This window comes from Macaca nemestrina, chromosome 4 (genome assembly GCF_043159975.1).
Source record: "Macaca nemestrina isolate mMacNem1 chromosome 4, mMacNem.hap1, whole genome shotgun sequence".
NCBI classification, from domain to species: Eukaryota; Metazoa; Chordata; class Mammalia; order Primates; family Cercopithecidae; genus Macaca; species Macaca nemestrina.
This window is the reverse complement of record NC_092128.1, coordinates 20,849,870-20,970,493: the sequence shown is the minus strand read 5'-3', so window position 1 is coordinate 20,970,493 and position 120,624 is coordinate 20,849,870. Positions and strand designations below refer to the sequence as shown.

Below are 120,624 nucleotides of genomic sequence, written 5' to 3'. Positions count from 1 at the left end.
CCAACTTGATCAAGTCTGAAAAAAAAGTTCCAAATTATGGGGAACAAAGCCTCTGAATTGGCTAAATTCCCATAGCTGAGTGGGGGGAAAAAAAGGCCAGCAAAAAAAAGAAAGATTTTTACTACTTGAGGGACTGCATTTGCATAACTAGGCCACCTTTTGCTAGCCAAGCCAAACTGATAGAGCAATGACTGTCACTTCACATTGTAATTCAGTAGCTAAGATTCTACCCTTTTTTTCACCATGACAGCCTGGGTTGGTTCCTAAATCAGGTCTTCTCTGGCTTGATATTTCTGTTACTTTTGAAATATCAGTAGTTTGTCCCAGCTAAAAAATGGTATTGAGATTTAAAAGGATTTTTTAAGAGCTCAATGGTTAAAAGTCACCTTAATTAAAAGCTAATATCCAAGATATAAATGTGTGTCTGTGTACGTTTTCATATTTATATATTACCTATATAAAATGTAATTCATATTTATATATAATCTATATTTAATTCATATTTACATAATATATGTAATGTATATATATATTTAAAAGGTCTTTATGTTTTCTTTCTCTCTAGGGTCTTGTTTTTTGAGAAAAAGGTTTTTTTCTTCTCAGTTGACTAAATTATGTTTTCTCCACTTATTTCTAGCTGTCTCTCCTTCCTCTTGCCACCCTCTGCTGCATGAGGGAACTAAAATAATTTCTTTTTTTTTTTCTTTTCTGAGATGGAGTCTTGCCATAGTTGCCCAGGCTGGAGTGCAATGGTGCAAACTCAGCTCACTGCAACCTCTGCCTCCTGAGTTCAAGTAGTTCTCCTGCCTCAGCCTCCCAAGTAGCTGGGATTACAGGTGCCTGCCAACACACCTGGCCATTTTTTTTTTGTATTTTTAGTTGAAACAGGGTTTCACCACGTTGGCCAGGATGGTCTCGAACTCCTGACTGCCTTGGCCTCCCAAAGTATCGGGATTACAGGCATGAGCCACCATGCCCAGCCAAACTAAAATAATTTCTAACAGCCTGGGCTTCCTTGAAGAAAACAGAAGGTGCTAAACTCCTTTTTGGGGCAAGACCTCTGCTTTTCTTATGACCCCAAGAGTATAAACAGACAAAGTCCTCTCATATCATAATCTGCTTGCTTTTGTATTGTGTTACCTGATTTATTTATTTATTTATTTTTTGAGACAGAGTCTCACTCTGTTGCTTAGGCTGGAGTGCAGTGGCAAGATCCTGGCTCACTGCAACCTCCACCTCCTGGGTTCAAGCAATTCTCCCACCTCACCCTCCTGAGTAGCAGGGATTACTGGCATGCACCGCTACACCCAGCTGATTTTTGTATTTTTTAAATAGAGATGGGGTTTCACCATGTTGGCCAGATTTTTCTTGAACTCCTGACCTCATGTGATCCTCCTGCCTTGGCCTCCCAAAGTGCTGGGATTACAAGCATGAGACACTGTACCCAGCCTTACCTGATTTGCAGTGAGCCGAGATTGCGCCACTGCACTCCAGCCTGGGTGACAGAGCGAGACTCCATCTCAAAAAAAAAAAAAATAGTTATTACAACAGAGATACTCTTGTTTTACATAAGAAAGGGTGTTTAACATAAGAAAGGGTGTGTTAGTCCGTTTTCATAATCCTCATAAAGACATACCAGAGACTGGAAAGAAAAAGAAGTTTAATTGGACTTACAGTTCCCTATGGCTGGGGAGGCCTCAGAATCACGGCAGGAGGCAGAAGGCCCTTCTTACATGGTGGCGACAAGAGAAAACGAGGAAGATGCAACACCAGAAATCCCTGATAAAACCATCAGATTTTGTGAGGCTTCTTCACTACCACGAAATCAGTATGGGGGAAACTGCCCCCATGATTCAAATTATCTCCCACTGGGTGCCTCCCATAACATGTAGGAATTATAGGAGTACAATTCAAGATGAGATTTGGGTGGGGACACAGAACCAAACCATGTCATTCCACCCCTGGACCCTCCAAATCTCTTGTCCTCACATTTCAAAACCAATCAGTCCCCTTCCCAACAGTCCCCCAATGTCTTAACTCATTTCAACATTAACCCAAAAGTCCACAGTCCAAAGTCTCATCTGAGACAAGGCAAGTCCCTCCTACCTATGAGTCTGTAAGATCAAAAGCAAGCTAGTTACTTGCTACATACAATGGGGGTATGGTATTTGGTAAATACAGCCATTCCAAATGGAAGAAATTGGCAAAAACACAGGGGTTATAGGGCCCATGCAGGTCCAAAATCCAGTGGGGCAGTCAAATTCTAAAGCTCCAAAATGGAGTAGCCTGAGACAGGAGAATCACTTGAACATGGGAGATGCAAGTTGCAGTGAGCCAAGATCGCACCACTGCACTCCAGCCTAGGCAACAAGAGCAAAACTCCATCTCAAAAAATAATAATAATAATAATTAGGTAAATGGAGTAAATTCTTATAAATAAACTTGTCATATAACTTAGAATCTAAAATTACATTGGATTAAATAATATTCATTGTATGTCTGAGTCATTTCCAATTTTTTTTTAGAAAATTGTAGGAAAACATTTTTCTAAAAAATTGTGCTCTTGGCTGGGTTTAGTGGCTCATGCCTATAATCCTAGCATTTTGGGAAGCCATGATAGGGCGATCACTTAGGCTTAGGAGTTCAAGATCAGTCTGGCCAAGTTGGTGAAACCCTGTCTCTACAAAAAATACAAAAATTAGCCAGGCATAGTGGCATGCACCTGTAGTCCCAGCTATTCAGGAGGCCTAGGTGGAGGACCAGTCCAGCCTGGGAGGTGGCAGTTGCAGCGATCTGAGATGGTACCACTGCACTCAAGCCTGTGGAGGACAGATAGGATCTGACTGTCATACACACACACTCACACACACACACACACACACACACACACACACACACACACCCAAACGTGTTCTTATTTAAAGGAAAATAATTTTTGTCTAATTCAAAGGTTATTTATGAAACAAGGTAAAAGGAACCAGTAAATAAGAGAGACATAAAGACATCATAGTTATAAAGAGACATTTTTTGGTAAGAAAGGTTAAAAGGAAAATAATTTTATATGAGAAAGAATCTTGTATGGTAAATTTTCTATCCTGCAATGACTAGTTATTTAAGAAAGAGCGATGTTTAAGGCAAAACGGGAAGCCCAAGCATGTCATAAATGTTTTGTGTAAGTGGTAATAAGGTTTGTAAAAAGAGGATTTATGAGAAAAAAAACTTTACATAATCAAGTTGGCTAGAATTAAAAGGAAATTATTGGTCGGGCGTGGTGGCTCATGCCTGTAATCCCACCACTTTGGGAGGCCAAGGTGGGCGGATCACAAGGTCAGGAGATTGAGATCATCCTGGCTAACATGGTGAAACCCCATCTCTACTAAAAAAATACAAAAAAATTAGCCGAGTGTGGTGGCAGGCGCCTGTAGTCCCAGCTACTTGGGGCTACTTGGGACTACTTGGGATGCTGAGGCAGGAGAATGGTGTGAACCCAGGAGGCAGAGCTTGCAGTGAGCTGAGATTGCACCATTGCACCCCAGCCTGGGCAACAGAGTGAGACTCCGTCTCAAAAAAAAAAAAAAAGGAAATTATTTATGATAGTCTTTCTAAAAATTGGGCTTTGATAGGAAATAAAACCCATGAATACACTAAAGAATGAGTTATAACAACATTTTCTTAAAGTATTAATTTTCTCCTAATAAAATTACAAGAGATTTGTTTAAAATTATTTTTATTTATTTTTTTGAGATGGAGTCTTGCTCTGTTGCCCAGCCTGGAGTGCAGTGGTCCACTCACTGCAAACTCCACCTCCTGAGTTCAAGCAATTCTGCCTTAGCCTCCCAAGTAGCTGGGATTACAGGTGCATGCCACCACACCTAGCTGATTTTTCGTATTTCTGGTAGAGATGAGGTTTCATCATGTTGGCCAGCCTGGTCTCAAACTCCTGACCCCATGATCTGCCCACCTCGGCCTCCCAAAGTACTGGGATTACAGGTGTGAGCCACTATGCCCAGCTGAGATTTTTATTTTTTTAACCCAAAAGTTCAACTTTTACTGCTTCTCACTGTTTTTAGCTTTCTCTTCATTTTGAGAAGGCTGTAGATAATAACTCTCTCTCCTCCAACTTTTTCATCAGCTCTTGTGACCTTTTTCCTAGGTTCTAACTGCAGTTCCGGCCTGATGCTAAAAAGGTTTTACTTTAAAGGAAATGTTGTCTTCTAAGATAACATTCTGTGCTCTTGGCTTTAAATTCTTCTATGAAACTTAAAATGTTCACTTACGACCCAGGACATACTCTTCCTATGTCTAACTAATTCAAGTACACTTTTCGTGAGTTTTGACTTCCAGATTATCGAAATGGACTCCCCATAGGGAATAACAATCACATTGAAGATGCTTTTTTTTTTTTTTTGCCTTTTGGTAACTGACCTCAAACAGATTTTTGTTTCTTCAAAATAATTCCTATGACATTGTTATTAAGTTTTGATTTGCTTAGGAAAATTGAAATTAAACTTTTAAAATGTAAGGTTATTACACCCATGTAACTTTCTGTATTTCTTTCATAGTCCTTATGCCATTAAGTTACAGGGCTGTAACTCTTGGGTCTAAAAAGGACACCACGTCCTGCTAAATCTTAAACACTGATGGCAGTTAAAGCTTCATCTTCAAACCTGGGAAAAGATGACAATAAAAATAAACTGTGTTCATGAGACCCAGGGCCAGAAATTAAAACTACTGAACCCTTCTAAGCCCAGGGACTATTATGGAAGAGGTGGATGCATGAGATTGTAAAGGTGAGACATTTTTTGAGAGATAAAATTAATTCAGATTTTCTCTGTAAACATTAATATCAAAGGTACATTGATGTTACTAGACCTTGTCAAATTAACAAGGTTTTCTTGGAGCATTAGCCCACTTTCTAATTTAAATAAATTATAAAATGTTATAAAAAAGGTTTATGGAGGCCAGGCATGGTGGCTCATGCCTGTAATCCCAGCACTTTGGGAGGCTGAGGTGGGTGGATCATGAGGTCAGGAGATCGAGACCATCCTGGCTAACACGGTGAAACCTCATTGCTACTAAAAATACAAAAAATTAGCCAGGGGGTGGTGGTGGTTGCCTATAGTCCCAGCTACTTGGGAGGCTGAGGCAGGAGAATGGTGTGAACCCGGGAGGCAGAGCTTGCAGTGAGCCAAGATTCTGCCACTGCACTCCAGCCTCGGCGACAGAGACTCAGCCTCAAAAAAAAAAAAAGGCTTATGAAATTTATATCTTATGATCAAGATAATTACAATTTAATAGATTTGTTTATAACATATGAGAGACAGACTTGACTGGCCTCATACTATCTTTATTAGGACTTGCTTACTGTTTGGGAAATTAAGTCTCCTCTCTGAAAGAATAAAGGTTTTGCTTTTAAAAATATATTTGAGTTATCACTTTGGTCAAATGAATGACTTATTTTACAATGACTTGTGATCCTATTTAGCGATATCAAGAGTTTCAAACATTTGATATTTGTCAAAGTTTCCAAAATCATATTCTAAATTCAGTCCTTTTGACATCATTTAATTTGTTTGATATTAAGTCCCCCAAAGTCCAAAAGTGATATATTTGGCTTACTTGGTATAATAAAATCATACAGGAAGCATTGTCAAATATGAATTGATATTTAACCTTTGAATTATATTTATATAAATGTGTTAAATGTATGTGTTCTCCCCACTGTCAGTATTAGCCAGATCAACGAGACACAAGATTAAAAGGGATATCCAGGACTTGAACTCAGCTCTGCACCAAGCAGACCTAAGAGACATCTACAGAACTCTCCACCCCAAATCAACAGAATATACATTCTTCTCAGCACCACACTGAATTTATTCCAAAACTGACCACATGGTTGGAAGTAAAGCACTCCTCAGCAAATGTAAAAGAACAGAAATCACAACAAACTGTCTCTCAGACCATAGTACAATCAAATTAGAACTCAGGGTTAAGAAACTCACTCAAAATCACACAACTACATGGAAACTGAACAACCTGCTCCTGAATGACTACTGGCTATATAATGAAGTAAGGGCAGAAATAAAGATGTTCTTTGAAACCAATGAGAACAAGGACACAATGTACCAGAATTTCTGGGACACATTTAAAGCAGTGTGTACAGGGAAATTTACAGCACCAAATGCCCACAAGAGAAAGCAGGAAAGATCTAAAATTGACACCCTAACATCACAATTAAAAGAACTAGAGAAGCAAAAGCAAACAAATTCAAAAGCTAGCAGAAGGCAAGAAATAACTAAGATCAGAGCAGAACTGAAGGAGATAGAGATACAAAAAACCCTTTAAAAAATTCAACGAATCCAGGAGCTGGTTTTTTGAAAAGATCAACAAAATTGATAGACCCCTAGCAAGACTAATACAGAAGAAAAGAGAGCGGAATCAAATAGATGCAATAAAAAATGATAAAGGGGATATCACCACCAACCCCACAGAAATACAAACTACCATCGGAGAATACTATAAACACCTCTACGCAAATAAACTGGAAAATCTAGAAGAAATGGGTAAATTCCTGGACACATACACCCTCCCAAGACTAAACCAGGAAGAAGTTGAATCTCTGAATAGACCAATAACAGGCTCTGAAATTGAGGCAATAAATAATAGCTGACCAACCAAAAAAAGTCCAGGACCAGATGGATTCACAGCCAAATTCTACCAGAGGTACGAAGAGGAGCTGGTACCATTCCTTCTGAAACTATTCCAATCAATAGAAAAGAGGGAATCCTCCCTAACTCATTTTATGAGGCCAGCATCATCTTGATACCAAAGCCTGGCAGAGACACAATAAAAAGAATTTTAGACCAATATCCCTGATGAACATCAATGCAAAAATCCTCAATAAAATACTGGCAAACTGAATCCAGCAGCACATCAAAAAGTTTATCTACCAAGATTAAGTTGGCTTCATCCCTGGGATGCAAGGCTGATTCAACATACACAAATCAATAAATGTAATCCATCACATAAACAGAACCAATGACAAAAACCACATGATTATCTCAACAGATGCAGAAAAGGCCTTCAATGATAGACTGGATTAAGAAAATGTGGCACATATACACCATGGAATACTATGCAGCCATAAAAAAGGATGAGTTCATGTCCTTTGTAGGGACATGGATGAAGGTGGAAACCATCATTCTGAGCAAACTATCGCAAGGACAGAAAACCAAATGCCGCATGTTCTCACTCATAGGTGGGTTTTGAACAATGAGAACACTTGGACACAGGGTGAGGAACATCACACACTGGGGCCTGTCAGGGGGTGGGGGCCAGGGGGAGGAATAGCATTAGGAGAAATACCTAATGTAAATGATGACTTAATGGGTGCAGCAAACCAACATGGCACATGTATAGCTATGTAACAAAACTGCACATTGTGCACATGTACCCTAGGACTTGAAGTATAATTTAAAAAAAAAACTATGTGTTACAAAACATGTACTTTTGTGTGATATTCCTATGTGATTCTGATGTCTTAGTGTATGTTATTAGTACTAATTATGATTATTATGAAAAATTGTTGTACACCACAGCAGTAACCAAATTTCTTTGTCAATTGTGTCTTTAACCATAGCTGTTCTAAGATTTTTGTCATGCATAATTGTTTTACTCTGCTACTTTTGTAAGGCAGTTTATAATCAGCTACAGAACTCTGAGGAGTACTCTTAAATATAGATTTCTGATAACTTTAGAGATTGTTCCATTGAGAACAATAAAGAGAAAAACTTACAGGACTTTCATGGAGAGCTGATGAATTCATGAGGTTTTCTAATCCAATATCAGGAAGAACAGGAGTTAATTGCGTGGGCCAAACTAATAGAAGACTGAAATAATGTTTTATAATTTTTTGTTTAAAACATTTGCTTATTCTTTTGTTTTTCAGTTAAGAGAACTTTTTCTTCTTTTAAGCTATTTACAGCTCTTAACAATTGAGTAAAGTATACTCTTATGAGCAAAATTTAAAACAAAGTTCCTTTCTCTCACTGAATTTCTACAAATTTTGGAACTATTAAGTGAGTATTCTTAATATATGATAATATAGTTATTTGCATAATTTTAATGAGTCTGTTTTCTTTCATAACAGAGCATAATTGGAGTCACTGATTATTTTACCAAGGCTTTGAGTGGGATGACATTTTCATACTGCCTTGAGAAAATGAGGCTGACCTATAGAGCCAATAAAACACCCTTAGAAAAATTGGCCTGATATTTTGTCCTTTACAGGGTCCTGACCTGTGGGTAAGCAAAGAACGTCACTTTCTTCCTTTTCTGAAGCACGTTAAAGAAAAAAAAGAATGACACTTTCTGATAGGCCCAGGAACCCTAAGTTTTCTCAGGACCTTAAAAAGAGGAATTGTCCCAATTCATACAGGACTTTGCAGACGCAGGTAAATCCTTGGCTAGGCTCCAGGCTTTTAAAAAGGTCTAATCTTAGATTCCTTATGAAAAAGGTTCTAGCAAAGCAAATTGTTAAAAGGATTAGGGATAAAAGTCTTTAAGGTCAAAAAAAAAAAAAAAAGAAATTTAGAAAAGAGAGACAGAGAGCCATACGGCAAATGATTATTCTTGTTGCACTTTATGCAAATAATTAAGCCAAATGTAATAGGACTAAAATTTACTTTACAAATAAGTTGGTCCTACTGAACTAATGCTTGGACCAAGCATTAGTTACTTCTGGCCAAGACAGAATAATAGGGAGTATAATTAACCTTCTCTCTGGAACAATCTAACAAACCAGACAAAACATATAAAAACATTTTTTAAAGACACTGAATATTAGACAATGAAAGACAGTGATACCAGAAGGAATAGCATGAAATCCTGTATTTCTCCTTTGAATAAAAACTGATTTTTAAAAATATTAGAATTATATCAGTTTTCTTGTTGTTGACCTGAATTAAATTTTTGTTTACATAGATATTTTCATTTCCAGGTGTGTTTTTCTCATTTCAGTGATATGCTAGCAGACTGCAAATCTTGTTGCCCAATATACTTGAAAATAGACATTTTCACAATGACTATGATATTCACCTTAATTTATCTATTGGTAATTGCAAAATGGTGATATTATAATTCTTACATTTATCAGTTGCATTCTTCAGAAAATAAGAGTCTTTTCTCACCAAGTGTAAATAAACTGTGTTACAAAATTCGGGATGAAAATGTAATCATTCGTATTTAACTATCAGTTTTTGGAATGGGAGTAGATGTAATAATTGGCTGCAGTGGTAGTCTACGAAGTGTTTTTTTTGTTTGTTTGTTTCAGTTCTTAACTGTTTAAAAATAATTGTATTAGCTGGGCATAGTGGGCATGCATCTGCAGACCTAGTTACTCAAGAGGCTAAGGCAGGAGGATCACTTGAGCCTAGGAGTTGGAAGCTACAGTGAGCTATGATCACACCACTGCACTCCAGCCTGGGCAACAGAATAAGAACCTGTCTGTAAATATATAAACAATGATTCTAGACTCATGAATTTTTATTTCCTTAAAGTTTTATAATCACTATTTTTAAAATAATTAAATTGTCCCAAATTGGACTAGCTCCAGTTTGCTCCAGCAAACTGATCTCTGTGTCCTTTTGATGTCTGTGTCCTTTTGATGTCCTTTTGATGTCTTTGAGCACTTTCTTCCCTTGGCACATCCAGAAAGGCAAGTTCACCCTGTCCTTTCTCTGCCCCAGTCCATATCCAGTCATACCTCTAAAGAGCCTTAATTTCCTGGATTAGAGAAAGGTATTTAGACGCTTAGATCTGAGCTCTAGGAGGGCTCACTACTAAGCTATCATTACTTTTAGGTGACTTCAGTGTGAAGAATATATGAATATCTTCTTAACTTGAGTTTATGTTAATCTATCCAACTCAAATTTGATATGACATGGCATGATTTTATGTTTATAGCTCTTTGACACTTTAAATCTTGATTACTAATAACTTTAAGATATTTATTTATTTGCTTTATTTTGCCCTGTGCTAATTTTGTAAATTTTTTTCTAACGTGACATTTGCATATGTTGTATGTGATTCATTTCCTTTTCATCTTGCCTTTTTTTCCTTTCAGCATCTTTATATGGGGCTTGATGTAATTCTTTTCTGTTGTTCATCTTTAAATAAGATGTGTCAAGTAGTTATTAATTTCAGACAAAGCCAACTTCAGAACAAGGAAAATGACCCAGAATAAAGAAGGATATCACATAATGAAAGAGAAATCAGTTCTTCAAGAATACATAATTTCTAACGTGTGTGCACCTAGCAACAAACCATCAAAATATACAAGGCAAAAACTGATAAACTGCAAAGAGAAATAGAGTAATCCACTATTATATGTGAATACTTCCATGCCCCTTTGGAGTAATGAATGGATCCTGCAGTCTGAATATCAGTGAGGACATAGTTGAGCTGAGCAGCACCACCAAACAACGGGATCTAATTGACATCTATAGAATATGTCATCTAGCAACACAGGAATCCATATTCTTCTCAAGTTCACACACAACATTCACTATGATATAAGACCACATTTTGAGTCATAAAACACACCTTAGCAATCAGAAATTATATAAAGTATCCTCTCAGATTACAATGGAATTAAACCAGAAATCAAATCAGAAAGATAGCTGGAAAATCCCCAAAGCCCCAAAATACTTCAGTTTAAACAATCCAATTTTAAATAAACATAGGTTTAAAAAGTCTCTAGATAAATTTTAAAATATTTTGAAATAAAATGAAAATACAACTTATCAAAATGCATAGGATACAGTGAAAGCAATACTTTGACAGGAATGTATAGCACTGATAGCACTGAATGTGTACACTAGAAAAGAAGGAAGACTTCTGGTTTTAAAATGGCAGCATAGAAGCAAGCTGGCTTCACTGCCCTCCTGCAGAAAACCAGAAAATCTATGGAGAGCATTGAGATTTTTACCAGCAACAATTCAGAACTCAAACATGAAGATGAGAGAGATACCAGATCCACAAAAAAAGTAAAAAATTCCAAGCCAATAGCAGAATCAGACTTTCATATACCTGATGCTGCATCTCCTCATTGTGCCCAGCAACCTACTTGTGAAAAATCTTTCCTCAACCTACAGTTTCTACACTAGGAAAAGTGAGATTGAGGTGGTCAACCAGCTTTCTCACCACAGTTACCAATATCGGAAATTAAAGAGGGGCCATTACTACTAATTCCATGGACATTAAAAAAAAATGCAATGAATAATCTATGTCCACCAATTTGAAAACCTATATAAAATAGACCAGTTTCTTGAATGGCACAAACTAGATCCTGCCAGTTAGCCACTCAGCCTACACAACCGCCTGAGTTCTCACCACCACTGCTGTGGTAAGCAGCTGCAGTGCCACCTTCTCATTATCCTGGCTGGATATAACTGAATCTTCAGGAAACTGAGGATTGAGCCTCGGGGATGCCCAGAGGGGCTGGTAACAGGGCTGGTGGGAGCCTACAAAGATTAGTCTGGGGTGGCCGGGTGCAGTGGCTCACACCTGTAAACCCAGAACTTTGGGAGGCCAAGGTGGGTGGATCACCTGAGGTTGAGAGTTCGAGACCAGCCTGACCAACGTGGAGAAACCCCATCTCTACTAAAAATACAAAATTAGCCGGGCGAGGTGGTGCATACCTGTAGTCCCAGCTACTCGGGAGGCTGAGGCAGGAGAATTGCTTGAGCCCCGGAGGCAGAGGTTGCAGTGAGCCAAGATCATGCCATTGTACTCTAGTCTGAGCAACAAGAGCAAAACTCCGTCTCAAAAATAAATAAATAAATAAATTACTCTAGGGTTCAAGTTGGCATTGAGAATGCTTATTCTCAATGTGCTGTTTCATGAGGGGTCAGCAGTTAGAAGTGATCACACCTTTTCAATTATACTTCAATTCCTTAATTAATCTTTAAACACTTTCAAATATGGAGATTAATAACAAAGTTCTTACTTTGAGGGGCAGTTGGATTCCATTTTTTATTTAGCATAATTTTTCTATCATTACTGTCAAATGCTAGAAGGCTGTTTCTGAGGTTGGACAGTAGACTTTGTATTTATGTTCCTTTCTGGTGGATTCTTAACGACCGTATCCTTCAACAAATAGAACACATACAGGAAAATGTTAAAGAGCACCCTGTCTCTTCCTGAAGCTGTTCATCTGTCTCCCATGATTCACTAGATATTCTGAACAGATAAAAGTAGACCTCCAGATTTTCACTTCAGGGCACTGCCATTTATTTTACAGCACATTTTCTGTGACAACTTTCCAAGCCTAGAGGTCAAACAGGATGAGCATGCCAGAGGAGCTTTTAACCAGGCATTGCAATTGGATACATATATTTTTTCTTGGAAGATCTATTTCCTGGTCAGCCTGATGGAATAAGAATTCTGAAAACAGAATCTATTTTGAAAGCGATTTTTGATACACCAGATAAGGATCCAAATTACAATCCACACCTGAAGAATGGCCAGAAGGTTTCACCTGTGGTGAGGGCCAGCACCTCAAAGGTTAAAGCAGCAGTGCCAATAATGAGACCCAGCTGAGAAGGACCCAGTGATACCCACTGGGATTCTTTTATCCTTTGTTGCAAAAGTGTGGACACTTGACAGCCTAGCAGATTTTAATCCCAGGAGCACTTTATGAAATGGTACACTGACAAATTCAGAAGACATTTCTAGCAGTTTGCCAGTGGTTTCTCACTATACTGGTACTGAAAGTGTAATCTCTTGAAGCCAAAAAGCTGGAGCAACAAACATCCTGCCACCATAACAAGTATATGAGTACTTGGATTCTAGGGTATAAGGCAGGGCTTCTTCTTTCTCTTCTTTGACAGATGAGGACATGGTATAAATGTAAGTTTCAGAGAGGACAAAATAAAACTGAATTCCACTTTTCTCTCACAGAAAGAAAGAAAGAAAGAGAGAGAGAGAGAAAGAGAGAGAGAGAGAGAGGGAGGGAGGGAGGGAGGAAGGAAGGAAGAAAGAAAAGAAAGAAAGAAGAAAGAAAGAGAGAGAGAGAGAGAGAAAGAGAGAAAGAGAGAAAGGAAGGAAGGAGGGAAGGAAGGAAGGAAGGAAGGAAGGAAGGAAGGAAGGAAGGAAGGAAGGAAGGAAGGAAGGAAGGAAGGAAGGAAGAAAGGGACACAACCCAAAATAACATACATGAAGTAGATAGTCTGAAAAGGCCTATATTTATTTTAAAAATTGAATCAATAATTAACCTTCCAAAACAGGAAATACAGACCAAGATGATTTCACTGGTGGATTCTACCAAATATTTTTTTAAAAATTGTATTGGTTATCTACAATTTCTTGCAGTAAATAGAACCAGAGAGAAAACTTCCTAACTCATTCTATGAGGTCACATTACCCTAATACCAGAGAGTGACACTACAAGTAAGAACTACAGACTGATATGTCTCATGAACCTAAATGCAAATATCCTCAGTAAAACATTAGCAAATCAAATCCAACAATGTATTAAAAAATACAGCACAAATAAGTGAGATTTCGTCCAGGTATGCAAGGCTGTTTTAATATTTGAAAATCATTTAATGTAATACATCACATCAACAGGCTAAAGAAGAAAAGGCATATGGTCAGTCATATCAATAGATGCAGAAAAAGCATTTGACAACAAACTATGACACCCATTCATGGTAAGAACAACAAAAACAACTCTAGCAAACTAGGAATAGGGAAAACTTACCAAAATGACCTAGAGGTTCGGTGTACTCCTGCTGCTTGCTGCACAGAAAGTGAATCACTGAAACAACAAGTATTGCCAGAAGTGAAGACTTTATTTGGGTGCTGCAGCCAAGGAGATGGGGAATCAGTCTCAAATCTAGCTTCCTGACCAACGAAAATTAGGGGTTTATATAGTAGAAATGTGACTACATGCAGGAAAATAGGAACTAGGGAGGGGCAAGGAAGAGAAGTTAGTCAATGGGAAGCCGGTGGTTGGTTAGACAATCATGATAGGTAAGGGGTCTGACAATTCATTGTCCAAATGCAGTGACCTGGTGAGTTTCAGTTCCTTGATATTATATGAGAGGCCTGATGATTAATTTCCTGAGAAGGGAGCTTAGATAAGACAAATGTAACTTTCTCAAGTTTCAAAATTTAGAGAATCAGTTTCTACGTTTATTCAAAAGAAAGCATGAAATCAGTCTTTGGGACAATTGGCTCAATTTCAAAATTTCCTAAACTCGATTAAGAAAAATTGAAGGAGACTTAAATAAATGGAGATATATTCCATGCACATGAATAGGAAGACTCAATAATGTGAAGATGTAAGTTCTTCCCAACTTTATATATTCAACACAATCTCAATCAAAATCTCAACTTATTTTGTGAAAATCAACAAACTAATCCTAAAGTTTATATAAAAAGCTGAAGACCTAGAATAGCAAACTGACATTATCTAACTTCAGGATTTACTGTAAAGCTATTGTAGGCCGGGCGCGGTGGCTCAAGCCTGTAATCCCAGCACTTTGGGAGGCCGAGACGGGCGGATCACGAGGTCAGGAGATCGAGACCATCCTGGCTAACACAATGAAACCCCGTCTCTACTAAAAATACAAAAAAATTAGCCGGGCGAGGTGGCAGGCGCCTGTAGTCCCAGCTACTCGGGAGGCTGAGGCAGGAGAATGGCGTAAACCCGGGAGGCGGAGCTTGCAGTGAGCCGAGATAGCGCCACTGCACTCCAGCCTGGGCGACAGAGCGAGACTCCGTCTCAAAAAAAAAAAAAAAGCTATTGTAATGAAGACAGTGTGGTATTGGTGAAAAAACAGACAAATAGATCAGTAGAACAGAATCAACAGACCAGAAACAGATCTATATAAATATAGTCAACTGATCTTTGATAAGGGAGCAAAGGCAATTCAATGGAGAAAAGGTAGTCTTTTCAACTACTGGTGCTGGAACAACCAGACATCCCAAAACAAACAAACAAACAAACCAAAAGTACAAATCCAAAAACAAACAAACAAAAAGTACTATAGCCCTAGTTACTCAAGAGCCTGAGGTGGAAAGATCACTTGAGCCCAAGAGTTGGAAGCTGCAGTGAGCTATGTTCATGCCACCGAACTCTAGCCTGGGTAACAGGGTAAAACCTTGTCTCTTAAAACAAAACAAACAAAACAAAACTGGATCTGAACATGGACTTTAGAGCTTTCATAAAACTTAACTCAAAATGGATCATAGAACTGTAAATGTAAAACACAAAATTACAAAACTTCTAGATTATAAAATAAGAAAAAATCTAGGTGACCTTGGGTTTGGCAGTGAATTTTTTGACACAACACCAAAAGCATGGCCCATGAAAGGAAACAGTAAGTAGAACTTCAATAAAATTTAAAACTTCTGCTTCAAGAAAGACACTGTTAAGAGACTGAAAAAACGGAAACTGGCAGAAAATATTTGCAAAACATCTGATAAAGGACTGGTATCTAAAATATATAAAGAACTCTTAAACAATAAGAAAATAACCCAATTTTAAAATGGACAAAAGATCTGAACAGACACCTCACCAAAAAAGATACACAGATGGTAAATAAGCATATGAAAAGATGCTCAACATCGTATGTCATCAAAGAATTTCAGGCCAGGCGCAGTGGCTCACGCCTGTGATCCCAGCACTTTGGGAGGCCGAGGCAGGCAGATCACGAGGTCAGGAGATAGAGACCATCCTGGCTAACACAGTGAAACCCCATCTCTACTAAAAATACAAAAAATTAGCTGGGCATGGTGGCGGGTGCCTGTGGTCCCAGCTTCTTGGGAGGCTGAGGCAGGAGAATGGCATCAACCTGGGAGGTGGAGCTAGCAGTGAGCCGAGATCATGACACTGCACTCCAGCCTGGGTGACAGAGTGAGACTCTGTCTTAAAAAAAAAAAAAGAATTTCAAATTAAAACATTAAGATACCACTACATACCTACTAAAATCACTAATTCATGTGGTATATGACATAAAATCTAATGATTTTTGTCTGATCTCTAAACTAACTGTACGTTAGAAAAATCAAAGGCAGAGGGTTAATTCAATCCTCTTTTGTAAGGATTGTAGCAATCCTTTTGTAAGCCAAAAATGAAGAGATTGCTACATATCAAAAGTCCATGGAGGTTGGGCTTGGTGGCTCACACCTGTACTCCCAGCACTTTGGGAGGCCAAGGTGGGTGGATCGCTTGAGGTCAGGAGTTCGAGACCAGCCTGGTCAACATGGTGAAACCCCATCTGTACTAAAAAAAAATACAAAAATTTAGTTGGGTGTGGTGGCATATGCTCGTAATCCCAGCTACTTGTGAGGCTGAGGCATGAGAATCACTTGAACCTGGGAGGTGGAGGTTGCAGTGAGCTGAGATTGTACCACCGCACTGCAGCCTGGGTAACAGAGTGAGACTCTGTCTCAAAAAAAAAAAAAAAAAGTCCATGGGTAATCAGTACAGTGACAATGTGATACTGGTAAAAATAACAGGCAAGTTAGTTCAATAAAACAAAACACACAGCCCAAAAATAGACCCGAAAATATAGTGATCTTTGTTGAAGGAGCAAGGCAGCCTGGGCAACAAAGTGAGACCTTGACTTTAAATAAATAAATAAATGGAATTTCAATTTATGTATGCTTTGTGCCTGTCTTTCTCATTCAGCCTAATGATTTTGAGATTCCTCCATGTTGTTGCACATACAAGTAGTTTATATTCCTTTTTACTCCCTGGTAGCATTTGCTTGTTTGTATATGCTGCAGTTTGTTTCTCTATTCACCTGTTGATGGACTTTTGTGTTGCTTCCAGTTTGGGACTCACAAAGAAATCTGTTATGAATATCAGTGTATAAGTCTTCGTGTGGACATACTGTGTCTGGAATTGGTTCCTTCTGGTGGGTTCTTGGTCTCGCCGACTTCAAGAATGAAGCTGCGGACCCTCACAGTAAGTGTTACAGTTCTTAAAGACGGTGTGTCCGGAGTTTGTTCCTTCAGATGTTCAGATGTATCCAGAGTTTTTTCCTTCCGGTGGGTTCATGGTCTCGCTGATTTTAGGAATGAAGCTGCAGACCCTTGTGGTAAGTGTTACAGTTCATAAAGGTAGTCCGAACCCAAAGAGAGCAGCAGCAAGATTTACTGTGAAGAGCAAAAGAACAAAGCTTCCACAGTGTGGAAGGGGACCCGAGTGGGTTGCCGCTGCTGGCTCAGGTGGCCAGCTTTTATTCCCTTATTTGGCCCTGCCCACATCCTGCTGATTGGTCCATTTTACAGAGTGCTGACTGGTCCATTTTACAGAGTGCTGATTGGTACATTTACAATCCTTTAGCTACACACAGAGTGCTGATTAGTGCGTTTTTACAGAGTACTGATTGGTGCGTTTACATTCCTTTAGCTAGACACAGAGTGCTGATTGGTGCGTTTTTACAGAGTACTGATTGTGCGTTTACAATCCTTTAGCTAGACACAGAGCACTGATTGGTGCGTTTTTACAGAGTGCTGATTGGTGCATTTACAATCCTCTAGCTAGACACAGAGCGCTGATTGGTGCATTTTTACAGAGTGCTGATTGTTGCATTTACAATCCTCTAGCTAGACAGAAAAGTTCTCCAAGTCCCCACTCAACCCAGGAAGTCCAGCTTGGCTTCACCTCTCAATACATTTTGGTGAGCAGGAGGTTCACAGAGAAAAACTACAAATAATCAAACACAAGTTTTAAAAGATACAAAATTTGAAACAAAATCTTTTTGTTTTATTTATTTGTTTATTTACTTAGAGATAGTTTCTCACTCTGTTGCCTAGGATGAGGGCAGTGGCACAATCACAGCTCACTGCAACTTCGACCTACTAGGCTCAAGCAGTTCTCCCACTTCAGCCTCCCAAATAGCTGGAACTACAGGTGCACATCACCACATCTGGCTAATTTCTGTATCTTTTGTAGAGACCGAGTTTCACCATGTTGCCCAGGCTGGTCTTGAACTCCTGGGTTACCTCCCAAAAGTGCTGAGATTACAGGCATGAGCCACGGTGCTTGGCCCTGTGCTAATTTTCTAAATTTTTTTCTAATGTGACTTTTCCATATGTTGTATGTGATTCACTTCCTTTTCATCTTGCCTTGTTTTCCTTCCAGCATATTTATATGGGGCTGGAATGTAATTCTTTCCTGTTGTTCATCTTTAAATGAGGTGTGTCTTCCTGCATAGTTAATCAGAGAAGTATTTTTGTATTTAGTATTTCTGTAAGGGATGGAAGTAAACCAGAATAGCTGCCTTAACTCTGCTGCTGGAGGCTCCTCCTCTGTTGTTACCATCAAGAATCCAAAAATGTGGGCTCCCCATAAAGCCATTTCCACAATTTTGAGATCTGCTTCCTCTGGACCCATTCCACCAGCAGTTGAAACTTTTTTTCTCTCTCACTCTCCCTTTCTGCTCCTAAGTACTCCCTTATTCTCTGTTCTGCTCTAGCCAGTCTTTTCCATACAATATGTTTCTGTGCAATTTTAAGTGAGTTTTTCCTGGATATTTCTGAGTTTCTTGAATGAGGCTGCCTCAGGACTTGCTGGTCTCCTATAACCTCTTAGAGAGTACTCGTGGGCTTTTGGTGCTCATCCACATATTGGATCCTCCTTCCAACTCACTGATTCTTTGTGTTTTTTTGAAACAGATGAAATTAATTTTATTAATATATTTTGTTTAACCTAGTACATCACAAAATTGTTTTCAACATGTAGTCAATATAAAACATTGTTAGTGAGATATTTTATCTTTTATTCCCCCAATCTTCAAAATCCAGTCTGTATTTTATACTTGTAGCACATCTCAATTTGTCTTGCCACATTTCATGGCCAGTGGCTACTGTATTGTATAACATAGATGGATCCACACCAAGAAATATCTATTCTGGGTATTGCCAGCACACTTGATAAGCTCTCTAAGCCCTCACCCCAATCCCAATGTTGCCTCAGAACCCTGGTCTTTCATATGAGAAATGACTTTAAATATACAAAATCTTCTGGGTTGGCACCAAACCCAACTGAATTCTGGAAAATACAAAGACAGGGCACTATATAGGATTTATGTCTTGATCTGTGGACTGATGTTAACTTGAGGATGCAAAACAACAGACCCAACTCAAAATCAAGAAATGCCTGGCATTCATTTACAGGGAAACTGGGTGGGTGTCCTGTGCTTAAGAAAACAGCTACCATTACTGAGAGTGTCATGGTCTTCCTCCAGCGTCCTTAGGAGCCACTTTTGTATTTTGATAGATGGAGAAAGAAGTTGGACAACTTTTCTTAAACAGAAAGGAGCTGGGCGCAGTGGCTCAGGCCTGTAATCCCAGCACTTTGGGAGGCTGAGGTGGGTGGATCACAAGGTCAGGAGATCAAGACCATCCTGTCTAACACAGTGAAACCCCATCCCTACAAAAAATACAAAAACAAAATTAGCTGGGCACAGTGGTGGGCACCAGTAGTCCCAGCTACTTGGGAGGCTGAGGCAGGAGAATGGCATGAACCCGGGAAGTGGAGCTTGCAGTGAGCTGAGATCACACCACTGCACTCCAGCCTGAGCGACAGAGTGAGACTCTGTCTCAAAACAAACAAACAAACAAACAAAAAAACAAAAACAAAAAACAAACAGAAAGGATATTTTTAAATTTCCTAAAACACCTGTTAATATATGTAATCAGAGCGATAGCGGAAATAACTCATTAGGACCTCACTGCGTTTTTGTTGTGCTAAAGATTTAGATGAGAGCAGCATCAGATGAAATAAACTTTTATCCACTTTAACGGAACTTATATATGGCCAAGTGCTTTTGAATTCCTATAAAGTGAAACAGAGTCCATCAGAGAGTACCATTTGCAGAGAATAATGTCACACATGAAGCCAGATTACATTTGTTAGATGATTTGGTAGTTTTAGTAGCTGTCATGGTTAGTCCTATTACCCATATCTCTGAATGAAACCTCATGCTAATTTTTGCTCTTTTTTTTTTTTTTTTTTTTTTGAGATGGAGTCTTGCTCTGTCACCCAGGTTGGAGTGCAATTGCACGATCTCAGCTCACTGCAAACTTCGCCTCCTGGGTTCAAGTGATTCTCCTGCCTTAGCCTCCTGAGTAGCTGAGATTACAGGCGCTCGCCACCATATCCGGCTAACTTTTGTGTTTTTAGTAGAGACAGGGTTTCACCATGTTGTCCAGGCTGGTCTTGAACTCCTGACCTCAGGTGTTCCACCTGCTTCGGCCTCCCAAAGTGCTGGGATTACAGGTGTGAGCCACTGCACCCAGCCAAATTTTGCTCTCTTTTATCTCCATCATATTTTTAAAAAATTACCATCTATCTACTATTAAACATTACAGAAATATATAACTTAAAAGTGAAAATTCCCTGTAATGTTGCTTATTTATAGTCTTTTGGATTTTTCTATGTGTACTCATTTTTCTCTAAATTGAATTCATAAGTTCATATTTCAATATTAATTATATTTTTAAAAGTTACCCTTCTCAAAGGCAACCACTACTACCAGTTTTCTTCTGTATTTTTCTAAAGATAGTCTATGCAAAGAATTCCATATAAATCTTTTTTCAAAAAAAAAAACAAATGGTATTATTTGAGATCAGGAGTTCGAGACCAGCCTGGCCAACATGGTGAAACCCCGTCTCTACTAAAAAAATACAAAAATTAGGTGGGTGTGGTGGCACATGCTTGTAGTCCCAGCTACTTGTGAGACTGAGGCATGAGAATCACTTGAACCTGGGAAGTGGAGGTTGCAGTGAGCTGAGATTGCACCACTGCACTGCAGCCTGGGCAACAGAGTGAGACTCTGTCTAAAAAAAAAAAAAAAAAGTCCATGGGTAATCAGTACAGTGACAGTGTGATATTGGTGAAAATAACAGACAAATAGTTCAATAGTTCAATGAAACAAAATGCACAGCCCAAAAATAGACCCACAATATATAGTGAAATGATCTTTGTTGAAGGAGCAAGGCAGCCTGGGCAACAAAGTGAGCAGGTATTCTATGCTCATTCTACTTTTTCATACTCAACATATGTTGGAGATCCTTCCACATCTATACATGAAAAGCTGCCTCTTTCCTTTCTAGAGATGTATGGTATCTTGCAGGCTGCACATTAATTTATTTCACCTATTGATGGACATTTAAATTATTTTCCATATTTTGGGATTGTAAGCAATGTCTCAATAAATAACCATGCAATTGTGTCATTTCGAACATGAATATTTCTATAGGATAACTTTCTGAAATGAGAATCATTAGATCAAAGGGTATATGCACTTTAAATTTTGGCTACATATTGTCAAACTGCACTCCCTAGAAAGTTCTGCCAATTTATAATTCCACTGGTACAATGTGTTCTAGTTAGCTGAGAGGTACAAAAACAGTAACTCATTTTGTTTAATTTGCTTTTCTCTTATGAGTGAACTTGGTCATGTTTAAATAGGTTTAGGAGCCATTTGCAGTTACTTTCTATAAATTGCCTGTTATTATTTGCTGACTTTTTTTTAAACTATACTTTAAGTTCTAACTTAAGGGTACATGTGCACAACGTGCAGGCTTGTTACATACCTATACATGTGCCATGTTGGTGTGCTGCACCCATTAACTCATCATTTACATTAGGTATATATCCTAATGCTATCCCTCCCCCCTCTCCCCACCCCCCGACAGGCCCCGGTGTGTGATGTTCCCCACCCTGTGTCCAAGTGTTCTCATTGTTCACTTCCCACCTATGAGTGAGAACATGCGGCTTTTGGTTTTCTGTCCTTGTGATACTTTGCTCAGAATGATGGTTTCCACCTTCATCCATGTCCCTACAAAGGACATGAACTCATCCTTTTTTATGGCTGCATAGTATTCCATAGTGTATATGTGCCACATTTTCTTAATCCGGTCTATCATTGATGGACATCTGGTTGGTTCCAAGTCTTTGCTATTGTGAATAGTACCACAATAAACATACATGTGCATGTGTCTTTATAGCAGCATGATTTATAATCCTTTGGGTGTATACCCAGTTATGGGATGGCTGGGTCAAATGGTATATCTGGTTCTAGACCTTGAAGAATGGCCACACTGTCTTCCACAATGATTGAACTAGTTTACAGTTCCACCAACGCTGTAAAAGCATTCTTCTTTCTCCACATCCTCTCCAGCACCTGTTGTTTCCTGACTTTTTAATGATTGCCATTCTAACTGGTGTGAGATGGTAGCTCACTGTGGTTTCGATTTGCATTTCTCTGATGGCCAGTGATGATTAGCATTTTTTTCATGTGTCTGTGGGCTGCATAAATGTCTTCTTTTGAGAAGTGTCTGTTCATATCCTTTGCCCACTTTTTGATGGGGTTGCTTGTTTTTTCTTGTAAATTTGTTTAAGTTCTTTGTAGATTCTGGATATTGGTCCTTTGTCAGATGGGTAGATTGTAAAAATTTTCTCCCATTCTGTAGGTTGCCTGTTCACTCTGATGGCAGTTTCTTTTGCTGTGCAGAAGCTCTTTAGTTTAATTGATCCTATTTGTCTATTTTGGCTTTTGTTGCCATTGCTTTTGGTGTTTTAGTCATGAAGTCCTTGCCCATGCCTATGTCCTGAATGGTATTGCCTAGGTTTTCTTCTAGGGTTTTTAATGGTTTTAGGTCTAACATTTAAGTCTTTAATCCACCTTGAATTTATTTTTGTATAAAGTGTAAGGAAGGAATCCAGTTTCAGGTTTGTACATATGGCTAGCCAGTTTTCCCAGCACCATTTATTAAATAGGGAATCCTTTCCCCATTTCTTGTTTTTGTCAGGTTTGTCAAAGATCAGATGGTTGTAGATGTGTGGTATTATTTCTGAGGACTCTGTTCTGTTCTATTGGTCTATATCTCTGTTTTGGTACCAGTACCATGCTGTTTTGGTTACTGTAGACTTGTAGTAGTATAGTTTGAAGTCAGGTAGCGTGATGCCTCCAGCTTTGTTCTTTTGACTTAGAATTATCTTTGCAATGTGGGCTCTTTTTTGGTTCCCTATGAACTTCAAAGTAGTTTTGTCCAATTCTGTGAAGAAAGTCATTGGTAGCTTGATGGGGATGGCATTCAATCTATAAATTACCTTGGGCAGTATGGCCATTTTCATGATATTGATTCTTCCTATCCATGAGCATGGAATGTTCTTCCATTTGTTTGTGTCCTCTTTTATTTCGTTGAGCAGTGGTTTGTAGTTCTCCTTGAAGAGGTCCTTTACATCCCTTGTAAGTTGGATTCCTAGGTATTTTATTCTCTTTGAAGCACTTGTGAATGGGAATTCACTCATTATTTGGCTGTTTGTCTATTATTGGTGTAGAGGAATGCTTGTGATTTTTGCACATTGATTTTGCTCACTGATACTTTCATTCACATCTGCTGTCCGAGGATTCCACTCAGACATATTTCTTCTCTTTGATGACTCAAGAGTTTGGGGTGGGGGGTGGGGGAAGGTACAGTGGCTCACGCATGTAATCCCAGCACACAGAGGCAGGAAAATCACATGAGGCCAGGAGTTGGAGACCAGCCTGGCCAACATGGCGAAACCCCATCTCTATTAAAAAAAAAAAAAAAAAAAAAAAAAAAAATTAGCTGGGCATCATGGCATGCACCTGTAATCCCAGCTACTGGGAAGGCTGAATCTGGAGAATCGCTTGAACCCAGGAGGTGGAGGCTGCAGCGAGTGAAGATTGTGCCACTGCACTCCAGCCTGGGCAACAGAGCTAGACTCTGTCTCCAAAAAATAAAAAATTAAAAAATAAAACAAAGGAAAGAAAGAAAGCGTTTGGGGGAAATCTCTGTGTTCCAGGTTTCTCTGGAGATCAGAATTCCTCTGTCCCTTCCATCCACTACTTCTACATAGATTTATCTAGACTTTAAATCTAAGTGAGTTCTAGAGGATCCTGCTTTTTTTTTTTTTTTCTTTTTTTTTTTTTTTTTTTGAGGTCATTTAGCCCTACCTGTTGGTGTTTAGGGTTTCATGGAGTTTTCTTTGTTCCCAGTTGTATTGAAGATGTCTGTCATCTTTTTTCTTCTGTCCTCTTAGTTCCCCTCTCTCTTATATAAAGACATTTGGGAAAATTCAGAAACTCTTCTGCCATCATAATCTTGCTGTTTCTAGTGATCTCTTATAAAATCTTAAGCAAAGTGGCTAAGGGGGTCCTTCCAATGTTCAGAGACAGGAGTTAGATAATGAGTCATCACCTGGACTCCATTGCTGACAACGAATTTATCCTCACCCTGAAAGTTTGGTACCTTATTTAAGGACAAGGCTACTCTCCACAATTATCTGTTGTTGGGGCTCAGAAACCAGTAACCCAAAATATGGTTCTTTGACATGATGAACTGGAGAAGGCTCAAGATCTCTCTGGCCTGCCCCCCTACCCACTATGGCCCCCGCCGTCTCTCCCAAAGCCTTTATCTGTCTGACATCCAGACCCACCACTTTTTGTTCCCCTCCGCATAACACCAATAGGGTAACCCCATTTGAACAGACACTTTCACAAGATAATGTACAAGTTAATCTCTGCTCCCTGGTCCATTCATGCTCCCTAGTAATTTTATCAACAGAATTCCTCTTCTCTGCCCTCCCATAACTTGTTTTGCTAAGATGGTATATAAGCTTCCGCACCCCATTGGGGGATGGGTAATGTATGTACATTAAATAAAATTGTGTGCCTTTTCTCCTATGAATGTGCATATTGCCAGTGATTTTTTTTCAGCAAACCTTCGGAGGACCAAGGGGAACTTACACCTTGGTCCCCCTCCTCTGTCAAGCTATAATTTTCAAAGCACTGAAAATATGACTGATCAAAGAGGCCAGGCCCAGTGGTTCATGCCTTCAATCCAAGTACTTTGGGAAGCCAAGGCAGGAGGATCTCTTCAGCCCAGGAATTTGAGACCTGGACAACATGATAAAATGCCATTTCTACAAAAATAATAATAATAATAATAATACAAAAATTAGCCAGATATAGTGGTACACACCTATAGTCTCAGCTACTCAGAAGGTTGAGGTGGGACGATCACTTGAGCCCAGGGGGTCAAGGCTGCAGTGAGTCATGACTGTGCCACTGCACTCCAACCTGGGCAACAGAGCAAGACCCTGTCTTCAAAAGCATATATATAAAATGGAAAGATGCCAAAGGTTTATTTAACTTATTAATAAGGAGATAAAGAAGGAGATAAGAAGAAGAGATGGTAAAGCTAGTTCCAAGAGGATTCTAGTAGCAAGGGTTTAAGTAATCCATTAGGAATGGCCTTTCAAAAATTTAGAAATAAAAATTGCTGGGTTGGATATAAAACTGATTATTGTCCCATAGGGTAATACATATAATTTGGGGGTTGTCTTTGCTACCAGACAAAATCTACAAATTAACATGTAAATTCAAAAAGAAGATTTTTATCAACTAGTAAACGGTACTAAAGAATTAAATAATCCTGGGCCAGACACAGCGCTCACTCCTATAATCCTAGCAATTTGGGAGACTGAGGCAGGAGGATTGCTCAAGCCCAGGAGTTCAAGACCACCCTGAGCAACAAAGCAAGACCCTTTAAAAATTTATCCAGCATGGTGGTGTGCACCTGTGGTCCCAGCTACTCAGCAGGCTGAGGGAGGAGGATCACTTGAGCCCAGGAGTCCAAGACTGTAGTGAGCTATGATTGCACCACTACACTCTAGCCTGGGTGACAGAGCAAGACCCTATCTCTAAAAAAAACAAAAAACAAAATGAAACTATAGGCTGGGCATGGTGGCTCACGCCTGTAACCCCAGCACTTTGGGAGGCTGAGGCGGGCAGATCACAAGGTCAGGAGTTTGAGACCAGATTGGCCAATATGGTGAAACCCCGTCTCTACTAAAAATACAAAAATTAGCTGGACATGGTGGTGGGTGCCTATAGTCCCAGCTACTCAGGAGGCTGAGGCAGGAGAATCACTTGAACCTGGAAGGCAGAGGTTACAGTGAGCCAAGGTGGGGCCACTGCACTCCAGCCTGGGTAACAAAGTGAGATTCTATCTCAAGATTTAAAAAAAAAAAAAAAAAAAGTACATGAAATTAATCAAAGGCAAACTTGAACAGGGGTCAGAAAAACTTTTATGGCAGGGTCTGCAGAACAAATCAAACATATCCTTGCTAATTTCAAAAACTACCAGTTCTTTATTGGTGACACATGATTCCAGATGACATGGTTGCTCTACCGGATTACCCTGAGGGTGGTGTGACCCCCATATATGATTTTCTTTAGGGATGGTTTAGAAATGGAAAAATGTTAACTAATTTGGCAATTACTTTGGATCTATCACTTGTCATCCACACAGCACCAGGATTTAAGACAAATGGAACTGAAGTCATCTTGAACTTTTCATTTATTTTGATTTATTTGAAGTAGAGGTATTGTTTTTAAGGAAATGACATGTTATGTAGGTTGTCTAAAAATATAATGCATTTAAACTCATTTGAGAGAATAACTCTTAGTTTAACACATTTTAATATTTAAACTAAATCCATCCTGTAGCTGTTTCTTCCTGAAGACACCTGGCTGTAGGCCACTACAAGAAAGCGTAATACTGTCATCAGATAAGTTCTATCAGATACTGTCATCAGATAACTTCTACAGTGGAAACTACTTCTGGGGCTAGAATATAAAACAGGAATCATTTTTTTATTTATTGTAGAGACAGGGGTCTCCCTGTGTTGCCAAGGCTACTCTCGAGCTCTTAGACTCAAGCGATTCTCCTGCTTTGGTTTCCCAAAGTGTTGGGATTACAGGCATGAGCCACCATACCTGGTCTAAAAAACAAGAATCAAAAGTTTTAATTCCAAGTTGCAGTAAAGAGAAAGATCATGCTCATAGCAGTGACAGCACTGGAAGTGGAGCCTTACCCATTTTATCGCCTAAAACGCAAGCAGTAACTCTGGAAGAGATTGCCAAGAGAATAAAAAGAGCCTAATTCAGTTGGAAAAAAGAGAAAAAGAAACGAAGGCACTATGGAAACACACACACACACACACACACACACACACACACACACACACACACACACAACCAAAACACCCCATGCCTGGCATAAATGAGTTGCTGCTGCATCTCCACTGACAGTTTTAACCTCTTTCCATTCCACTTGTTTCATCGATTAAAATTATGATGCTAAATCATTGAATTGTAGCCCCACTTTCTGACAATGCTCAATCCTGATCAAACTTCTGATTCTTGAACTCTCTCAAAAATAACCTTAGGCCAGGTGTGGGTGGCTCATGCCTGTAATCCCAGCACTTTGGGAGGCCGAGGCAGGAAGATCGCTTGTGCTGAGGAGTTTGAGACCAGCCCGGGCAACATAGTGTGATCTCATCTCTATAAAAAAGACCTCAAATATTAGCCAGGCCTGGTGGCATGTGCCTGTAGTACCAGCTACTCAGGAGGCTGAGGTGGGAGGATCACCCGAACCCAGGGAAGTCAAGGCTGCAGTGAGCACTCCAGCCTGGGCGACAGAGTGAGACCCTGTCTCAAATTTTTAAAAAAATATAAAATAAAAATAACCTTAACATAAAGGCTCAATTCTACAAGGAGCATCTTTTCACTCCCTCTTGCCAAGACACTCCCTATTTCCCCAAAGTACGGTCTCCCTTGCTGCACCAAGCCCAATAAATGTATTAACTACAAGATGTATTTGTGGTAGTCTTTGATAGTGTGTGAGTGTTAATAGATGTGGAGGATAAACCCGAGACTCTCTCTGCTATAAACAGATATTTAACCCAGTAAGAATGTACATGCATTATCTGAGATCCTTTTCGTCTTTATCTGTTAGTCCCCCGCAACCACCCGCCTGACACGGCAATGTGTACGTTGAGTTGAATCTGAATCTGAACTCGGATTATTTGATTGCAGCCATTCAAGGTAAGATTTATCTTGTGTTCCTAGAAATAACATCTCCAGAACTTTTTGGGTTGTCTGGTCATAAGTTTATTGTTCTTTGATATAAAGATGTCCAGTCTTCTAAAACTTGCTTCTGTTATTCTGGGTTATTATCCAGTATCTTGAGTCTCATTTTTCTATAACAGGAAAAGTCTATGGAGAGAGGATGAGCATAGGCCCAGTGAGTCTATCCTCCAGGTGGCCCAGGGCTGAAGAGTTCCAAAGGTCTCATTAGACTAGGGCCCTTTACATAAGCTTTGCCTCAGATCTCTTTTTCAAAACTCTTCAAGAATTGTTCTGCAATCTTGTCTTTGTATCTCTGAAAATGTCTTTATTTTGTTTCATTTCCCCAGAGGTTTCACTGGTGATGACTTGTCTTTGGCCAGGTTTGGAAGACACATAGATTCATGAGCAGCATTCTAATCAGTCTCAGAAGTCTCCTGACTCTAAAATTCTGCCTCCTCCAGGCCAAATACCTATCTTTCTTCATGCTGTCTTGCTTCAGAGTCAATTCATGCAAATATCATTCCTTCTTTTTCTTTTCTTTCTTTTTTTTCAGGGCAGGGGTAAAATGGATTTTTATTTATCAATTTGAAGTGACAAATAAAAATGGTATTATTTATAGTATACAGCATGATGTTCATGCACCTATCCTTCCAACTGGCACAATTTACAGAGACAACCCAGGATTATAGTGGCCCCTTTTAGAAATCTTTGGTATAAATAAGATTATTCATTCAAGATGCTCCTTAAGGAAAACAAAACACAATTTTAACTGTCCAATGGTCTGCTTTCTTTTTTTCTTTTTTCTTTTTTGTTCCTGACCCCACCTGGTCTGCTTTCTTTACTTAAGATGAGGAGGCTTCCAAGTGCAATTTGCCCTTTAAAACTGCCTCTCTAAAAAATTCTTTAAGTCCATTGAAAAGTTCGAGAACTTAGTAATATACTTCACCACAATTCTAACCCTAATACCACTCCTCTCTAATTGAAAATAAACTACTTAAATGAACCTACCCTTGTAGTATAAATCAATGCACCAGTCTTGTAAACTGGAAATGGAGACCTTCTCCCCAGTGCAACTCAGAGAGAAAGGATTGAACTTCACCATCAAAGCAGGTTAATAATGTATGTTTCCATCTGAATCCTATTCCCCTCATTCTTTTTTTTTTTTTTTTTTGAGACGGAGTCTCGCTCTGTTGCCCAGGCTGGAGTGCAGTGGCCGGATCTCAGCTCACTGCAAGCTCTGCCTCCCGGGTTTATGCCATTCTCCTGCCTCAGCCTCCCAAGTAGCTGGGACTACAGGCACCCGCAACTTCACCCAGCTAGTTTTTTTTTTTGTATTTTTTAGTAGAGACGGGGTTTCACCATGTTCGCCAGGATGGTCTCGATCTCCTGACCTCGTGATCCGCCTGTCTCAGCCTCCCAAAGTGCTGGGATTACAGGCTTGAGCCACCACGCCCGGCCTTATTCCCCTCATTCTTGTTTGTATCTTTCCTTTTTCTCTTCAGATTTTGACTGGTGTGTGCATTTCAAACCTTGATCATATTCGTATCCCTACGCCATATATTAATAACAGACTTCTCAAACCCCAGGATGGACAGGAAAAGGTATATTGAAGAATTCAGACCTGTCGTGACCACTAGCAATTATATTTTGATAAGACCAGAAGATACAAAAACTTGGCGAAAAATATAATTAGTATAATCATGAGAAGGATTTACAAATTAATGAATTTTTAAGGGAAATTTAATAATTTTTTCAACAAAGAGACCTGTCAACATTTTAAACAAAGAGGTTATGGGAAAATTAACAGTCCTATCCTAACTAAAAGGAAAAGCAAAAACATTAAACTTGTAAAATGTGTTGTCTTTTACTATTTCATCTTGCTAGAAGCTCAGCGTTTAAAGGAAATAATGGGAGATTTAATTGTGAGTTAAACTAATGTCATTAGTTAGGGTTACAAGATTTAAAAAGTTGACTATACAGAACTTTTGGCATACTTTAGAGTCTTTCAACTTCAGTTGTTAATACAGATGTTTATAAATTATATTTTAAAGGTTTATGTAATATTCTTGATTAAAAAGGTAAATCTCAGATTGAGTCACTATTAACTCCAACAAACTAGAGTTAATATTGGTTTAGAGACAAATAATATTGATTGAGAGATAACACTGTCTTTCCCCAGGTTTTGTCATATGAGAAGTTTGTTAGCACAATATTTTAGTTTGTGCAAGACTGAAGTTAAGTTTCTCAAGATTAAAATTTTAGAAATTCCTTTCATTGGTCAAGTACATATAAGATGACAAAAATAGGTTGGGGCAGAGCAAGATGGCTGAATAGGAACAGCTCCAGTCTCCAGCTCCCAGCGCCAGTGACACAGAAGACAGGTGATTTCTGCATTTTTAACTGAGGTACCAGGTTCATCTCACTAGGGAGTGCTGGACAATCGGTGCTGGTCAGCTGCTGCAGCCCAACCAGCGAGAGCTGGGCATCGCCTCACCTGGGAAGTGCAAGGGGGAAGGGAATCCCTTTTCCTAGCCAGGGGAACTGAGACACACAACACCTGGAAAATTGGGTAACTACCATCCCAATACTGCGCTTTACCAAGGGTCTTAGCAAATGGCACACTAGGAGATTATATCCCACACCTGACTGGGAGGGTCCCACACCCACGGAGCCTCCCTCATTGCTAGCACAGCAGTCTGCAATCTAACGGCAAGGCAGCAGCAAGGCTGGGGGAGGGGTGCCCACCATTGCTGAGGCTTAAGTAGGTAAACAAAGCCACTGGGAAGCTCGAACTTGGTGAAGCCCACAGCAGCTCAAGAAGGCCTGCCTGTCTCTGTAGACTCCACCTCTGGGGACAGGGCACAGCTAAACAAACAAACAAAAAAAGCAGCAGAAACCTCTGCAGATGCAAACGACCCTGTCTGACAGCTTTGAAGAGAGCAGTGGATCTCCCAACATGGAGGTTGAGATCTGAGAATGGACAGACTGCCTGCTCAAGTGGGTCTCTGACCCCTGAGTAGCCTAACTGGGAGACATCCCCCACTAGGGGCAGACTGACACCCCAAACCTCACATGGAAGGGTACACCCCTGAGACGAAGCTTCCAAAGCAAGAATCAGACAGGTACACTCGCTGTTCAGCAATATTCGATCTTCTGCAGCCTCTGCTGCTGATACCCAGGCAAACAGGGTCTGGAGTGGACCTCAAGCAATCTCCAACAGACCTATAGCTGAGGGTCCTGACTGTTAGAAGGAAAACTAACGAACAGGAAGGACACCCACACCAAAACCCCATCAATACGTCACCATTATCAAATACCAAAGGCAGATAAAACCACAAAGATGGGGAAAAAGCAGGGCAGAAAAGCTGGAAATTCAAAAAATAAGAGCGCATCTCCCCCTACAAAGGAAGGCAGCTCATTGCCAGCAACAGATCAAAGCTGGACGGAGAATGACTTTGATGAGTTGAGAGAAGAAGGCTTCAGTCCATCAAACTTCTCAGAGCTAAAGGAGGAATTATGTACCCAGTGCAAAAAAACTAAAAATCTTGAAAAAAGAATGGAAGAATGGATAACTAGAATAATCAATGCAGAGAAGGCCATAAACGAACTGACAGAGATAAAAACCATGACACGAGAAATACATGACAAATGCACAAGCTTCAGTAACTGACTCGATCAACTGGAAGAAAGAGTATCAGAGACTGAGGATCAAATGAATGAAACGAAGCGAGAAGAGAAGTCTAAAGAAAAAAGAGGAAAAAGAAATGAACAAAACCTTCAAGAAGTATGGGATTATGTGAAAAGACCAAATCTACGTCTGATTGGGGTGCCTGAAAGTGAGGGGGAAAATGGAACCAAGTTGGAAAACACTCTTCAGGATATCATCCAGGAGAACTTCCCCAACCTAGTAAGGCAGGCCAACATTCAAATTCAGGAAATACAGAGAACGCTACAAAGATACTCCTCGAGAAGAGCAACTCCAAGACACATAATTGTCAGATTCACCAAAGTTGAAATGAAGGAAAGACTGTTAAGGGCAGCCAGAGAGAAAGGTTGGGTTACCCACAAAGGGAAGCCCATCAGACTAACAGCAGATCTCTTGGCAGAAACTCTACAAGCCAGAAGAGAATGGGGGCCAATATTCAACATTCTTAAAGAAAAGAATTTTCAACCCAGAATTTCATATCCAGCCAAACTATGTTTCATAAGTGAAGGAGAAATAAATCCTGTACAGATAAGCAAATGCTTAGAGATTCTGTCACCACCAGGCCTGCCTTACAAGAGACCCTGAAGGAAGCACTAAACATGGAAAGGAACAACCGGTACCAGCCACTGTAAAAACATGCCAAAATGTAAAGACCATCAATGCTAGGAAGAAACTGCATCAACTAACGAGCAAAATAACCAGTTAATATCATAATAACAAGATCAAGTTCACATAACAATATTAACCTTAAATGTAAATGGACTAAACTGTCCAATTAAAAGACACAGACTGGCAAACTGAATAAAGAGTCAAGACCCATCAGTTTGCTGTATTCAGGAGACCCATCTCACATGCAGAGACACACATAGGCTCAAAATAAAGGGATGGAGGAAGATCTACCAAGCAAATGGAGAACAAAAAAAGCAGGGGTTGCAATACTAGTCTCTGATAAAACAGACTTTAAACCATCAAAGATCAAAAGAGACAAAGAAGGCCATTACATAATGGTAAAGGGATCAATTCAACAGGAAGAGCTAACTATCCTAAATGTATATGCACCCAATACAGGAGCACCTAGATTCATAAAGCAAGTCCTTAGAGACTTACAAAGAGAATTAGACTCCCATACAATAATAATGGGAGACTTCAACACCCCACTGTCAACATTAGACAGATCAATGAGACAGAAAGTTAACAAGGATATCCAGGAATTGAACTCATCTCTGCACCAAGCGGACCTAATAGACATCTACAGAACTCTCCACCCCAAATCAACAGAATATACATTCTTCTCAACCCCACATCACACTTATTCCAAAACTGACCACATAATTGGAAGTAAAGCACTCCTCAGCAAATGTGCAAGGACAGAAATTATAACAAACTGTCTCTCAGACCACAGTGCAATCAAACTAGAACTCAGGACCAAGAAACTCAATCAAAACCACCCAACTACATGGAAACTGAACAACCTGCTCCTGAATGACTACTGGGTACATAACGAAATGAAGGCAGAAATAAAGATGTTCTTTGAAACCAATGAGAACAAAGATACAACATACCAGAATCTCTGGGACACATTTAAAGCAGTGTGTAGAGGGAAATTTATAGCACTAAATGCCCACAAGAGAAAGTAGGAAAGATCAAAATTGACACTCTAACATCACAATTAAAAGAACTAGAGAAGCAAGAGCAAACATATTCAAAAGCTAGCAGAAAGCAAGAAATAACTAAGATCAGAGCAGAACTGAAGGAGAAAGAGACACAAAAAACCCTTCAAAAAATCAATGAATCCAGGAGTTGGTTTTTTGAAAAGATCAACAAAATTGATAGACTGCTAGCAAGACTAATAAAGAAGAAAAGAGAGAAGAATTAAATAGACGCAATAAAAGATGATAAAGGGGATATCACCACCAACCCCACAGAAATACAAACCACCATCAGAGAATACTATAAACACCTCTACACAAATAAACTCGAAAATCTAGAAGAAATGGATAATTTCCTGGACACTTACACTCTCCCAAGACTAAACCAAGAAGAAGTTGAATCCCTGAATAGACCAATAGCAGGCTCTGAAATTGAGGCAATAATTAATAGCCTACCAACCAAAAAAAGTCCAGGACCAGATGGATTCACAGCTAAATTCTACCAGAGGTACAAGGAGGAGCTGGTACCATTCCTTCTGAAACTATTCCAATCAATAGAAAAAGAGGGAATCCTCCCTAACTCATTTTATGAGGCCAACATCATCCTGATACCAAAGCCTGGCAGAGACACAACAAAAAAAGAGAATTTTAGACCAATATCCCTGAGAACATCGATGCAGAAATCCTCAATAAAATACTGGCAAACCGAATCCAGCAGCACATCAAAAAGCTTATCCACCAGGATCAAGTGGGCTTCATCCCTGGGATGCAAGGCTGGTTCAACATACACAAATCAATAAACATAATCCAGCATATAAACAGAACCAAAGACAAAAACCACAGGATTATCTCAATAGATGCAGAAAAGTCCTTTGACAAAATTCAACAGCCCTTCATGCTAAAAACTCTCGATAAATTCAGTATTGATGGAACGTATCTCAAAATAATAAGAGCTATTTATGACAAACCCACAGCCAATATCATACTGAATGGGCAAAAACTGGAAGCATTCCCTTCGAAAACTGGCACAAGACAGGGATGCCCTCTCTTACCACTCCTATTCAACACAGTGTTGGAAGTTCTGGCTAGGGCAGTCAGGCAAGAGAAAGAAATAAAGGGTATTCAGTTAGGAAAAGAAGAAGTCAAATTGTCCCTCTTTGCAGATGACATGATTGTATATTTAGAAAACCCCATCATCTCAGCCCAAAATCTCCTTAAGCTGATAAGCAACTTCAGCAAAGTCTCAGGATACAAAATTAATGTGCAAAAATCACAAGCATTCTTATACACCAGTAACAGACAAACAGAGAGCCAAATCATGAATGAACTTCCATTCACAATTGCTTCAAAGAGAATAAAATACCTAGGAATCCAACTTACAAGGGATGTAAAGGACCTCTTCAAAGAGAACTACAAACCACTGCTCAGTGAAATAAAAGAGGACACAAACAAATGGAAGAACATTCCATGCTCATGGATAGGAAGAATCAATATCATGAAAATGGCCATACTGCCCAAGGTAATTTATAGATTTAATGCCATCCCCATCAAGCTACCAATGACTTTCTTCACAGAATTGGAAAAAACTGCTTTAAAGTTCATATGGAACCAAAAAAGAGCCCACATTGCCAAGACAATCCTAAGTCAAAAGAACAAAGATGGAGGCATCACGCTACCTGACTTCAAACTATACTACAAGGCTACAGTAACCAAAACAGCATGGTACTGGTACCAAAACAGAGATATAGACCAATGGAACAGAACAGAGTCCTCAGAAATAATACCACACATCTACAGCCATCTGATCTTTGACAAACCTGAGAAAAACAAGAAATGGGGAAAGGATTCCCTATTTAATAAATGGTGCTGGGAAAATTGGTTAGCCATAAGTAGAAAGCTGAAACTGGATCCTTTCCTTACTCCTTATACGAAAATTAATTCAAGATGGATTAGAGACTTAAATGTTAGACCTAATACCATAAAAACCCTAGAAGAAAACCTAGGTAATACCATTCAGGACATAGGCATGGGCAAGGACTTCATGTCTAAAACACCAAAAGCAATGGCAACAAAAGCCAAAATTGACAAATGGGATCTAATTAAACTAAAGAGCTTCTGCACAGCAAAAGAAACTACCATCAGAGTGAATAGGCAACCTACAGAATGGGAGAAAATTTTTGCAATCTACTCATCTGACAAAGGGCTAATATCCAGAACCTACAAAGAACCCAAACAAATTTACAAGAAAAAAACAAACAACCCCATCAAAAAGTGGGCAAGGGATATGAACAGACATTTCTCAAGAGAAGACATGCATACAGCCAACAGACACATGAAAAAATGCTCGTCATCACTGGCCATCAGAGAAATGCAAATCAAAACCACAATGAGATACCATCTCACACCAGTTAGAATGGCAATCATTAAAAAGTCAGGAAACAACAGGTGCTGGAGAGGATGTGGAGAAAGAGGAACGCTTTTACAGCGTTGGTGGGATTGTAAACTAGTTCAACCATTATGGAAAACAGTATGGCGATTCCTCAAGGATCTAGAACTGGAAGTACCATATGACCCAGCCATCCCATTACCGGGTATGTACCTAAAGGATTATAAATCATGCTGCGATAAAGACACATGCACAGTATGTTCATTGCGGTACTATTCACAATAGCAAAGACTTGGAATCAACCCAAATGTCCATCAGTGACAGACTGGATGAAGAAAATGTGGCACATACACACCATGGAATAGTATGCAGCCATAAAAAAAGGATGAGTCTGTGTCCTTTGTAGGGACGTGGATGCAGCTGGAAACCATCATTCTCAGCAAACTATCGCAAGAACAGAAAATCAAACACTGCATGTTCTCACTCATAGGTGGGAACTGAACAATGAGATCACTTGGAGTCGGGAAGGGGAACATCACACACCGGGGCCTATTATGGGGTGGGAAGAGAGGGGAGGGATTGCATTGGGAGTTATACCTGATGTAAAGGACGAGTTGATGGGTGCTGATGAGATGATGGGTGCAGCACAGCAACATGGCACAAGTATACATACGTAACAAACCTGCACATTATGCACATGTACCCTAGAACTTAAAGTATAATAATAATAATAATAAAGAAAAGAAAATTTTAAAAAAGATGACAAAAATATAAAATTGTATTCAACAAATTGAAATGGTAATAGCAGATGTCTTTTTAAAGGGTTTAATATAGTGAAATATTTATACTGCTACAAATCACAAAGGCTTAATGTGCTGGCTAAAATTGTAATTTCCAGATCCTTAATTAGCTTTGATACCTTAGATAAAAGTTAAATTTAGCTCATTAATAAGTTATCATTGAATGCCCAAAAAGTATATTAGTAAGAAAAAGATACAGAAATTTAGTCACTAAACATAGTTTTAATTTGCCATTACTTCTTAAAATGGCGAAATTAAAAGTTTGTGTAAATGCTTTTAGAATAATGTCATATATTTATTTTTGCCACTTTATATTTGAGTTAATAATCTAACATGTGTATTCACTGAAAGAAAAGATAAGACAATTCTTGGCTTCATGTTCTTTAATTTTCTTTTCCATCTGAAGGCAATAGAATTATTTTTGTTAAATATGGCAATTAATGTAAACGGTACAATAGATACAAAAATTTGTAAAATATATAAATATATAGATGGTACAAAAATGATTTCTCTATTCAGGAAATTGTTGTGCAGAAGATTAAAATGGTAAATGCAATATAATAAGCATTATTTTATTTTATATATTTATAAATTATATATTAAGATTAAAGTTAAAACCTTTATGTTTATCATCTGTTTGTATATTATGTATCTCTCATGTCTAAATTCTTACACATAGGGCAGTATTAGCAAATGATTTACCACAATTTGTTACATGAATAGTGAACCAAAAGGAGAAAATTATAATTTGTGCTTTTCTGTAAAATGACTCAGTTATTTTTTGGTCACAGATATACCTTTTTTAGCATTATAATATTCTATTAGCCCTCATTCCTTTGGGCATGCTTTTAAATCGTTTTAACAAAATAAAACAAAACAAAAAAACTTTCACAGCTTAAAAGAATTAAAAGTTTCTACTAATTATTGTTTCTTGTTAATGGTTATGGTATGTTTTAAAATATTGTCTGGAGAGAACAAACATTAGGGTAACTATTGCTTGCCTCTAGAGACTGTCTCATGTTTTATATCTCTTCTTCTCTGAAAACTCTTCATTTTGCATTCCCCAAATTTAGGCCCCAAATTCAGAAAAATAAGAGGATATGGACAATGGAGTTAATTTACAGCTGGACTTTCCACCTGTAATCTCTTTGTCTCTAGGTCCCCTGGATGACATTTTGACACTTAGACAAGATAAGGGCAGTTTTATGCTATGCTGGTTAAAAAGTAAACCTCCCCCTGGTGATCCTGCACCACCAAGGTCAATTTCTTTACTGATGATGTGCAACTGGTCAAACCAGCTGAGTTAGCTAGACTTGATTATATGGGTCAAGAGAGAAAAATTCCTGCTGGGAAGATTGGTTTTGAGTTCTAGTCTAAGCTAATGTATTCCTCACACAGATCTTGGCGGTTCAACCTGGAAACTTGGTGTGCTCCGTGTGAATACAGATGCTGGGAAGCTTAGCCTGGGATGCCATCTCTCTGACCCCTAATGCTTGCCTGAACTCTTCTGCTGCACTCTGTCTTTCCTCTGTAAATCACAGCATTGCATCACTATACTCTGGAGTCCAGTGAGTACTCACAGATGTCACAGCTTGGAAAATCTTTTCAGTGAAGATGTCTTTTTATGACTAAGCTATCATTAAATTTCTCAAAGGGTTCACTAGGTACCACAAAGATTTATTTTAAAAATAAGTAAAAATAATCAGATTTGTCATTCTCCAAATTTTCACCAATTTGAAACTACTGTGCAAAATTTAAGATGAAAGGTGGGGGCAGCTTGATAAATCACAGCAAAAGTTCATCTTTCCAGATTAATTATGTATAAGTAAAATATGTTAATACAAATATGTACCCATCAATTTTGTGCTTTTCAGGTTAAAAGAAATATTCCTATGTTTAAATAGGTATATAATAGTTATATAGTAATAGTTATTAATAACAGTTACATAAGAATAACTGCCAAAATAACTATTAAAAGACTTTGTTCTCAGTATTTTAGATGTAAATATTCTTATCAATTGTAAACAATGTACTTTATGGGATAAATTAAATGCCTTGGAGATAGATTATGGCATCATTGGTTGTCTCTCCTTCACATGTAACTATCCACAGCTTTAGTACCTTGGACCCAACAACTCTTCTTCCCTACTCAAGCAAGAAAAATGCCTTGATTATTTAACCTGTATTAGGAAATGATCGTGTCCTATAATGGAAAGGGCCTTCCATTTCACTGGTGGACCTCAAGCTGAGAATTCTTCGAACTTTACCAGAAGCAGACAATCCCCTAAAGTAACAGTTGATTCAAAACCCTCCATTGAAGCTAATGATTATGTAAACTAGATAGATTTTACTAAAATCTCTGGAACAAGATTAACTTTAAGATAATTGAATACACTTTTCCTTTGGATATTTTTTTGCTATGGAACTTGCCTAATAGCATATTTTGAAGTTCCCCAGTGACTGTGTCAAGAGTTCTCAGTCTGTTCTCCTATACAGGCCTTTCTATATTCCTTTTGTATGGCATGGGTTAACCTCTATTGACCTTATTTGGAGATAAGGACAAATGCTTATCTCCAGAGCTGCCTAGAGAATGACATCGACTCTTGTCAATACTAGGGAATGTATTAACTAAATATGTATTAATTAAAGGTAAATGATGTTATATAACCATGGATCTGTGAGTTGTTTTCAGAGTAGCATGTACCCGCCTGTCAGCAATATTTAGTATTAATAATTGTATTTATAATTTCCACCTGGTTTTGGTGGAGCTTGAAGGACTAAGTCTGGTCACATATTGGAATATGTCTATGCAACTAGCTCACTGTAGGAGACACCCTTCTTGAGCAGGCTTTGGGCTTTCTGGTACCAAGGTGCTCACACAGGTCACCGGTGTTTTAATACCTGAAGACGAAGCATAATCAGAACAACCACGTGGTGTAAAAGTAAGGAAGTCTGCACCTGAGATCTCTAGACACTCCCAGTGCATTTTCTTCTGCTGCTATTGCTGTATTTGTTGCCTGTGATAAAGTACAAACTGGGTCCTATGGATCCCTTCAGGAATCAAACACTTGATCAAAATAATTAATGCACCTTTTGATAACCCTAATTGAATTATGTTCATTAGTAGTTCATACTTAAACATAAAAGCTGGAGATTGTCAGGCAAGCTATGCTATTGCTGATTCGAATTCACTCTTGGCATATGAGCCTTTCTCAAAAGTCAGTTCACTTCAGATAACTGAGTTAACTGACCTCAGCTGGATCTGCCAATAAGCATAAAATGAAAGAGCAATTATTGGTCCAATCAGCATTTCCCAGTAAGCTTTGGTCATTCTTTACTTATTTTTAGGATAGATTGAGACTTTTTCTTGCCAGACCATCATTAAAGAATTTGAATGCTTTGCCTTTTACTCAAAAACTTTATTGTTCTTATACCCAATCTTCAGGAAAATGTAGAGAAAATAAAGGATTACTAAAACTAAAAATTGTCAAAGTTGTAAGAGTCACTGGAACTTACATGTAAGTTCCTACTGTATTCCATTTACCTTCATGACATAGGCTCTCCCCTTAAGAGTTAATAACAGACCATGCCGTGCATTTCAGGATTTTGCTCTGATCCTAGTCTTTGCCCCACTGCAAATTGACATAACTAAATACTGTATCTTATCATTAAACAGATACAAGCTGCCTTTTCAAAGTAACCATTTACACAACCTTTGAGCCTGAAACCTGGAGATTTTTGTCTTCTGGAAGAGAAAGCAAAGGAAAACTTGCCTTGAGCTTCGACTAATAGGACTGTATCAGGTACTGTTACTAACACTGTGGTGAAACTCTAAGATAGTAATCCGTGCATTCATATTTTCAGTTCAAAAGACACACATCATTTTTCCTAGATCAGGGGCCTTCCATTTCACTGGTAGACCTCAAGCTGAGAATTCTTTGAACTCTACCAGAAGCAGACAATCCCCTAAAGTAACAGTTGATTGAAACCCCTCCATTGAAGCTAATGATTATGTAAACTAGATAGCTTTTACTAAAATCTCTGGAACAAGATTCATTTTAAGATAATTTAATACCCTTTTCCTTTGGATTTTTTTTACTATGGACCTTGCCTACTAGCATATGTTGAAGCTGTCCAGTGACTGGATCAAGAGTTCTCAGTCTGTTTTGTACATTTTTTTTTAACTTCTAAGCCTCTGTGGTCTTTTTTTGTGGCATTTCAAGAGAGAGAAAACATTCTTGTACATTTTTCTCAGACCTTAGTTGCTGCTATAAATCTGATTGGTGAACCAATATCCATTTGGGGGAAACATATGTCATAGATGTTTCTTTAAATATTGTCAAGATAGACATTCTTGTACAAATTTCTTTTAGTACTGAAATGTCTCTCACATTATGAGTCCCAACCTTCAACCTTGTAAAAATTGGACTTTACCTCCACATTACAAAATACTTCTTATTAGATCATTAACTAAACGCAGGAACTCCGCTCTACTCTCTGCAATGGTCAGTTGCTTTCTTCAGAGTCACTGTATCCTGAAGGAATTATTTAACTTCACTCAGAAAATATGTCCACCATTAGGGTCCAATGGTTAGCTCTCTCCTTCTAAGATATGTAATGTTTATACTCTCCTTTGAGTCCATGCCCTACCAAAATACTATTTCTTATGTGTACACTGCCACTGGAAACCCATTCAACAGTTTAAATTGATGATGCAGAGTCTGAATGGATAATAACATATTTCATCTTGATTTCCTCTTTGCTAACCAAGAGGGAGTTTATGCCAGAACAAACATACCTCGGTGCAAATACATTTGTATAAGAATAGACTCTGCTGGAATTTTTTAGTGCATTTATGAGATCTGGGTTTGGTTATCTAGTCCACTGGATGAACAGTCTTTTACCAAAGTCATAATAATTTCTTTTTCTGGCAAGTGCCTTTATCACAGTTGTTCAATGCATCCTGTCTAGATTCTTCAGTATTACTGTGTAACCACTTTTACATCACACGATGCAAACACTCATTCTATAATATTTGGTTGGTGCAAAAGTAATTGTGGTTTTTCCCATTTAAAAGTAATAGCAAAAACCACAATTACTTTTGCACCAACCTTAGAAGGCTCAGAAGGAACTGGCACTTGTCCAGTCTAGAGGCAACCTTTCCCAGATAGTCCAATCAGCAGGATCCTGACAATGTGAAGGACTTGAACATCAAAGATTATTGTCCCACGGTCTGACTTTGTCTGTCCTGATATCTATCAGCGGACAGTGGCCTAGTTTCTACCACTAGGCTATGGTGTTCCTTCCCTGCTAAACATAAATAATTTCATCTCTAAAAACCAAAAACAGGAGAAAAGAAAAATGAGTTCAACATCATCAACCACATGCAAATAAAAATAACAATGAAATAACACAACAAATTTACTAGAAGGCTAAAATAAAAAATACTAAGTGATGTCAGGATACAGGACAACTGCAACTCAACTGCATTGCTACTGGGGAGGCAAAATGGTAGTTATTCAATTTTTATGATAATTTCAAAAAATAAAACTATGATGATTGAAAACAGTGATTTCTATGGATTAAGGGATAGGGGAGGGTGTGATAGGATAGAGTTTTTCGGGTTATAGCACTTTTCAGTATCCCAATTGTGGTGGTGGTTACAAAAATCTATGTATGTGTTAAAATGCATAGAACTAAATAGCAAAAAATCAGTAATAATAAAAATAATAAACACATGCTAATCAACATTTTACCACACAAAGGTGCACAGTAAGCATTTGTTGTATCAATTTAAAAATGATATTGAATACCATTACTGCCATGTTCCACATTGCCACAGCCTAGTTTAAATTACTGTGTCTGCTGTTAATGTGAATACTGAACATGTTATATATACGTTATATGTTAATGTGTACATAAGCAAGAATGACCCTTGGAGAGAGGGCAAGTCAATTATAGATGAACTTTATTGCTGAAACACCAGGAGTTCAGTCAAGATTGTGCTGCTCCCTGCACAGAATGCCAATCACTGAGTCAACGAGGATTGCCAGAGAAGACTTTAATCTAGTCCTGCAGCCAAGGAGAATGGGAGTTCAGTCTCAAATCTGTCTCCCTGACTGACCGAAATTGGTCTGTTTACACAGCAGGGAAGGTGGGGAAAAGAAATTAGGGAGGGATAAGGAAGCAATCCTGATGAATGAGGTGTTTGGTGTCTCAGTATCTGGATGTGGTGATCTAGTGAGTTTAGGTCCCTTGCCTGAGGGTCAGTTTCCTGAGGAAAAAACTCAGTTAAGACATAAGTTTCAAGTTTTAAGACAGAGGGCCCATTTCGATGTTTATTCAAAAATCCATAAATATGGGACAATTTGGCCAGTTTCAACTTCAGGGACATTTTAACCATTGTGGACTCAGTGACCTGTGAAGTGTACAGGCCAGGGAAACTTCCTCTTTGCCTTCTGAAGTTTCACTGAAAAATCAACTCACAAAAGGCAGATTAATTGGAGAAAAAGTATACAATTTTATTTAACTATATGTTTACACAGGGAGAACCACAGAGTGATTCCCCACCCACAGTGGGGTTTAGAAGCTTATTTACTGGCAAATCAGGTTATGGGAGAGGGGAAAAGAGGAATTCTGTTGAGGGGATCACTAGGGAGAATGAATGGATCAGGGAGTAGAGATTACTTTGTACATTATCTGGTGAAAGGGTTTGTTCAGGAGGGGTTACATTCTTAGTCTTACAGGGAGAGGAAGAAAAAAGAATTGTTCATTTTGGTGGGTCTGGATCTTAGGCAGATAAAGGAATTTCACTTTGGGAGAGGTGGTGGGGAGTAGAGGTCAGAGAGACCTTGAGGCTTTTCCAGTTCGGTATGTCAAAGTGCCATATTTTGGGGTATCAGTTTCTGACTCCCAACACATTCTTGGTCTTCTTGTTTTGTAATGGATCATGAGATAACAGGGAGGGGAAAAAGAACAATTGTTCTCCTTGGTGGGTCCATCCTATCTTTATGTAGACAGGGAAAAGTCTTTTCCAGAACCTGTTGATCTCTAAGGGTCTTTACTTCAAAATCTTCATTATACCAGGAAGCCATATGTTGGGGTGGAATTTCCTGCACTCCTTCAACCCCCAACTCCAAATTTAGAAATAACTTCTAACTCTTTTAAGGAAATGTCTTTTATTTCTTTTGGCCACTGTGATTGATTTCGTGAAGGATCCACGAACCAAGAAAGGCAATCAAGGCCAATAAGTTTCAATTTTGGGACTACTGTTTGAGCTACTGAGAAAGTAAGATCTCTTTTTTGTTGTTTGAAACTGAAACCTTGTCACTCCAAGGACAGTCAGTAAACACTTTTCAATGTTAAGGGAACTGAGAGAGAGAGAGAGAGCTTCCTGAGAGAACAAGAAGGCAGAGAGAAGAACCAGAAGTGAGAAATTGGTCCTGGCCATATTATTGTTCCTCTAGTCCAGTTTAACTGGTGATAAGCTTAACTTGTGATAAAGATCCTAGATCCCTTTCCAGTCCTGCTGCATCCAAATCTCCCAGGAAGTCCTAGAAAACGTCTAGTCTCCCCTGAAGCTAGCCCTACTGCCAGAATTTGAGGAAAATGAACCAATAAATTTCCATTATAGTTTAAGAGAATTTAAGATAGATCTGTGTATTAGTTTGTTCTCACACTGCTGATAAAGACAACTGAGACTGGGTAATTTATAAAGAAAAAGAGACTTAATGGACTCACAGTTCCACATGACTGGGGAAGCCTCACAATCATGGCAAAAGGTGAAGGAGGAGCAAAGGCACGTCTCACATGGCAGGAGGCAAGAGAGCATGTGCAGGGGAACTGTCCTTCATAAAACCATCCGATCTTGTGAGACTTATTCACTATCACAAGAACAGCATGGGAAACACATGCCCCTATGATTCAGTTACCTCCCACCAAGTCCCTCCCATGATGTTGGGGATTATTGGAGCTACAATTCAAGATGAGATCTGGTTGGGGATGCAGCCAAACTATATCAGTCTCTTATTTGCCAACAAAACATCCTAACTGATAGAGGCCAGATAGATTTGCTTCTTTTTGTTTTTTTCAATATTTTGTTGTGAAGAAGTAAGCATAAGCTCTCAATAGGTTATGTTTTACAAGCCTCTGATGAAGTTCAAAGGACAACCATGCTTAGGATTTCCAGGACAACCTTGAAAAAAAAAAACAGGTTGAGAAATAGGTGTGTTAATCTCCCTTCCCTCTGCTCCTCCCTCTGGCCTTCCTTTCTTTGATTGAATAGGCTCTAGGACACCTTTTTAAAAAGACTCTCTGTGGTGTTCAGAATCACTCCTACAATCGGATTCTCTCTCCACAATGGATCTCAGTGCTGCAAGTCACCGCATACCTCTAAGTGATGGAAACAGCATTCCCATCATCGGACTTGGTACCTACTCAGAGCCTAAATCAGTAAGCTTATCTTTTCTCTCTTTGTTTGCTTGTTTGTTTCTTTTAACATTTGCCTATAGCATGATCTGCAATTTATTTTAAGCAGATCTCATTGACTTACTTTTTGTAGTAATGGAAGCAACCTCAATTTGTAATAATGAAAGGACTACTATTTACTGAATAGGTATTGAGCCAAAGGTTAAACTAAATCAATTCATGATTAAAAATTAGTTTGGATTAGGGAAGGAGAACTTTCTGCTTCCTTTACTGAAATTTAGCTAAATGCTGATTATTAGAGTGAACTGAGTCACATGAAATTTGTGTGTTTATGACTTGTGTTTTTTTTAATATTAGATAATTTTTAGTTCAGTCTAACAAACACCTAGTGAATACTTGCCATGCACTAAGCATTAGGTGATAGAAGTGTCATATTGAGAAAAACAATGTCTGTGTTATTCAGGGATTAAAAATCAAATAGATGGGGCAGATTCTTTACAACTAATTGTAGAATGACAAAGATAAGGATCAATGCTATTCTAGAACTCTTTGTAAACAGTCTCTGAAAGCGTATGTATTAGTCAATTCTCATGCTGCTATTAAAGACATACCCTAGAGACTGGGTAATTTATAAAGGAAAGAGGATTAATTGACTCAGAGTTCAGCATGGCTGGGGATACCTCAAGAAACTTACAATCTTGGCAAAAGGGGAAGAAAACATGTCCTTCTTCATAAGATGGAAGCAAGGAGAAGTGCTGAACCAAAGGGGAAAAGCCCCTTGTAAAACCATCAAATGTCATGAGAACTTACTATCCTGAGAACAGCATGGAAGTAACCTCCTCCATGATTCAATTACCTCTCACTGGGTCCCTCCCATAACATGTGGGGATAATGGGAACTATAATTCAAGATGAGATTTGGGTGAGGACACAGCCAAACCATATCAGCATAGAAATGGAAATAATTAAATTTGACCATGAAGATTGAAACAGGCTTCCTTTAAAACACTAAAGTTTCAGCTTGTGAGAATATCTTTTCCTTGTTGCAGTTCAACATTTAATGCTGATTACGAGAATAAACAGTGACATGTGTAGAAATGCTACCGAAATTTGAGTGGTCATGTATGAATGAACTATTTGAAGTTGAGCATGAATGTACCAGACAGAGAAGCACACCTAAAGCAGGACATTTTTGGCAATAAGAAGTATAGAGATATTTTATTTAGACAGAGAAGGATATATGATATATCCAGGGAATGCCAAGCCCATCGTGCCTGGCACAGGGAATTAATGGTGATGGTAACTGAATCTGAAAATGCAGATTAAGACAGGGATTACCAAGGACCTTGAACACCATGCCAAGGAGTTGAAACTCTGTTGGATTACCAAGGACCTTGAACACCATGCTAAGGAGTTGGAATTTTGTTGGATTACCAAGGACCTTGAACACCATGGTAAGGAGTTGGAACTTTGTTTGTTCGTTTGTTTGTCTGAGGCAGGGTCTTACTCTGTCACCGAGGCTGGAGTGCAATGATGCAATCTTGGCTTACTGCAACCTCTGCCTCCCAGACTCAAGCAATCATCCTGACTCAACCTCCTAAGTAGCCGGGACCACAGGCAGGCGCCACCATGCCCAGCTAATTTTTGTATTTTTTGTAGAGAAGGGGTTTCATAATATTGCCCAGGCTGGTGTTGAACTCCTGGGTTCCAGCAATCCACCCGCCTCAGCTTCACAAAGTGCTAGAATTACAGGCATGAGCCACTATGCTCAGCTAGGAGTTGAAACTTCATTCTATAGTAATGACACATCATCTAAAGTTTAGAAGCAAAGAGAGAGCATCACTAGATCTGTGTTTTTGAAAGATAAAACTCAGGTTGTAGCATAGAGAATGGAAGGCAGACGAGGAGAAATAAACTACCCATAGCAAGAGTAGTTAAAACTTGGATCACAATCCCACATTCCACTTCAACTGCCCACCTCCCTTGTTTTTGGTAATGCAATTGAAAATTACTCTTGGAACAATTATATGAGTTTGATCCTTGGCCCCTTTCTCTTCTTTCTTTGTACAATGTCTCTTTATGATCTCATTCATAATCTTGGCTCCAACCACATATATGCAGAGATTCTCAAAACTATATTCTCTATCATTTGTTATATCTCCCCCATGTAAGTCCCTTACAGGAGATAACTATTGTTCAAAGATGAAAGAAATGATGAGCAAGTCTAATTATGGGGTACAAGCTACAGAGAAGGCATGGCCCAGAAAGTTAGATGGGGGAATATTCCTTCCTGAGTGGCTCTGGTTGAGACTGCTGTAGTTGCAGCAAGTTTTCACAATCTGAACGAGCCATGGGGCGAAGGAGAAGTGCAGTCCAAGCTCTTGGTGAGTACCCAGGAGAAGCCTAAAACACCCACTATATTTTTGCCCCTGAGTGGAGGGAGGTGGGGGTGCAGGGCTCAGAACCCATTTCTCAGGAATGTGCCATCCTTTAAACATTCCTTTTATTTTATTTATTTTATTTTTATTAGAGGCAAGTTTTTGCCATGTTGCCCAGGCTGGTCTCGAACTCCTGGGCTTGAGTGATCTGCCTGCCTCAGCCTCCCAAAGTGCTGGGATTATAGGCATGAGCTATGACACCCAGCCCTAAACATTCCTTACTTTCTCCCCAATGCCCATCTAATTCCCCTCTTCTGATCCCCCAGGGAGCTTTGTTTCACCTGAGGAAAGAAAAGCCTTGCTCTTACACCAAGTAATTTTTTCTGATCTGGTTTTAAGCTGAAGACAGGGTGAAGGTCTCATAAGCTCTACCTAAGGGGACCAGGGGCCAGGCAGAAAGCATAAATGAATGGTTTCAGAGAGTTAAGCCTATTTACCCATTTTGTCCTACTTCCCGGTTTTGATACTAGACATGAGTGCAAGCAATGCTTTATTTTCCTCTTTATTTCTACAAGAAAAAAGAAAAAACACAAGCAACTAACACTCGGGGGACTATTATTGAGGACACAGTAGAGATCACACTACAAGAGGGTGGCAGCTTGTCCTCCAGTACAGACAATCATCATGAATAATAATCCAGTTGTTGGCCAGTCTTGTAACACTTTTTGGAGAACACTGTAAAGTAATTATTAATTTGTAAGCAACAGCAACTCATTCAGATTTTGGATGACATATGGATGGCATGCTGTCTTGTCCAACTTGTGTCTAATCACAAATGTGCCAATTATATCTTACAATGGATTGCCACTGACCCACCCAAACTTATGTTGTAGTGGATTTTATATAACCCAGCTCATAATGGGCAGCTCTGGCCACACAGTCACATCACGGCCCATGGCCAGATATACTATCTCTACAGGGCTCAGCAGCAATGTCATCAATGTAGATGGCATGACTTGCTCCAGAACCCTACAGGCTTACCTTGTAATTCTCCAACTGAGGCTTGCCATAAATTCCATGCCACATGTAAACAATAGGGCCTGCTGGGTCATATGGCCCAAGTGGCAGGGATGCTTGTGGTAAAGTCTAGACTTCTGCTGAGCCCTTCCCCATTCTGGGCCTACTGAAACCTGGTGTATTCATGTCACTCAATAAATGGGTAGGGATAGTACTGCAAGTATGGAATATGCCGTCTGTGGAGCCTGAGGGCGCCTTCTGGGTAGTGTGCTTCCTTCTTAATGCTTTTCCTAGTATACAGCCATACCTATGACTTTATCTTGAAAGAACTTCCATCAGCCTTCCAGTAATCCATTTTTTTGTTTAATTCTTAATAGAAACGAGATATTTCTATGTTGCCCAGGATGGTCTGAAACTCCTGGACTCAAGCGACTCTCCCACCTTGGCCTTCAAAATTGCTGGGATTATAGGCATGAGCCACCATGCCCAGCCCAATAATCCATGCAGACTGCTTTGGTTTCTGTAAATTATGCAATACACTTGTTGGCTGCCTATCTAACTTGCCTTTAGGGTAGGGTTGCCAGGTTTAGCAAGTAAAAATATAAGATGTCCAGGTAAATTTGAACTTCAGATGAACAATGAGTCATTTTAAAATATAAGTATGTTCCATCCCATTTAATATTTGGAATGTGCATATACAAAAAAGTCTTGCCCATTTGAATTTCAAATTTAACTGAGCATCCTGTATGTTGCCTGAAAACTCTAGGGATTTCATGTCTAATTAACCATCTCTGCAAAGCATCTCTGCAGGTCATTTGATAACAGTGCCCACTTCACTTCTGAAGTTAGTACTACCATGTAGCCTCTATTATTTTAAAATTCCATCATTCCTAGCTTTAAAAACAAGGACAGGATCTCACTATGTTGCCCAGGCTGGTCTTGAATTCCTGGGCTCAAGCAATCCTCCTGTCTTGGTCTCCTGAAGTGCTGAAGTTAGAGGTCTGGGCCACCACACCCGGGCCCTAATTTTTTTTATTAAACCTAGTTTTTCAGCATCTCACACAGTCTACCTTGTCTACAGAGGACAGCTGTAATTGAGCTCAACAACTCTGGTATTTTTGTCGCTAAAGCATTGCTATCTCTCTGGTAAAAGGAGTGTTATCTGGACCCTGCTGCAAAACATAGGTCATCCGTGGGTTTCCGGCCTTACGTAGTATATCCACTATAGTGGGCTCCCTTCTCTGAGCTTCCTGAGCCCTCTCTTGACCATCTGCCATGGTATTTCTGGAATGTCTACTTCATGTATGTGGATCTCACTTTTTCCAAGATTTCAAGAGTTACGCTGGCAGTGTGTTACCACTGTTTCCTGAGGTGTTAAGTGAGGTATCAGAGGATAGTGTTTCCATATCAATAAACTCTCCTTTATCCAACTTGAAATTCCACCTTCCTCTTGATGCTGCACCCCCAGATCCACTCTCACACCTGCTCTCCACCTGCATTGCACGTGGTGTCTCGGTGTGTAGTTCCCTCAGTGTATCACCCTCTGCCTTTATTCAGCCAGGAGATCTCATAAGGGATAATATCCAAAATATAAAAGGAACTCCTACCTTTTTTTTTTTAAGACAGACTTTTGCTCTTGTTGCCTAGGCTGGAGTGCAATGGTGCGATCGATCTCGGCTCACCAAAACCTCCACTTCCCGGGTTCAAGCCATTCTCCTGCCTCAGCCTCCTGAGTAGCTGGGACTACAGGTGTGCACCACCACACCCAGCTAATTTTTATATTTTTAGTAGAAACGGGGTTTCTCCCTGTTGATCAGGCTGGTCTCTAACTCCCAACCTCAGGTGATTCACCCCCCTCAGCCTCCCAAAGTGCTGGGATTACAGGCATGAGCCACCATGCCCGGCAAGAACTCCTACCTTTTATATTTAGAAGGATATATTCTAACGTGACTCCATGGCTGTGAAATTAGTCTCCCTACCAAGTGATATTCACTGGAAACCCCCTCTTGGAACAACTAATTATTGGTCTGGTGACTAGGAGGCAATATGCAGGTAGATCCTGCCTGGAGCACATGTTCCAAGGCAGCAGCTTCTGTGTCATTTTCAAAAGACATGGGGAATGCTGGACATTAACATGGAGAAGCAGTGCTGGATCATTTCTGCTGATTTACCTTCTTCCTTCTACCTAATTTCTTCTTGCCATGTCCGATATGCTACTGATGCATCCATTTAATTTTAGATGTCTTACCAGATTTTTGTTTGTTTGTTTTGTTTATAGAATTGCTGTGTTTGGTTCTTTCCTAAATCTTCTAGGGTACTTTTCATAGTTTCCTGTCCTCTACAGAGATTTTCACATTTATTTCTTTGTTTTTAAATTTAATTTTTTTTTTAATAGAGATGAGGGTCTTCTGTCACCCAGGCTGGACCGCAGTGGTGCAGTCGTAGCTCACTGAAGATCTCAACTCCTGGGCTCAAGCAATCCTCCTGCCTCTGCCTCTCGAGTAGCTAGGAGTACAGACAGGTGTACGTCACCATGCCTGGATAATTTTTTAATTTTTGCTTTTATTTGATTTTATTATTTTATTGTAAGACAGGGTTTTACTATGTTGCCCAGGCCAGTCTCAAACCCCTAGCATCAAGCAACCCTCCTGCATCAGCCTCCCAAAGTGCTGAGATTATAGGCATGAGCCACCATGCCCAGCCTCAAGTTTATTTCTTTAATCAAAACAATCATAGTTATTTTAACTTTTGACTAATAATTCCGATTTTTTTTTTGTGGTATTACTCTGTGACTGAATTATTTCACTTAGTATAACGTCCCCCAGGTTCATCCATGTTGTTGCGTATTGCAGAATTTCCTTCTTTTTTGAGGCTGAATAATATTACACTGTTTATGTACCACATTTTCTTTACCTGCTCATCTGTCAGTGACCATTTTGGTTGTTTCCATATCTTACCTATTGTGAACAATGCTACAGTGAACATGGAAGTGCAAATATTTCCTCAAGATAGTGATTTTATTTCCTTTGGATATACACCCTGAAGTAGGATTGCTGGATCATATAGTAGTTCTATTTTTAATTTTTTTTCTTTTTTTTTTTTTTTTGAGACGGAGTCTCGCTGTGTCGCCCAGGCTGGAGTGCAGTGGCCGGATCTCAGCTCACTGCAAGCTCTGCCTCCCAGGTTTTTACGCCATTCTCCTGCCTCAGCCTCCCGAGTAGCCGGGACTACAGGTGCCCGCCACCTCGCCCGGCTAGTTTTTTGTATTTTTTAGTAGAGACGGGGTTTCACCTTGTTAGCCAGGATGGTCCCGAACTCCTGACCTCGTGATCCGCCCGTCTCGGCCTCCCAAAGTGCTGGGATTACAGGCTTGAGCCACTGCGCCCGGCCAATTTTTTTTCTTGACCAACATGGTCTAATATATCTTTAATTTTTTTAGGAAACTCCATACTGTTTTCCATAGTAGCGGCACCATTTTAAATTTCCACCAACAGTGAACAAGAGTTGTAATTTCTTTACATCCTCACCAATAATTGTTATCTTTCAGTTTTTTGATAATAGTCATCCTAATGGGTGTGCGGTGTTATTTCATTGTAGTTTTGATTTGCATTTCCCAGATGGATAGCGATGTTGAGTATCTTCTCATATCCCTATTGGCCATTTGTATGTCTTCTCTGGAGCAATGTCTACTCAACTCCTTTGCCAACTTTTTAATCAGGTTAGTTTTTTCTTTGGGATGTTTTTGTTTGTTTTTTTGTTTTTGTTTTTTTGCTATTGAGTTGTAGAAGTTCCTTTTAATTATATCTGGGATATTAACACCTTGTGAGGTATATGGTCTGCAAATATTTTCTCGTCTTCCATTGGTTGCTTTTTAACTCTGTTGAGTGTTTCCTTTTCCGTGCAGAGGCTTTTTAGCTTGATGTAGCCCCAACAACCTGTTTTTGCTTTTGTGTCTTGTGCTTTTGGTGTCATATCCAAGAAATCATCACCTACTCCAACGTCATGATGCTTTTTCCCTTATGTTTTCTTCTGGGAATTTTACAGTTTCTGGTCTTAAAAATCTTTAATCCATTTTGAGTTGACTTTTTGTGTATGGTGTAAGATACAGGTGCAATTTCATTCTAATGATAGTTCCAATATTAGGATCTATGGTTCTGTTTAGGCTCTCAATCGTTTCTGCCAGTCTTCCTTTATGGACCTTTGTTTTCTGGGGTACCTGAATTCTTCAACTGTGTGCAGGTTAACACTACTTTAAAAAAAGTATTTGTGAGCGTGCATCAAGGGGGAAAAACAAGTATTTTCTTTCAGACAGCATTTGTGTGTGTTTGCTCCAGGTGCCCTGGAGGCACTGTTACCCAGTGACCACATTAAACTGGTCAGCAGACTCTGGTTACATAGGTTATGAAATCTCCCAGGGACTGGAGGTGGCCATAGCCTTTCAGGGAGTTTTGTACTTAGCTTTTTCATCTCCTGCACTTCTCATTTCTGCATTCAGACTTTCCCATAAAATTTAGTTTGAATTAATAAATGCCTACTGTCTTTTCAGCACTTTTTAAAAGTTTTAATCTAGTTTTGTTTCTTCGGTTTTTTTTTTTTTCTTTTTTTGAGACAGGGTCTTGCTCTGTCACCCAGGCTGAAGCGCATTTGCATGATTATGGCTCCCTGCAAATTCTGCCTCTCAGGCTCAAGCGAGTCACCAGACCCGGCTAATTTCTGTAGTTTTTATAGAGATGGGGTTTTGCCATGTTGCCCAGGCTGTTCTCAAACTCCTGGGCCCAAGCGATCCTCCCACCTCAGCCTCCCGAAGTGCTGGGATTACAGGCGTATGCCACCACGCCGGCCTAATCTAGCATTTTTAATTTTCTTAAGTAGAAGGAGATGCTGTCAGTCATTTTAGGAAACCGGATTTTTTTTGTTTTACTGTTCAGTGGGATTGTCCTTCATTGTGGAATCAAATTTTTATATTTTAGATTCTCCTATCATATCATTTATGTGGTATCCTATTTGATCTTTCTGATTTTTTTTCAAAACTGGTTTTCCTAAAAAATGTGTCAGAATTTATGTAAAATTTCTTTGTGCCACATTTAAGAATTACAAAGTGTGGGCCAGGTGCAGTGGCTCATGCCTGTAATTCCAGCACTTTGGGAGGCCGAGGCTGGCAGATCACAAGGTCAAGAGATTGAGACCATCCTGGTCAACATGGTGAAACCCCGTCTCTACTAAAAGTACAAAAATTAGCTGGGCGTGGTGGCGCGTGCCTGGAGTCCCAGCTACTCAGGAGGTTGAGGCAGGAGAATCGCTTGAACCCAGGAGGTGGAGGTTGCAGTGAGTCGAGATCACACCACTGCACTGCAGCCTGGCGACAGAGCGAGACTCTGTCTAACAACAACAACAACAACAACAAAGAATTAGAAAGTGTGGTCCTCATGTCCACAGTCCCAACTAGTTCCTCCATATTGATTAGAATTAAGTATAAAATAGTAATACATCTCACTGCTGCTTCTGCCTTCTGAGGGACAATATTTTTCAGCAAGTATATAAATATAAACATATAAATAAATAAGTCAATAGTAAATATCCAGCTTTTAGAAGAGACTCCGCGGTGATAGCTGAATAATTGCAAGATTTTCACTACTATAACTTGTTTCTGTGCCATAATCCTTGTTAAATGAGTCATCATCCAAATATGCAGCACCATGGTGGACTACACTCCTGCCTTAACCTTGCCTTTACCTCTTTCTTTCCTTCTTTCCTTCCTTCCTTCCCTCCCTCCCTCCCTCCCTCCCTCCTTCTCTCCTTCCCTCCTTCCCTCCTTCCCTCCTTCTCTCCTTCCCTCCTTCCCTCCTTCCTTCCTTCCTTCCTTTCTTCCTACCTTCCTTCTTTCTTTTTTGAGACAGAGTCTCACTCTGTCACCCAGGGTGGAGTGCAGTGGCATGATCTCGGCTCACTGCAACCTATGTCTCCCAGGTTCAAGAGATGCTCCTGCCTCAGCCTCCCAAGTAGCTGGGATTACAGGCGCCCACTACCACGCCTGGCTAATTTTTGTACTTTTTAGTAGAAGTGGGGTTTCACCATGTTCGCCAGGCTGGTCTTGAACTCCTGACCTCAGTTGATCTGCCCGCCTTGACCTCTCAAAGTGCTGGGATTACAGGTGTGAGCCACAATCCCTGGCCATACTTTCTTTATCCTAAATGCTCTCCTCTGTAATTCATTTTTTGGGTTAATCTTTGAAAATACAAGCGCCTACTTTAATATGTATTTGTCTGGGGCACCCTTCATTGTGTACTTTAGCTCTTCATTTAAATGATCAGTTCCAGCCCACAAAATCTCAGTGATGTTTCTGAGATTCTATTTACCATCTAGTATTAAGCTTCATGTATTAATAATATATATGTAGAGGGAGGCCAAGGCAGGATCGCTTGAGCCCAAGAGTTTGAGACCAGCATGGGCAACATGGCAAAACCCCATCTCTACAAAAATGTTAGCCAGGCATGGTGGCACATGCCTGTAGTCCCACTTACTCGGGAGGCTGAGGTGGAAGAATCACTTGAGCCCAGGAGGCTGAGGCTGCAGTGAGCCATAATTGTGCCACTGTACTCCAGCCTGGGTGACAGAGACCCTGTCTCTAATAATAATAATAATAATAATAATAATAATGTAGATACTTGAGAATGAAAGTAGATGTTTATTTTCTTCCCTGTAAATTTCTGGACACCATGCCTCACTTCCCCTTCCCACTGTACTTTGGTTGTCACACTTGTCATTCATAACATCTCATTTTACAGGCTTTTTCTGGCCTTTTGACTCAATTACTCTCCAAGTCCTATTAATCATGTTGTTAATTAACCAAATATTTCTAATATTCCTGGAATGTGTGTCTCCTCCTCCCAGCTATTTGATATTTGTGACTATGAATCTTATAATATCATCTACGTAGCCAGTTTGTTAATTTTTCATATCCTCTTATCTTCTCTATAGTGACGACTTTCAGCTGAAGCGGCGGGGGGCAAAAATACAATATATGCTCCCAAAGCCTTCTGTTTCCTGCCCAGGACTATAAAGTCACTAGAAATACATTTCAGATTTATTCTCTTGCTCAGCCTACAACAAATCAATAGCTGTGGACCAGAGTTCACATGTCTGATGTGATTTGTCCAGCATTTGGTTAGAACACTAAAGAAAGCACAAGTAGTTGACCAACATTTGTTGAGCAAGATCAGAACAATCAACCTTCAATACCAAGTCAGCGCAAATCAGAAAATAGAACTAACCCTCTCACACAACACACTCTCTAAAAGATGCTTTGAAAATTATATTTGATGAGACTAGATGTTTGTCTTCAGGGAAATCTCATTGCTGTTTCTCATTAAAAAAATGTAACAAAAATGAAACACACTCGTATTTAAATGCCATCAAAACCGAGGCATAGGGATTTCTGTGGAATCTGAAAAATGGTGTCTTGCTCTATTTTGTGTGCTGTAACAGAATGCTTGAGACTGGGTAACTGATAAAGAACAGAAGTTTATTCTCTTACAGTTCTGGAGGCTGGAAAGTCCAAGATCAAGATGCCAGCAGGTTAGGGCCCAGTCTGTCTGCCTCCAAGGGTGCACCTTGAATGCTGCATTCTCTGGAGGGGAGAGACACCATTACTCACATGACAGAAGAGTGAGAACCCACTCCCACAAGCCCTTTTTAGGGTGGCATTAATCCCAAACTCCTCCCATTAGGCCCCACCTCTCAACGCCGTTTTTTACATTGAAGATTCAGTTTCAACATGAGTTTTGGAGGGGACAAAAATAATCAAACCATAGCAAATGAAAAACCAGTGTTCAGGGGACAGGATATGCTCATTCTTAAGTTTAATGTGAGTTAATAAAATGAACAAAGATGTAGCTACCAAATTTTATTAAAATATATCCTAAAACATAAAATGTTCCTCAACAATATTTTTCCTCAGTTTTATTGAGACATAACTGACATATAATAAACTGTCCATATTTAAAGTATACAATTTGATGAGTCTGACGTATATTCATCTGCGAGGCCATCACCACAATCAAAATAATGAACATAGCTATCAACTCTATAAGCTTCCTCATGCCACTTTGTGATCCCTCCTCCCACCCACACTTCCCCGACTCCCGACCCCAGACAATCACTGATCTATGTCTGTCGCCACAGACTGTGATTCCATTTATATAAAATGCTAGAAGAGAAAAACTGAAGTATTTATTCTTTTTGGGCTGGCTTCTTTCACTCAGTATAATTATTTTGAGATTCATCCATACTATGTGTTGTCATCAATGCTACATTTCTTTTTTTTTTTTTTTTTTTTTTGAGACAGGGTCTCTGTTGCCCAGGCTGGAGTGCAGTGGCATGATCATGGCTCACCACAGCCTTGAACTCTCAGGCTCAAGCAATCCCCCTACCTTACCCTCCCAAGTAACTGGGACCAAAGGCGCATGCCACCACACCCAGCTAATTACTTTAATTTTTGTATAGATGGAGTCTCCCTATGTTGCCCAGGCTGGTCTCAAACTCCTGACCTCAAGCAATCCTCCTGTCTCAGCCTCCCAAAGTCCTGGGATTACAGGTGTGAACCACCACACCAGGCCTACTTCATTCCTTTTTATTACTGAGGAGTATTCCATTCTGTGGATACATCTCAATTTGTTTACCCAACCTTTGATTTATAATTTAGCCTTCTTCAATCAGCTCGTGCCCTCCGATAAAAAAGGCTTCCATGAATTCTCATGTCACAAGAAATATTGATCAAATCACATTTTGTTTGTTTGTTTGTTTGAGATGGAGTCTTGCTCTGTCGCCCAGGCTGGAGTGCAGTGGCACAATCTTGGCTCACTGCAAGCTCCACCTCCCAGGCTCATGTAATTCTCCTGCCTCAGCCTCCCGAGGAGTTGGGACTACAGGCACCAGCCACCACGCCTGGCTAATTTTTTGTATTTTTAGTAGAGACGGGGCTTCAACATGTTAGCCAGGATGGTCTCAATCTCCTGACCTCGTGATCCTCCCGCCTCAGCCTCCCAAAGTGCTGGGATTAAAGGTGTGAGCCACCACACCTGGCCCAAATCACATTTTTGATGCCACAAAGCTGAGGGCAGACCTGGGACAGATAGTGTCTCCCACTGAGGAAGGGGAGGCCCCTGGGAGATCAGTTTCTCCTGCTGCTGAACACCATCTTCCAATCACAACAGCAAGGAATTGGGAATGTGTCATTCTAGCTGTAAAGGAACGTACATGCAAAGTGTCCAGATTAATGATGATTAAAGGAAAGACCATTTCTCTTTTCCCCAAACCCAACCTCTTTGTCACTTCAGACCCCTAAGGGAGCCTGTGCAACATCGGTGAAGGTTGCTATTGACACAGGGTACCGACATATTGATGGCGCCTACATCTACCAAAATGAACACGAAGTTGGGGAGGCCATCAGGGAGAAGATAGCAGAAGGAAAGGTGCGGAGGGAAGATATTTTCTACTGTGGAAAGGTGAGATCTTGCCTTCAGCCTCCAATGGGGACGGTGAGAAGGTTTCAGGTGTTCATTTTATTATCCATCTTCTGTGTGTGTGTGTGTGTGTGTGTGTGTGTAATTGCATTCATGAGTACGCAGTACTTAATAACAGTTTGGGTTGTTTCTTTGTTTAAAAGATAAGTGTTAAAATGAACCAAAATCATGTAAAATAGGATTTTCGACATTCTTGTATCATATTAATGAATTATTTATTAATTTGGGAGAAGTAAGCAGAGTAGCATTTGGGGGAGAGAAAGAGGGTTTTAAAAAAGTATTTGGCTGGGTGCAGTGTCTCACACCTCTAATCCTCACTTTGGGAGGCTGAGGCAGGTGTTTTGCTTGAGCTCAGGAGTTCAAGACCAACCCGGGTAATATGGCAAAACCCTGTCTCAACAAAAAAAAAATACAAAAATTAGCCAGGCATGGTAGCTTGCACCTGTAGTCCCAGCTTTTTGGGAGGTTGAGGCAGGAAGATGGCTTGAGCCAGGGAGGTCAAGGCCGCAATGAGTCATGTTCATATCACTGCACTCCAACCTGAGTGACAGAGCAAGACCCTATCTCAAAAAAAAAAAAAAAAAGAATTTGAGCAAATGTAATTAACTCAGAAATGGCATTTAGATTTTTTTTTTTTTTTTTTTTTTTTGAGACAGAGTCTCGCTCTGCCGCCCAGGCTGGAGTGCGGTGGTGCGATCTCGGCTCACTGCAAGCTCTGCCTCCCGGGTTCACGCCATTCTCCTGCCTCAGCCTCCCGAGTAGCTGGGACTACAGGTGCCCGCCACCGCACCCGGCTAATTTTTTTGTATTTTTAGTAGAGACGGGGTTTCACCGTGTTCGCCAGGATGGTCTCGATTCCTGACCTCGTGATCCACCTGCCTCGGCCTCCCAAAGTGCTGGGATTACAGGCGTGAGCCACCGCGCCCGGCCTAGATTTTGTTTAATAAAAGCAAACAAATGTAAATTTAAAACAAAAACAAGCTCATAAGGTCACCAATCCAAAAGCTAGCTATATGGGCTTCCTGGGCAGGCACATTATACAAGCCTTTCGCTTAATGACTCATATTGTAAGAGTCATTTCTCACTATGATGGGGCTAAAGTTAGCATACAAGGAAAAGGTGGTCAAAACATGCTTTAAATTGTCCTTTAACTTTAATCCTTTAAATTGTCCAAAAAGTACAGTTGTGAATGGAAAGCAATATTCGTACATATACAATGTCAATATGGGCTGTATGTAATAAAGCATACGTGGGCGAAATATTGGTGTTTACTTAAGTAAACAGAAATAGCATGTGCAGCTGAGTTCATGTAATTGCCTCATCAGGATTGTCTTCGCTGCAGTTCAGCAGCACCTGAGAGGCAATGTGGGGGTGATTGAGTGCCCAGACTGGTACAAGATTGCCCAGGTCAGAGGCCCAGATCTGTCACTATTGGCTGAGTTGCCTAGCATTTCTGGACCTGAGTTTTTTTTCCTCTGTAAAATGGGGATAATAATGCCAACTATTTCATAAAGTTGTTATGAGTTCACATTTACAAAGCAGTCACACCAAACCTGGTACAAAGCTAATACTATGTATGTTTGTTGAATAAAAGTAAATTAAAATATCATCAGCCTACGCCCAGGAATGAAAAAAGAAAGTAAATTAAAATATCAAACAGAATTTCCACTTAGAAGGGATTACAATAGTAACACCAAAGGGACCCAGAGTAGCCATCAAAACACACGTGACACATTTTTCCACTACTCTCTTCATGTTACATTTTCTCTGTTTTTAAGGCGAGAAAAAAAATCATTGTCCAACAGAGGAAAAAAATTAGATTTTACCAATTTTGCTTGCCCTTTCTGGTGACCAAAAAAAGTATGATTCAGGCCAGGTGCAGTGGCTCATGCCTATAATCCCAGCACTTTGGAAGGCAGAGGAGGAAGCATCACTTGAGGTCAGAAGTTTGAGACCAGACTGGCCAACATGGGGAAACCCCATCTACTAAAAATACAAAAATTAGCCAGGTGTGGTGGCAGGTGCCTGTAATCCCAGCTACTTGGGAGGCTGAGGCAGGAGAATCGCTTGAACCCGGGAGGCAGAGGTTGCAGTGAGCCAAGATCAAGCCACTGTGCTCCAGCCTCAGTGACACAGCAAGACGCCGTCTCAAAAAAACAAAAGAAACAAAAAAGTATGATTCTAAACTTATATGCCCCCAAAAAATCTGTGAGCAAAACTGATAATCCAAAAGATGTACTAATTTGTCCTGTGGGTATGAGCAACCTTGGCACCATATGTCTCAGACACCTAAGGGTACACATGCTCCAGTAGGATCAACCAAACCTTGATCCTTCATTATGTAATAATGCCTTAATGAAAGAGTAACTTAATTGCTCTGGGGTCTAACTAGGGCCCAACAAGAACAAAAGATCAGTGAAAGCAAATGTAAATCTGTGCACTAATTTAAACTTTCACCAGGCTTTCACACCACCTGTCACAATGCGAAGGACCCGGTGAAGCCACACACATAACCATATTCCTTGCTCATTTTATCAGAGTGGCATGACAATAAAGTATCAGGCTAGGTCAGGACATCTAGAACATTGCGTAACCCTAGTTATACAATGAGGAAAAATGCAAGCACTAAGGATCAGTTAGGAAATTCGCCCGGAAATGGGAAAGACTGCCATCAAATTAGGTACTCTGTGGTCAGGAGGATCTGTAAGTCTCTTGTAGTAGAATTGCATAAAATTATGTCTGGAGATGTGAGGGCGATCTGGCTGCAACATCTGTCACCCCATTGGTCACCAGGGCTAATTCAGCTGGTCTGGCTGTCTCGGCAATTGTACCTCTTGAATCTGTACTCTCAGCGGAAGAGGACGGCTTTCCCTGATGAAGGAGGAGGGTTTCTAGGTCAAGGGTATGTGAGTAGCTGCACTCCCCTGCTAGAACCTCCAAACAAGCTCTCAAGCTAGGCTCTGAGTGTCAAGAGTTTTATCAGCTCATCCTATACTCAGATGACACTGCATCACAAACATGTTTTTGTGAAATGAAATGTGTGAATAAAATGTGTACAAGGGGCCAGGCACGGTGGTTGATACCTATAATCCTGGCACTTTGGGAGGCTGAAGTGGGCAGATGGCTTGAGCCCAGGAGATAAAGATCAGCCTGGGCAACATAGTGAGACCCCTATCTCAAAAAAAAAAAAAAAATGTGTACGAGTGCTTTACGAAGAAAAAGGGGCTGCATTATTGTAAAAATCGTGTGAACATTAGTTAATGATCCCTCTTTGATTCTTTCAGCTATGGGCTACAAATCACGTCCCAGAGATGGTCCGCCCAACCCTGGAGAGGACACTCAGGGTCCTCCAGCTAGACTACGTGGATCTTTACATCATTGAAGTACCCATGGCCTTTAAGGTGAGTTCAGATGCCTAAGTCAGGTCTCTGCACCCTGGCAACCATCAGCCAATAGCCATGTGCGTGAAGCTAGCTTATTACTTAGCACCACTGAATATTGTGGTGTTTTGTTACCATAGATCAGAGAGTACTGACCTAGCCTGACAAATACCCAAGAAGATTATGTTAGCAGACTCAGGCTTGGTTTCCAAGTTTCTTGATTTTTTAATTCAATGCAATTTCTATTATACCATGTTTTTACAACTATAGTTTAAGCTCTCTGCATCAAACCAACATGTAGTCCCCTGACTGTAGCCCAGCCTTGAGACGCACACCCTTCTTCCCACTCACACTGTCATAATCTCAGCCCTCATCCTCACTTTGTTCATGTTGATTCTTGTTCAAATGTCAGATTTCTAACCTAAGTCTTAAAAATTTGGAAAGACCCAGTGTACATGTATGTGTTGCTTAGCGATGGGATACATTCTGAGAAATGTGTCATGAGGCAACTTTGTTGTTCTGCAAACATCACATAGAGTGTACTTATACAAACCTAGGTGGTAAAGTTTTACTTACCATGGTAGATGGCATTACTTTTGTAATAACATGAATAAAGCGCAAACACGTTGTGCCTAGATGGTATAGCCTATGGCAGACTTAGGCTAGATAGCCCAGCTGATTGCTCCTAGGTTACAAACCTGCACGGCATGTTACTATTCTGATTCTGAATACTGTAGACAATGTTAAAACAATGGCAAATATTTGTGTATATAAATATAACATAGAAAAGGTACAGTAAAAATATGGCATAAAAGATAAGATACACCTATACCTGGCACTTACCAGGAATGGAGCTTGCAGGATAAAAATCGGGTGGGTGAGTGAGTAGTGAGTAAATGTGCAGGCCTCGGTCATTACTGTACATGACTGGAGACTTTATATAAACACCGCACACTTAGGGTACACAATCAATCAAATAATAGTTTTTCTTCAACAATAAATTAACATTAGCTTATTGTAACTGTTTTTACCTTATAAATGGTCTAATTTTTTCAACTTTTTGATTCTTTGTAATAATACTTAATAATAACACTAATACTGATTACTTTTTTTTTTTTGAGACGGAGTCTCGCTCCGTTGCCAGGCTGGAGTGCAGTGGCGCGATCTCGGCTCACTGCAACCTCCGCCTCCCGGGTTCAAGTGATTCTCCTGCCTCAGCCCCCGGAGTAGCTGGGACTACAAGCAAGCGCCATCATGCCAGGCTAATTTTTGTATTTTTAGTAGAGACGGGGTTTCACCATGTTGGCCAGGCTGGTCTCGATCTCCTGACCTCGTGATCCACCCACCTCAGCCTCCCAAAGTGCTGCGATCAATTACTTTTTTAATAACATGAATAAAACACAAACATGTTGTACAGCTGTATAAAAATATTCTTTCTTTGTATTCTTATTGTATAAGCTCTTGTCTATTAAAAATTTTTTTTAACTTTTTTGTTAAAAACTAAGACACAAGCACACACATTAGTCTAGGCCTACACAGAGTCAGCATCATCAATATCACTGTCTTTCACCTCCACATCTTGTCCCACTGGAGGTTCTTCCAGAGCAGTAACACACATGGAGCTGCCACCTCCTGTGACAACAGTATCTTCTTCTGGAATCCCTCCTGAAAGACCTGCCTGGGGCATTTTTACAGTTAACATTTTTTAAAAGGAGAAGGAGAACATGCTAAAATTATCATAAAGTGTAGTAGAACAAATATATAAGTTGTACCCATAGTAAAAACAGAAATTGTTTATTATCATTATCAAGTATGATATACTGTACATGATGATGTGTGCTCTACTTTTATATACCTGGCAGCACAGTTGGTTTGTTTACTCCAGCAACACCACAAACGTGATGTCACTAGGTGATAGGAGTTTTAAATTCTATTATAATCTTATGGGCCACCAACATACATGCAGTCCGTCATTGACCAAAATGTCATTATGCAGCACATGACTCTATCTAAAAGTGAGAAAATAAAATTTACTTCTCTGTGACTAACTAATGACATTTAAATCTTTTTGGAGACAATAGATAATTTTTATTCTTACTTTTGATGGGTTCAAGGGCACAGAGGTAAAATTTTAACAGTGAGAAATGACGCAATATAGTGACATTACCTCCCAACTGAACCTATAATTGGGAAATTGATATTTGAAGCTAAAATAGGACATGTTTTTTGGTGTTTATTTGTTTGTTTGCTTAAGGTAGGGTCAGCTGAGCATGGTGGCTCACACCTGTAGTCCCAGTACTTTGGGAGGCTAAGGCTGACAGATCACTTGAGTCCAGGAGTTTGAGACAAACCTGGGCAACATGGCAAAACCCCATCTCTACAAAAAATACAAAAATCAGCCAAGCTTGGTGGCACGTGCCTGTGGTCTCAGCTACTTGGGAGACTAAGGTGGGAGGATCGCTTGAGCTGGGGAGGTGGAGGGTGCAGTGAGCCAAGATGGCACCACTACACTCCAGCCTGGGTGACAGAGCAAGACCCTGTTTCGGACGGACGGACGGACGGACGGATGGAAGGAAGGAAGGAAGGAAGGAAGGAAGGAAGGAAGGAAGGAAGAAAAGGAAGAAAGAGAGAGAGTAAGAGAAAGAAAGAGAAAGAAAGAGAGAAAGAGAAAGAAAAAGAAAGAAAGAAAGAAAGAAAGAGAAGGAAAGAAAGAAAGAAAAAGAAAGAAAGAAAGAAAGAAAGAGAAAGAAAGAAAGAAAGAAAGAAAGAAAGAAAGAAAGAAAGAAAGAAGGAAGGAAAGAGAAAGAAAGAAAGAAAGAAAGAAAGAAAGAAAGAAAGAAAGAAAGAAAGAAAGAAGGAAGGAAGGAAGGAAGGAAGGAAGGAAGGAAGGAAGGAAGGAAGGAGAAAGAAAGAAAGAAAGAAAGAAAGAAAGAAAGAAAGAAAGAAAGAAAGAAAGAAAGAAAGAGAGAAAGAGAGAGAGATATAAGGTCTTGCTCTGTCACCTAGGCTGGACTGCAGTGGTGTGTTGCTCACTGTAGCCTTGAGCTCCTAGGCTCAAGCAATCCTCCTGCCTCAGCCTCCCAAGTAGCTGAGATGATAGGTGTATGTCACCACACTCACCTAATTTTTCAATTTTTCTTTTTTAGAGACAGGGTCTCGCTATGGTGACCATGCTGGTCTGGAACTCCTGGCCTCAAGCCATCCTCCCACCTCAGCCTCCTAAAGTGCTGGGATTACAGGCATGAGCCACCATATTTGACTTCACATGCTTTTTTGAATCTTAAGCTTTTTAAAACAGAAAACCTTTCCTGCTAAAATATTTTTAGCACTTTATTATTTTTTAAGTGTCAAGCAGACAGAATTTTAGCCAACAAAATGTTTAAAATTATGACATGTTTAAAAGATAAATGAACAAGAATGAGAGTCAATAGCATAGATTTTTAGAGGGTTGGGTTATTCTTCTAATAATACCTGACTGTGAGGAAGAGGAATGAAGGAAACAGACAAAGAGGCTTATCGGGATGAAACGATGAGTAAAATAGGCACAATGGAAGGTCAAGGGAAACACCTAAAGATATCTAACGTGGGTTCAGGTTTGATAACCACTTGACTAGAATCTGGGAAAGTAAAAATCATGTAACAGAATTCATGATGGAGGCATAAGGCCATTCAGAAGGTAAGTAAAATTACGAAACACAAGGCAAGAAATATGGAGCAGAAATGGGGGTTATAAGTGTTGAGAAAGTCAAAGTGATTACAAATCAGAGACAGAATGGACAATTAACATGAGTAATAATGTGGCATCAAGGAGAAAAGGGACTGTTCCCTGCTCTCAGGGAGACGGGGGGAAGTTGAGAAGACATTGTCTTTCCCTAAAGCAGACAATGGGGAAAATGTTTTCACTAAAGGAAAGTTGAGTTTCACAAAGGTGACGTGCTAGAAGAAAAAATTAAAGAAAAAAAAATTTTTTTTGAGATGGAGTCTTGCTCTTGTTGCCCAGACTAGAGTGCAGTGGCATGATCTCGGCTTACTGCCACCTCTGCCTCCTGGGTTCAAGCGATTCTCTTGCCTCAGCCTGCTGAGTAGCTGGGATTCCAGGCACCCACCACCAAGCCCAGCTAATTTTTGTATTTTTAGTAGAGAAAGGGTTTTGCCGTGTTGGCCAGGCTGGTCTTGAACTCCTGACCTCAGTTGATCAGCCTGTCTCAGCCTCCCAAAGTGCTGGGATTACAGGTGTAAGCCACTGTGCCTGGCCAAATTAGGGACAAATTTAAGAGCATAATTATTTTGTCAATTCCTTGATTCCCTTCTCAGTCTGTTTTGTGCTGCTATAAAAGCATGCCTGAGGCCAGGTGCAGTGGCTCACACCTGTATTCCCAGCACTTTGGGAGGCTGAGGCAGGTTGGATCACTTGAGCCTAGGAGTTCGAGACCAGCCTGGACAACATGGTGAAACCCCGACTCTACAAAAAAATATACAAAAGAATTAGCTAGGCTTGGTGGTGCACACCTGTAGTCCCAGCTGCTCAGGAGGTTGAGATGGGAAGATCACCTGAGCCTGGGGACATCAAGGCTGCAGTGAGCCATAATCATGCCACCGCACTCCAGCCTGGGCAGCAGAGTAAGACCTTGTCTCAAAAACAAACAAACAAAAAACAACAACAGAAAAAGAATGCTATGATTCAGAAACATTTCCTTTAAAAGAAAAAGAAAAAAAGAATGCCTGACACTGGGTAGTAGATAATAAACAGAAACGTATTGGCTCAGAGTTCTAGAGGCTGGAGAGTCCAAGACCAGCACCTCACTAGGGCCTTCTTGCTATGTCATCACATGCTGGAATGAGGCAGGGCAGAGAGCACAAGAGGGCACCCCTCCTCATCTGAGCCCTTTTTACAATGTCATTAATCCATGACTGAACAACTCCCATTAGGTCCCACCTCCCAACACAGTTGCACTGGGGATTAAATTTCCAACACATGAATTCGGGAGGACACATTTAAACCACAGCGATTCCCAATAAGAAAATCCCTATTACCAAAGTCAACAAAGACTTTCATCCTGCCAAACCCAATAGACATTTTGTCCTCCTATTATTTGATCTCTTTCAATACAGTTGACTACCAACTCCTTCTGTAAACATTTTCTTCTCATGGTGCTCATGACATCTCATGACCTTCCCATGGTCTTTGGCAGCTTCTTCTCTGCCAGCTTCCAAATGTTGTTATGCCCAGTCCTCTACCCTCGATATTCTTGTCTTACTAGCTACACTCTCTCTATAGGTGACTTAATCTAACCTTGTGGATTTGATACCATTTTACATGCTAATGACTCCCAAATTTTATCTGTAGCCATGACCTCTCTCTGAGCTGCTGACTTCTCTGTTCAACTGCCTGCCTCAATATCCACTTGAATGTTTAATGACCATTTCAAAGTCAAAATATCCAAAATGATATTCCAGATTGCTAGCCCCAACCTCAGGAAATGGTTACCACCACCCACCCAAGGCGTCTGGGAATCATCTTTGATTCCTCCCTATCCCTCATTTCCACCACCCTACCTCATTTCCAAGTCAACATTAAGGCATGGTGGCTCTACTACTTGTTCATGTGCTAATCTGTTCCCTTCTTTTCCTCTCTACTGCAGTTGCCCCAGTCCCAGGCACCATCAGCTCTCCGCTATTGCATATAGCACCTTAGGCTGAGTTCCCCAGGAGCAGACCCTGAGATGAAGAGAATGCATACAAGAGTGATTTATTTTGAAGTACAACCAGGGAAAACTGATAAGCGAGTGGGGAAATGTGGCTGAAAAATAAGAGGTTAAGCAGATGTGAGGTAGAAAGCAGAGTCCTACAGAGAGCAACTTAGGCTAAATGTCACAGAAAGCTCTGGACACAAAGTTGTTCACATCTCAGAATTACACAGTCACGGGGCAAAGAAACAAATATTGATACTTGCAACTTTAGGTCAAAGGCTGCCCCAGCGAGGGGAGCAGGGTGTAAATTCCTGGGCACATCTAATTGAGTAGATACACAAGTCCCAGTAGCCTGAGGTCTGTCCTCTAACAGATGCAGGTGTCAGCTGTACAGAGTGAAAGGACAGTGCACACAAGACAGGTACTGGCATCCCAGGGGGCATGGGCAGGTGTCTTAATCCAGCTGGGCCACTATGACAAAATACTTTAGACTGGGTGATTTAGAAACAATAGACATTTATTGCTCACAATTATGAAAACTGGGAAGTCTAAATTCTATTATTTTAATTCCCAGGTATAAATAAAATGAATTACATTTATTCTTTTTTTTTTTTTTTTTTTCCAGCCAGGAGATGAAGTATACCCTAGAGATGAGAATGGCAAATGGTTATATCACAAGTCAAATCTGTGTGCCACTTGGGAGGTAAGTTCAAATGTGCTTCTTATTTTAAAAGACTATATTTTTAACACTGTGATCTGATTATTCCTGTCATATTTATGGAGAAAGATGCACCCTTTTCTTCCAATGAAAAGTAACAGTCAGAACAGGCATTCCTAACCGTAAGTACAGGTATATGAAATCTCCACTGCTGGGTACTAAATAATTCTTACTTTTGTTTTTCTGGAATGCCAAAGAAAAGAGAGCGGTGTGGAAGGAAAAACAATGTAAACAAAATATGTTCTAATATAAAAGTAATTAAAATATGTGAATAAGATAAATTCACAAAATAAAAAAAATAAATCTTAAGTTGTTAATATGATGCCTAAAAGAAACAAACTTAAAATGATACATAAAAAACTGAAAAACAGGCCAGTCGCAGTGGCTCATGCTTGTAATTCCAGCACTTTGGAAGGCCAAGGTGGGCGAATCATCTGCAGTCAGGAGTTCGAAACCAGCCTGGCCAACATGGTGAAACTCTGTGTCTAATAAAAATGCAAAAATTAGCCAGGCGTGGTGATGGGCGCCTATAATCCCGGCTACGTAGGAGGCTGAGGCAGGAGAATTGCTTGAACCTGGGAGGCAGAGGTTGCAGTGAGCCGAGATCATGCCACTGCACTCCAGCCTAGGCGACAAACAAGATGCCGTCTCAAAAAAAACCTGAAAAGCAATTGTGTTTTTTATTTCTGAGCAAGCTGCTGGCTCTTTTCCCAAGATCACAAGAGTAGACAACTATAGGAAAATAATACATAAACCCTTACGGATTCATGGCGGGGAGGGATATTTTGAACTTGTTTGCTTAGAGGTGGTGTGGCAGCTCTGACCTAGAGTAGAAGTCAACCCAACAAGCAGGAAGAAGATAGTACAGGAGAGGAAGGGTTGGTCCTTTTGCACTTCCTTCACCCCTGCCATAGCCTGGGAACAAATATTTCCACACAGTTGGAAACTCAGGGCTCAGTCAGGTATTTTCAGGAATCACAGTAGAGCAGCCTTGAATTTCTGAACTTGTGAAAAGTTGAAGAAAAACGTAAGTTACCCACTGACCTCTGGCAGTTTTTTTCCCACTGATACAATTCTAAACTCCAAAAGCTTGGAAATTACACTCTGGTAAGTACCTCTTTCTATATACTTGCCTGTGAGGCAACAGCTGAAGGTCTGAGCTGTGGAGTTGTTTAGAGGGATGAGGAGGAATGATTTATTTCCCAGTGCCTGGGGCTCCGTCCGAAAGAACACACAGTCACTCCTGACCTCATGGGAGCAAATCAGGTTTGGATAGTTGGACATTTTGAACATTCTCTTCTAAGGGACTACCTAACAGGACAGCCAGTATCTCCATGAAAAAATGATTTCACAGCCCAAAGTAACAAGGCATTTGTTTCACAAGAAGACAATACATCTCAATTACTGATCCCAACACAAACAGAACAGAGAACCAGGAACCTTTAAATTAACCAATTAATATATTAGAGAGCATAAGAAAAGATATTAGCAATATGATATGTGAACAAACAACATTTTAAAAAACAAGCGAAAATATAATTAAAAAATAAAAACAGTGCAATAGGTTGGGATAAATAGAAGAAAATGGTCAAATTGAGATGTCAGAATGAGGAAATCTCTCAATATGAAGAAGAAAATGACAAGAATTTTTTTAAATATGAAAGAAAGCTAAGAAATTCAAAGAATAAAATTAGAAATTCCAGTATCCACACAATTGGAGTCTAAGAAAAAAGAAAGAAGAAAAAATAAAAGGAAACAAGAAGGCAGGCATAGTGGCTCATGTCTGTAATCCCAATGCTTTGGGAGGCCAAGGCTGGAGGATCACTTGAGCCCAGGAGTTCAAGACCAACCTGGGAAACATAGGGAGACACCATCTCTACAAAAAAGAAAAAAAAAGTCGGGAGTAATAGTTACAGAAAAAAAAAAAAAGATCTTAAAGGGATCATGCAGCACAAAAGAGGAAAGATGAGGAATATCTTTCTGAGAAAGAGAATAATTCACATTTATAGTCAGAGATTCTATTAAAATGGTATCATACTAAAATGAAAAGTATACAGAAAGAGCTATAGGATATAGGAGATTTCAACATTATCAACCTTCTTAACCTGGTTGACATTTATAGAACACTTCACCAAAATATAACAGAGTGTTATTTTTCTTTTCTTTTCTAGACGAGTTTCACAATGTTGCCCACGCTAGAGTGCAGTGGCGCGATCTCGGCTCACTGCAACCTCTGCCTCTTGGGTTCAAACAATTCTCCTGCCTCAGCCTCCTGAGTAACTGGGATTACAGGCTCGCACTACCATGCCCAGCTAATTTTTGTATTTTTAGTAGAGACGGGGTTTCACCATGTTGGTCAGGCTGGTCTCAAACTCCTGACCTCATGATCCACGCATCTTGGCCTTTCAAAGTACTGGGATTACAGATGTGAGCCACCGCGCTTGGCAACGTAGGCCATTTTTTGAGACATAACATAAATCTCAGTAATTCTTCCAAGTATTTTAATTATATAAGGTATGCTGTCTGATCAAACAGGAGGCACACATGTAAATAATCCATAAGACCTAAAAACATTAAAATCTTTATCTAGATGTAATTTATATATTAGCAACACACGATTGGAAATTATTTTTAAAAACAATACTAAACATTAAATATTTAGAGATAAATCTTTAAAAATCTGTGCAAGAGCTAAACAGAAAAAACAACAACTTATAACTGAAAGAAATCAAAGATGATCCAAAATTCAATGGAGATTTACCATGTTCCTTGATCAGAATATTAAGATGTTAATTCACCCCAAATTCATCTGTAGATTCAATGTAATCTCAGTCAAAATCTCAATAGAAATAGAAAACCTACTTCTAAAATTTATATGAGGCCCAGAGCAGTGGCTTACGCCTGTATATCTCAGCACTTTGGGAGGCCAAGGCAGGTGGATCACATGAGGCCAGGAGTTCGAGACCAGCCTGGGCAACATGGCAAAACCCTGTCTCTACTAAAAACACAAAAATTAGCTGGGCATAGTGGTGCCCATCTATAATCCCAGCTACTTGGAAGGCTGAGGCATGAGAATCGTTTCAACCTGAGAGGCGGAGGTTGCAGTGAGCCGAGATCCCACCACTGCACTCCAGCCTGGGTGACAGAGTGAGAGTCTGTCTCAAAAAAATAAATAAAATAAAATTTATATGGAAGTACAAATAACCTATAATAACCACAACAACTTTTTGAAAAAGAGCAATAGCCAAGCACAGCGGCTCATACCTGTAATCCCAGCACTTTGAGAGGCTGAGCAGGGAGGATCACTTGAGCCCACGAGTTCAAGACCAGTATGGGTAACAGTGAGACCCCATCTCTACAAAAACATAAAACAATTAGCCGGGCATGGGGGTGGCATGTGCTTGCGGTCCCAGCTACTCAGGAGGCTAAGGTCGGAGGATCACTTGACCTGGTGGTTGAGGCTCCAGTGAGCTATACCACTGCAATCCAGCCTCAGTGACAGAGCAAGACTCCATCTCACAAACAAAAGGCAATAAGTTTGGAGGGCTTATACTAATTTCAAGAATTATTATACAACTACTGTAATCATGACAGTGCCATATTAGCATAAAGAGGAACATATAGGTCAATAAAACCTAATGTTAAAATAGACTCATATACATATATGGTCAACATGGCCTGGGCAACATGGCAAAATCCTGTCTCTACTAAAAACACAAAAATTAGCTGGACGTGGTGGTGCCCATCTATAATCCAAGCTACTTGGAAGGCTGAGGCATGAGAATCTGATTTTCAACAGAAATGCCAAGGCAGTTCAATGGGGGAGGGTAATCTGGTACTAAAAGTGGCCCATACCAGCTTGCAAGAACCTGTTGTGCGAACCTCTTCCTAACTCTACATTCAGTGATGTTGGATTGTTAGCTTGAATAACCTGGTGTGACTAGTCACATCACAGACATTGACAAATACTACAAACTGGGGAGCTTGTTTCTTCCTGGCTAGCTGGTTGTTAAATATTTATCAGTATTACACTGGAGGTGTTCATGATCTTGATTGTGATGATAATTTTACTGGTGTATGCATACATTAAAATCCTCAAAATGTACACTTCAAAATGTGTAGTTTATTATACATCAGTTATAACCCACCAAACTATAAGGCAAAATGATGCAGGATAAAAAGTTCCACATCTACACATGCTCAGAAATTTTGCCACATAAAGATCCACACTGGAAATCATTAGGTCTGAGTGATGTACTAAGTAAAAGGAATAAAAATCTAACAGATGCTCCAAAAAAATGCATAAAGCAAAAGTGATCAAATTAAACTTAAAGTATGTATTATCTGTGAACATATTTAAGATCAAATAACAAGAGGAAAATGAACCCATAAGATGCTACAATTAAAGTTTATATATATACTATTAGCATCACAGATGTTGAGGGTAGACATAAATTCTGCATAAACATGCTCAGTTATTGTCTTTATTAGAAAACTTCTTAAAAGTAATAAAGAGTTAAGAAGAAACAGAATAAGTGGGATAAATTGAAATACATCAAGATGGTAGAAACAGTTCAAAAATATGTATGGTTGCAATAAATGTAGATAAAATAAACTCACCTAGACAGAGATTGACAATTTAAAAGGAGGCACCTAAGCAAAAAGACTTGTGAAAGTTAAAACTTTACAGTAAAACACACACACACACACACACACACACACACACACCAGTCAAATATCAGAAAAAGTTAGTATTACTATATTAATATCATATAACACAGACTTAAAAATTAAAAGCATTATTAGGGATAAAAAGAGTTGTACATAAAGATGAAAGATTGAATTTACCAAAAAGATATACTAATTTAAGCACATATGTACCAAATAAAGTATCTTCAGAATATATAAAACAAAAAATTGACAGAATACAGAAGGACATTGGCTCATGCCCAAAATCCCAGCACTTTGGGAGGCCAAGGTAGGAGGATTGCTTGAGGCCAGGAGTTTGAAATCAGCCTGGGCAATCTAGTGAGACCCCCTCATCTCCAAAAAATATTTTAAAAACAAAATTTAACCAGTGTGGTTGCACATGCTTGTAGTCCAGCTACTCAAGGGGCTAAGTAGGTAGGATCTCTTGAGCCCAGAAGTCAAGGCTGCAGTGAGCAAAGATCCCACCATAGCACTCCAGCCTGGGTGACAGAGCAAGATACTATTTCAAAAAAAAAAAATAAAATACAGAAGAACATTAATAAATCACCAGTATAGTAAGAGATTTTTGACATATTCCTTTCATTTTTTGACATATTCCTTCTGTTAATTTTGACATATTAATTTCAGTTACTGAGAAGCCAAGAAGAGCTAGGCCTAATTTTATATATAACATTTGTGTATGTATATTTGCATACATATATGTATGAGAGAGAGAGGAGTGTTACATCCAAAAATGGGAGAATATATCTATTTCACATATACCAGAATGTTTATAAAAATTGCCAGCCAGGCGCAGTGGCTTACGCCTATAATCCCAGCACTTTGGGAGACTGAGGCGGGTGGATCACCTGAGGTCAGGAGTTCGAGACCAGCCTGACCAACGCGGTGAAACCCCATCTCTCCTAAAAATACAAAATTAGCCGGGCGTGGTGGTGCATGCCTGTAATCCCAGCTACTCAGGAGGCTTGAATCCGGGAGGTGGAGGTTGCAGTGACCCGAGATCACGCCATTGCACTCTAGCCTGAGCAACAAAAGCGAAACTCTGTCTCCAAAAAAAAAAAAAAAAAAAAAAAAAAAGGCCCAGGTACTATGCCATAAAGAAAGTATCCAAAAATTTCAAGGAGTAGGATCATTTTTTTAAAATGTTTTTAACTGAGACAGGGTATCACTCTGTTTCTCAGGCTGGAGTGCAGTGACACAGTTATAACTCACTGCAGCCTCAATTTCCCCAGCTCAAGTGGATCCTTTCATTTCAGCCTCCTAAGTAACTGGGACTACAGGCATGCACCACCATGCCTAGTTAATTCTTGATTTTTATTAGAGATGAAGGCTCACTCTGTTGACCAGGCTGGTCTTGAACTCCTGAACTCGAGTGATCCTCCTGCCTCAGCCTCCCAAAGTGCTGGGATGACAGGTGTGAGCCATCGCACCCTACCTGGGATCACTGAAGTGTGCTAAATACCTTGAGAAAATACAATGGGAAAATATGGCATACACATATTTTCCAAACTCGATCATAGAATTGCTGCTTTTTCCCACCATCCTTCTTTTATTTTTTTTCGCAGGATGCTTATTAACATACCCAGGAACTTTCCTTTTTAAAGAATTCACAGTCACCCTTTTAAACATTCGTTCTTGCTTCTTGTGAGGCTTGTTTATTGACCTCTTGACATTTACTCTACAGGCTATGGAAGCTTGCAAAGATGCTGGCTTGGTGAAATCTCTGGGAGTGTCCAATTTTAACCGCAGGCAGCTGGAGCTCATCCTGAACAAGCCGGGACTCAAATACAAGCCAGTCAGCAACCAGGTACAGCCTAATAGCTTCCACTGGGGTGAGGGGAGTGGGGGCAGGATTTACATGACACGAAAAAGCCTCAGCTGGGAATCGGGAAGGCTCATGATTGCTCCACCTGAGTCTCATCATGGGCCCCTATGCAAGTCTTTAGACTTCTTTCTATTGGTGTCACTTTAAAAAAACGGACTTTGGGCTGGGCGCAGTGGCTCACACCTGTAATCTCAGCACTTTGGGAGGCCGAGACGAGCGATCATGAAATCGGGAGTTCAAGACCAGCCTGACCAACATGGTGAAACCCCGTCTCTACTAAAAATACAAAAATTAGCTAGGCATGGTGGCACATGCCTGTAATCCCAGCTACTCAGAGGCTGAGGCAGAATTGCTTGAACCCGGGAGGCGGAGGTTGTAGCGAGCCGAGATCACACCACTGTACTACAGCCTGGGAGACAGAGTGAGACTCCGTCTAACAACAACAACAAAAAAGAATCTAATAAAAATCAATGACAAAAACAATGAGAAAAAACACTAAGGTTCAACAGAAAAAGGACTAAAAGAAATGAACAGAAATTCACAAAAGACAAATTGCAAGACTGGTAAACATGAAAAATGTTAAACTCACTATTAATTAGAGAAACTTAAATTGTAGTGTGATTTTTCTATTGCACATCAAATTAGCAAAGTTTTTGTCTTATTAATATTTTTAAATATAATGCCCCAATGTAGGCAAGTGATTAAATGCTAGTGAGTGCAAATTGGTTTAGCTTTACTAAAAAAACAATTTGTCACTATGTATCAAGGCCCTTAAAAAATGGTCACAGTCTTCTATTTCTAGTAATCTACCCTAATAAAAAATATCAGAATGCCTAGATAGACTGATATGTGTTTACTATAACATTGTTTATAATAGAAAAAAGTGGAAACAAAAAAAAATTAAGGGAATGATTAAGTAAGTTACAAGATATTCATCTATGTGAAATCTTAACAAAAGATGTTCTCAAATCCATTTTAAGGAAGCAAAATGAACAAGATACGAAGGGACAGACTAGGACACAAAATGTACACAGTATGAAGGAGATTCTATTAATAAAATGGATTCTATTGAATAATTTTTTTAACTATAAAATTGCATTCAACAATGTGGCCTTGATTGTGTGCTCTGTTCTCCAATGCAACCACATAGGTTGAGTGCCATCCGTATTTCACACAGCCAAAACTCTTGAAATTTTGCCAACAACATGACATCGTCATTATTGCGTATAGCCCTTTGGGGACCAGTAGGAATCCAATCTGGTAAGTAAAACTTTAGGAAGTATTTCCTTTGGTGTAGAGTGTGAGGCTCATGTGAACTACTGTACTTGATTGGAATGCCTTTTGGTTTGCCTATGCAACCTCTTCAAGTCATTATCTGTATATATGAATTAGAACTTTTCATACTTTCCTCACTGAGCTGTTGTGAAATTGATTACATTATAGATATGAAATTGCCTATCAGTGCCCAATATATAGGAATGCTCAGTAAATGTTACTTTAATTATTATTTGACAAAGGAGTTTCTATGGCCATGTTTTGCAAATTTTGAATTTTTTGATCCTATATTTAATACTGATACTTTTACTATGATGTGTTCCATAAATGTAAGTAGAAGTTTTTCTACTTTAAGGTGATTGCAAAAGTTGCGTCTCTATTTCTTCCACTTCAGTCTTTCTGCCTTTCCCTATGTGCTGGCTCTCTCTGTAAGACTCATCAAAAAATATTATTTACCCTCTGAAGGAGGCAGCTCCATAAACTTGCCTTGCTTGATCTTCCCATACTAAGAGTACCTCTCCCTTCAATGCATACTCTGCACTCAGAGAAACTGGTTACAGGTGACCTGCAGTGTCCTGGTAGGTGACTGGGTGAATGGGAAGACAGAGGAGGAAGATGGTTTATTAACCTTTGGTTCTCATTACACAAACTAATTATGATACATGTTTTGATATTTTTAAGGGTGAATGTTTCTTCTCCACCTTTGTTAAAGGATGCGCTTCTAAACTCATTGGGGAAAAGGTACAATAAGACAGCAGCTCAAATTGTTTTGCGTTTCAACATCCAGCGAGGGGTGGTTGTCATTCCTAAAAGCTTCAATCTTGAAAGGATCAAAGAAAATTTTCAGGTAAGAGAATTGCTTTTGGAAATGTGAAAAGATGGGTATGTTTGCTGTTTTTGCTTTTATAGAATGTGTTCAGCTTAATAGGAAACTTGTAACGCTCTCATATTTTATTTTATACCAGCTCCTTGACCCATGTAGGGGTCAAATCTAGGTTTAATTTTCACTGAATTTGAGACAATTGTTAGTACTTCAGAGATTGTTTTGCTACTTGTTCACTATCCAGATCCCTTATATTTTCTCTTTCCTGATCTACTTTTTGTTTCTTTTTAAGAAACAGGGTATTGCTATGTTGCCCAGGCTAGCCTGGAACTCCTGTCTTCAAGCGATCCTTCCACTTTGACCTCTCAAAGTTCTGGGATTACAGGCGTGAGCCACTGTACCCAGCCTCTTCTCTTATCTATTGACTCTTGACACTACCTACTCACTTCTCTACCAGCGCAACAGAAATTGAGTGAATACAATTTGGAATTCATAATAGTCAACTTTCCACCTTCTTAATGGCTCTGGTAAAAGTTGAGGATAAATTCGAAAATTACTGACGAGGACCTTTTAGACTCTTGAATGCTAATTGCCTTTACTTCCCTCAATAAGTAATCTATGACTTACATTGTAACTTCCAGGTGAAGAAAGAACTAGACAAATGGGGTAATTCATTGATTCCGCTACTACTAAAGACTAAACTGCTAGGTAAATACAACCACAGAAAAGTGCCATATAAAATTAATTAATTACCCATCAGTTAATTTACATTTCAAAAGTAAATTGCCTGTTTAGCCCTATTCATAATTAAAGATAAATAAAAAATAGGATACTAGTTGTCCCTTCATATCAGAAAATAATAAAAATACTTGGTAATATTTAGGGAAACAGGCGCTTTCACATACTATTGTTAGAAACATTGATTTGTATGAGACATGGAAGAGTAGGTTAAATTATTTCATGTCCATCAAAATTCAAATGCGCACGTTACATGATTTATTTATATATGGAATCTAAAAAAGTTAATCACATAAAAGTAGGGAGTAGAATAGTGGTTACCGGAGGCTGAGATTATTTAAGGGAGGGTGCTAGGAAGAGATGTTGGTCAAAAAATGCATAATTACAGTGAGAAGGAATAAGTGTCAAGAGATCTATTGTACAAAAAGGTGTCTATAGTTGATGATACAGTGTATTCTTGAAAAACATAAAGGGAGTACATCTTATGTGCTCTTACCACAAAAGTGATAACTATATGAGGTAATGCATTTGTTAATTAGCTAGATTTAGCCACTCCACAATTTATATGTATGTAGAAACATCATGTTGCACATGATAAAAACATACAATGTTATCTGTCAAATTAAATAAATCCAAATACACATATCCATTGACTCAGCAGTCTTATCCTATAGATGTATTTGCACATATATACATGGATGCACACACACACAGACAGATGTTTATTATAGAATTATTTGTAATATTTTAAAAACTCAAAACAATCTTCAACAGGATTTTATAAAACAAGCTATGACATGTTTGTACATTGAAATATCATATAGCCATTTAAAAAAAAAGTACTGACATAGGAAGATATCCACAATATTAGACAATTACATCTTCAGAGCTTTTTTGCTGCATGATAGAATGCAACTCAAACTTTAGCAAAGAAAAAAAAGATAATTTATTGGCTCGCATAACCGGAAAGTCCATGAGTAGATCAGAAATGGCTAGACACAGGTACTCAAATGATTTATAAAAAGATTTCGTTCTCTCTCTCTCTCTCTCTCCTTTCTCTCCACCCACATGGTGACACAGACAATTCCTAACAGCTCCAGGATAATCAATTACTCATACTCGGTGAAGAGTGAAGATGATCAGAAACAAAGGCTTCTATCAGGGTCTCTATCAATCCCTGATTAGCTCTTGTAAGTCACCCTCATATTACCCACTGTGGCCACAGAGTGGGATACCCTGATTTGCCCCCAGGGCTATATGCCTATTCCTGTGCTGAAGAAGTTAACAACTCCACTAGAAAGGGGAAGGAAAGTTCATAAAAAGAAAAAAGGAGAAAAGATGCTAAATAGTTACATCAACTCCTGACAGTACTTTAACATTTGCCAAAATGCCTCATGCTAAAAAGTGGTTGACACTCTTTTCCACAGTCTTAGAAAGAGATCAACTTGCATGACTAATGTGTTGGTTCACTGAAGATTAAAACACATTTTGATGGACTTTTCGAAGACTGAAAATTTTGCTGTTTAAAAATTACCTGAGGGTGTTACAAGTGACCTTTGCAACGGAAGGCATTTGGACTTTATGGCATCTAGCAAATCACAATTTTGTACCAGAGAAAATGCCACTCTCCTTGAAATTTTCATAGTAACTAATTATGTTATATTCCATATGTTTCCATAGCCTTGATAAAAGAATGGAACTCAGAGGTCACATATTCTAAAAAAATATAAAAGGGATACAGATTTAGAAGGAAAATGAGAATGAAAATCACAGCCAATTCTCACTCTTTAGGGAATAGACTCACCCAATAACCATGAATTTTGCTGGGTATGAAAGCAAGAAGCAACAAAATAAAAAATTATGCTCTCTTAGAATGAAGGTAAAATAAACTGTTAGAATATTTTAAAAGAATGGCAAAGATCAATAAAACATAAAGAATAAACAGAAAAATAAATATTTTGATGATAAAAGAAAAGCAAAAGACAATAAAAATTATGTAATAAAAAGTTAAGACTGGGCACAGTGGTTCACACCTGTAATCCCAGCACTTTGGGAGGCCGAGGCAGGAAAATAGCTTGAGGCCAGGAGTTTGAGAGCAGCCTGGGCAACAAAGCGATATCCCATTGCTTTAAAATAAAAAAAGTTAAGTTAAACCATCAGTTTAGGCCGGGCATGGTGGCTCACTCCTGTAATCCCAGCACTTTGGGAGGCTGAGGCGGGTGGATCACCTGAGGTCTGGAGTTTGAGACCAGCCTGGCCAACATGGCAAAACCCTGTCTCTACTAAAAATACAAAAATTAGCCGGGTGTGGTTGTGGGCGCCTGTAACCCCAGCTACTCAGGAGGCTGAGGCAGGAGAATCACTTGAACTAGGCTGGCGGAGGTTGCAGTGAGCTGAGATCGCACCATAGCACTCCAGCCTGGATGACAAGAGCGAAACTTTGTCAAAACAAACAAAAAACTATGAGTTTAAAAACTAGATAAAATTAAAGGTAAAAATGAAGAAAACTAATATGGAGCCAGGATATTTTAAAAGTTAAAATTTAAAAAAAAATATGAAATTATACCAGGTGTGGTCCAGCTTTGTTGCCGTCATCCACTGGACGCCATTCTTTGAAGATGTTATCTCTGGGCTTACTTTCACTTTCTCCAACACTCTCCCTCTCATAATTCTTAGTGAATTCAACATCTACACCAGTCATTCTCCACCCTTACCTGACAGCTCTGTGACTTCCTCTCCCATAAGAATCTTGTCCTATATATTTCAGCTCCTAATTCCCATGGCTATCCCTTGGAAATTACAATGACAACTTCCTAATAAATCCTCCATAGCCTCAATTTCAAACATCCCCCTCTCTTTCCTACACTAGCAATTGTTTCTCTCTACTGTGTAACTCCCACCAACATTCGCATGTATAGTAACCTCCTATCATAAAAAATAAAATCCAATCTAGACTCACTTTCCTCCCCAAGTATTATCCACTTCTCTCTTTCTGTTTCAAACGTCTTGAACGAGAAGTTGTTCTCACTGCTTCTCATTCCCTTCCCCCACTATCTCTTGAGTCCATTCAAACCAAACATTTACCCTGACCATCCCACTGGAACAGCCCTTGTCAAAGTTACCGGTGACCTCCACATTGCTAGATCCAGTAATTCTCAGTCCTTGTCCCACTTGGTCTTTCAGCCACATCTGATACAGTCAACAATCTCTCCTTCTTCAAATATTTACTGGAATGGAAAACTGTAGGAGAAGCAGTTTGAGAGGAACTATCAGGAGCTCAGTTTTGTAATATGAGATCCTCATTCACTTAGGATAATTTGTGCCATGGGAGAAAAAAAAGACCACCACTGAAAATCAATCCACATACAACAAGAAAAAACATGACGTAGAAATAATGTAGAGAGGGTGAATTTGAAAGCTTCTATTAAGATCAAAACCAAAGTTTATGAAAGTAAGTTAACTTTTATTCTCAACACAATGTAGGTTACAATTGCATGTTTATTAACTCAGAAGAAACAGTGAATCAGTGTTGATCTTTTCAAAATATGCTTGAGAAAATTACATAACACAACATAACATCCTCTATTTCACAGAAGTTTTGCAGAACATTCATAAAGAGAATAATTCTCACAAAAATTTTGGAGGGCTTTATCTGAAGGAGATTTGTAACTCTTTAATTTTTTTCAAGTCACACTCTTTTGACATATCTATCAAAGGAGATTTTTAACTGTGCAGGATTCTTCTTTGAAAAACATCATACCTATCATTAGAACAAATCTCCAAGATCACTTTCTTTGATTTCATAAAATCCCGCATCTTTGCAAGATTTGCAGCCTCACTTTGCCATTAGGTTATGCCATATATTTACTGGATAAGAGGCTGGCCCACCAAGACTTAAAGGACAGGACTAGTGTAAGTCTGGGTAAGGATTCATTTTATAGGTGATTCATTCATTTTTATATTGTGTGAATTTTTGATTCCTTATATAATCTCATAAATACCAATAAGTGGATAATAAATCATAAAAGAAAATGGTTCCCTGAAAAGAGTACTTGGAAAGAATCCATGGAGGGAAAATTAAGTAAATCATGTTCCATCTACACAATGAATACCGTGGCTAAAAGAATAAAGTCAGGTTGCATATTGTGATAGAACTATCACTGGGGTCACTAAGATATTATATGAATAAAGGAAAGTTGCAGAATCATAAAGGTATGGTCTAATTACTGCATTTTCCTCTTAATGTGTATAGTATTTGGTCGGAATATCTGGGAAGGGAAATAAGAATGGGGTGATGAGTGACAAGATTTTCATTATTTATTCCGTATAGGTCTATGTACTTCTACAGTGTTTCATTTCTTTGCAAAGAGCATATATTTATGTACTACTTATATAATTAAAATCTATTAATCATTAAATATATTAAAATAAAAGTTAAAGGATAGAAAGATAAAATAATAAAGAGAAGACAGGTTATATACAGATAACCCAAATGTTAAAAATAAAAGGAAGTGAAAATAAAATATATAAATGTTAATAAGGGACAATTATAAAACCAGAATACAAATAAAGTGTAAAAGCTAAGAAAACTAAAACAATGAAAATATAATTAGAATAAAAAGGTAGAAGAGACAGCAAAGATGTTGAGAGAAAGGATTTCAACATAGCGAATTAAAAGTTAAAAACAAAGCAAATTAAAAGTTTTTTTAAAAAGCAAATTTAGGCTGGGTGTAGTGAGGCTCATGCCTGTAATTGCAGCACTTTGGGAGGCCAAGGTGGGAGGATCGCTTGAATTCAGGCATTTGAGACCAGCCTGGGCAGCGTGGTGAAACCCCATCTCTACAAAAAATGCAAAAATTAGCCAGGCATGTCTGTAGTCCCAGCTACTTGGGAAACTGAGGCATGAGAATAGCTTGAACCCAGGAGACGGAGGTTGCAGTGAGCCAAGATGGTGCCACAGCACTCCAGCCTGGGTGACAGAGTGAGACCCTGTCTCAAAAAAAAAAAAAAAAAAAAAAAAAAAAACAGCATATTTAGAGACTCAGAATTTTTTAAGTGTAAGACAGTAGTTCAGAATCAAAAGCCCAGCATTTCATACAGAAATAAGAGTTCTTCACATTTGAAATTTTAGGGGATTTCATTAACATTTGTGGTTTCAGAGCATTTGGAATTTCTTGTAAGATGTCCCCAGAAAGACTGTCTCAAAAACAAAGGGCAGATCAGAGTATCCAGCTCCACCTCAGTGGGTAACCCCCCAACACCAGCCTGACTCCTCTTAGACATTTGCAAAGATATTCATACATCTTTCAGAGGCTCTCACTGGTGGTCCCACTTTCTGATCCCAAGCTTGACCTTCAAAAATATCTATTATTTCTGTTATTTCAGATCTTCGACTTTTCTCTCACTGAAGAAGAAATGAAGGACATTGAAGCCTTGAATAAAAATGTCCGCTTTGTGCCATTGCTCATGTAAGTTCTGGGGATCATTAATGGGTACTGGCCAGTGGTACTGAATGGTCATGTGTCAAGCAACAAGGCTTATATGAACCCTGACCTATGTCCATAGCACCAGGGCAAAGCATGGTGGGCCGCATATTCCAAATGTTAACATGCCTGAGGGAAATACATCCACTACAGGCCTTCCACAACCCTACACTCTCACTGAAAAGGAAGGTCCTGGCATCTGTGACATTCCGTGACTTAGGTGAAGCCATGCAGACTAAGGAGTCTGAGGAGAATTAATTTATCATGTACATATGCTAAAACAACAGCAGCACAAATGTTGAAACAACTTATTTATTTATTCCTAAAAATCAAAGTGATGCACCAATTAGGGCAAAATTATAAAAAAAAAAAAATTCTGAGAGGCATGACAATGTTGCAGAAAGAACACTAGATTGAAAAACAAGAACTTAGACTTTCAGATAAATACTTTCTTGCCGATAAGATTTTAGTTTCTAGCTCTACCTATTAGCTGACTTCCCACAAGCAAAACTCGGTATACTCCTCAAAATGTCAAGTTCGGCCAACCAACTGAAGTAGCTCTTTATTCTCTAAATATTACAGGCCCTTAAAAAAAAAATAGTTTGGGCCAGGTGTGGTGGCTCACGCCTGTAATTCCAACACTTTGGGAGAACGAGGTGGGCGGATTGCCTGAGGTTGAGAGTTAGAGACCACCCTGGCCAACACGGAGAAACCCCGTCTCTGCTAAAAATACAAAAATTAGCTGGGTGTGGTGGCACATGCCTGTAATCCCAGCTACTTAGGAGGCTGAGGCAAGAGAATCGCTTGAACTCAGGAGGCAGGGGTTGCAGTGAGCCGAGATCATGCCATTGCATTCCAGCCTGGGCAACAAGAGCAAAACTCCATCTCAAAAAGAAAAAAAAGAATAATTTCTATATATGTGTGTATAGATATACACACACATATACACATATATACTCATATACACACACATGCATTTTTTTCTTCTTAATCATTTTCTATTAATCTTTCAGTTCTTCAAATCACCTGAAGAGTCATCTTCGTCTTGAATCTTTAAGTCAGCATTCAGAAAATGCTAAGATGATTCATATAGTTTGGACACTTACTTTATTGATCCCACTGTTTTTCATGGGCCAGAAAGTACACTGGCTGGATTAATATTGAATTTCTGAATTAATAAAACAGCTTCCTAATGGAAATTTTTCAGGGGGAAAATTGTTTGACATCAAAAGGCACCACCACCCAGCCTCAAGAACAAAAGAGTAAACATAAACACATAAATAACACTTTCCCAGAACTAACAGTTATAGGTTAATTAATAGCTCTTGAAGATAAACGATTTCTATTGAATTGATATTATATCATTAAGTTTAGAAGAGAAGCCAGGTGCAGTGTCTCATACCTATAATTCCAGCACTCTGGGAGGCTAAGATAGGAGAATCACTTGAGGCCCAGAGTTCAACACCAGCCTAGACAACATAGCAAGACCCCATCTCTAAAAAAAATTTAAAAATAAGCCATCGTGGTGGCAAGCACCTGTAGTACTAGCTACTCAGGAGGCTGAGGTGGGAGGATCACTTGAACCCAAGACTTTGAGTGAGCTATGACTACACTCCATCCTGGTAGACAGAGTGACGCCCTGTCTCAAAAAAATACAAAAAACAAACAAAAACAGTATAATCCATCAATGTACTAATTGTTTTACAGACAGTTGGTGACATTATTCATCTTGACATCTGACATATTTAAAAGTCATTATAGCAACTTAGGGGAAAAAATAACTCTTACCAGGAAATAACTAGAAAAATCAGCAAGGTGAGGCCGGGCGCGGTGGCTCACGCCTGTAATCCCAGCACTTTGGGAGGCGGAGGCGGGCGGATCACAAGGTCAGGAGATCGAGACCACGGTGAAACCCCGTCTCTACTAAAAATACAAAAAATTAGCCGGGCGCGGTTGTGAGCGCCTGTAGTCCCAGCTACTCGGGAGGCTGAGGCAGGAGAATGGTGTGAACCCGGGAGGCGGAGCTTGCAGTGAGCCGAGATCGCGCCACTGCACTCCAGCCTGGGCGACAGAGCGAGACTCCGTCTCAAAAAAAAAAAAAAAAAAAAAAAGAAAAATCAGCAAGGTGAAACAAGAATTAGACCCCATTAATCACAAATACTGTATCATTTAGAGATACTGGACCATGATGTTTTTCAGCTTTTATGAAGTTGATTTTTAACATTTGAAAATCTTAATATTTTCCATTTTAATTTACAGTACCTACAGAAAACTAAATCAGGAACACATACATTCCAGACATTTCACAGACCATTTCATCATTGTTATCTAAGAGCTAAATTCACTGCCATCATCATTGTCATAATCATCAAGGAAACTTATTTTGCTACTCATCACGTTTCTAGATCTCAAACTCTAACAGGCAGGAGGTCTAGTGAGAGGGGCAAGTAAAAATGCTAATGAGACTAGGTGTGGTGGCTCATACCTGTAGTCCCAGCACTTTGGGAGGCCGAGACAGAGGGACTGCTTCAGCCCAGGAGTTCAGCTTGGGCAACCGTGGTGGCACATACCTATAATCCCAGCTACTTGGGAGGCTGAGGCAGGAGGCTTGCTTGGGAGCCCAGAAGTTTGAGGTTGCAATGAGCTATGATCATGCCACTGCACTCTGACCTGAGTGACAGAGCGAGATTCCATCTGTAAAAAAAAAAAAAAGAAAAAGAAAAAAGTGCTCATCAACAGAGGGTGACACTGGTAATAAGAGTTTTGAGAAATGCCCATGTAGTGGATTGGAGAAGGAGGCAGCCAGCGTCAAGGGAACAGAAAGGGGGAAGGAGTAGGGAAGAGGTGTGCACACCTGACATGCCTAAGATATGACTCACCTCTGGGGATTCTGTTCTGAGTAAAATGTTGATAAGGTGGCCACTAACCTTCCCTCAACATACTCACATTCAGGAGGCTGTCCAGAGCTTCAGGAAAAGGTGCTAGCTTGAGGGAAAACAAAAGAGGAGAGTAGGTAAGAAACAGTAAAGGAATGAATAGGAGAGAGGGGTAGTGTCAGTGAAATTCTCAAAGGATGCTAGTGAAACATACAGCTGTGCAATTTTTGAGTGAACTTTTTTCTGTGGGGGAATTGTTTTGGCAGGTGGCGCGATCATCCTGAATACCCGTTTCATGATGAATACTGACTGCAGGGAGTTCCTGAACAGATTTTTCACTCCCATGAGTGCCAAGACGGTGCGATGGGTAGTCCCCTGGATGTGAAAATGAAAAGGGTTTTACCATCCTGAGAAAAAATAATGATGGAAATGTGTTTGATGTTTGTGTAGTGTAAGTGACTTTGACTGAGTCATATTGAAGTAAAAATATTAAAATCTGTTGAAATAACTCTTAGGAAATTATCAACTAATTTTTTCAGATCAATATCTTCTACATTCCAGACAGAAAAAAATTAGACTTCGGAAGAAACATCAAAGGCAACATATGACAAGAAGCTCATGAATCTGGGTAGTAGCGTTGGCAATCTGAGTTCTTTAAGGGTTAACAGGACAACAAAGTGCATGTGGCAGTGTGCTGGCAGTGGCCTTGAGGCTTTGGACCATTGGTTATAAAACAGACACAGCCAAGATAAGATCCACACATGCATTATTAACAAGGAAGTGATTTGCTGCACCTTGAGTTGAGAGGGCTACATGTAGAAAAGTCTTAAAATAGAGCTAAATACCACAGTGGTCAACAAAGCCATCATGATGTTGTTGTTTGTTTCCATCCAATGTATGTTTGTTTAGTTTTTATCCAACTTGAAGAATGAAAACTTAACTGGATCTCTCTTGCATCCTTAAAGGGCCTGAGTCTCAACATGGCTGCTGATCCATACTCACACATCTTAACATCAATCTTGCCTACATTGATTATAGAACCACTACTATGTGAAAAGGCTTGAAACAACCAACATACACAAATAAAACCCTGCCTTGTAAAATAGTTCTGAGATGCTATTTTAAAAGAGGGATTTAAAAAGGAAACTTTGGGAGATATATTGAAATAAGGTGCTTTATAACATTACTGTATTTAAGACTTTAACAGTGTTACTTGGATAGCTTATATGAATTTTGAGAAAGTAGCAAGTTCAAAAGAACTCTGGTAATTTTACTGTATGTACAATTTAAACAGTGAATAAGATTATTAGAATTCAGCCATAGAAATATATCTATTTTCAGTTCAACTACAGAAATATATTTTATTCATTCACATTAGGTCACTGTCATAGGATGAGAGAGTTCTTCAAAAATTATGTTTTCCCAAGATCAGTTGCTTATAGATAATGTTCAACGACCTCAAGACATATATTTCTGAGAAATTATCATTTTAAAAAATTTGGTCTATATTGATTGTTTTCACTGATTCCAATATTATTGCTTACAATGGTGACCTCTGGAAAATATTTTGTTCACAAGAAATAATAAAGTATAATGATTTGTTGCATCACATGAATCTCCATTCTGTTTCTAAGGTTGGGGCAGGGGAAGAATAATCTGAAGCCAAATTAAAAGGCCTTTGATTTGATTTAATTCCTGCTGTACATTTAGCATTGGAAAGAGAGGAAAGAAAAGGGGGTGCCACCAGGCATGGTGACTCATGCCTATAATCCCAGCAATTTGAGAGGCCAAGGCGGGTGGATGGCGTGAGCCCAGGAGTTCAAGACCAGCCTGGAACAACATGGTGAAACTCCATCTCTACCAAAAAAAAAAAAAAAAATAGCCAGGAATGGTGGTACACACCTGTGGTCCCAGCTACTCAGGAGGCTGATGTGGGAGGATCACTTGGGTTGGGGGGCAGAGGTTGCAGTGAGCCAAGATTGTGCCACTGTACTCGAGCCTGGGTGACAGAGTGAGATTCTGTCTCAAAAAAACGGAAAGAAGGAAGGAAGGAAGGAAGGAAGGAAGGAAGGAAGGAAGGAAGGAAGGAAGGAAGGAAGGAAGGAAGGAAGGAAGGAAGGAAGGAAGGGAGGGAGAAAAGGAAGGAAGGAAGGAAAAGAAGGAAGGAGGAAAGGAAGGAAGGAAAGAAGGAAGGAAGGAAGGAAGGAAGGAAGGAAGGAAGGAAGGAAGGAAGGAAGGAAGGAAGGAAAGAAGGAAGGAAGGAAGGAAAAGAAGGAAGGAAGGAAGGAAAAGAAGGAAGGAAGGAAGGAGAGAAAAAAAGGGGGTACCATTATGAAAGAGCATAAACTTGAGTCCTGGTCCCTGTTGTCAAAGCCCTTCAAAATATTTTAAGGGTATTAGTGTAGAGGTGAGAATGGAAACAACACCTATCAAAGCATTTTAAAGACAGGCATTGGAAAAGAGTCCCATCATTTATCAGCGAAAAGGTATTTCTAAAAATTGGAGGAGAGGAATCCTCTCTTAGTCATAACAGAGATGGAGGAAAAAAGATCTGGAGACAGAAAGTAGGAAGCTCAGGAAAGAACAACAGCCTGATGGAAGCTTCTGCATGTTCCTTCTCCCTCCACTGCCACCCCTCTCAAGCTTCCCATCTGTTATGGGTTGAACTGTGTCCTCTCAAAATTCATACGTTAAAGCCCAGCCCCCAGTACCTCAGAATGTGATCTTAAATAAAAATAGGGCCAGGTGTGGTGACTCATGCCTGTAATCTCAGCTATTTGAGAGGCTAAGGTGGAAGGATCACTTGAGGCCAGGAGTTTGAGACCATCCTGGTCAACAGAGGGAGACCTTATGTCTATAAACATTTAAAAATTAGCTGGATATGGTTTTGCACACATGGCTGGTTGTGCAGACACATAGCACCCAGCTACTTGGGTGGCTGAGGCAGGAGAACTGTGTGAGCCCAGGAGTTTGAGGCTGAAGTGAGCTGTGATCATGCCACTATACTCTAGCTTGGATAACAAAGCAAGACCTCATCTCTTAAAAATAAATAAAATAGGGTCATTGCATATGTAATTAATTAAGATGAGATCATACTGGGGTAGGGTGGAGTAAGGCAAACCCTAAACCAATAAGACTGTGTCCTCATAAAAAAGGAAATTTGGACACAGACAACACACAGGGTGAATGTCATGTGAAGATGAAAACAGAGATCACGGTGATGCTTCTACAAGGTAAGAAATGACAAAGATTGCCAACAACTACAAGAAACCAGGCAAAAGCCTTGGAACAGATTTCACTTCAGCCCTCAGAGGGAATCAACATTGCCAACACCTTCATCTCAGATGTCTAGGCTTCAGGACTGTGAAACACTACAGTTTTGTTCTTTAAGCCACCCAGTTTGTGGTACTTAGTTACAGCAGCTTTACAAACGAACACACCACCCCTCAGTAAAGATTTCCTGTATCTCCAGCTAACATCAGCTGTAAAAATGTCCTTGCCAAATCAATGCTGTGCTGGGCCCAAGTATTGACAACCAATAATCTTGATCTTTTGGGGACTTTTGCAACCCCAAAGAGATGTTTGTTAACCCAAATCAATTTTTCTTATCAATGGCCTCTGATCAGCTATGTAGAAAGATCCATCAATAGTGATGCAACCTGCCTGAAAAAGGAGAGGAAACCCACGGCATGCCACGCTCACTGGTCCACAGAAACATAGCGGGCTGGAGCGGCAAAGACATCCTGCCCCAGTACACAGAATGTTTCTGGATCTGCAGTGTTTCTTGGTAAAATTGTTTCTTGGCCGGGTGTGATGGCTCACGCTTTTAATCCCAGCACTTTGGGAGGCCGAAGCTGGTGGATCATGTGAGGTCAGGAGTTCAAGACCAGCCTGACCAACATGAGGAAACCCTGTCTCTACTAAGTACAAAAAAAAAATAAATTAGCCAGGCATGGTGGCACTTCCCTGTAATCCCAGCTACTTGGGAGGCTGAGGCAGGAGAATCACTTGGACCTGGGAGTTTGCAGTGAGCCAAGATTGTGCCACTACACTCCAGCCTGGGCAACACAGTGAAATTCCATCTCAAAAAAAAAAAGGAATGTTTCTTGATCTTTTTGTAGTTCATGAGCATGATGACTAAGTGTTCATGTGCATGTGTGAGATGTGCCACCCTCAAACCTTTTATAACATCAGCACATTACCCATACAACATGAAAAAAATGTTTCTTATCCCTGACAGTTCTCCAGTTCTCCAAGAGGGCCTCCCTCAGGCACTGTCATTCCTTCCACAGTAATGACACAGCACCAGGAGAGGCCATCAGAGGGGCACAGGCAATGATCCCATGTCTTCAGCCTTCAACACTTTGAGGTGTGTGCATTCCAAGGTCACCGTCATAGGGACTGACAAAGATGAACAAACTCATATTTCCAAGACTTGGTATTTCTCAGAACTCTCAGAATGTCAGGCTTCTGCTGGTAACTTCAATGTCTGCTTCTTGAATCAGAATCCTCCCTGAATCCGAATAGCAACCTTAATGTTTCTGTCTCTACACATGAAATCCCCAAATTCTCACTTTAGCTTCTTCCACCCTAGTCTCTGCCTCCCACTCATGACAAACAGGACTAATAGGCTTACTCTCTCATCCAAGGGGCATTTTGGTAAAAGACTTTTCTGGTGGGTCATATCTCCTCTGGCAGGAGCTATCCCCCTGACTTCCCTGTTAGAATTCCTCAGGATCTCGGCTTGAGCTCAGGCTACCCTCCCTGGATGTACTAACTGCCTTGAGGCAAAATTCTCCATTTGCACGTCAAGTGCTTGCCTGATTCAGCTCAAAGCAGATCAGACTTTCTTAATAAGGCCACATTCTCTTCTCTCTTTGCCTTCTGCACACCAAGCTTGAACCAAAACTTGGTTCCTTTATGAAGGACTTCACTGAAGGCCACAGGAAGCATCGAGCACAATCTTCTAACCCAGCACCAAAGCCTGAGCCTTGGCAGACACATGGTCCAAGTTCCAAAATGTAAGTTACACTTTAAGTGAATCTGGTGAATGGGCTGGAGCCTTGGTCTGGTGGGGAGTGCGGGGGTTTGCTGGGGAGGAGAGGAAGGGACGGGGGTGTTGGGGGGAAGCCCTCCTATCCGTCTTTTTTTAACAGTTACTCCTCTTCCTTTTTCTCTCTGGTTTCTCATTACTCGAACCAGCAGAGACCAGCCCAAGATGAAGACTGGGCAGTAGCCTGGGAGGAACCGGGCTTTGGTAACCAAAGGGGCCCCAGGCGGCCCGGGAAGCGTGGAGGTCCCAGCCTGACGGCAGGAAGCTCAAGCCGAGCGCTGCGGCAGCTCCATGGGGCCCTGGCGGAGGCAAAGGCACAGCGTGGCTGGCTGCGTATGTGAACAAGGTGCGCGGCGGGGCCACGGTCGTCGCGGAGCCTGAGCACATCAAGGAGCGCATCAGACTTCAAGGGCTGAAGTGCAAGGCAGCAGCTTTTGATTTCGGGGGCAACCAACTGGGACTCGATGGGTGGAAAAGAAGTGCCTAAACAGCAAGCTGCTTACCGCAGTCTCGGTCAGAATTTGTGGGGGCCCCATAGATGTGGGTGCCTGGTGGGGTCCTGGCGCCGACAGCACTCTCGGGTTTGTGTGCTGCGCACAGTATCCTCATCACCGCACAATGGAAGCTGCAGAGCTGGGGTCAAAACGAGAAGGAGCAGCTGGGACCTGCAACACCAAGAGAATGGAAGCCCCCAGACTCACTGAGGGTCTCTGCCAGGAAGTGAGTGTGTAGGAGGCCTGTGGGTGGAACTTCACTTTGGCCTTGCCAGAAACGGGCACTGCGTTTGCGTTTGGGGAGAACACGATAGGGCAGCTGAGCCTCAGCACCCACACAGGAGCATCCCCGGCCCCGCACAGATCATGGACAACGGGCAGCCAATTACTAGAATGGCCAGTGGAAATGAATTCTGTATAATGGGCGGCAAAGGAGACCTCTGTTCCTTCGTGTGCCCTCAATATGGTCAGCTGGGACCCAGGCACAGTGATTAGTGTAAGGCTGCGAGCTGGTGCCGGTGCCACGATGAGTGGCCCACCTTCACTGAGAATGAAAGATGGGCAGATTCTGCCTGTACCAAAGGTGGTTTTGAGACCCCCAGAACAGGGCAGGAACCCCTCCCATTTTCCTTACATGCTGTGCTGACTGAAGCTACATTCAGCCTTGCGGCCACGCAACCACAAACGTTTCCTTTCACAAAAATAGACCAATCAAATCTGAGACAGAGTACTCTGAGCACAAGCATCTGGGCTAACAGTGGGCACTTTGCAAAAGATTCTCCCCAATGCACTTGCCCAGTAATGTCCCAGCCTGTCCTAACCTGGCCTTTGCTTCATTTCAGTAGTAAAATTCACACCCCTGGGTGGAGATTCAAGATGCTAATGAGACATGCATCACATGAAGAAGCATGTCCAGAGACTGCCTAGGTACAACTGCCACCAGACTACCCCAAACATACAATGATGTCACATGGAGGAGCTCCAAAGCAAATGAAACCCCAAACTAACCTGCTGCCAGGGAGCTAGCTGCAGGTCTCTTCCTGTTGCTACCTGCCCTTCTGCTCAAGCTGAGAGCTCCAATAAACTGCCTTGCTCAAGTCCATCTCAGATTCTTGGTCTATTTCTATTTACTAAGGGTCAAGAACCCACCAGCCAGTAACAGTTGTGCAAGTCGCGGCCTGTGATGCTAACCACACATTGATTCTGGACTCCAACAAATGAGTCTTCTCCTGGGGCTTTGGTTGCTATGGTTGGCTGGGCCACTCAGAGCAGAAGGATGAGATGGTCTCCGCTTGGTAAAGTTGGAGTTTGACTTCCTTGGGTGTGGGGCATCCCAGATCCATGTTGGTTACACCTGCTCCTTTGCTGTCTGTGAAGTTGGTAGTCTCTTTTTCTGGGGAGCCCAATATCTCCCGTGAATCTTCCAAGTACCTGAAAGCAGTGCAGGACCTCTGTGGCTGCAGAATCAGGAGGCTGGCTTGTGGGAAGAGCAGCATCATTGTAGCCGCCGATGAGAGCACCATCAGCTGGGGGCTGTAACCAAACTTTAGGTAATTGGGATACAGGGAGCATGAGCCCAAGTCTTCCACTGCAGCCCAAGAGGTGAAGACTCTGGATGGCATCTTTTCAAAGAATGTCTCCAAAGGCTACTCACACTCCTTCGTGACAGTGCGAGATGAAATTGAGACCAGGAAAGAGAAGATCAAGAAACTGCTAGGGCCGGGTGTGGTGGCTCACCTGTAATCTCAACACTTTGGGAGACCGAGGCAGGCGGACCATCTGAGGTCAGGAGTTCGAGACCAGCCTGACTAACATGGTGAAATCCCGTTTCTACTAAAAATACAAAAAAATAGCCAGGCATGGTGGCACATGCCTATAATCCCAGCTAATTGGGAGACTGAGGCAGGAGAATCTCTTGAACCCAGGAGATGGAGGTTGCAATGAGCCGAGATCATGCCATTGCACTCCAGTTTGGGAACAAGAGTGAAACTCGATCTCAAAAAAAAAAAAAAAGAAAGAAACTGCTAGAATACAATCCCTGAACCCTTTGATGTTCCTGGGGACTCCTGCAACTTCACACATCTCCCAGAAGCTATCATTCCTGTGCACTGGGAGGGGAGGTCAGACAAGCAATTTTAAAAAGCAAAAGTTAGCCAAAGGTGTATTTTTGTTAGACTCCCTGGGGTTCCATTTTTACAAGGGATCTAATTGTTAATTATCCTTGTCTGCATACTTTTAAAAGTCTGTTTTTTTCTCTTCATGTTTAAAATATTTGCTCATATTTGGAAAAAATATGAGTTGTTATAAAATAATGGTAAAGACATCCGGACTCCCAGTGACGACCATGTTTCCCATTACACTTCACCCAAATTAACTCAGTCGATTCTAACTTTCAGCAGTGTTCACTTGTTATGCCCCACTTCCATATAGCAATTTTTCCATCAGAATATTATTAGTTCCTAGTAACAGAAATGCAATTCAGACTAGTTTAAGCAGAAATAGTGAATTCAATTTATCACAGAACTGGAAACAAAGAAGTGCAGGGGCAAAGTGGCTGTAAGCAGCTAGAACTCGGACTCAAACTGTGTCTTTGCAACTTGTGGCTGTTTTTCCCCCACTTGGACTAGCCATCTCCAGAGAGCAGGCATGATAGCTCTCAGAAACACTCTCCTTCAACCAGATTAGGAACCTAGAAGAGAGTGAGAGTCTTTGGGAATAGCTCTGTCAAGGAAGTAATCCTGGGAAGAACTCTGATTGGCCAGCATGCATCATGCTGGAACCAATGGTGATGGCCTGGTGCAGACTGAATAGAAAGGCCTGAGACATAAACTCATCCCTGTGCAGAGAAGAAGAAAGAGAGGGATGAGGGAGACAGCGGGAGGGGGAAGGAAAGGCAAGAGGGTAGGAGCGGGTGGAACGAGAGGAGCACTGAGGAGAAAGGAATCATAAAGAACTACAATCTTGCCTGAATCACCAGAAATAGGTTACCCCAAGAAGCAGACAAAATAAGAGATGTCTGCAACAGGGACTTTCAGGGCGGGGAGATAAATAAAATTTAAAAGCTATTGGAACCCCCCAAAACATATTAAGCCGAGTGAGATGTGGCTATGATCTGAGTCACACATGCTTACAACTTCTGTTCTCAGATAGATTAACTCACTTTCTTATTTTTCTTGTTCTGCACAATGACTAGACAGAATTCAACTGCACCACAGATAAATGCCTCCTGCCTTCTTCATTAATGGCCCTGGTCATAGATTCACTTCCCCTTTGCTGACTCACTTTGCTTAGACCTGATGAAAAAAACACATGACTATTACACCCTCTGTAAAAAGTGTTAAATGTCCCCTTCCCAAAAGGAAACACTGCCTATAACCAATCAAATTGCTGTAAGTATGCACCAACTTTGTATAAATAGTGTTGTAATCCCACTAAAATATCTGTCTCTGTCTATATAAATGAAATCTTAAATTCCCTACTTCAAAATGCTGACTCCGTTCCTTTAGAGTTGGTGTTTTTGGGTGGTCCATCCTCACTCTTTGAGCTTGAATAAACTCTCTTTAAATTAGATTCTGAACCTTTTGATTATTTTAGATTGACAGGAGTTTTGGAGTACTAGGATTTAGCTTCCTGCTTCCCTCACTTCAGATTCCCACAAAAATGATAGAGTAGATATCTCTATCCACACTGAAAATTAAGAAGGTTGCTGCCTATCAGAGGGTGTAAATGAGAAGAAACTGTCAAAGTATAATTTTTTTTAAAATCAGGCCGGGCACAGTGGCTCACACCTGTAATCCCAGCACTGTGGAAGGCCAAGGCAGGCGGATCACCTGAGGTTAGGAGTTCAAGACCAGCCTAACCAACGAGGAGAAACCCCACTTCTACTAAAAATACAAAATTAACTGGGCGTGGTGGCACATGCCTATAATCCCAGCTACTCAGGAAGGCTGAGGCAGGAGAATCACTTGAATCCGGGAGGCGGAGGTTGTGGTGAGCCAAGATTGTGCCATTGCACTCCAGCCTGGGCAACAAGCACGAAGCTCCGTCTCAAAATAAATAAATAAATAAATATTAAAAACATGATTCTTATGTAAATACAAAATGAGTACATACCAGTAATTTAATTATCTCATTAATGATGGAAACAGAAAAATGGTAAGAGAACTACCAAGAGAATTGGAGAAAGTAAAATATTTTCAGCAGCTGAAAGAAAGGATGCTTGGATCAAATTGCTCGTTTAGATCAGTTTAGCCTTCTGAAAAGCAATACAACTATATAACTTTTGAGTTTATCTTTTCTACTAGATTTAATAATTTACAACTCTACAATAAAAGATCCATTTGCATTGTTATTGGACAAAAATCATTTTCATCACTACCAGGTTTCTATTAGTTAACAACTACTCTTAAAAAATTGTAAATGACCCTATTAAATGATTCACTCAGCTGATCTGGGAAATCCAAACCCTGCACCTTCCAAAGAAAGGTCTGGCCATTAACCACTTATTGAGGATAACCTCTAAGCCCTTGGAATGTCATTCCTGAGAAGAATGTCTTTACTTATCTGGGGCTTTGGGCCACACTAGACAGTTTATGCTAACAATGTGATTTATTAAGGAGGAGGGGAGGGAGGTGGCTACATGATGTCAGTTTGACTCCAAAGGGCTGGAGACTGAGTAACTAAGGTCAGCTATGTGGGCACTCCAAGCCTATATGACTGACCCCCAATAAAAACCCTGGATCTAGGGCCGGGTGCGGTGGCTCACGCCTGTAATCCCAGCACTTTGGGAGGCCGAGGCGGGTGGATCACAAGGTCAGAAGATCAAGACCATCCTGGCCAACATGGTGAAACTCTGTCTCTACTAAAAATACAAAAAATAAGCCGGGCGTGGTGGCAGGCGCCTGTAGTCCCAGCTACTTGGGAGGCTGAGGCAGAACAGCGTGAACCCAGGAGGCAGAGCTTGCAGTGAGCCGAGATCACGCCACTGCAGTCCAGCCTGGGCGACAGAGCAAGACTCCATCTCAAAATTAAAAAAAAAACAAACCTGGATCTCAAAGTTTAGATAAGTTTCCCTGGTTGACGATACTGCTTATGTGTTGTCACACATCACTGCTGGAAAAATTAAGCACTATCCACACAACTCCACTGAGAGAGAACAAGTAGAAATTTGTGCCTGGTCGCTCTCTTGGACTCTACCATATTCTCCTTTTACCTTGGATAATAAATCTAAATTATTTTTCTATAATAAACCATAACTATGAGTAGAACAGCTTTTCTGAGTTCTGTGGTTCCTTCTAGCAAATTATTGAACCTGAGGGTGATCTTAGGAACCTCATACCACAAATAATTAACAGCAAATCAAAAAAAGTTACAAAGTTTCCCCTGGGGGGAATCAGTCCTTGAGGAAGCCTGCTAGACAATCCCCACAACACTGAAAGTGGACACTGATTTTTCTATCCACTTTCAAATTTTAGATAGTTTTTCTTAATGCATCTTAGAGAAAATACAAAGTTTTGTACTTTAATGAGTTGCGGCAGGAATGCAATAATAGCTGTAATGTCATGATAGGCCCTTACCCACTCACAAATTTGTGGTAACAAAGTACATTGAAAATATACATGAATCACCCTGATGCCCACAGAAAACAGATGACTGTGCACACTGAGCAATACTGAATTCACATCCCTTGATAAAGAATTTTGCCTTCATATTAAACTATTTGTAATTTATTTGTTGTTATGCGTATATATGAGTATATATAAATACATACAATCACAGTAAAGTACATAAAGTACACTAATCTGATATGTACAGCTCAATTTTTTTTTACATATATACACACCTGTATTATTCCATTCTTGCATTGCTATAAAGAAATACCTAAGATGGGGTAATTTGTAAAGAAAAGAGGTTTAATTGGCTCACAGTTCCACAGGCTGTACAGGAAGCATGATGCTGGCATCTGCTCAGCTTCTGGGGAGCCCTCAGGAAACTTATAATCATGGTGGGAGGTGAAGGAGAAGCCGGCTCATCTTACATGGGCCAAGCAGGAGCAAGAGAGTGCAGTGGGGTTTGGGGAGGTGCCACACACTTCTAAACAAACAGATTTCTTTAGAACTCTTATCAAGAGAATAGCACCAAGGGGATGATGCTAAACCATTCATGAAGGATCCACCCCCATGCCCCAATCACCTCCCACCAGGCCCCACCTCCAACACTGGGGATTACAATTAGACATGAGATCTGGGGGGGGGGGACACAGATCCAAACCATATCAACACCCATGCCACTGACACCCAGATCAAGAGATAAAATATTTCCAGCACTCCAGGAGGTTCTCACCTGCTTCTCAATTCATATCCTCCTTCCAGAGAAACCAATATTATGACTTCTCTTATTTGTGACATTTATAACTTTCTTAGCAAATAAACTTCAGCTTTGTTTAGTTCCCAGTGATTGCAAAGTTGCATATCCTGAAGATTATTGGAAAATGACATGAGGGCTAGATTCTGTTAGATCTTTATGCAAAAATAATTTGAGCTTAGTCATGCTTTTATACAAGTAATGTATTTTTGTTTTATTTTTCTCATATATATCAGAAGAAAAGGGCCAGACATGATGTGCATGCCTGTAATCCCAACACTTTGGGAGGCTGAGCCAGGAGAACCACTTGAGGCCAGGAGTTCAAGACCAGCACAACATTGTGAGATCTCACCTACACAAAAGAAGAAGAATCTGAGACTTTGTTTGGATGTTTTGTTTCTTTGCTGCCTTTTTTCTAAACACTTATTTACTAAAGATTTAGACACAAACTTTTTAATTACTATGTTATTAAATAATAAACTAAGACCGGAAACTATAGACATACAATCCCCTAGGTACAGTTATGTAATCTTTTTGTTACTTAATTTAACCTTTATTTTATCACTAAACTTGGCTATATCTCAAATAATTGTTTAAATATTTTTCTTTTTTTTTCTTCAGTTGTTCTTATTGGAGATTTTCTCTGTTTCAGAAATCTCTGCCTAGAATTATTCATGTGTGGCTTAGAATCCATATGTGGCTGTTTTTCCTATTTTTTAGCTTTCTTCAGGTATAATTGACATATAAAAATTATATATGTTCAAGGTATATGTGATATTTTGATATACCTATACATTGTGAAATGATTTGCACAATTAAGCTAATTAACATATCCATCATCTCACATAGTTACTTTTCCTTTGATGTGTGTGTGTGTGTGTGTGTGTGTGTGTGTGTGTGTGTGTGTGTGGTGAGAATACTTAAGATCTATCTTAGCAAATTTCAAGTATACAGTACAGTATTATTAACCATAGTCACCATGCCATACATTAGGTCTCCAGAACTTATTCATCTTCTAACTGCAAGGTTGTATCCTTTGACCAACATCTCCTCATTTCTCTCCTACCTAACCCTGTTACTACCCTTCTATTCTTTGTTTCTATGGGTTCAACTACTTTAGATTCCACATGTAAGTATTCATCTTCTTATATCTGACATTTAATTAGCAAAATCTCCTCCGGATTCATCCATGTTGTTGCAAGAGGCAGGATTTCTTTCTTTGTTAAGGCTGAGTAATAGTTTGTTATAATATGTGTGTGTACGTATACTTGATATATATATCAAGTATAAATGTATATTTGGTCTCTGTCCCTGGTTCCTGGCACACAGCTGCTAAAATCCTTGGAATCTACAAAGTGATATGTCTTTTTGTATGCTAATGAGATGGCTGATCACTGAGTACTCCTAGATAACCACAGGATAGTTGCCAGGGGTGCCAACCATGTGGTTGGAGGGTTGCAACTTTCAGCCCCACCCCCACCTCTAGGAAGGGGAGAGGGTTTGAAGGTTGATTTGGTCATCAAAGACCAATCATACCTACCTAATGAAGTATGTGTGTATTTTTTATATATATATATATATATATATATATGTATGTGTGTGTGTATATATATATGTATGTATGTATGTATAATTTCCTTGTCCATTCACCCACTAACAGACATTTAGTTGTTTCTGTATCTTGGCTATTGTGAATAATGCTGCTGCAATGAACATGGGAGTCCAGATATCCACCTTTTCAAGATCCTAATTTCGGTTCTTTTGGATACACCCAAAAGTGGGATTGCTGCATCATGTGGTAGTTTTATTTTTAATTTTTTGAGCACCCTTTATATTGTTTCCCATAGTGGCTGCACCATTTCACATTCCCACCAATAGTGTACAAGAGTTCCAGTTTCTCCACATTCTTGCCAATACTTGATATCTTTCATGGTTTTGATAATTGCCATTCATTGCTTTTTTCTGTTGAGTATTTGTATATCTTCCATGGAGAAATGTCTGTTCAGGTTATTTGCTCATTTTAAAATCAGGTTGTTTTTCTACTACTGAGTTGTAAGAGTTCCTTACATATTTTGGATATAAACTTCTTTTGGGTTTTCTGGTTTGTGCATATTATATTATGTCTCATTCTGTGGGCTGACTTTTCGTTTTGCTGATTGTTTCCTTTGCTTTGCAGAAACTTTACTTTGATATAATCCTGCCTGCTTATTTTTGCTTTTGTTGCTTGTGCTTTTGGTGTCATTGACAAGACCTCTGTCGTGGAGCTTTTCCTCTATATTTTCTTTTAGGAATTTTATAGTTTTAGGTCTTAACGTTTAAATCTTTAATTAAGTTTGAGTTGATATTTGTGCATGGTGTAAGATAAGAATCCAATTTCATTTTTTTGTTTGTTTTTGAATGTCGATATCCAATTTTCCCAACATCATTCACTGAAGAGACTATTCTCTCTGCATTGTATATTCTTGGCATCTTTGTTGAACATTACTTGATCATATACGTATTCATTTATTTGTTGGTTTCCTATTACATCCCATTGGTTTATGTGTTTGTTTTTATGCTAGTATCATATTGCTTTGGTTACTATCACTTTGTAATGAAATTTGAAATCAGAACACAAAGCCTCCAGTTTTGTTCTTCTTTTTTTTTTTTTTTTTTTTTTTTTTGAGACAGAGTCTCACTGTGTCGCCCAGGGTGGAGTGCAGTGGCTGGATCTCAGCTCACTGCAAGCTCCGCCTCCCGGGTTTTTATGCCATTCTCCTGCCTCAGCCTCCCGAGTAGCCGGGACTACAGGCGCCCACCACCTCGCCCGGCTAGTTTTTTGTATTTTTTTAGTAGAGACGGGGTTTCACCGTGTTGATCAAGATTGCTTTGTCTATTCAGGGTCCCTTGAGGTGCCATATAAATGTTATGATTTTTTTTCTATTTCCATGAAAAATGACATTGGCATTTTCATAGGAATTGCATTAAATCTATAGATTACTTTCAGTAATATAGACAAGTTTCCAATATTGATCCTTCAGATCCATAAACATGAAATATCTTTCTATTTATTTGTGTCTTCTTCAATTTTATTCATTAATTCATTAATGTTTCATAGTTTTCAGTGTACAGATATTTCACCTTTTTGGTTAAATTTATTCCTAATTATTTTATTCCTATTGATGCTATTATAAATGTGACTTTTAAAAAAATTTCTTGTTCAGATAATTTATTGCTAAAGTATAGAAACACAAGTGATTTTTATATGTAGATGCTGTGTCCTAAACTTTACTGAATTCATTTATTAATTCTAACACTTTTGGATAGAATCTTTAGGTTGTTCTATATATAAAATCATGTAATCAGCAAACAGAGACATTTTAACTTCTTTTCTGATTTGGATGACTTTTATTTCTTTATCTTGCCCAATTCCTTTGGCTAGGACTTCAGTACTATGTGGAAAAAAAAAAAGTGGTGAGAGTGAGTGTAATATTGTGATATAATAAAAAATATATATTAGGTCTCTGTCCCTGGTTCCTGGCACACAGCTGGTAAAATCCTTGAAATCTACAAAGCGATATGTCTTTTTGTATGCTAATGAGATGGCTGATCACTGAGTACTCCTCGATCACCTCAGGATAGTTGCCAGGGGTGCCAACCATGTGATTGGAGGGTTGAAACTTTCAGCCCCACCCCCACCTCTAGGGAGGGGAGAGGGGTTGAAGGTTGATTTGGTCATCAAAGGCCAATCGTACCTACCTAATGAAGTCTCCATTAAAAACCTAAAGATGGCTGGGTGCAGTGGTTCATTCCTGTAATCCCAGCACTTTGGGAGGCTGAGGTGGGCAGATCATCTAAGGTCAGGAGTTTAAGACCAGCCTGGCCAACATGGTGAAACTCCATCTCTACTAAAAATACAAAAAGTAGCTGGGCATTGTGGTGCGCGCCTGTAGTCCTAGCTACTTGGGAGGCTGAGGCAGGAAACTCGCTTGAACCCAGGAGGCATAGGTTGCAGTGAGCTGAGATCACACCACTGCACTCCAGCCTGGGCAACAGAGAAGGAACTCTGTCTCAATTAAAAAAAAAAAAAGAAAAGAAAAAAAAACCTAAAAAGACAGGTTTTGGAGAGCTTTCTGGTTGGTGAACACATTTACATACTGGAAGGGTAGTGTACCCCAACTCCATAGGGATGAAAGCTCCTATGCTCAGGACCCTTCCAGACTCCACCCTATGTATTTCTTCATCTGGCTGTTCATTTGTATTTTTTAAAACATCCTTTGTAATAAATAGGTAGATGTAAGTAAAGTATTTCCCTGAGTTTTGTGAGCCACTCTAGCAAATTAATAGATCCCAAGGAGGGGGTCTTGAGAACCCCAATTTAGAGCTGATCGGTCAGAAGCACAGGTCACAACCTGAGGCTTACCATTGACATCTGAAATGGGGGCAGTCTCAAGGGGCTGAGTCCTTAATCTGTGGGATCTGACTCTATCTCTAGGTAGATGGTATCAGAATTGAGTTAAGTTGTAGGACACGCAGTTGGTGTCTGCTGGAGGATGGCTTGGGAGTCTGGTGAAGAGCCCCTACACATTTAGAATTAGAAGTGTTGTGCTGAGGGGTACGTGGGATTAGGAAAAACATTTGGTGTTTCCCATCTCTTAATAGTGGACATCCTTGTCTTCTTCCCAATCTTAGAGAAAAAGTTTTCATCTTTTCACCACTGCATATGATGTTAGCTGTGGGCTGGTAATATATGGCCTTTATTGTGCTGAGGAACATTCCTTTTATACCTAATTTGTTCAGAGTTTTAATCATTAAAGGATGCTGAATTTTGTCAAATGCTTTTTATGCATCAGGAGATGAGATGATTTTTGTCCTTCACTTTGTTAATACAATGTATAACATTTATTGATTTGCATATGTTGAGCCATCCTTGCATCCCAGGCATAAATCCAAGTTGATCATGGTGAATGATCCTTTTAATATGCAATTGAATTTGGTTTGTGAGTCTATTGTTGAAGATTTTTGCATCTATGTTCCTCAGGAATATTGGGCTGTAATTTTTTTTTTTTTTTTTTTTTGTAGTGTTTTTGCCAGGCTTTCATGTCAGGATAATGTTGGCCTCACAAATTGAGTTGGAAAGTGTTCCTTCCTCTTTAATTTTTTGAGAAGTTTGAGAAGTACTAGTATTAATGCTTCCTTAAATGTTGGTAGAATTCAGCAGTGAAGCCATCAGGTTTTAGGCTTTTTTTCTTTTTTCTTTCTTTCTTTCTTTTTTTTGATGGCAGAGTTTTATTAGTGGTTTAATTTTTTTTTTTTTTTTTTTTTGGAGATGGTGTTTCACTCTTTCACCCAGGCAGGAGTACAGTGGTGCGAGCTCGGCTCACTGCAACCTCTGCCTTCCAGTTTCAAGCAATTCTTCTGCCTCAGCCTCCCAAGTAGCTAGGATTACAGGAACCCCCCACCACACCCGGCTAATTTTTGTATTTTTAGTAGAGACGGGGTTTCACCATGTTGGTCAGGCTGGTCTCGAACTCCTGACCTCGTGATTGGCCCACCTCAGCCTCCCAAAGTGCTGGGATTACAGGCGTCAGCCACCACATTGGCTTATTAGTGATTTAAAATTTAATGTCCTTATTTATCTGTCCAAATTTTCTGTTTCTTCATGATTCAGTCTTGTTAGGTTGTATATTTCTAGGAATTTATCTGTTTATTCTAGGTTATCCAACTTGTTGATATACAATTATTCATAGTAGTCTCCTAAGATCCTTGTATTTCTTTCTTTCTTTTTTTTTGACAGAGTCTCACCCTGTTGCCCAGGCTGGAATGCAGTGGTGTGATCTCAGCTCACTGCACCCTCCGCCTCTTAGGTTCAGATTATTCTCATGTATTAGCCTCCTGAGTAGCTGAGACAACAGGCGCACACCACTATACCCAGATAATTTTTGTATTTTTAGCAGAGATGGGGTATCGCCATGTTGGAGAGGCTGATCTCGAACTCCTGACCTTAAGTGATTCACCCACCTTGGCCTGGGCCACTGTGCCCAGCCAATCCTTTGTATTTCTGTGTTACCTGCTGTAATGGCTCTTCTTTGGTTTCTAGTTTGATTTGAGTCATCTCTCTTTTGTCCTTAGTCTAGCTAAAGGTTTGTCAGTTTTGTTTATGTCTTCAAAAAAGTTTTGTTGATCTTTTCTATTGTTTTCCCAGTCTCTTTTTTTTTCCTGTTCTGATCTGTATTATTTCGTTTATTCTACTAACATTGGGCTTAGTTTGTTCTTCTTTTTTGAGTTCCTTAAGGAATAATGTTAGGTTACTTGTTTGAGATCCTTCTTCTTTTTTAATGTAGGTATTTATTGCTATAAACTTCCTTCTTGAAACTGTTTTTACTGCATTCCATACATTTTGTTATGTAAGATTTCCATTTTTGTTTGTCTCGACATATTTTTTCAATTTCTCCTTCAATTTCTTGTTTGACCCATTGGTTGTTCAGGAGCATGATGTTTAATTTCCATATATTTGTGAGTTTCCAGTTTTCCTTCTGTTATTTATTTCTAGTTTCATACTATGGTTGTTGAAAAAGGTAGTTGACATAGTTTCAATTTTTTTATTTTTATAAAATATACAAAAATATACATAAATAGATACATATAATAGATTTTTATAATAAGTATACATAAATATATAAAAAATACATAAATAGAGTCTTGATACATTGACCAGGCTGGTGTCAAACTACTGGCTTCATGTGATCCTCCCATCTCAGCCTCCCAAAACTCTAGAATTACAGACAGGAGCCACCACTCCTGACCACACTGTTTCAATTTTTGAAATTTGTTAAGACTTGTTTTGTGGCCTAATATATGATCTTAGAGAATGTTTTATGTGTGCTTCAGAAGAATGTGTATCCTGCTGCTGCTGTTGGATGGAATGTTCTGTATGTGTCTGTTAGGTCCATTTAGTCTAAAGTATAGTTCAAGTCCAATGTTTCCTTATTGATTTTCTGTCCGGAAGATCTATCCATTGCTGAAAGTGCTATGTTGAAGTCTCCTACTATTATTGTCTTGCTGTCTAATTCTCCCTTCACATCTATTAATATTTTCTTTATGTGTTTATGTTCTCCAATGTTGGGTACAGAATTGTGTGTGTGTGTGTGTGTGTGTGTGTATTATATATTGTTCCATATTACATATTGTTCTATCACCTTGATGAATTGACCTCTTTATCACTATATAATGGCACTGTATGTCTCTTTTCACAGTTTTTGACTTAAAGTCTATTTGTCTGACATAAGTATGGCTACTCCTCTTCTCTTTTGGCTTCCTTTCGTATGGGATATCTTTTTACATCTCTTCACTTTCAGTTCATGTCTATTCTTGAAGCTGAAGTGAGTCTTTTGTAAGCAGCATATAGTTGAGTCTTTTTTCTATCCTTTCAGCCATTGCATGTCTTTTGATCAGTGAGTTTAATTTATTTAATGTAAAGTAATTACTGAAAGTAAGGACTGACTATTTCCATTTTGTTCATTGTTTTTTTGGCTGTTTGGTAGATCCTTTGTTTCTTCCTCTCTTGCTGTCTTTCTTTGTGATATGACGATTTTCTGTAATGGTATCATTCTGTTTTGTATTGCTGTGAAGGGATACCCGAGGCTGAGTAATTTATAAAGAAAAAAGATTTCTTTGGCCACCATTCTGATGTTTGGAAAAGTTCAAGACTGGGCATCTGGTAAGGGCTTCCATTTATGGCAGGAGGTGAAGGGGAGCTGGAATATGCAGAGATCTCATGGCAAGCGAGGACCAGAGGGGGAGGAGCCAGGCTGTGTTTAACAATTAGCTCTCATTAGAACTAACAGAGTGAGAAGACAGTCACCCCCAATGCAGGGCATTAACTTATTCATGAGAGATCTGCCCCCATAATCCAAACATCTCACATTACACCCCACCTCAAACGTTGAAAATCAGATTTCAACATGAGTCCAAATACCACATGCTCTCATTTATAAGTGGGAGCTAAGCTATGGGCACACAAAGGTATACAGAATGGTATAATGGGCATTGGAGACTGAGAAGGAAGAGGGTGGGAGGGGGCTGAGGGATGAAAAACTACCTGTTGGGTACAATGTACACTACTCAGGTGACAGATGCACTAAAATCCTAGACTTCACCACTATCCAATTCACCCACGTAACCAAAAAACACTAGTGCCCCTGAAGCTATTGAAATTTAAAACTTTTTAAAAAATTCAACATGAGGTTTAATGTAGACAAACCATATTTAAACTATAACTAGATATGTTTTTATTCCTTTCTCTTTATCTTTCGTGTATCTATGATCAGTATTTTCTTTGTGATTACCATGAGGCTTACATATAACACCTTATAATTATAACATGCTATTTTAAGCTTATAGTAATTTAAATTTGATCCCCTCCCCAATATTTTATATATATATAATGACATTTAGATAAACTTGAAAAAAATAAATATAATATATATATATACATACACACAAAGTCTTACTCTGTTACCCAGGCTGGAGTGTAATGGCATGATCTTGACTCACTACAGTGTCCACCTCCTGGGTTCAAGCAGTTCTCCAACCTCAGCCTCCTAATTAGCTGGGATTACAGGTGCATGCAATCACACTCTGGTCATTTTTGTATTTTTAGTAGAGATGGGGTGTCACCATGTTGGCCAGGCTGGTCTCAAACTCCTGGCCTCAAATGATCTGACTGCATTGGCCTCCCAGTGTGCTGGGATTACAGGTATGAACCACCACGTCTGGTCAAATTCTGTATTTTTGATGTCACAATTTGCATATTCATCTATGCTAAGAACTGACTCAGATAAGTGGTGGCTTGAGATAAGCCTAGATAGGTAAATAGGACATGACAGAACTTTAGTCTTGTTTTTCTTAGAAGGATATAGAAAGTCATTGAAGCAATGTAGACAAAGGAATAATACTAGAAAAGCCAATACAACATCTTAAACTCATTTTGAGTTCTAACTCTAAGGAATACATTTTGCACAGTTTTATGTATATTAAATGCATTTTTCTTGGTGCAAAGTCATCAAAAGTACATACTAACAGAGCTTTCTTGTATTACATAAACACCTGCCATTTACAATAAACAAGGGAAGTATTAAAATAAGAGACAGAATATGGATTTCTTCAATTTATGTAATCTGTATATAGATATCAAGACACTAATAATCAACCTTAATCATTCTAATAAATTCAAGATATGGAACACAGAGGTGCAGATACACACACAATTTGCAACACTTTTCATCTTCTCAACTAAAATAATCCACATAAAATTTTGGTTATTTATTTATGTTAGAGAAGGGGTCTCACGATGTCATCCAGGCTGGAGTGCAGTAGCACGATTATAGCTCACTGCAGCCTTGAACTCCTGGGCTTATGCAATCCTCCTGCCTCAGCATCCCAAACAGCAGGACTTCAGTTACACACCACAATATCTGGCTAATTTTTTTTTGAGGGGGGCGGGAACGAAGTCTCGCTCTTATTGCCTTGGCTGGAGTGCAATGGCATGATCTCGGCTCACTGCAACCTCCGCCTCCTGGGTTCAAGCGATTCTCCTTTAACTCTCCTCCCAAATAGCTGACCTCCCAAATGGCTGGGATTGCAGGTGCCTGCTACCATGCCCGGCTAATTTTTGTATTTTTTAGTAGAGACAGGGTTTCACCATATTGGCCAGGCTGGTCTTGAACTCCTGACCTCAGGTGATCTGCCCACCTCGGCCTCTGAAAGTGCTGGGATTATAGGTGTGAACCACTGTGCCCAGCCAATATCTGGCTAATTATAAAATTTTTTGTAAAGATAGAGTCTCACTTTATTGACCAGGGTGGTCTCAAACTCCTGGTCTCAAGGGATCCTCCTGTTTTGGCCTCTCAAAGTGCTGAGATTACAGGGATGAGCCACCATACCGGGAACATACCTATTTATCCATTTTAAAAATCCACATTATGTATGGCCATGTTTCACAGAGCCCTTTTGATCACATTACACAATAGGAAGGGTAAGTAATGTATCAGTTATTCACTTGTAAAAATAGAGATTCTGTGTTTTTTTTTCAGCAACACTTACTTAAACAGAGTAGAAATGTAATACCTGGTTGTGGAATGCCTGAACAAATGAAAAATAAATACATATGCCTGTAATTTTTAAACTTTATTTTTAATTGACAAATAAAAATTGTATATATTTATAGTGTATGACATGATGTTTTGATACATCTTTCTTTTTTTTTTTTTTTTTTCAAGACAGGATCTGGTTCTGTCGCCCAGTCTGGAAAGCAGTGGTGCGACCTCGGCTTACTGCAACCTTTGCTCCCTGAGTTTAAGCCATCTTCCTACCTCAGCCTCCGGAGGAGCTGGGACTACTGGCACCCACCACCACGCCCAGCTAATTTTTGTAGAGACAGTATTTCACCATATTTCCCAGGCTGGTCTCGAACTCCGGAGCTCAAGCAATCGGCCCACCTCGGCCTCCCAAAGTGCTGGGATTACAGGCATGAGCCACTGCACCCGGCCTTGATACATCTTTTTATATTGTGAATCCATTAACAAGTTATTGTAGTTACAGTTTTTTTGTTTTGTTTATTTCTTATTTTTTTAGAGACAGGGTCTTGCTGTCATTCAGGCTGGACTGCAGTGGCTCAATCATAGCTCACTGTAACCTTGAACTCCTGGCCTCACGAGATCCTTCTGCCTCAGCCTCCCAAAGCTCTGGGATCATAGGGGGTGAGCCACCATGCTCAGCATTATAGTTATTTTTAATGGTTTTTTAATTTTAAACTTTGTGTTGAAGATATAAGTGACAGATGAGTGATATATGTATTTGTGGTTTTGCTCCTTTTCCTACTAACCAATTAGTTTTGTATCAAGTTAGTTTTGCTTCTTTTCTGGATTCATTTAGAGCAGATTTCCCAAAGGGAAAGAAAATGTATTGATCTGTTCTGCTGTTTTTTGTTTGTTTGTTTTCTGTCTTCTTTTACTGATATATTTTGTTGGTTTTTCTTAGCTTGTCGATAAATTTCTAACTTCTTAGGTTGTATACCTATTTCATTCTTTTATTGGTTTGTTTTTCTTTTCGTTTAGTGATATAAACATTGAATACAATAAATGTTTCTCTGAGTACTGTTTTGGTTAAGACCTTATAAATGTAATGTTTTCAATTTTGTTATTTTCTAGATATTCTGAAATTTGATTTTGGTTTTTTCTTTGATTAACAGTTGTTCACAAGAGTTCTTATTTACTTTAATTTCTGATGTAGAGCTTTATCTTCTATCTTGTACATTTTACTTTTAATCATGCTGAGCTCAGATAATATCAGCAATCAATGTTTTTAATATTTCATAAGATTGTAAAAAGTTTATTCTAAAGTACTGGATTAGATATAATGGACATACAGTGATGTGTTATAGATTTTTGTCATCTAATATTGGAAAAGCTGTTTTGAGTGAGTGGTTTCATTCCTTTACCACAGGGAGTCTTTTTTTTTTTTTTTTTTTTTTTTGTGACAGAGTTTTGCTCCGTCACCCAGGCTGGAGTGCAGTGGCGTGATCTTAGCCCACTGCAACCTCCACCTCCCTGGTTCAAGTGATTCTCCTCCCTCAGTCTCCCGAGTGGCTGGGATTACAGGCATGCACCACCATGCCCGGCTAATTTTTGTATTTTTAGTAGAGATGGAGTTTCACCATGTTGGCCAGGCTGGTTTCAAACTCCTGACCTCAGGTGATCTGCCTGCCTCAGCCTCCCAAAGTGCTGGGATTACAGGCGTGAGCCACTGTGCCTGGCCAGATTTTTAACTGTGGTTAATTTTGTCCCACGTTCCCTCAGGGGACATTAGGCAATGTCTACAGATATTTTTGGTTGTCACAACTAGGGTGGGGGACACAGAGGTGGCATTAGCATCTAATAGGTAAAGGACAGGGATACTATTAAACCTCCTACAATGCACAGGATAACTTCCCACAGCAAAGAATTATCTGGCCTCAAATGTCAACAGAACTGGGGCTGAGGAAGCCTGTTAACACAAGAGTCTTTCTTGATAGATGCTAAAGGGTACTGGTTCCTAATGCCATGCTTTCAGCTCATTGCATACAACTGAAAACTAATCCTTTTAGGTTCATTTCTACAGTGCTTAAAGTAAACAGCCCATCCATTATAATTCACCTATTTTTATGCATATTTTCTGTTCTCAGATTATTAAAATGATAACAGATTTCATGCTTTCAATGTTTGCATTTGAAGCACATGGACAAATGAGTCTGAATGAAAATGAGTTCATGCAGGAAACAGAAATTACAAATTATAAATTATGCCTTCAGTATAAGCCAAGAGAAAATTGCTCTGATAAATAACAGACTGCTATTAAGATGGAAGCAATAAGACATCAGATTAAGCTGGTCATCTACTTTCCTTCCTGTTCCCAATTTTTAAAAATAACTATGTAGAAAGCCAGCTTAAAAGACCAAATTCATACCACCTTTAGAATAAAGAAAGCATACTATCAGTGAACTTAAAACTCTCAAAAACAGAAAGCACAAGAGATTTAGTTGGCAACAAAATAAGAGTGAACAGCAATCCAAAGCACTTGCAGTAAACGGCTTCTGCAAAGACAAGAGCAATTTTAGACATGTTCCAACCTTGGAGTCAATTAAAAATTTAAAAAGCAGAAGCTTTTAGGGAATCAGCAGATAATTCATTAAAGACCTGCACTTCAAAAAGTTACACCAATGACCTCACATTCCACCAGCGCTATTCCTTGCTATACACACAGAGTTCCAAGGGTCTACTAATAGCCACATTTGTTCTTCTGGTTGGAATCCACTTCTTTCTAATCAAAGTGAATACTGTACCTGAAAAGGGCAGGTAACACAAGTATTGAGACTAGAAAGAGAAGCAAAAAACTGCCTGGGGTGACTTCAAAGAACCACACAAGCCAGGCTCAATGTCACATGCCTATAATCCCAGTGCTTTGGAAGGCCGAGGCAGGAGGATCACTTGAGCAGAGGAGTTTGAGGCTTCAGGGAGCTATGACTCTGCCACTGCACTTCCAGCCTGGGTGACAGAGTCAGACTCTGTCTCCAGTAAATAAATAAGTAAATAAATAAATAAATAAATAAATAAATAAATAAATAAGAATCACACAAAAGGCAGGAGGTAAAAAGGAAAGAGCGAAGCTGATTCTGGCATTTACTTCCAGGATAAAGCTGGGGATGGGGGAGAGATGCAACAATGGAAGGAGGAAACAGGAAGGCATATCAGTATTAAAAGGATCTCTTGGGTTATGTAAGGTCAGATACATTATGATTATGTTATGTATACATATTACCTACTAACATCTCCCTGAGGAAGGCAAAGAAGCCAATGACATGAACGGCCCAACAATTGTCCTGGGAACCCTAAAACTAGTTATGTCATCTTGCTAAGTCGACCTGCCTTCTGGGAAAGGAGGCTCTGAAAGGAAACGTTAAACACCAGAGTCAACTGTGGAAAGCTGAGAAACAACTGCAGCACACAGATGACACCAGCCAACTGCAAAGACGATTGCAACAGAGTTTTGCCTAAAATGGCCTTGGGCAACTAAGAGTCCAAAAGGCGGAACCAGAAAATGACAAGGCTCCAAATACACTGATCATCGCAGTGGCTCACGCCTGTAATCCCAGCACTCTGGCAGGTGGAGTTGCGGGGTGTGGGGGGCCACCTGAGGTCAGGAGTTCGAGACCAGCCTGGCCAACGTAGTGAAACCCTGTCTCTACTAAAAATCTAAAACTTAGCCAGATGTGGTGGTACAAGCCTGTAATCCTAGCTACTTGGGAGGCTGAGGCAGGAGAATCACTTGAACCTGGGAGGCAGAGGTTGCAGTGAGCCACAATCACACCAATGCACTCCAGCCTGGGCAACAGAGCAAGATTCCATTTCAAAAAAAAAATCACTGATCATAACCAAAAAATTATAGGAGCATTCTTCACAGATGTGTGGCATGAAAGGATGACCCTTATGCACAGGTGTCATCAGTCAAAACTGTACCTGATAATTAGCACCATCAATTTCCACCTCTATTTCTAGGCTTTTTGAACTGGAGACTGGTGTTAGACACCTTTGGAATGCCTCACACATATATCCTTTGGGGTAAGCGCCTGAAGACAGACTTTTACTACATAATGTAAAATAATGGCTCCTTGTTGGCTTGTGGTGACCTTGCATATATCCATAGACCACATAAGCCAAGCTTGAACTGCAGCTAATCTGAGCCTTGGCCAAACATCCTGTATCATTCTGAAACTTGAGCACACGGGAGGCTTTTGAGGAGATGCTTGGGGCCATTCTCACTCACTTTTCTATCTGCCAAGGAGGTTGTAATGAGGCAATTTCTCATCTCCTCCCAGTTTCTCATGAGGTTTGAGTCGTTCTGTTACCTAATGGGGTCACAGCTGCGGAGCTGTAACATTGCTAAGCAGTAGCATAGCAGTAGTCCCCCAGCAACAGAGCATACCATTATTCGCGTTGCAATCATCTGGGCCGTTTTCTTTCAGTGTTGCGCTACCCAAGGGCGTAAACATAGAGACTGTCTTTTACAAGAGACATGGAAACTGAAACAGAGATTATGCTGCTATATTTAGAAGGAAATAATAAAATTACTTAGATTTTAATAATGATTCCCCGAAGGGTCCTGGTGGTTCATAATTCTGTCTTTTGTCTTTTTTTTTTTTTTTTTGGAGGAGTGTCACTCTACCTCCCAGGCTGGAGTGTAGTGGCGAGATTTCGGCTCCTCGCAACTCCGCCTCCCGGCGTTCAAGTGATGTCGTGCCTCAGCCTCCCAAGTAGCTGGAATTACAGGCGCCCACCACCATGCCCAGCTAATTTTTGTATTTTTAGTAGAGACGAGGTTTCGCCATGTTGGCCAGGCTGCTCTAGAACTCAGGTGATCCGCCCGCGTCAGTCTTCCAAAGTGCTGGGATTACAGGTGTGAGCGACCGCGCCGGCCATCTTTGTTTCTTTAATTCGGCGGCGCGCCGGCCATCTCTGTTTGTTTAATTCGGTGGCGCGCCCGCCATCTTTGTTTGTTTAATTCGGTGGTCCACAACCTTTTGGCACCAGGGACTGGTTTCTTAGAAGACAATGTTTCCACAGACAGGGTGAAGCGGGGGCTGGTGGAGGGAGGCGTGGAGGATGGTTTCGGGATGATCCAAGCATATTACATTGATTGTGCACTTTATTTCTATTATTATTACATTGTACTCTATAAAGAAATAATTACACAACTCACCATAATGTAGAATCAGTGGGAGCCCTGAGCTTGTGTTCCTGCAACTAGACAGTTTCATCCGGGGGGTGATGGGAGACAGTGATAGATCCTCAGGCATTAGATTCTCATAAGAAGCCTGCAGCAGAGATCCGTTGAATGTGCAGTTCACAACAGGGTTGGTGCTCCTGTGAGAATCTAAGGCTACGGCTGATCTGCCAAGAGGCGGAGTTCAGGCGGTAATGGGAGCGATAGAGAACAGCTGTGAATACAGATGACGCTTCACTCCTGCGCAGCCCAGTTCCTAACCTATACCGGTCCCTGGCCCCAGGGCTGGGGACCCCTACTTTAACTGATCAATATTCCTCATAGATCCTGACATCTCTGCTTCCACGTTAGTCTCTGTTTCATCGCCACTGTAATCCCAGCTTGTACAAGAGTTGGTAAAATGTTCCATTTTATAGTTTTTTAAGCAAGCATATATACCTTATCTACCTCTACGAAAATTAATAAACCAGATTGTAAGATTTTTAAAAATTAATGAAGCAAGTTCTTATTCCAATTATCCAATAGACATGGTGTTAATATAGCAAATGTTAATATAAATATGAAGAGGAACTCAAAGATTTCTAGAGTTTTTTTCTTTTTGTGCTTTAAAGGTATCTCTAAGAAAAAAAAAATCTCGGTAAGGTGGTAACAGAAAAAAAACATGTTTTTAAAAAGTTTAGCTGTGAGTTTAACCAATGGCCTACTAGGAAATGTGATAACAGCAACAATTTTTTTAATAGAGATGAGTTCTCACTATGTTGTCCAGGCTGGCCTCAAACTCCTGACCTCAAGAAATTATCCTGCCTCACGCTCCCAAAATGCTGGGATTATGGGCATGAGCCAAATGTCTTTAAACAACTTAAAAATTGTAATAACTAATATATAGTTATAATGGGAAGAGTTTTATATAATAATCCTAATTAAGAGGATTCCTTAGTAAATTAAACTGGTTTAATACTTTTAGCTTAGAAATAGCTGTCTTTTCTCAGATTTTACCAGTATAAAATTATTTACCATAATTTCTTATTTTGACAGGTCTTGGGTTTATTTCCTAATATAAAGGCTAATTAATTTGAGTTTTATGAATTTCCTCTACTGATCTTACTCATCAAATAAGCTAATTCAGATGAGATTATAAAATATTAAAATTATGTGTCAAGCTAAGTTAAATTATAATACATAATTCTTTATAAAAGGGATTATTCAAGGCTTTAAATCATACAGATTTAATGTGTCAACATAGATTGTAATTTCCACGTCCTTAGTTTTAAGACCTTAAGCTGATGTTAAATTGAGTTAACTGTGAATTATCTTCATATACCTGAATTTTTTTTTCATACAGAGTCTTGCTGTTGCCCAGACTGGAGTGCAGCATCATGATCTCAGCTCACTGCAACCGCTGCCTCCTGGGTTCAAGCGATTCTCCTGCCTCAGCCTCCCGAGTAGCCGGGACTATAGATCTGCACCACCACACCCAGCTAATTTTTGTATTTTAGTAGAGACGGGTTTTTGCCATGTTGGCCAGGCTGGTCTTGAACTCCTGGCCTCAAGTGATCCATTCCCCCTTGGCCTCCCAAAATTCTGGGATTACAGGCATGAGCCACTGCGCCCAGCCCCTGGAAAATTTTTAAGTAAGATAAAGATATAAAACATTGGTCACTAAACATCATTTTAATTTATATTTGTCTCACATTTTTACAAAAATTACAGAATGGGCCAGGTGCATTATTATTAGCCCTAGAAGTCTAATACTTCACAGGGCTCTTGAGAGGACTGAGACGACACGTGTAAGCCCTCAATATGTATTTGCTGTTGGCGTTTTGTTGTTGTTGTTTCTTTCAGACAGACTCACTTTGTCACCCAGGTTGGAGTACAGTGTCACTGTCTTGGCCCACTGCAACCTCCACTTCCCAGGTTCAAGTGATTCTCCTACCTCAGCCTTCCAAGTAGCTGGGACTACAGGTGTGTGCCCCTACTCCTGGTTAATTTTTGTATTTTTACTAGAGACGGAGTTTTGCCATGTTGGCCAGGCTGGTCTCAAACTCGTGTCCTCAAGAGATCCTCCCACCTCTGTCTCTGAAAGTGCTGGGATTACAGGCATGAGTCACCACTCCCAGCCTTAATAATTATTTATTTTAAAAAATAATCTGACCAAATTGAAACAACCCCTTGCCAAAGACTAACAGGCTGATACACACAGATTTTATTTTCCTGTCTGGAAATATCTTAAATCATCAATAATAATGAAAGCTCACTTTACCAGCAGAAATTTTTTTAATGTATGCAAAGTATTCACATTAATTTGAAACATTTTGTCCACATTATTCTTAAAGCTCTAAGAAAAAGGTAAGCTAATGATATTTTAAAGTCAATACTGCCAGCCTCTAAAGGAGCTTACTTTTCCTTGCCTTAAAGTGTTACCACCAGCCTGAATGATAAGGAGATCTTTACCTTCTCTCTGTACACCCTCCCTATATGAAATTATTACTAAAATTCCCTGAAGATTTGGCTTGAGACTTGTACTGACAGATTCTGTCTTGTACATTCTGACCTCATTGGTTATCATTTTATTTAACTCATATATACTTAATTATATATGAGAAGACTTCAATCTGGATGAACCTTAAAGACATTACAATAAGTGAAATAAACCAGTCCCAAAAAGGCAAACACTGTAGGATTCTACTGATTGGAGGTTCCTGGGGCAGTCAAATTCATAGAAACAGGAAGTAGAATGTTGGTTGCCAAGGACTGGAGGAAGGAAGGAATGAGAGTTATTGTTCAATGGGTATGATGTTTCAGTTGGGGAAGATAAAAATGTTCTAGAAATGAATGGTGATATGGTTGCACAACAATGTGAATGTACTTAGTGCCACTGAACTTATGCTGAAAAAAGGTTAAAACAATAAATTTCGGTCGGGTGTGGTGGCTCATGCCTGTAATCTCAGCACTTTAGGAGGCTGAGGCGGGCGGATTACAAGGTGAAGAGATCAAGACCATCCTGGCCAACATGGTGAAACTCTGTCTCTACTAAAAATACAAAAATTAGCTGGGCACGGTGGCGTGCACCTGTAGTCCCAGCTACTCAGGAGGCTGAGGCAGGAAAATAGCTTGAATCTGGGAGGTGGAGGTTGCGGTGAGCTGAGATCGCACCACTGCACTCCAGCCTGGCAACAGGGCAAGACTTCGTCTCAAAACAAAACAAAACAAACAAACAAACAAGAAACAATAAATTTCATGTTATATATATTTTATAAGAAGAAGAGAAGAAGGAGGGAGAGGAAGGCGGGGAGGAGGAAGAGGAGAAGAACTTAAGATTCTACAACTTTGTATCTACCAAGAGGTTAGTCTGCAAGAAAAATAATAAAAAGAAAAAATTCTGTAACTTTGACATACAAACTTGCTGGAAATCTGACCCTGGAACCCACTTAAAAGCCCCAGAAACAGACCACTGCCAATGCAGACAACCTCCTGTGAATTCTGTGATTTAAGATCCTGTGACTCAAGATGACATCTCGTGTAGACAAAGTCCTGCCAAGGTCTTTGAATCGAGATTTATGATCAGGATAAGGGATTTACACTTCAACTCAGGTCTTACTATTTATTGCATCTTCTTTTTATTTTCCATTTTTCCTTTCATGCTAATCCTTCTGGTATCTGAACCACTATCCATTCCCAACTGTCAAATTTGTTTTCTGGACTTTTGAAGTATTTAAAATAAAGCCTGGTATCAAAGGTTATCAAAAGGGAGCTAAGAGACTGGATTTCACTGGTTTCTAACAAAGATTCTACTCTGGCGAGATGTTTCAAAACCAGAATGTATGACCCGTAATTTTCCTCTGATCAACCAAATAACAGTTCAAATAATCAAGACACACACACACACACACACACACACACACACACAGCAGCTTATTGAACTAAACTTGGGGAAACTACTCTCTTTGTTAAGCCATAAGTTCCCAATGTTTCTCATAATATTTGCTCCCTCCTCCATTGCCTAAGAGCTAACATGTTGCTACACACACCATTGACAATTGATAAAATTGACAATTGATAAAACTGTGTCAAGGCTGTGTCAAGAAGAGACTAGGCTGTGTGCAGTGGCTTACACCTGTAATCTCAGCACTTTGGGAGGCCAAGGCGGGCAGATCACTTGAGGTCAGGAGTTTGAGACCAGCCTGGCTAACATGGTGAAACCCCGTCTCTACTAAGAATACAAAAATTAGCCGGGCATGCTGGTGGGTGCCTGTAGTCCCAGTTACTCAGGAGGCTGAGGCAGGAGAATCACTTGAACTTGGGAGATGTTGCTTGCCATGAGCCAAGATAATGCCACTGCACTCCAGCCTGGGAGACAGAGCAAGACTCTGTCTCCAAAAAAAAGAAAAGAAAAAGAAAAAAAAAAGGAAGAGACTGACCCCTCATGGCCAAACCTATTCTACTTGGAGTTTGTTTGACCAAAATGGAAGAGTTGAGAAATTCCTATGAGGAAAGTGGCACAGCCCTGGCTCAGCTGAGGGAGAGGTGCTCACAGAAGAAGACCTTATACTAGAGACCGCATGGCATGCACACCACGAGTAAAATTCCCAAAGCCATCTGGAAAAGCCACAAACTCATGAAATTCTGACTGCAGGCCAGCCTTCTCAAGGACAGAATGTCCAGGCTGACCCCTCTACTAGCTGCCAACTAGCTTTCCAAATGGAGAAGTAGAAGTATATTGTAATAAGATTTTTAACATGGAATGTGAAGTTGTTTGATGATAGCCTGTTTTAAGTTAAATATGCACAGGGGAAACTCTGGAGCAATCTTTTAGTGCAGTGGAATGACCACATCTCACTGCAGCCTTGACCTCCGGGTTCAAACAATCCTCCCACCTCATCTCCTGAGTAGCTGGGACTACAGGCACGTTCCACCACACCCAGCAGTTTTTTTTTTTTTTTTGGTAGACATGAGGTCTCACTATGTTTCCCAGGCTACTCTCAAACTCCTGGGCTCAGACAGTCCTCCTGCTTTGGCTCCCAAAGAGCTGAGATTATAGGCGTGAGCCATTGTACCTAACCAGAGACATTTTTTTCAAATAACAAGTATAACTAATAAGTCAATAGTGGAGATACAAGGGATCACAAAAATATTTACTTAACCCAAAAGTAATCCCACTTGTAATCCCAGCACTTTTGGGAGGCTGAGGCAGGAGGATTACTTGAGGCCAGGAACTCAAGACCGGCTAGTGAGACCTCATCTCAATAACAACAAAAAATTTTTAAGTTAGTTGGGTGTGCTGGTACACGCCTGTAGTCCCAGCTACTCAGGAGGCTGAGGTAGGAGGATCCCTTGAGCCCAGGAGTTCAAGGCTTCAGTGAGATACGATTGCACCACTGCACTCCAGCCTGGGTAATGGGATGAGATAAAAATAAAATTAAAATGCCAAAAGTATCAAAATAATAATAATAATAATGTGAATAAACTAAAGCATATGATTAACTCAGCCCTCTGTACATGAAGTCCAACTAAGAAATATATATACATAATAGAATATTATCTAGTCAGATCTGTCAGAGGCTTTTTTTTAGACATTCTGGCTTTTCTATGCTATTCTAAAATTATATATATGGCCTCTATTTTTTCTGATTAGTTCTAATTGTTTGGCTTTTTGTTTTTAAATTTAGACCCTTAATTCATCTGAAAATATTTTTGCATCTGCTATGCAATATAGTCATAACTGTATTTTTAAAATGGAGATCCAGCTGTCCCGATACCATTTCTTTTTTCCTTTTGAGACAGGGTTTTGCTCTTGTCCAGGCTGGAGTGCAGTGGCGTGATCTCGGCTCACTGCAACCTCCACCTCCCGGGTTCAAGTGATTCTCCTATCTCAGCCTCCCAAGTAGCTGGGATTACAGGCACGCACCACCATGCCCAGCTAATTTTTGTATTTTTAGTAGAGACAGGGTTTCACCATGTTGGCCAGGCTGGACTCAAACTCCTGACCTCAGGTGATCCACCCACCTAGCCCTCCCAAAATGCTGGGATTACAGGCATGAGCCACGTGCCTGGCCCTAATACCATTTTTACTCAAGGAGCCATCCTTTCCTCACTAACTGTAAATGGCCCACTCATCATACATTTCACTCCCATTTGTACATAGGTCTATTTCTGGGTTCTTTTGATACCTCTGATATATTTGACACATTCCCCTACTAAAAATACTAATTAGTGTTGCTTTAGAATATAGTTTAGTATCTGTTAGGTCCTCCCTCACTATTATTCTTTTTCAAAACATTGTTGGTATAATTACCACTTTTTTTTTTCCTTCAGATGAAAACAGAAACTTTTCAAGACCCCCTCTCAAATGCTGCCTGGGGATTCTCTTTGGAATTGCATAAAATTTATACATTATTTTGAGAAATGTTAACAGCTTTTTTATAGTAAATCTTTCCGTCTAGAAACATGGTATGTATCTGCGTTCAGCTCTTGTTTTATGTCCTTCAGTAAAATTGCAAAGCTTTTTTCACATAAGTGTTCTGCCTTTCTTGCTTAATTTAGCCTTGGGTAATTTATAGATTTGTTGCTGCTGTAAATTTTTTAAATTTCTATTTCTAATGGGGATGCTATTATAAAGAAAAGCTATTGATCTTTTACTATTCACCTTGTAGCTAGAGATCATTCTAAATTGCCTTTTTATATGTAATAGTTTTGTTTTAATCTGAGTCTCTTGAATTTTCAATTATTGGACAGTCATAGGTGATTGGTCATTGTTTTCCTTCCAGAGTCCTTCCGGAATTGGAAATAGACCCATGTACAAATGGGAGACAAATGTATGATAATTGGGGCACTTACAGTCAGAGGAAAGGATGGCTCCTTGAATGAAAATGGCATTGGGACAACTGGATCTCCATTTTAAAAAATATATAAAGTAGGCTGGGTGCAGTGGCGCCTGTAATCCCAGCACTTTGGGAGGCCATGGCAGGTGGATCACCTGAGGTCAGGAGTTTGAGACCAGCCTTAGCAACATGGTGAAACCCTGTATCTACTAAAAATACAAAAATAATAGCCTGGCATGGTGGTGTGCACCTGTCCCAGCTACTCGGGAGGCTTAGGCATGGATGACTTGAACCTGGGAGGCGAAGGTTGCAGTGAGCCGAGATCATGCCACTGCACTCCAGCCTGGGCAACACAGCAAGACTCTGTCTCAAAATAAATAAAACAAAATTAAATTAAATTAAAAATAAAGTTATGACTATATCGTACAGCAGATGCAAAAACATTTTCAGATGAATTAAAGGTCTAAACTTAAAAACAAAAGGCCAAACAATTAGAACTAATCAAGGAAATATCTGCCTTTGGCCAGTCACATAGTCAGCCCTTGTCGGGAGGTCAGCCCATGTTTGCTCATCCTGCCTGTCTGCAACATTTCATAAACCCCTGACTCCGTGACTGTGTGCAGCCCTCCAGAAGAATACCTTGGAGACGATACGCAGGACAGAGCACAGGTTCTCACATCTCTTGCTTGAATCACTGCATTTTTAAAAAAAGATAAGTTCAATAATCCTAGCGCTTGTACGTAAGATAACATCTGACGGGATTAATGATTATGCCTCTGTCATCTATAACCAGATGTACTCTTGCACCCAAACTTTGCTGAGACGTTGCTCTAATGTAACTTCTGAGCACATTTGACTTCACTTGTGAGCACATGTAGAACCTCTACCACTTGATATATAAGCTGCGAACTGAAATATGGCTTTGAGCAGCCTAGCAGAAACTCTGCAAGACTCTCCCAGGTTGCGATGCTCAGTAACTCTAAATAAAACTATGACTTTAATTCTTTAAAAGTCTGATTTTTCTTTAATTAACAAGAGTATTAGGGAAAAACAGGAAATTTAGATCAAACTATTTTTATTTTATTTTGCACACACAGAGTGAGGAGAATGTTTACAGTATTGTTTAAAAATGGGAAAAATGTTAAAAATTTACTTTACTGATGTATAAGGTCAAGGCTGTATCCAGAAGCAAATATAAACGTAATGAAAGGAGGTATTCAGGGAAAAAAT

At 39.8% G+C, this 120,624-nt stretch overlaps 1 protein-coding gene, 2 long non-coding RNA genes, 1 other non-coding gene and 1 pseudogene across 7 annotated transcripts; 4 read left to right on the top strand and 1 right to left on the bottom strand.

Annotated features, from left to right (window-relative positions):
* Positions 1-2,736: 2,736 nt before the first annotated feature.
* Positions 2,737-113,201, bottom strand: LOC139362720 (uncharacterized). Of its 2 annotated transcripts, none has more exons than XR_011621927.1 (4): positions 112,553-113,201; positions 84,979-85,187; positions 55,865-55,957; positions 2,737-2,819 (listed from the first exon to the last, which is right to left on the bottom strand). It is a non-coding gene; the product is annotated as an uncharacterized lncRNA (long non-coding RNA). The 2 variants fall into 2 exon arrangements; XR_011621926.1 differs by lacking the exon at positions 2,737-2,819 and adding an exon at positions 13,762-13,819.
* On the top strand, positions 44,782-86,980 carry LOC105471317 (aldo-keto reductase family 1 member D1). Of its 2 annotated transcripts, XM_011723740.3 has the most exons (9): positions 44,783-44,960; positions 57,666-57,833; positions 61,136-61,252; positions 67,547-67,624; positions 74,034-74,156; positions 75,325-75,434; positions 76,131-76,296; positions 82,396-82,478; positions 85,636-86,980. In XM_011723740.3, exons 1-9 carry the CDS (start codon positions 44,868-44,870, stop codon positions 85,676-85,678), a joined length of 981 nt encoding a protein of 326 aa, XP_011722042.1. In that variant the 5' UTR covers positions 44,783-44,867; the 3' UTR covers positions 85,679-86,980. The 2 variants fall into 2 exon arrangements, with proteins under 2 accessions (XP_011722043.1, XP_011722042.1); XM_011723741.3 differs by lacking the exon at positions 57,666-57,833 and having other exon boundaries at positions 44,782-44,960.
* Positions 89,479-89,581, top strand: LOC112424878 (small nucleolar RNA U13). Its single transcript, XR_003015816.1, has one exon. It is a non-coding gene; the product is annotated as a small nucleolar RNA U13 (small nucleolar RNA).
* Positions 89,780-92,659, top strand: LOC105471440 (protein RCC2 pseudogene; annotated as a pseudogene). Its single transcript, XR_011621604.1, has 3 exons — positions 89,780-89,845; positions 90,637-91,502; positions 92,069-92,659. The product of XR_011621604.1 is annotated as a protein RCC2 pseudogene (transcript).
* Positions 112,124-120,373, top strand: LOC105471315 (uncharacterized). Its single transcript, XR_981073.2, has 4 exons — positions 112,124-112,421; positions 114,419-114,538; positions 118,889-119,023; positions 119,341-120,373. It is a non-coding gene; the product is annotated as an uncharacterized lncRNA (long non-coding RNA).
* Positions 120,374-120,624: the final 251 nt, after the last annotated feature.

Bases quoted from the DNA above. Each gene is read 5' to 3' on its own strand.
- LOC105471317 (XM_011723740.3), top strand. From the start codon at position 44,868: ATGGATCTCAGTGCTGCAAGTCACCGCATACCTCTAAGTGATGGAAAC. The intron at 44,961-57,665 runs GTAAGCTTATCT...TTGTCACTTCAG, and splicing joins CCTACTCAGAGCCTAAATCA to ACCCCTAAGGGAGCCTGTGC. The intron at 57,834-61,135 runs GTGAGATCTTGC...TGATTCTTTCAG, and splicing joins ATATTTTCTACTGTGGAAAG to CTATGGGCTACAAATCACGT.